Here is a 144,179-nt window from a genome sequence, read left to right as displayed (position 1 = left end):
TAGGAACGCTACCTCGGTTCTTAGGAATTCACACTTGTCTGGCTGGAGTTTCAGCGTGTTCTCTCTCAGCCTTTGAAATACGTCTCTTAGCTTCGCATTGTGCTCCTGGATTGAACTCCCGTATACAATGACGTCATCCAGGTAATACAGACATTTTATACCTGTTAATCCTGTGAGCACATTGTTCATCAGCCTCGTAAACGTGGCTGGCGCGTCTTTCAACCCCATGGGCATTTTCCTGAATTCGTACTTGCGCCCTAGTGCAGAGAATACCGTCTTGGGCCTATCTTCAGGCTTCAGTAACACCTGGTGATAGCCACTCGCGAGATCTAAGGTCGATACGTATTTCGCCTTGCCAAGGGTGTCTAACAGTTCTGAAATTAATGGCAGGGGATAACTGGTTCCTATCGTTATAGCGTTCAATTTTCTAAAATCGATCACGCCCCGCCATTTTTGTTTCCCTGAGGCGTCTAATTTCTTGGGAATTAAAAGTAATGGGGCGTTCCAGCTTGATGTGCTAGGTGTGATAATTTCATCAGTCAGCATCTTATCGATCTGAGCTTGTACTTCCCCCTTCTGTGCTTCGGGAAGTCTGTATGGTCGTACATTAATTGGAGGTTGATCTTGGGGTGTAGGGATCTCATGCTGTAGTACGTCAGTGTGAGTCAGCTTGTCTCCCTCAAGATGGAAGATATCATTGTACTCAGCGCAGATGGCGTATATCCCTTCTTTATCTACCTGCGTGAGGTGATCAACTCGCAGACAGTCTATCACCCGCTGTGATCGTGGCTTCTGAGTGGCCGGTTCTCCGTTTGCCACTCTACTGTTCTGCTCTACCTTTCGCACTTGTGATAGGCAGGTCTTATCTACCTCCAGTATGTGCACTCGGGGACTGTGTAAAGTTACTGCCTTTTCAGTGGTATTCATCATGCTAACCACTGCTTCGTGGTGCTCTGATTTCGTTAGGCACCCTGCGAGGTACACCCCTGGTATCACCTCTTCCTTCTGAATAATTCCTAAGGGTAGATTCCGATCTACCTCTATGACAACGACCTTCTGGGTCCTTGGTTCGAGACGGATCACCTTCATCTCTCGCACCCCCATAGGGTATTTTCGCCCTCTTATGGTGACATGACCTTCCTTATAGTCGATCACGCTATCTGTCAGGATGTCTCGCCCAACTATACCATCCTGTGTTAATTGGAAATCACTCCCTACCACATGAAATGTGTGATTTGTGTTTCCAATGGCAAAACGTACAGTACCTTGTGTGTAAATTATTCCCTTACTTACACCCGCTAATTCAATTGATTTGCTCCCGTCAATCAGGCATTCCTTGGGTACCGATTGCCTCTTTACTAGGCTGACATCGGACCCAGTATCTATCAAAAATCTCAGCGGTCTTCCTTGGTTCACGACCTGGATTAGCACTGTGCCTTCTACGTCAAAATTCTTGGGACCTTCTGGTCTGCGGGCCTCCGTAACTGTCCCCTTGCTACGGGCCCGTTCTAGTTTGCCGCCTGAGCCATGGAGGCTTTCGTGGCGTGCGTACTGCCGCCCTTCTTTTTGAACCAACAGTCTTGGGTTCGATGTGACCACCTATCACAATGTTCGCATTGGGCTCGGTATCTTACTGCCTTGCCCCCTATGCGATCACCCTGAGTTTGGCCTTTCATGGCCCAGTTGCCCGTGGACTTGCCTTGGGCTTTTCGACAATTTCTCTGAACGTGGCCCTGTTGGCCACACGAATAGCACCTACGGCTATCCATTCGCATCACCGGAGTGTGTGCACCTTGTGTGCGTGCACCTTGTCGACAATTCACCTCTATGTGCCCTTTTCGGCCGCAACGGTAACAAGTTCTGTTTTCCTTTGTCATTGGGTTTGGTTGTGTACGTACTATGCGCACTGTTTCTCGTACCTCTGTTTCCTTTTCCCTTTGTTTCTTTCTACAGTCACGTTCAATGTGCCCTGTCTTCCCACAATAGCGACATTTTAATTTACTGAATGTGCCTCCTATAGCTGTATTGGAACTAGCGGTCTGTGTGGTGTGAGCCCCCTGCGTTCCTGTGTTCTTACAGTTCCTTGCTATTTGGCCTTCCTTGTTACAATTGTAACAGACCACCCTAACACTAGCACGCGTTGGCTTAGTATGCCACTTTGGTGCTGCACTGCGATCCTGTTCTGGTTTGCGCTTGCTAAATCCTGAACTATGTTTGTGTTGTAGGCCCTCTCGTGCCTTCTTTGACATTATTACGGTTTCTTCCTGTTGGGCAAGTGCAACTGCCTTTTCGAAAGTAATGCCCTTTTCTGACTGTACCCTAGCTTGTATTCGAGAGTTGGCTAACCCTTGTATGAAACTAGCAACACATATTTTTCTCGTTACTTTCAACTGTGCATCGCGATCTTCCTCTAATTCGTCCTCTAGTATTGCCTCTCTAAAAGACTCTGACAATGTTTCTATCTTATGAGCCCAAATTGCGACTGTCTCTCGCGGGTCCTGCGCTGTTTGGAACATTTGACAAATGTACAAATCTAACGTGCCTTGCTGGCCATAATATTCTATCAATGCCCGCTTTGCTTTCTCCCAATTATGTATATCACGTCTGTACAACAACTTATCTCGGGCTCTGCCCGTAACCTTTGTTAAAATATACTTAAAAAACAACTCTTGATCTTTATCCTTAATCATACGATCAGCAGCATCTACGTTAGCTATGAACTCATGCAATCTATCTGGTTGACTGCCATCAAACTCTCGTCCAATGAGGCGATGTCCTTCTACTACTGTCACAAAAGGCACATTCATACTTACTGATTTCACCTCGTCAAGCATCTCAGTGCCTTGGTCTGCTGGTACTGAACTATTCTGTCGTGCCATTTGAAATAAATTTGTTAAAAATGAAGCCATGTTTTCCAGTGTTGACTTAGTTAAATGTAGCAAAGGCTTTTCAGTCTGTCAAACACATAGCAAATACAATGTAAATTAAAACACTAAAAGCATATCTGTAAAACACACACTAACATACAAAGAATGACATGTTTCGTTCTACAAGAACATCCTCAGATTCTATCAAATCACTTAAAATAAGCTTATATATGTACAGTATTGTTTACGTAGCGTAAACTTGTCAATGATAGAGAGATGAGTGATAACATGAAACAGTAATGACAAAAAATAAATTATATACAATTATAATATAGTGAAAAACTTACGTATTTATCTAGACTGCCGATGTTAAGTCTGTTGTCACCAAACACTATTTCAGGACTGTGGTCATGGAAAGTTTGTGGTGAGCCACGCTGTGCGTGGGGAGGGGAAGCAGGACAGGACAGGGAGGGGCCTAGTAGATCGATGTGGATCTCTCCTATTGGATGATAAAATCGGGTAGACTATAGAGTGGAGAGGGGGGGGGAGAGATGCAGGGCCAGATTCGGCCAGTCAGGCAAATTACGAAGCCAAAAAGCTCAAATCACTTAAAATTAAAATCATGAACATTGACAAGTCAATCACATTTAATAAGAAATGTCTAGAATTAGAGCTCGTTCCTAAGTACATACCCATAAAAGCTAAACCCACAACAACTTCTGCTAAAATATCAACATCTCAATCACAGTTACTATGGATCAGAAACGAAATCAAATTCGCGTACATAAAGAAACAGCAAATCAATAAACAAATTCTACGCATCCATTTAAACCTAAGCAACTTCTGGCACCGCACACAATGGACATCCTATTCCAACTTTTTACACGATTACATTAAAAAGGAAGCAATCCGGAAACAGAAGGTTATTGACAATAAAATACGTAACCTAATGATTAAACAGAAAAGTCCAGATAACGCTAAGCACAACAAACTCGCGAATTTTCACCCTAGATTAATTAACAGATCAGACACTACCTTTTCAAAGAATGAAATAGATCTGCTAGAGAAAGGTCTCAAATTCAACTGCCAGGAACGTCATAACGAAAACAACATAAAACAGCTCATCACTGACGTAGAAATTGCCTGCGACAAAATACCCTCTCCACAAAGAGAAATAATAAAAAACGTAGCCACCAACGAAGCCCTAAAAATAATCGCACATGAAAATTCCACTAAACAACCGAATTACGCCACTCAATACTCGGCAATGAAAACAGTTAAGAACAAAATTAAAAACGACAACCTTATCATCACGAAAGCGGATAAAGGTAACACAACAGTCATAATGAAGAAAGACGAATACATAGAAAAAACAATAGAATTTATCAACAACAACGGTATTCAAGAATTGCAACGCGACCCTACAAATAAATTTCAAAACCAAATAAAGCAAGCTATCAAGGAAACAGACTTAATTTTCACGAAACAAGAAAAAGAAAGCCTCATAATCAAAAATCCTAAACTCCCCACACTAAGAGCCCTGCCCAAAATACACAAAGAGCTTTGTCCCATTAGACCAATAGTAAATTTTAAAGGTGCGCCAAGTTACAATGTAAGCAAACAACTGAACATCATTCTAAAAGAGAAAATTTCACTTAAAGGAGACAGATCAATTAAAAACAGCCTAGAACTAATTAAAGAATTAAATAAACTTAAAATAACAGAGAGCACACGTATGATATCCTTTGACATCACTAACATGTACACCAACATACCAATAGATGAATCCATTAAAATTATCGAAAACCTTCTTAAGGAAAACACCTCTCTACAAGAAACCAAAGAAATTATTAACCTTCTTAGAACAACACTACACCAAAATTGCTTTGCATTTAACGACAAAATCTATTGCCAAACAGAAGGGTTAGCCATGGGCTCACCGTTATCAGGTATAATAGCAAACATTTTTCTCAATAACTTCGAAAACATGTTCTTAATGGGCCAGCTTTCAAAAGGAATCTTACATTGGAGCAGATTTGTGGATGACGTCATATGCATATATGATAATGACGTCACTAATGCAGACCAGTTATTAAACACTCTAAATTCTTTACACAAATCCATCAGCTTCACAATGGAACCAGAAAATAACAAGAAAATAAACTATTTGGACATCACAATCAACAGGAATAATGACAACCTATCTTACAAGGTATACAGAAAGCCCACTCAGACGTCACACACTATTGACAACAACTCGAACCACCCATACACACACAAAATAGCAGGACTGAATACAATGATACATAGAGCTATTTCCATACCAATGAGCACAACAGATTTTAATGAAGAAATGCAAATAATTAAACAAATCGCGAAAGAAAACAACCATCCTCCAGGCACAGTGGATAAACTTTTAAATAAACATAAGAAAAGTCGCCGGGAAAGCACCACACACGACAAAGAAAACTACGTGGTTCTCAACTATGTTAACAATAACACATACAAAGTAGCTAACATTTTCAAGAAACAAGGTTTAAAAGTAGCTTTTCGAACGAATAACACACTACAGAGACACTTCAGCAGGTGCAACTTAAACAAAAAGGACCCTTTCTCAAAGTCAGGAGTGTATGAACTCAAATGCCAAGAACCTAACTGCAACGCCACATACATAGGTCAAACAAAACGTAATTTCCATACAAGATACAAAGAACACAAAAACGCGATCAGATATAATCGGCATTCAGCCTTCGGGGAGCACATCTACGACTGTTCACACCATTTCACAGACATCAACACTGATCTAAAAATTTTACACTTCGAAAATAAAAGTAAATCTTTGAATATAAAAGAAGCAATAGAAATTTACGTCGCAAAAATTACTAATGCCAATAACCTGAATGAGCATACACATTTAAATAATTCCCCCCTATTCGCTCTACTCACATAATATCTAACAACACCTACTCCTTAATTTGCTTCTATCGTAAATAATAATAATAATAATAATAATAATAATAATAATAATAATAATAATAATAATAATAATAATAATAATAATAATAATACACATTTAAATAATTTCCCCCCTATTTGCTCTACTCGCATAATATCTGACAACACCTACTCCTTAAATTGCTTCCATCGTAAATAATAATAGTAATAATAATAATAATAATAATAATAATAATAATAATAATAATAACGTCCCTTACTTTATTCAACTAAAATTTTTAATTTGCATTCATCCATATTACATAAAGGTACATTCGCATGGAAAAGGTCAATAACCTCTCTCCCCTCTCCAATGTTGACGGAAGGTGAATTGCTTTTTTCATAATAATAATAATAATAATACCGTTCCGTACTTCATTCACCTATTATAAATAATAAAAATTATAATAATTACATTCATCCATATTACATACAGGTACAATTAACATGAAATAGGTCAATAACATCTCTCCCCCCCTCCAATGTTGATGGAAAGTTCCACAGCGCTCCAGCCGCTCCGCCCTGCATCTCTCCCCCCCCCCTCTCCACTCTATAGTATACCCGATTTTATCATCCAATAGGAGAGATCCACATCGATCTACTAGGCCCCTCCCTGTCCTGTCCTGCTTCCCCTCCCCACGCACAGCGTGGCTCACCACAAACTTTCCATGACCACAGTCCTGAAATAGTGTTTGGTGACAACAGACTTAACATCGGCAGTCTAGATAAATACGTAAGTTTTTCACTATATTATAATTGTATATAATTTATTTTTTGTCATTACTGTTTCATGTTATCACTCATCTCTCTATCATTGACAAGTTTACGCTACGTAAACAATACTGTACATATATAAGCTTATTTTAAGTGATTTGATAGAATCTGAGGATGTTCTTGTAGAACGAAACATGTCATTCTTTGTATGTTAGTGTGTGTTTTACAGATATGCTTTTAGTGTTTTAATTTACATTGTATTTGCTATGTGTTTGACAGACTGAAAAGCCTTTGCTACATTTGAAATAAATATTCAGCTTACCTTAATTCTTCAGTGCTGCTTCACTGCTGGGCTGGATGAGTAGTCGGCTGTAGTACTGCGTCTCCACCGGATGGCGTTGTCTGCTACTGGACTGCTACCCCTCTGCTGGGCTGGCTTAGTAGCCTGCGGTAGTGATGCTCCTCTTCTGCGATGCGCGGCACACGAACGAATATACGCGGTAGCGCGATTCGGACAATCTTCTGCGAGGCCGCTGCTTTTCCCACACGGAAATCTTCTACGAAGTCACGATTCTGTTACGGAGAATCTTCTACGAAGTCGCGGTTCTTCACGTTATTTCGGTGAGTTGACACTGTTCGAGGATCGAACTCGTGACCCTGTACAACTGACACCAAATTTTTATACGTGCCTGTCGTGACCTACCTGTCCAGTGAGACGATCTCGTAGTTTGGTCACCAGGCCGTTGGATGCTGAAATATTACCTGACCTGCCGAGCGGAATGTAGGGAGGTAATTTGTAGGCATGACTCGTCCCGCAACTCCCGAAATAAAAGAAGAAGTTATTTCCCTGTCCTTTATTACTGCGGACACTAAAACTACTGTGTACAATATATTTACAAGTCAGAATGTGATGATCTAAAGAGAGAGCGAGCTTGCTACATGCGCCTACTTTTCTACTACGCGTATCTCTGAATCTTGCCCTGCGGCACTTGGGCTATGCTCGAAAAGAATCTCGTTCTGACAAGTACGAACTACTCGCTGGGAGAAGGCCCCGCGCCATCTTGGCCAGGGGTTATATCTCCTCTCCTAAACTCAAAGTTCGCTCCCCACCCACTACCAAGTGGTTGGGTCTTACGGGCATTACCAAACTGTTCATCCAGTCCGTGGCGCCCTCAAATAACTATTCTCAATAGTTGTCACAGTAAGTGCTGCCACCTAGGCACTACTGTATTCTGTCTTACTTTGTCCTCATCTTTCCTTGTTTTCCTAAAGTGCATCTGTACTGGCCCTGACTGGCCTTGTACTCTGCTTTGTTCCTTTGTCGGGCACCAGGCGGGCCGCCTGGCCCGCATACTAACTTTGTTTGTTGATACATAGTAAATATCCTGTTGTGATCAACAAGTCTCCGCTCCTGGTCAACAGCTTTGGTAAGCGCACTTTGCAAGCTCTCTCCACTAAATGTAACTTCCTGAAATATTTCCCTTTTCTTACAGTAACTAAATCTGACTATAATTACTATTCAATTACCTTAATACTACAAGGTGTCTCCTGTCATTGATCATCATTCTAACACTAATTAATCTCCTCTGACACCTTGAGCTCGAGACTCGGCTGCGAACCCCGGCTGCCTTCCACCTGGCAGTCCGCCGGTTTGAGCCCCTGGGAGGTCGGTGCACGACATTGTATTTGGATATGTGCCTCTAGGAGGCCTGACAGTGCTAGGTGGGAGCAAGTACTCCAGGTTATTAGGGGTTTTCTGCCCTTTGATAAAGCTGAGAGCTCAGGAATTGTAAAAAGTGAGGCTTGAAGCCCAGATCGTTAAAGTGTCTCTAAATCTTGGCTTTCCTGGTCTTGTACCTGATTTGTTAACTTGTTGTTATTCGTTGAATGTTCAAATTCTATGTCAAAATTGTTTTGTTTTGCTATTTTTGAAAATATAACCTTTAATTCAATTTTAATCAACATCTCTGCTTGGTAGTTAGACCCATTCCAGCCCGCACCTTCTTTCACCTCTGCTGTTCCACGGGTATCCCCGTGATAATAATAATAATAATAATAATAATAATAATAATAATAATAGTACCGGTAGGTGCACTTCTACGCCGCACATTTAAATCTTGCGCCAATAAAACCTCCTCTACTGGAGGAACAGTGAACTTGGAACTAGACCTCCTTAAACTTTTACTCAGAAGATGTCACTACCTTAATTTTGTGATTGTGAAGTCTCCAGGACTGTTTGAATTTCAACGTGTTTTGGTTACCATTTATCAAGAAGTTTGGACTTTCTACAACAGATGTCACTACAAAACTATGATCATGAACCCTGGTGCGAAGTGAAAGAACCCTTTTTGAAGAAATTTTGTATTCATAGGTTTTTTCTTTACTAAATTTCGTTCATCATTTGTGGGTTGGCTATATTTATCTTTTCTTTCCGCCAATTTTGAATCCAACCAATTGCTAATTTTTGTAATAAATTTCCGACCAATCCTGTATTTCTTTGAGAGTAAATTTTGTATGGTCCAATAAAATTGAGAGGGTGTAGCTTGATTATTCACGAAAGGTCTCGAACCTTACCCAAGGGTTTATAAACTGCGGATTTTCACGTCTTTTGGCCATTTGATCAACATCTAATTATTCTGCCGGCTAATGTGAAAATTTCATAAAATATGTAACTGTAATTCGGGGATAGAGAGCGATTTACCTTCAATACTTCACCAGCTTTGATCATATATGCCTCATTGCCTCACTATCACTCAAAAGAAGTAAAAACTTGTCATCCTGTTTTTCTCTGGGCCAAAGAATGCATAGAGCATCTTGGACGGTGCAAGCTAGGGTGCTATGGTTCATTTTATCCAGCATCTTGCACAGTATAACATGAGGTTTACCAGGTTCTGTGGCATCTAATTTACCTACCTACCCTGTTCCTTTTTTGTAAGTTGTGCCTTGATGGCAAATAATTGTAAGTTTCTGGTATTGCCTTAAATAGGCTTGAAAAACTGAGAGCGTGTCAGCTCTTTTCTAGGGTGGTAACTGTGCCTATGGGAGGCTTGCTTTTCAAAGTCGGGAGCAAGTGCTCCAGGGGTTAGGGGCTTTCTGCCCTTTGAACAATTTGTGCTCGCCTGTAAAAGTTGAGCTAGCAGCTCAAAATTATAATACTAGGGCTCATAGCCCAAGAGTGTTAAAATTTTGAAATCTTGGATCCTTTTAAGTCTTGTTTCCAAATTGTTATTTCACCAAGTGAAAAGTTGTTATAATTTTGTTGTTTCTTCTGAAAATATAACCTTTGTTAAAATTTTAAATTAACTTTGACTTTGTAGTTAGACCCATTCATCCCGGCACCTTTTTTCACCTCTGCTGGTCTACCAAATAATAATAATAATAATAATAATAATAATAATAATAATAATAATAATAATAATAATAATAATAATAATAATAATAATAATAATAATAATAATAATAATAATAATAATAATAATAATAATAATAATAATAATAATAATAATAATAATAATAATAATAATAATAATAATAATAATAATAATAATAATAATAATAATAATAATAATAATAATAATAATAATAATAATAATAATAATAATAATAATAATAATAATAATAATAATAATAATAATAATAATAATAATAATAATAATAATAATAATAATAATAATAATAATAATAATAATAATAATAATAATAATAATAATAATAATAATAATAATAATAATAATAATAATAATAATAATAATAATAATAATAATAATAATAATAATAATAATAATAATGGGGCATGAATGATTAGCTTGGTAGCTTAGCTAGTAACTAAGGCTCGAAACCCCGTCGATCCTGGGTTGAGATTTTTATCTCAAAAATCAGGTGGCGTCATGAAGGCATCCGGCCTTAAACCAAAATGAGCCTGGATAGCTCCAGGGACACCAAAAATAGCCAATATAAGCTGAAAAAAGTTAATAATAATAATAATAATAATTATCATCATCATCAGCTCTATGTTAGGCTCATAGACCTAAACACTAAATCAAAATATCGAATCATTCACCACTGATCTACATTTAGGGTAGTCACCCAGGCGGCAGATCTCCTATCTCTTATTTAACTAGGCTTTTCTTAAATAATTGCAAACCGAGCTCGAAAGCTGCAGTCGCTTAATTGCGGCCAGTATCCAGTATTCGGGAGATAGTAGGTTCGAATCCCACTGTCGGCAGCCCTGAAGATGGTTTTCCGTGGTTTTCCATTTTCACACCAGGCAAATGCTGGGGCTGTACCTTAATTAAGGCCACGGCCGCTTCCTTCCAACTCCTAGCCCTTTCCTGTCCATCGTCGCCGTAAGACCTATCTGTGTCGGTGCGACTAAAGCAAATTGCAAAAAAAAAAAAAAAAAAAAAAAAAAAATTAATTGCAAAGAATTTGAAAATTTATCAAAGAGACCACAGATAGTTGTGGTCATTATATCACAAATGTTGTGGTAGGTAAATTAGATGCCACAGAACCTGGTAAACCTCATATTATACTGTGCAAGATGCTGGATAAAATGAACCATAGCACCCTAGCTTGCACCGTCCAAGATGCTCTATGCATTCTTTGGCCCAGAGAAAAACAGGATGACAAGTTTTTACTTCTTTTGAGTGACAGTGAGGCAATGAGACATATATGATCAAAGCTGGTGAAGTATTGAAGAGTTTCTACGCTAACATGCTGCTTACACAGATTGGCTGAAAAGGTTAGAAATAATTTTCCAGGAGTAAACAGTATTGTTTCTTCTGTGAAAAAAGCGACGATAGGACAGGAATGGGCTAGGACTGGGAAGGAAGCGGCCGTGGCCTTAATTAAGGTACAGCCCCAGCATTTAACCTACATGAACAATTTATTGTATTTGCACATAATTATTCTTTGTTATTTTTAATTTCAATTGATATGATGTGTTTCAAATGGTTTCATTAAGCCATTCTGTCTCATATTTTAGAGAATATTTTGAAATAAGTGGTATAGTTTTGTACTAGAGAGGCGTGAAGGTTACAATGAAGTACAAAAAAAGTTTGAATGAATAGTATAACTTTAGTAATGACCGAAATGATTATTTAAAAAAATTCAGGAGGATGAAAGACAAAAAAAAAGTTGAGCTATTAAAAATTAATAAGTGCTTTTTTAAGAACCTAAAATACCGGCCCTAGTTGTAAGACCAAAAAAGGGAGATATTTTGTCTTCAGTTGTTGGCACATTTTTCATCATTTCATGTGGGCCATCTATAATATTTCTAAAAATGAGATGATGTATATTTGTTTGTTCGGGATAAGCTCAAAAACTACTGGATGGATTGACCTGAAATTTGGTAAGGATATATTGTAGCTTGAAGTCCCAAGTCACAAAGGGATACTTTTGATTTTGATATAATTCATGCATTCAGATAGTTAACATTGCTGCATAATAATATTTATACATTTATTTGTGTACACGATTGATAAGATATTAATCCTTCCTTACTCAAGTTCTTCAATAAGAGCAAAATGTGTACTGTAATTCTTTCCCAAGGAGAGGATTCAAACCACCAATATTGGGGACAGAAGGAGCACCTCGCCTGCCACACTACACAGCTGTCTTAGCCACCCAAAATATGACAACGTAAGAATAATATTACCACATTCATAACGTCGCTTCAAATGAATACATAAGTACTGCCTTGAGAGGAAATTCTTTAATACACGGGGAATATTACGGATACATGCCTTGTCCTTTTCATTGCATACTATCATAATCTAACCCTTCTAATTTTATGGACAGCCTTTATTCCCCACAAGAAAAACGTCAATGACTGAATGTGGTAATATGTGACAGTACACACCTTCATTATCAATATCATACACACACACCTCCGTGAGGAGTGCTTCACTTCATGTGATGTTTGCTTATCTGCACATTCACGCTGCAGCCCGGGTCTGACTCTGCATACAGTCATGTGACTGCTCAAGATGCTTTGAACAGGCTTGAACTTCAGCGTGTACTGGGTCAGCTCGATCTCACTCGATCACTAGTTATACCGTGTGCAACTCAGCTGACAACATCTAGTATGTGTTCATATTGTCCGAGTTACGCTTATGGAATAGTTGATAGTTAAACCGATTTATCAGTTGAAAGTGATTAGCTTCTTTCTTTTCAGAAACACCCGTTAACATTGAACTCTCAACTAGCGATTGTTGCTGGCTATCTTGTTCGAGGGGTGGAAGAAAATACAGAATTCTCTTCTTGCCTTGAGCTTCTATCATCAGCTGTCAGTGACAGTCCACTAATGTGCCTCGTTAAGGTGCAAGATTAAGGAGCAAGCCTTGCACTATCCCTCAAGAAAATTTGTATTTTTCTTTTTAAATATTCTGATTTTCATTGTAGTGGTGTAGAGACATTTGTAACATGCCCAAGTGACAAAGACAGTAAAAGGATTATACCGTTTCCAAATGTAGAGAAGCTTTTAAGTGTTATTCTAAGGAATTTACGTTTGAAAATATAATCATCTGCAATCACATTTTTAGAAGTAGACCAATAAATCACAAAACTTGTGAACACATTGTTTAGTGTTGTTCCAATTTAATGAGAACTGTGGTGGAAGGCTTCCTTAAACAAATTCCAACAGATACCCAGGTACAAAATTATGTTTTAATGAAGGAAGCGGCAAATAACAGGATGATCTGGAAATGTTTTATGACAACTGATCAGTCTTAGAACTGTACAATAGAAAAAAAAATATATGCAACATATATTCACAATATATTCTTCGCGGATAACCTGCGAGACAGCTGATATGAGCAAAAATCAATCATTACTGATTTGCATTCAGGCCAATCGCTCAGGTGGCAGATTCCCTATCTGTTGTTTTGCTAACTTTTCTTAAATGATTGCAAAGAAATTGGAAATTAATTGAACATCTCTATTGGTAAGTTATTCCAATACCTAATTCCCCTTCTTATAAACAAATATTTGCCCCAATTTGTCCTCTTGAATTCCAGCCTTATCTTTATATATATCGATACTTCCTACTTTTAAAGACACCACTCAAACTTATTCGTCTGCTAATGTCATTCCACGCCATCTCTCCACTGAGAGCTCAGAACATAGCACTTAGTCGACCAGCTCGTCTCTTTTCTCCCTAGTCTTCCCAGCCCAAGCTTTGCAACATTTTTTGTAACGCTACTCTTTTGTCGGAAATCACCCAGAACAAATCGAGCTGCTTTTCTTTGGATTTTTTCCAGTTCTTGAATCAAGTAATCCTGATGAGGGTCCCATACACTGGAACCATACTCTAGTTGGATTCCTCTTTTACATCCTTACTACAAGCCTTAAATACCCTCATAACCATGTGCAGAGAGATCTGTACCCTTTATTCACAATCATATTTAACTGATTACCCCAATGAAGATCTTTCCTTATATTAACTCCTAAGTACAATGCTCCCCTAAAGGAACTTTCACCTCATCAACACAGTAATTAAAACTGACAGGACTTTTTACTCCTTGTGAAATTCACAACCTGACTTTTAACCCCGTTTATCATCATACCATTGCCTACTGTCCATCTCACAAGATTATCGAGGTCATCTGCAGTTGCTCACAATCTTGTAACATTTATTACTCTGTAAAGAATAACATCACCTGCAAAAAGCTTTATCTCTGATTTCACTTCTTTACACATATCATTGATATATATATATATATATAAGAAAATATAAAGGTCCAAAAATACTGCCTTGAGGAATTCCCCTCTTAATTATTACAGTGACAGATAAAGCCTTGCCTACTCTAATTCTCTGAATTCTATTTTATAGAAATATAGCTACCCATTCAGTCACTTTTTTTTTTTATAGTTGCACTCATTTTTGCCAGTAGCCCTGCATGATCTACCCTATCAAATGCCTTAGATAGGTCAATCGTGATACAGTCCATTTGACCTCCTGAATCCATGATATCTGCTATATCTTGCTGGAATCTTACAAGTTGAGCTTCAGTGGAATTACCTTTCCTAAACGCAAACTGCCTTATATCAAACCAGTTTTTAATTTCACAGACATGTCTAACATAATCAGAAAGAATGATTTCCCAAGGCTTACATGCAATGCATATCAAACTGACTGGCCAGTAATTTTCAGCTTATGTCTATCACCCTTCCCTTTATTCACAGGGGCTACTATAGCAACTCTCCATTCATTTGTTATAGCTCCTTCATGCAAACGATAATCAAATAAGTACTTCAGATATGGTACTATATCCCAACCCATTGTCCTTAATTTATCCCCAGAAATCTTATCAATTCCAGCTGCTTTTCTAATGTTCAACTTTTGTACCTTACTGTAAATGTCATTGTCATCATAGGTAAATTTTAATACTTCTTCAGTATAAGTCACCTCCTCTATCTGGACATTATCCTGTAACCAACAATCTTTACATACTGCTGACTGAATACTTCTGCCTTTTGAAGATCCTCACATACACACTCCCCTTGTTCATTAATGATTCCTGGAATGTCCTTCTTGGAACCTGTTTCTGCCTTAAAGTACCTATTAGCAGACTTCTTTGCTAGATTCAATTTCCTAGTAAGTTCCTTCAGTTTCTCCTTACTTACACAGCGATTTCTAACTCTATTTCTTTCCAACCTGCACCTCCTTCTTAGTCTCCTTTACTTCTCTGTATAATAATATAGTGGATCATTACCATTCCTTACCACCTTTAAAGGTACAAACCTATTTTCACATTCCTCAACAATTGCTTTAAACCCAACCCAGAGTCTTTTTATATTTTTATTTAGCGTTTTCTACCGATCACAGTCACTTTTATTAAACTCTCTCATTCCTGTTTTATTAGCTATATGGTACTGCCCAACAGTCCTAATTTTAATACATACTTTTCACATTTATTTTTAACAACAACAAAAACAGCTTCATGATCACTAATACCATCTATTACTTTGGTTTCTCTATAGAGCTCATCTGGTTTTACCAGCACCACATCCAGAATATTCTTCCCTCTAGTTGGTTCCATCACTTTCTGAATCAGCTGCTCTTCCCATATCAACTTATTTGCCACTTGTTGGTCATTCTTCCTGTTATTCGCATTACCTTCCCAATTGACATTTGTTAAATTGAGATCACCCGCTACTATCACGTTCCTTTCCATATCATTTCCCACATAGCTGATTATCTTATCAAATAATTCTGAATCAGTATCTGCGCTGCCCTTTCCCGGTCTGTACACTCCAAAGACATTAAGTTGCCTATTATCTTTAGAGATGAACCTTACACCTAGAATTTCGTGTTTGTCATCTTTAACTTTTTTGTAACTTACAAATTCTTCTTTCACCAGAATGAATTACTCCCCCTCCTACCATTCCTATCCTATCTCTACGATACACACTTCAGTTCTATGAGAATATTTCTGCATATATTATATCATTTCTCAGCCATGATTCAACTGCTATTACAATATCTGGTAGGTATATATCTATAAAATGACTTAATTCTATTTCTTTACAATACTTCTACAGTTGAGCACTAACATTTTTATGTCATCCCTACTTGACTTCCAGTTCCCTTATCACCGCTCCCTAGGCCACCCCATTTCCCTGAATATACCTCCCTATAACCCTTCTAAACAAATTTCCTAACTTATGTACCACTGCAGTTTAAGTGAAGGCCATCTGAGTGCAGATGCCTATCTCCTACCCACCAATTAGGATCTAGAAATCTCACTTCCAGTTCCCACAGTATTGCCTAGCAGATAATGGTATAATTGGTACGATCTGCATTTGGACTTGCTCTTGTCACGGCCGCTAAGGTAGATGTACCAGTAGCAGACACTTTAATAATTTTTTATATAACCCAGGAAAAAAAATTGCTGAACAAGTCATGCATTATCTGTATGTACCATCAGATTTATCTCTTTGTGCCCAACAAGTTGCATTTAAAAAACATTCATGTAATCAATAATTATCCCTTAAAATTAATTTTTAAAATGTGTGTTTTCGTATGTATAGCTGACACCTCATTTTTCCTCATCTCCTAAGACTCATTCTTTCTGCACATGTAGCTGACACAGATTATACTGTTAGATATAACAAAATAATTACCGGTACCCTTTAACCAACTAATAATTGTTTATAAGTTACAGCCTAAATATTACAGATAACCCGTACATTAAAGAAGGATACTTCCCCCTATCCTTGTACAGAAGAGCAGTTTTTGTTACCCCTTTTTTGAAGCTGCCATATTTACTGGCATTCCTCATTTCACCTCACCAATGCAGCAGCCATACATCACTGTGGGTACTTTAGAAATGTACTTTGTTGAGGCTCCATTTTATATCACCACCTGAAAGAGAGTTGTGAAAAATGTTTAAAATGCAGGGTCTCTCTTATAAACCAAGACTGAACACACAGTATTTGTACTATGTGCTACAGCAGCTGCCACGGCCCAAGTCACGTCGCGTGCAGCCGCCCTGCTTTAAGCATGTATACAATCTTATATGAAATCTTACCTTAAAAAAGATGCTGAAAGTGTCATCCTTCATAATGAGGTACTTCAAAAACACCATTACGATTTTCTGCACACCAATAGCAAGAATAATGACTGTTCACACGACCATTAAAACAAAACCAGGCCTCATCCTAAAAGAACGCAAGCTGTGGGTCAAATAAGCGATCATTCAATGATGCACGATATCACTTACAATATCTCACTCTTGTGGCTGGATCAGCAGGTTTTAAACAATGGGCCCATGTAAACCTGTACTGTCTGATGTGTAACAGCTTTGTAGCTCTGTGTACAGAAGAAACCAAAACCCCTACTTGTTGTGCTAAGTTTGTGAGTAATTTATCCGGTGACCGTTCAAGATTCACATCAATTTATCTAGCTTTTCCTTTGTTAAAACTGTTCAGGTGCGTGCATGTTTTTTATTGAGCACTGAGCCAGTAGTTTCAAATCTATTTACAATTACGTGAATCTGTGCTCATGAAGGTGGCACTTCACCAGAAAATTGCTGAACAAATTCATCGTATACCTGTCAAGCTGACTTGTACTGAAAATAACTTTTTCATATGAAAATATGATGTTGCAATGATAACTGTCTCACCATGTTAACAGCTGAGATTCAAACTGGCTACTGATGCTACGTCAAACACGTGCATGGTCCTTGCAAGGTCAAGAACTATGCGCGTGCCTCCCGTACAGCTGCTTATGTCTCAGAGAGTAGAAACGTTGCTGGACGGTCTGGGTTTATAAGAGAGAATTTGTATATACACACCATGTATCAGCTTTGGGTTATGGTTTATATCAGCTGCCTAAACCTGACACATGAGGTCAGCTTAAGGTTTCCTTATTGGAGAATCACATAAAAAGAAATATTATATCTAGCTAGTATGTATGTATGTATGTATGTATGTATGTATGTATGTATGTATGTATGTATGTATGTATGTATGTATGTATGTATGTATGTATTGTACCAGGAACCATGTACGGCTCCGTACATATTTGAATTCAGCGCAACGCGCCCATCAACATGGCGAGATACGAACTGGTTCAGGTTCAAAACGAGTGCAAAACCACATCACACAGGCATACATCAGCAGCAGGCTTCCCCTGTTGTCCTGGCTGCAGTGATGACATCGGCTCCGATCACATGCTTGATGCAATGCTACAATTTGAAAGGTTTTCTATGTCCACAACCCACTGAGATATCAACAAGCGGGCTTCACCACCTTGTAGCTTGTATTTTAAAACTCTCAAATACCAAGTGTCAGGAAAGTCACCATAGTAATAAGAAAGTGATTAAAGCAAGAAGAAACCACGTTTTTTTATGTCCCATGTGACTCATTCATGGCTGGATTTTTGTATATAAAGGAGCAAAGGGCCAGGAGGAATACAGTCAGTCAGTCAGTCAGTCAGTTCAGCCAGCATTCAATCACAGTGACCATGCTGGCGAGCACGTGATAGTTATACGCTGTGAAACTTATCATGTTACGATGACTGCGAGTTCAAATCTGGAAGTACAGGTCGAATCCAGCGTGCGACACACCTTTAAAGTTAGTAGAGTTCTAAATGAACTTTAAACAATATTCTACAATTCTCAAAGACTTTGCTCTAGAGCATATTATTGAAGTCTTCAGTAAAGTCTTAATTTATTTTATGTTCTACAAATGCTTAGACATTTTCTTACCATTGAAATTTCAAGTTAAAGGAGTTAGTTTATTTTTGTGTCTTACAAAAACTTAGACATTTCCTGATATACACAGTGCTATATTTTAAAAACGAGAGTGTGTTATGATATTTGAACATTAATGAGCTAAAGTGTTGAGGCCTTAGGTTCAGAAGGCTCTGGATTCAATTCCCTGCTGGTTCGAGGATTTTAAACGCTTCTGATTAATTCTTCTGGCTCGGAGGCTGGGTGTTTGTGTTTGTCCCAACACTTTCTTCTTCATATTCACACAATGCACTACACTACCAACCACCACATAAACATGCAATAGTGATTACATCCCTCCATAAGGATTGGTGTCAGGAAGGGCATCCATCTGTAAAACAGGGACAAATCCACATGTGCTTCACAGTTCACACCTGCGACCCCACAGGTGTGGGAAAAGCGATAGAAAAAGAAGAATGAGCTAAAATGTCAGGTTCAGAAAGAATTCGATTGACTCTCCCGATCACCTCTACTCTATTTGAACATGAAGAAGGTATATATACCTTGAGATGGTTTTCAGAAAGTAGAGGGTTTTGTAGAAAGTTGTTGGCAGCTTTATTAGATGTAAAATTTATCTGAACTCTATTTTTACCTTTTCGTAGAATTTGTTAAATGTTTGGAATTTTCCTGTCGTAAAATTAACAACCCATTGAATGTTAGCTACCAATATTAGGTTGATCAGAAATAGATTCCTACAAATACCATATAAGGACCAAAGTGAAGATCATTGTAGAGGTTAGATATACTGTAGTCAGCGAGTTTTGGTTGATTATAGAGGTTTCATTATTGGGGTTAGGAAGTTGTTCTATATCATCATCTGAAGTAATCATAGTAGAGAGAGTAACTTCTTTAGACACATTTAGGAAATTAGTTACAGGATCAAGAGGATTTCCAAGGATATTACCTCCACTCTCATGTGACATTTCCTCAAGGGATCATTAACAGAAATGTATAATAATCCCATGAAAACAGAAATGTGCCCCATGAGAAAGCCAGAATACAAAACAAATCAATTAGAAAACAACACTACACAAACATAGAGAACACATGAAGAAAGGACATTGGAGGTTGAGCAGGTAAATACTTCACTAACTCAAAAAAAAAAAAAAAATTATTATTATTATTTTATATAGAATATTTTCCACGACTAATTATCAAGATGGCTGCTAACAACCTTCAGCTTTGATTTCGCTGCGGAAAACAGAAACAATTCTTTGCACATCACATGTAGCTGATATAACGATAACTCTCATCTCATTCATAGTGGTGTCAAATTTCGCGCGCAACGCAATGATTCATGGGACAATTAAGGTGGAGAGGAGAATGTACGTCACTTCCGTTAAACAGGCTGCGTCTTCGTCTTCAATAAACTTCTGTTTTTACCACAGCAAATGTGCATATGCGATATATTAATATTAAATAATGGTTAGTTGCTGCGTCTGTGGTACAACTGCAAGAAGAAGTTTGAATAGAAACGTTACTTTCCATATGTAAGTGTTCATTTACCATTGATATTTCTTGACTCATTTCAACCTTGTATTATTGGTAGAAGTGTATGACTGCGTTTCCAACTCTGTTGTTGATAAATTCGATTCTTAATTGAAACTATGTATCGTAACGATGTTAAAACTGCTCATTTTCAGTTTCAACACAGAAAATTTCAGATACGTCAACTGAAAATCCATTGTAATTAGATCCCTTCCCCACTCGTGTTTCAACGCGCTGATCTGCAGTGTCGTGTTCATTGTCAGCAAACTGCTACTACCAACCTGAGCATTGAGTTACATGAAATCTTAGTAAGATTGTTTGCCGTGGACCTGTTGAATACTCACAGTTGCAGCTAGGTGTCATGACCCTTTGTTTTTAATAACGTAATAGACACTTAATCGTTGATCATAGCATTCTTACAGCAGTGATCAAGACAAGACCAGCTTGGTGTTTGGTCAAGGGTGCTTAAATGGCGATGGTCATGGTGGAGGGTTTTTTTAACAATAGATAAAGCAACGAACTGAAGAGGAAAAAATATGGAAAGAATTCTACTCTGCTGATGCGATAACAACGACAGAGTGGACAGATAGCGGTTACGAATTGAGATATTCAGTGACTCGCTTTGCTATTCACGGTTTCCAACGTAAGACGTATCATGTACCAGATCTGCAATATGTGTGCTCAGATCCATCTACAGTTAAAGCCGGAAGGTAAGGTTGGCAACGCTGTATCTATCTGTCAAGCGAAGGCCGAGAAAAAAGGGGGCGTGTCCGATTTTGAATGACTTCACCCATAATCACTACATTTAGACCAACACGATGATTATGGTAAATGCACACTCTTCGTAAAATGGTACTAAGAAACAAAACATCAGTAAATGCATTCACTGAAATTAGAAATACACATTTTATGTGAATAGAAACAAAACACTTTAAAAGCAGTACCGGTACTCACAAGCTCAATTATTGTGGAGCGTTGACAGCTTCCTCCGCTTAGTGTTTTTATCCTCACTGCTGATATAACTCGTGTTCTTCATCTGCTTTCAGCACTTATTTAACACGACATTGGAAAATGTAGACAATAAACAATCTATTGCACCATTATTGTCACGCCCACAATAACGGCATTCAAACCAGAACTGTTGATTTTTATCTCTTCCTAAAGCAGCTCAGGATAGGGAGAACAGAAATTCTTTATAATTTTCACAATCCAGGCAATCTTCGTATACCACTATTCTGCAGACACACACAGCACAATGTGATGGCACCACTAACCCACCCCTGAAGTTTTTCAAAATAGGGATCACCTGTTTCATTACTCTGCAGAAGACCTAAACAAGTGTCACAGCTTATCCGTCTGAATATTGTCCTTATTGTATACCCTGAAATGTGCAGCATATGCCCCTGACATCTCAAAAAACCCACCAAAATAATTCACATGATGAAAGTGAGCCTAACTTGTTTGTTACTTCCATATTGAACCCAATAACATCTGTCTTGGTGGAATCAGACATTTCCAATTGGCTACAGCCAAACCTCACTTTTCCACACCATCACCACCACCACCACCACAACCCCAAAATACCCTTAATCCTAATTGTCATCTCACTTTCTAGGACTTGAAGTGCAGTAACATTGTAGTTACAACCAATAAGCTATACGTACTGACTAAACCTTCTTTCAAAGTTATCACTTTGAAACTTTCTTGACAGTAAATAATTTGTTTTCACAGTTCCAAACAAAAATTTTGAGTAGGGCCTAACTCTTCTTCCATTTAGTGCAAATAATGATAATAATAATAACAACAACAACAATAACAATAACGTTACTTGCTTTACGTCCCACTAACTACTTTTACGGTTTTTGAGACGCTGAGGTGCCAGAATTTAGTCCCTCAGGAGTTATTGATTTAACTTCAGGATCTTTTCTTTTAACACTTTTCGATGACAACTCTTGTGCCAAATTTGGGAAAATAATTGGACATGCATCAGGGAGAAGCTCATTAGGTTTAGGTGGTAGTATAGTTACGTTGACTTTACTATCACAAATGTTATCCCCTGTTGAAAAAGTTTCGTGTGTGACATGTTTTATGGATGCGACTGAATCCTTCCCAGTGGCGAGGTGGGTGGAGACGTTCAGACGGGGTAGAGTATCAACTGCCAATTTGCCTTGCCCGGGCCGCCCAGTGTCCATGGACAAAGATGTACGGATGATGGGGATCGATCAGTGTTTCCATGAGGACAGGCCAACACCATAATCCTACACGATAACGCGACAGCTAACACATCAGCCATCATTCCGCGTCGCTTACAACGGTGAGGATGGGAGGTTCTTCCACACCTGCCTTATTCGCTTGATCTGAGCCCATGTGACTATGATCTAATCCCCAACATCAAGAAGCCACTACATGAACAACAGTTTGCTAACAAAGAGGACATCGCAACAGCATTTCGAAGAGAGGTGTCACACGTTAGCTATACACATGCAGCGAATGGTATTCAGCGCCTGCCCCACCACTGGCAACACACAGTGGAAACCTTGGGTGATTATTTCGAAGGTCTGTAACCAGTGGAGACCTGCCCTTTCTACGTAGTCTTGTGTATTTGCTGTCTGTACCACAATAAAACAGTGTTTACCAATGACCTGTGTTCTGTCACTTTCCTACGAGAATCTCCTGAAGTCAGAATTTGTCTTCAGGCAGTATGCACAAGTACATGCTCTAGATTTCCAAATACATATCTTAGGTTTTCCGTGTTGTCTCCTGTTCGCGAGAAAAAGATAGTTGCCATGACTTATGACTTGACCCTCGTATATATATAGATTAAAAAAAAAAAAAAAAAAAAATCTCTTTATTTGCAAATGAGGTGTCTACCTCGGTGGCAAATGGTACACTAAAATACATTATTGTCAAGCACTAAATATTAAATTAACAAGAGAAGAAAATTTTTCCTATAATACAATATTATACAATTTACGCTAACAATGTTTTCTATTAAACACACAGCTCATCCTTAATAAATTTATATTGTTTACAAAATTCTAATTATAATATCTCCTGTACTACTTACAAATATAGTCAACTGATATACAGTATGTGGAATTGCTTCAAATGATACTATAAAACTGGTATGACATTAATATTTACATTGCATTTATTTATTTACTATTTTTTTTTTTACCTGTTCTGGATCCTAAGTAGCATAACGACCTGCTGCGTCTTAACCAGAGCCCCTTTTGCCACCACTTTTCAGAGTTCCTGAAGGGCCTTCACAGCTACCGTAGCGGTCCCAGGGCCCTCGAAGTCCCCACTGTACTTCACCCCTACAGGCAGTCCCCTACTTTGGCTGTCCAAACTCCTTAGACCAGGGGATGGAATTAATTTATTCACACACATTTTTTTTTTTATTTACAATAACCTGCACCGGTCGAATGCCCTCTAACACTTCATTTATTATATTAAATGATCTTAGGTAGATGACGTCCATTCTCGAATAGCCCAGGCTAAAGAAGCTTTCAATAAAAAAGAAGCCTGTTGACCTCCAAGACAATATCCCTACCAGTAGGAAAACATTTCATTAAGAGCTTCATTTGGATCATTGCGACCTATGTCTCTGAAACCTGGACGCTATTAAAGGCTGATAAGAAAAGAATAGATGCATTCAAAATGTGGTGCTGGCGTTGAATGTTACAAATACCCTGGACTCAGGCTAACAAATGAAGAAGTTCTCAAGAGACCTAAAGAAACCATCAGTCTAGAGAAAATGAACACGAAAAGAAGATGTAGTTGCACAGGTCATTTACTCTGGCATTCATCATGATGCACTACACTGCTTGAAGGGAAACTGGAAGGAAAGACTAGAAGAGGACGACCAAGAGCAGGGTTCCTCGATGGCATTAAAGGGCGACGTCCATATCAACCAATCAAGCAGCTGGATCAGGATAGAAAGTCATTGGATGAGGACAGTCATGCTACCCACCAACCATTAGGTTGAGGAGAACGAGAGAGAGAGGTAGATGATCATCATATGAAAATAATAATAATAATAATAATAATAATGTTATTGGCTTTACGTCCCACTAGCTGTTTTTAACGGTTTTCGGAGACACCCCATCGTATGAAAATAAGTTTATAGTATTCAATTTCAAAGTTTCTCTATACAATTAATTCTAGAATTCCTGTAATTGTACAGCAAGCAGCACTCATTATTATAAATGTGTGTAGAAGGGAACCCTGATAGTTTCTCCGACATAATATCATAAGAAACAAGGAAAGAGAGAATGAAAAGAGAGGCAGAAAATCATTGTAATTTCTCTAAATTGTTTATATGGTGAAGACTTTTTTCTTTTATTTTTTTATTATAATAATAAAGTTTATCATTATGAGATGTTTCTTGAAATAAAAATGAGATTGTCTATTCTCCACAAGCTGATGATGCTGGGAAGCAGAAATAAGCTTGTTGAGGTTGGAATTCAAGAGAAATTCAAGAATTCAAGAGGATAAATTGGGGCACATATTCATTTATAGGAAGGGGAGTTAGGGATTGGAATAACTTACCAAGGGAGATGTTCAATAAATTTCCAATTTCTTTGAAATCATTTAAGAAAAGGTTAAGAAAACAACAGATAGGGAATCTGCCATCTGGGCAACTGCCCTAAATGCAAATCAGTAGTGATTGTTTGATTGTTGAAAATAAATTAATCTAGAACTGTGATTGATGGGGAGAAAGCCACTCTAACTTACTTGAAGACTGCATTGTATGAAGAAATGTCCTTTAGTATTTTCATGTTAACATGGATATGTTTTGGGGTTTTTTTTGGCCATGGGCTATCTGAAATTAGTGTAGATAGTTTTGCATGGACAGAAAACATGACACTACGGTCACCAGGAGACCAACATTCATCTATCTGTACTAAATCTTCGTCATCTTTTTTCTCACGTTATTACCACATGCCAGAACTCTTGTCTTCCATAAAAGGTAGATACAAATGGTGCCGTGTTTTAAATGAGTTTCCATTGTTTTTGACTGACTTGTTTAAATCGATAGCAAAGCCCCTTAAATGCGGTCACATCACTGAAGCAGCAGAATTGTTTTCATGATGCAATTCTTGTGAATATTTGTGGCCATAAAATGGTGGTGAATGAATGACCATTTTGTTGGACATAGATCTTGATAGGTGGGGCTATCTTGTGACATGGCATGAGAATGTACTTTGCTGTACCAGCTGCCGTATTGTTAGATCTAGATCATGATGCTACATATTTCTTTTTATATCAGAACTCTTTAAATTCTCTATGGGTGGGGTATTATTTATAGTCCGTGCACGTCACAAAAGGCTGTATGTTGGGTATTCAGCCCGGAGACTGGTTGGATCCTCAACAGGTCCACCACTGGCTGTCATAGATTGCCTAGGTGTCACTGAAGAGGCGTACTAGGGAAATAAGGAGTGATGTAGTTTCCCGTTGCTTTCCTCGCTGGACTAGAAGTTGCTATTGCATATCAGTCTGCCAAGCCCACTGAAATGCGTGCACCAACCAACCCTATGAACGACATTTTCACACCATTCATAGCAGGGACTGGCTGCATAAGGAATGGCATTACTAGCATCGCTCATACCTCAGCCACTTTCATATTGTCAAAGCCAAAGAGACAGGTCAATGAAAGTAGCAGATTTATTCTAGCCCATACCAGAAGACATAGTGCACTGCAAACACTACATCTTGCCAGCAAAGGCACTCAAGAGGCTACTAACAAGAAAAGAATCTGTACTCACTCTTTCATTTTCTAAGCCTGAAAACATATTTATGATTCTATGCTTTTGCCTGTAGCGAGAAATTTATACATGCGGTATCTTTTTTGTTCTTGCTTCTGTTGTCGGCTGTTCCTTCTTCCCAAATTGACTTGTTATTCTGTTCATCCTCTGCATATGTTCCTATCCTCATTTCTAGGTTTCTATTGTGGATTTATATCCATACTTGTGAGTGTTCGTCACTCATTATGTAGAAGAATTTGGGAAAAGATAGTAAAATTTACTTGAAATGCAGTGTGTCTTATCATCTTGCTTTTGATATTTTGTTCATACCCTTTGATTACATTTCTTCCTCAGTTTTCCAAAGGATCCAGTTCGAAGAAACAAATGGATTGCTTTCGCTAATAAAGGAGATTGGAAGCCAACATCAAGAAGTGTTTTGTGTTCAAAACATTTTAGTCAAGATTGCTTTGATAAGACATCATCTTCAGTAATTCGTCTGAAACCTCAAGCTATACCTACTTTGTTAGTGGAGCGACGTAAATATGTGAGTTTGCTTTGAAAATATGTCTTTAATTCACTAGTTTAGAAAGAGAAAATAACTTATGAATTCCCTTTTTATTATTTTTCAGGTTCGCAGTCACAACCCAGAATTTGTGATACCGGTGGGTTCTGATCCAGATGCCTCTGAATTGTCGAAGTCAGAAGATGGCACCCATTTTTCAGAACAGCCACCTGTGGAAGGTAATTCTCAGGTGTCAGAGTCATTGCCTGTAGTAAAACCGGCATCACCTATCCTTGATGTGTTACGTAAAGAAACCAGATGTTCATCAGATGGAACTGTGATCCCACCCGATGGAACTGTAACCACACCAAATGAAATAGGAGCCCAAAAAACTATCTGCTATGTGGTTGAAACCCAGGACTTAACATTGAAAAGACTTAGACAGTTAAAAAAAGATAAGCCAATGTTAAAAAAGGTTAGTTCTATACTACTTTCTCTTTTAAGAGAATTTTGCATGCATGCATGCATTGTTAATAATTTTTAAGGATAAAAGTCTGGTAATCATGTCTTGGGAACTTTTAAATTTTTTTTAAAATTTTTCATATGCATTTTATCAGCTTATTGTGTGCTGCAGTTTTTAACTGTATACTATTATTATCTATATATTTAAAACACTAGGCTGATTTTTGTGACAGCGAGTTTGGGAGATCAGCTGAACCGATTGACATTGTAAAGGGCCATACCATGTTGAACACACCGGTTCTTGTCCGATCACTGCAGTTATGCATTCTGGTGCAAGCTCATGGCCTGTAGATTTGCAAAGTGTCTTTAAAAGCATGAACACTTTTTGTGTTATATTTTAAATTATTACTTCAAGGCCGCCTGAACCGTGAGAGCGCTGAGCAAGTGGCACGATAGTCGAAGTGGAAAAGGATAGGCACGCATGCGCAGTCAGACATTGTCCTGGTCAGCTATACTTTGTGGACAGGAATACTTGCTGTTTTGCTGCCCAGTGGTTGAACAGTGGATATTACATTCAAAATTCCTCTGAATATAAATTAAATTCCAAAGCAGCTGACAATATTGATTAATACGGTTCAATATGATATAAAGCCCCAATGGAAAAGAGTCATTTATTAATGTGTGTGAATCACCTGTTTTAAAATATATCATAGATATACTCTATTCCTTCTTGTGGGAAAATTATTGTTCTTCATAAAGGTTTCATAAAGGTTTTGCCTTTTTGCCACATGCTTATTGCTAAACAATTACACTATTTATTTATAATTGTATTAAATATTTTCCTATTTGACCTTTCTTCATAACCCACCGCTTACATAAAAATATGCAGGCAAAATCACAAAAGATGGAATATGCTGTTTTGCAAGAAATCAGTAATGATGACCACCCCTCTGTATGTAAGTTGAAGACTAGTATATTGGTTCCACCTAGTTAAAACTATAAGTTTATTTACAATTCAAAGTTGTAAAAGCATCATATTAAAGCAACAGTACATGTTTCAGCTGCTTTAGGCCATCTTCAGCTGTCAAAAAATAGCTTGAAATAAATATATTAAAAGTTACAAAACATGAGTAAAATTTTCATTCATATGATATACTTATAAATTAAAATAGTGCATGTTGAAACATCATCAGATGAAAAAGCTGCTTGATGAAGTATGATGAAGTCAGAATGAGTCTGGCATGCACCAACCAAGAGTAAGTTTTTTTTTCTAGTGGCTTTATGTCGCACCGACACAGGTCTTATGGCGAGAATGGGATAGGAAAGGCCTAGGAGTTGGCAGGAAGCAGCTGTTGCCTTTATTAAGGTACAGCCCCAGCATATGCCTGGTGTGAAAATGGGAAACCATGGAAAACCATCTTCAATGCTGCCGACAGTGGGATTTGAACCCACTATCTCCCGGATGCAAGTTCACAGCAGCGCGTCCTCAACCGCACGGCCAACTCGCCCAGTAGAGAGTAAGTTCAACTTCCGTAGTAAAGTACTCTTGGGGTAGCATGCACCATCTTGGAATAAATTTCTCCGGAAGTAGTGTCTACTAAAGAAGTCCATACTACAGAAGTAAACTACTACGGGAGTTATTTATTTACTTCGGAAGTAACGTCGGAGAGCTGAAGGACAATTTACTCTTTTAGTTACTATTATAGAAGTAGCGTTCATTACTCCCAGACCGTTGTTGTGTTTACTTGTTTTCTTTAAAGTACAGTAATCTAAATGGATAAGGTTATGTGTGGTATGAAACGTGGGGGGGGGGGAACGTACGGTAAGCGAAAAAGAAAAATTCTTGTTAGTAGAAATAATGAAGACCTATGCAAAGGTTATGGAGTGTACGAGACATGACGTAAAGATGCTGGATAAGAAAAGAAATGCATGGAAAGCCGTGACAGAAGAATTCAATGCTTTGAGTGGTGGAATATGCAGTGAAGAGCAACTTAACATTCTGTGAAAGTACTTAAAAGCGAAGGCTAAAGAGCAGAAAGCCATGGACACATGGGAAAAAATTTAAACTGGTGGTGATTTCTTCATACAGATCGCCTACATCCAGAGCGAAGTTGTGGAGGACTGCCGTAGCTATTATTGCGTTGCTGCAGACTGTAGGCGTGAAGCGTATTTTCTTTTCGAGGGCTTGGAATTTTTTTTTCCATGCTCCAAAAGTGCATTCCACAGTTTTGCAGAATTTTGCACGAGCAGTGTTGTACTGGTTTTCAGCAGGTGTATTTGGTTCTAGGAGCGGTGTTATGAGGAATTTCGTACAGGCCCTTATCTCCCACTAACATTTCATTTTATCCATGCTCAAAGTTTGCTGTAACAGCACTATTGTCCCAAATTCAAGAATCATGAGTAGAACCAGGCCATCAGCAAACAATATTCATGATCTTCATAATTGCATCACAAATAACTTGTGTGTTAATAGAAAAATACCCCTTCCGATTTCTGAAAAGTTCACCGTTGTGACTGGGAGTGCACAAAATGGGAATTTGTGTGCAGTCACTTGTACCCATGGTGTGTGGGGAAACCTGCCAGCGTGAAGAATTTTATTTTATTTTTCAAACATTCATCATCATTTGCAGGTATATTTATGCGCGACCCTCTCAGCCTCAATAGTGCTTAAACCACGTGATGAAAGACACAGTCAGCAGTCGTGTAGTGAACGTTAATTAGATCACCGGCAACTAACTGAAATGTTCCAGTACAAAACACTCGCAGGGTACACAACAATTGTAATTTGGGAGATACAGCTGAATTCCTGTCTGAATTTTGTTGTAAGTGATCTCCAAGTAGATTCAGAAGGAAAGTAAAGAATTCTTTCCTAAGACCAAAACGTTCATTAAACTCTTTCCCCGTGTACATATCATACGGATCTCGCCTTTCACGCACTGTATGTACTACTACATTTCCGTTGTTTTCTTTGTTGAGAACGTCGATATAATGTAAATAATCCATAAACATGTCTGAAATGTCTTCCCCTCGTATGTGACATGGTATTGTAATTAGTCAACAAGTCTAATCCTAGCTTACTCCATGCACGACGTGAGAGTATATTCTACCTATATTCATGCTTTACTTACTTCTTTAGTAATATACTACAAGATGATGCTCTTCAACATTTTACTCTTGTAGTAATTTAGTTGTTTTGAAATCCAGTTAGTCTGGTTTAACTGCATTTTTGTTCAATCAAAGCATCATCACTCCCATCAAATTCAGTTAAATGGGACTCTAGTGAAATAGTTTTGGAATACTGGTATGCTATCAGTTAATAAGTGTTTGAAGCTGATGTAAATATTAGAATTCATAATTATATATTTAATTATTTACTATGTTTGTACGTTAGTTTGTTTTGTTTGTCTTTACATAAAATAGGTATGTTAGCAATTAATTCAATTTCCAATGTGATTATCAAATAGGGCAAGATTAGGGAAGTTAAAAAGACCATATCTTGGAATGCTAGAAACATGCTAACCAGTAATACTCTATTTTGGACCCTCTCTGAAAAGAAATCCTGGCTACAGACCTGGTTGGAGAGTTTATTTGTTGAAGAGAGAAAGAGTAGTCTGTGTTTGGAATGAATACATAGGATGAGGTGCAAATTGATCAGGAGAGATCATCTAACAAGCAAATGAACTCTAGGAATAAGAGAAACAGAGGTAGAATTCTGAGATATAATTTAGATTTTATTTCAGTGGTCTGATATGAATCTGCATCAGTAGCAGCAAGATGAATGTGAAGTATTTTAGTTGGCTCAATCTTAATTCTACCAAATTTGCTTTCATTTAATCATTCTGGGCTGTGTAATACATGTATGGGTAGATAATGGATTTATTTGTGGTTGAGTTAGGGCTCAAGGTTCTCCCTTATACATAACCCACTGTGTGTACAATGAGAGTGCAACAATCATGGTCATGTCTCAGCTGAGTTCAGCAGCAATGATGCAACCATACAACAGTGTGGTAAGTATTGGTAAGTTTGTTACTTACCAATGTAATAAAAGGAGATGCTAAATGCCATCCTCCATTGTTCACACTTTTTTGGCACCTCTTGTAGATATACATCACACCTTATAGCTCATATTGTGTAAAGTTATCAATTTCCTGGCAGATATTTTGTTTCAGTTGTTCTAGAATGTGTGGATTTGTCTTGTACTCAACATTTTTAAACTACCCCAGAGATAAAAGTCACAATGCCATCTAATTTTTCTTGGATGAAAACTCTACACTGTTGGTTTGGTTTCTTAGGCTGAACACTTCCCATAGCCTGAGATTTGTTATAAATTGTTGTATGATGTGGAACTTTTACATCCAGGAATCTTTCTTGAAATTCTGTTTGGACTTCACAAGTTGCCTGAGTTAACACATATGAAACATAGCAAACATAATCTGAGCCATAATTCACTTTGTGATTTAATACACAAAACAGAACAGCACACAACTCACAAATGTATCTTTCGATAGGCACTCACTCATTAACAAGCTAGCAGAATAGATGCACACGCACTTCCAATGCATTGAACTTGGCAGACAGCTGATGTGTCGCTGATAAGAAAAACAAGGCATGGCTGGTTCTTAGTTCAAATGCTCTACAGTCTATAGATGTATGTATGTTTGTACAGAGGGGTCCAGAAAAATGTAGACACCCTTTGATAGTCAATATTAATGGAACAAAATGACATACCATTACAGTTCTTGCACAGGGGAAGGTTATTTTATGTGTTCTCAAAGTGACCCCCATTATCAGCCAAATAACTTCGATGCCGCTAAACTGCTGACCAAACTATGGCTGTCGGTGTTCAGTGTAACTGGCTTCTGTCAATAAACTTCATTTTGCAAGGTCCCTCATAGGTAGAAGTCAAGAGATGTAAGGTCTGGAGACCGTGATGGGTACTCAACAGCTCCTCTTCAACCTATCTATCATCCAGGTGGATTTTCATCCAAGTGGGCTGAGGCAGAGCGCCATCTTGTTGTAGGTAAAATCTTTTATTTCCAAACACCTCTCGGATAGTAGGCAAAAGTGATGTCTGCAGCACATGAAGATGCACCTCTCCAGTTATGGTACCTTGAAAGAAGAATGGACCAATCAAAAAACACAATGACAGACCACACCACACATTAACACCAGACAGATCAACATGTTTGTCCACGTGAACATGAGGATTTTCAGGAGCCCAGTACGTGCAGTTGTGGCAGTTCACAGTACCATTCATTTTGAATTATGCGTTGTCAGACCAGATAACCATCCCTGCAAACCATTCATCCTCATGAAGCATGCCTTCAAACCACTCGCAATACTCCATCCTTTGATCCGGGTCATCCTCGTTCATAGCGTGCAGCGATCTTGTAATGTACACTTTCCACTTTGCAGCCTTCAGAATTCGTTGTACGTTTGATCGGCTAACCCCGTTTTCACGTGCACCCTGTTTCACAGATTTTTGAGGTGACCTAGTAAAATGTTGCAACACAGCAGCACTGGAAGCTGGACTCATTGATGTTTTGGGTCAGTCAGGCCTTTCCTTATGCACGTCCTGATCAGCTCCAATTTATCCCAAATTATTGTACGTGTTGGTGGCTGAGCTCCGTACACATTACGTCATTGCCGTTGTACCTCCATCATGTTTTCGTACTTCCAGTACCACTTCAATGCGGCCTTGCCTTGCTCAAATGATAATCTTCATTCATTCATTTCTGCACTGTCATTTGCTAGAAAACGCACGCCAAGATGATTGCGCCATTCACGTGACCATCATCTGTTGAGAAAACAATGGACTACACTACTGTGCAAGAATTGTAACGATATGTAATTTTGCTCCAAAGATATTAACTATCAAAGAGAGTCTACATTTTTCTGGACCCCTATGTATGTATGTATGTATGTATGTATGTATGTATGTATGTGTGTATGTGTGTGTGTATGTGTGTATGTATGTACTGTATGTATGTATGTATGTATGTACTGTATGTATGTATGTATGTATGTACTGTATGTATGTATGTATGTATGTATGTATGTATGTATGTATGTATGTATGTATGTATGTATGTATGTATGTATGTATTTATTTATTGTACCAGGAAGGCATAGGCCCTGGCACATACGAGTTATAAATCTTTATTCGTGAGCGTACGGCTAAGTTGCGATGCATGAACAGCTGTGAGAGAGAAGGTTCTTGTTCTCACTGCACTGCACTGCACTGCGTGAGGGAGACTGCATGAGTGGAGCAAGGTCAAGTGATGTCAGCACTGCCAGTAGCTTCCCTCCCCTTAGAATTCTCTCAAAACCATTTTTGAACTTCTCAATGCTTGGATCAATTAACATGAGTCTAACACTAAATTGTAGCCCATATTTCAAAAGTACATCCCTGCAAATTTGAGATCAATTCGTCCAGTGGTTTCCAAGATATAACAAGTTAAAGTTTGGGAAGTGTTATCACCCCTTCATCACCTGATTCCGAGCGCTGCTCGCAGACGGGTATAAATAGGTCAACGAACTGAGGTTATAGCCAGTGTCAGTGTGCAGTGTGTTCTGCGATTATGACAGAAGGGCAGTATGCTCCGTCGCGAACTGCGAGGACGTAGAAGTCATACTCAAACACTTTGAAATTGTGCGAAGACGTCGCAAGTAAAGTTTCTACCACGTCGAGACGAATGAAGTGTTATAAAATTTTCTCCGACTAAATCGTCATTATATAATATTTAGGAGCGTGTTAACTGAGTGAAGTTACCATAGAAATTGTGAATTGAAGTGTAATTAGAGACTCAAGTATTTCATTTACCAGTTAACGATTTTCTCGTAATTTGGGACTTTGTCATTGACTGTGACAGTATTCTAAGACATTGCGTGTGATAAACTAAACTTCTAACTTGTGACCATTTTAACGATTCTGAGACGCATTTCTCCTATACTACTACAATTGTGAACTGTGTGAGATACTATTCCACTAAACATTCAACCAATAACGGCTAAATGTGACTATTTTTGTGTGTATTCTCTCGAACTTTCGATCACCACTACGAGAAACTAACCGAATATTAAGAACTTTTTATGGCAATATTAAGTCGTATGGACTCGTGTTATGCAAATTCAGTCATAAAATCTTCTTAATCTATGAACAGTATTATTCCAGAGACTGTTGTAGAGACTGTTATTAATGACATTTTTTTTCAAGTGTTTTATGGACTGTGATGATTATTCTACAGTCAAACCTAAGACATAATCAGTGACTACTATGAACTGTGACAGTGTTCAATCCTTATTCTATAAACTGTGTGTGTGTGAAAAACTGTGTTTTCCGTTTTGAAAACTATTGTAAGTCATTACTTCATTAACTTGACTTACAAGTCATACTGTAGCATAGACTGTGATATTCTAAGTCACGTATTCGACACCGTAAAACCAACGTGAGAATACGAACTGTGCATTGAGACTTGTGTTGGTGTATAATACTAATCTTAATGATAATTGAGAGCTCTACAGTGCCAATTAAACTTTCCGTGTTCCGACATTATCTCTAAAAGAACATCGGAAATCTTGGCAAAGTGTTGTGAGATTCTGCTGCGTCGAACATCGTTTCCAGCGTGGGATTAACGTGGTTTCTTCTATCATGGTAACCATCGAGGGATGTCGAGGAGGGATATTAACGTGGTATCTTCACTGAACGGACTTGTCACGCTACTGGTGATGAGTTCGAGCCTTGGCTGCACGCTGCAGAAGGTTCCAGTCACCAAGCCACAGGACAGCACAACACCAACACTTATAAGCAAATTCCAGGTGATCTTCTCATATTTTGAGTGAGTAATTCTACTAACTGACTTTTAACAAAGCACTCAGTTAATCATAGTGCTCCAACAACAGAAAAGTGCTTCGTGTGAATTTCAGCTTGCTATTCATAATAATTCAAGAAGGCTTCATGTCTTGCTTTTTGAACTGTAAATTGGTCTTTAAAATCTTTCATAACTTGGAGTAATTTCAAGTAGATGAACTCTAGGGTTTGCAAGTGCATTATTTGTTTTGCTTTCTTAGATGAACTGTAGGAGTATACAGCAAGTGATCAAATATTTTTATTTTTGAACTATCAACTTATTCAAGGAAGTGTGTGTTAATATTATGTTCAAAAATATTAGAAAAACTGTAGGCTTGCATCATGAGTGATGGACTTATAGAAATTCTATGTGCAAAGTGCTATTTTGGTATTTAAATCCATCTTAGATGAACTGTAGGGTGTTTACGATATCTGAAAGAGTGATATTTATTTTGGACATTTTTAAGCAAGTGGATGTCTCAGAATACAACAGCATCAATATTTTATTTCTGCCTTTTTGAAATATTGGTTGAAAATTTAAATTTGAAGTTTCAGCTGCAGGGTGATTTTCATGAATATTTTTAATAAATATTGTCAAAAAGATTTTACCATCTATTATCTGCCCTGCGATACTATCCATCTCTGTACCTGTTCCAATAAGAAACCGAACACTACCTGAGATCCTTCCCATGCTCTGGCCCCATAATCATTTCCTGGTACAGTATGTATGTATGTATGTGTGTGTGTGTGTGTGTGTATGTATGTATGTATGTATGTATGTATGTAATACAGAACCTAAATTTGGATTCAGAAATTTGCATTAGATTTGTTTTATTCAGGATACACAATTTGTGGGATATGTATTGTGACTTGTGGCCCCAAATTCAGCCAAATTTGCTTCCATTCATTCATGCTAGCTGTATGCTTTTGTCTTTTGTTATTTGATATTCTTGATCTAATCTTATGCTCTTTGAATGTTGATGTAATATAAAGAATTCTATGTTTAGGATTTCTATTGTTTTCCTTCCCGATGATCTTCTTTTTGTTTTTTACCTAACTGGTTTCGTTTTCCTTCTTCCTGTGTATTGTGTTTTATATGTACCTACATTATCCGTCCTTTTCTGTGGGAGATGCAGCAAATATCACAGTAAGTAATCACAGCCCTCACATACTTCTAGTGACAAATGGTTGAATATTTCAAGCAGTGGCATATGCTGCGATGAAGACTTGGCCTACCACTAGACTTAAGTTACTCCTTTTCAAGCCTTAGGCATTTTGAGACACTGGAGTAGCCTGCTATGTTGTCTAGCCTGTTTCACGAACTCCTGCCCTGGCCTCTGCCACTGTCAATACTCAACACCTGATCTGTGGAAATGGTAGCGTAGGGTTTAGCAAATTAAAGTCCGACTTTGTGGCTAAATGAGTAGAACGCTTGCCTTTTGTGTGATGGCCCTGCTTCAATTCTCAGAATCACTCCTCATACTCCTAATTCCTCTGGCTTGGGAACTGGGTGTTTATGATGTCCTCGCCATTCATTCCATCCTCATCAGGTCACTATCAAGACTTTCCAGAGGCTATGCACTATTATTATTATTATTATTATTATTATTATTATTATTATTATTATTATTATTATTATTATTATTATTATTATTATTATTATTATAAAATTAACATGTAGAATTTTACAGCATTACAAGTGGTCATATCTGTCGTTCACTGGTTTATTAGCTTCCTCGGTAAATGAGTGTTGGTGTCTGAACCATGATCACGGGTTCGATTCCATACAACAAAAGAGAATACTAATCCTGAAAGACTGCATTTCATTTTAGCAGATCTACCTATAAAAAGAAAATTATATTACTCCTATAACAGCAAGCGTTGCAGTGTCTTCCTACAAGGTTGTAGAAATTTAGGGGAGTGAAATACCAGCACTCTGTTTTCTATATAATTAAGTCGGAAGTATGAGGTGAGGAAGTATATGTGGTAAGGAATGCATGATTGCTCTCTCTCACTGGTTAGCAGTGGCGAACTGACGGAGCAAAGTCTAGCACACCTATCCCCCCCTGGACCCCGCACCTATCAGACATACACCAGCAAGTCGGTTGAGGTGGGTCGAGGGGAGAGGGGCGCAGAGCCTGGGCTGCAAGATCAGTCTCCGATTCCGTGCACTCAGAAATACAAGCAACGTTTTTTCTCATTGTTTTCAAGTTCTTTAAATAGAACAATGTGTCAGATGCTTACACCATAATGTGCTTTATCTCTCAGTCGTTCACATTTGAGGTTTGGGCTTCACCGATGGCCTTGGTAGCCCTCAATATATGCCACTGATTTCAAGGATTGATTAATTGATTCCCTTATGGAATTTCTGTGCTGAATCTCTTTTCCAGCACTGGATGAATTCTCTGATTTCCTCTTTTCTGCCTACTCTTTCAAGTGTTATGCAAAATTAATTTATTTTCATTCTGTTTGTCTATTCTGCTAGTCATCCTCACAAAAATTCTCATCAGGGGATTTATGTTCTATTAATTAGTATTGTCTGCACTAACAGAACTGTGGAGACCACTTTTTAAACATTATCTACCCTCAAGGTTAAAGAATTGGACCATCTACTATTTACACCCATACAGTAATCTGAAGGTTTTTATCATTAATGTTTTTCCTTTTTTACAGACACTGAAGGATAAGCCTGTAACTGCTCTTCGCCCCATTCTGCCTAAAGGAATAATAGAAGTACCATCAGCCAATCTGCAGAATTGTTTAGGATTAACTGCATCTCAAAGTAATGAGCAGATCATAAAAGAACCAATTGAGCTACGTGAAGCAAAGAATTACTGTGAAAATCCTAAGTATCTTCACACTTATATTCAGTGGAATCAGTCTTTGGAAGTTCAGGAAATTAAACAAAAATGTAAGACTCTTGAAACAGAAAATAGGTTTCTTAGAGAAAATCTGAATGCACTTGAGACAGTGATCAAATGTAAAGATGCAGCTCTTCAAAATACTAGGACACTTGTTGAAGCTCTGAGAAGGGAAAGTGCACAAAAGGAAGAAATATTGCAGAAACTGACAAAAATGCTGAGTAGCATATTCTCTAAAACTGAGTTACAAATATTGAACTGTAGGGATATTGATCAACTGACAAAGTTACAAAAGATAAATTCAGTTTCATAAAGAAAGCATAGGTGATATTTTAATTATTTCTTTTAATATTATTTTGTGTTTTATATTAGTAATAAAAGTGGGCTATATTTTATGAGACTGATGTAAAGTTAGCTGTAAGTAAAATATTTTAAGCAGTAATGTCAGATCATTATTTTTTTAATAAATACAGTATATTCAAGTGAGGTTATTTAGCCATTATATATTTTGAAAGATGTATTCTTGTGGATACCGAACCACTGTCAGAGATTCCATCCCCATGTCCTTGTTTCCTTTCGACCTTGCATTCTATGATAAGTTGCATCAGGCTGTATTTGTAGTTTCAGAAGAAGTACAAAAATAGTTTGCTTTTTTGTGAGAGTTTGGACTTTTGATGATTTCCTGGCACAATAAAAGGGTACCTCTTTTTTATTGATGTCAACTACCTACTGGATCTTCAAAATTCTGCACATGTCCACATTTCAAAAGCTTGCATTTAGTTCACTGTCAAAACTTTTAATATCCAGACTTTGACACCATAAAACAGTACTGATAACTAGACATCAGATGAATGAATTAGCCATGCGGTTAGGGGCGCGCGGCTGTGAGCTTGCATCCGGGAGATGGTGGGTTCGAATCCCACTGTTGGCAGTCCTGAAGATGGTTTTATGTGGTTTCCCATTTTCACACCAGGCAAATGCTGGGGCTGTTCCTTAATTAAGGCCACAATTATAGACATGATATGGGCTTTTCAGCTTATGCTGTGTGAAGAAAACAAGGTGAAACTATACATTTTGCAGAGAACTTTGCTTTCTGTGAACTTTGATTGATTAGTTGTCCCTCTGGGATGTGGGGCTCTATGAATCTGTACATCGTTGTAATCATTACCCTTGAACATGAATTTGGGTGTGTCCATCTACTCCTGGATATTTGATGGCTCACAAATTCGTGTCGCTCTTGTGACGAGTGTCATGAGATTCATCTCATGTCAAGTCACGTTCAAGGGTAATGGTTACAACGATCTACAGATCCATACAGCCCTGCATCCCAAAGGGACAATTAATCAAAGCTAACAGAAAGAAGAAGTGAAGGGAACTGCCTACCTGCCTTACATTTACAACAGCACAGACAAAATTGCCAAGGTCCTTCACAAGTATAATATAAAAACCGTCTTTGGCACCATCACTAAAATTGCTCATGGTTTTAGGTTAAAACAATGACATATTGTTCCCACTATTAGACCCTGGGGTGTACAAAATTCCCTGTACTTGTGGTAAGGTATACAGTGATCAAACATGCCGGTCCATTGTGACTCACATCAGGGACCACCAAAGAAATATCCGTCTCAACCAGCCAGACAAGACAGCAATAGCTGAGCACATCCTATCGTTGGGTCATGATGTCGTGTTCCAAGATGTTTGAGCTCTTGCCCACACTAAACACTACAGGTCTAGAATTATACAGGAAACTGTGGAAATACGTAAAAATCCTAACAATTTCAACAGGGACACTGGCTATCACTTAAGTATTATGTGGTTGCCAGCTATTAAGGATTTACATAGGTACGAAGGTAATCCCAAAATTAAGGTCTCCTACTTTTTATAAATAAATAGACCTGTTTATTTCTACAATGGTTTACATCATTTTACAGCTTGAGCATTTAACTATTTTTCTACATAATCACTATTTCGGTCGATGCATTTTTGTAGATGCTGTGACAGTTCTTGTATGCCCATGTCATACCAGCTCGCCGCCATGCTGTTCAGGAAATTGTGAGCGGTGCTTCAGGAAACTTTGGGAACCAAAGTGCAGAGATCATCCAGGGTGATCCGCCGATCTTCACGCATGATTTGCTCAACCTTCACGACTGTCTCAACGGAAGTTGACAGTCTCCCGCTCCTTTGATCGTTCGTTGTGAATTTCAGTCCGACCGGCTGCAAACTCTCTACACCACTTACGAACATTTTTGACATCCATGCACGACTCACTATACACTTCCGTCAATTGGCGATGGATTTTGATCGGTTCAGTATCTCTGGCGTTCAAAAACCGAATAACTGTGCGCACTTCACACTTGGTGGTAACATCCAACAGGAACTCCATTCTCAATGGCTGCCAAGCCAGGACTGAATGCGTCAGCGTGACGTACGCATGTTTATATGCGAGCGTGGGAAACACTCTTCACAATATTGTGACCAACAACCACACAAACAGAGTTCTATATTTATAAAAAAAATAGGAAACTTTTTTTGGGATTACCCTCGTAGTTCTCTTTCCTGTCCTTTCTATATTGTTATTTCATTTTGATGTTTTCAAAATTCGTATGTTCGTCATCAGCAGTTGGTTCATTCCAAGCTATGGGTTGTGGGTTATGTGTTATGTCATATTGGAGCTCAGTGTTGTCATCAGTGCCGCTTGGTGCGCTGTGCCAGCATACAGCGATCCACCTGCTGACGAATGAGGGTACCATTACAATCTCCAATGGTAAAATATTCTTGTAGAAGACTTCCTCGTGAACAATCGAGATTTTTCTTCTGACGACACGGAGCAAAGTTCTCTGCGAAATGTAGAGAGTTTCACCTTGTTTTGTGGACACGGTATAAGCCCAAAAGACATATCCTATTCACAAGTACGGGCCGTGATAGCATCATTGTTAACAACATACAATTATGATTTATTATGTGTATTGATTAACACAATGTGTCTTATCTAGGAGACATGTGCATACGTTTTAACAGTGAGCACTGATAGATTGATATGTCTCACGAACTACTAGAGGAACAGCTGCAGCTGTAAGTAGAATATGAATTTTTGTTTTTCATTCATTTTTTTTTAATGCTATTTGTTTGGGGCGTTGATGTATAGAGATCTTTCACCCCTACTTGCACCATATGGTATGAACCTGCGTGTAATTGGAATTGCGGAAGTGTAAAATGTTGAATGTGAGGAAAGGAATGTTAAGGACGACACAAACACCCAGTCTCCAGGCCAGGGATATTAATCATTTACAATTAAAAACCCCTGACCTTGCCGGGAATCGAACCCGGGGTCGCCGGGTGACTGGTGGACGATTCAGTTGTTTATTCATGATCATTATTTTATGTATTGGTGTGGGTGAATCGTATGAGTCTATTAAAGGAATCTCATGTTTGCATTCCATGAAAATACAGTAAATGCATACTTAAGTGCATATTTCACCACTTTTTGCAGATGTACATTTTCATTGAACTGAACAAGCTAGAACCTTGAGCCTTCCCTAAGGCAATAGTTGTATTTCTGTTCTTTGAGAAAGTATTAAGGTTCAGTGTACATTCTGGGTGTTGAGTACAATCTTCATGATTATGTAGAGCTTGCACTATGTTCTTAAAATCAGAAAATCCTTCCTTATTTCAGACATTATAATTGCCTGAAGAAAAATATTTGAAAAGATCAGTAACTTACAGAAAAGAGCACTGAAAATATTCTTCAACTTACCCACCTTAACACCAACCATACAGGTCTACCAGTATTGTAATGTGCTGTCGCTAGATGGTCTTCATAAACAAGCTTCAGCTATTATGTTGTACAAATTGAAAAATGGACAAGCTCATTCAAACACACTTTGCAACTTGAATTCTGATATACATTCATATAGTACAAGAGGATCTACTAAAATTCACTGTAAATCATCAAAGTCTAATAAGTATGGCACTAATACTCTGTAAAGTTTTTCAATAGCCTTCCTGAGCATAATCGAGAAGCCCCTAATTTACCAATCTTTAAAACCAAGCTTGTTAATTTTCTAAAAGTAACAATGTTAACCCTATAGAGTACTGATTTAGTATATTATATCACTGCTGTTCATATTTGGTTTCTATCACTATGATACCTTAATATTACTATTATTTTAATTCATTGTACAGTAGGCCTATATTATATTTTTGTCCTAGAAGCTGATGTTCTCAGATCTCATTTTTGTTGCCAAATGTAATTAATTGTACTGCACCATTATGAGACTTGGCTCAGGTGCCTCTTTTGAAATAAATAAATTAAATAAATAAATAAATAAATATAAATAAATAAATAAAAACTTGTAAAGGAAGTCCAGATGTTGTACAAGGATTGTACCAGCTGTGTGCTGTTATGGTTTACAACCGAGAGTGGCAACCAGCTGGGCAGTGCACTGCCCCCCTTCCCCCCCCCCCCCCCTGCTGTTCTTTGAAATAATACGACTGATATTTCAGGATAGGAAACTCCCACATAAGAAATTAGTACCAATTTGAGTGTTGAAAGGTAAGAAAATGGCTCACAGATTACATGAAAAAATTATGCATATTGCAGAGGCAGCTCATCAGGTGAAGGGAGTAAAGGCAGAAACGCACTATTGTCACTTCACATGACTTCACGCGAATCGTGACGCAATTGAACCTGTCAAGAAAGATGTGATATGCCTTTTCCACACTGTATGAAATGTAGGGTGATCACACTGGACTCATGTCATGGCTGTTGACGTCGGCTGACGTCATTGTGACGTAGTATCTGACGACAGCGCTCTTCACGCAGAGCACATTTTTCTGCTCTTGCACATCTCTGGCGACGTGAAGTGTGAATAGAAGTAGTTTCTTTTAGAGATATGGAAGAAATGTTAATTGAATTGGTGCATGTGCATGAGAATCTGTATGACATAGATTCGATTAACTATAGAAATCAATAAATGTGGCTCGAGGCATGGTAATAACAGGAAAGGATTTAAAGATCACACATACTAATTTTAACAGGCATTCAGTTGTTGAAAACAGTCCACAGTTGTACTTATGATTAATATCCCAATAATAATAATATATAAAAAATGGCGTATGGCTTTTAGTGCCGGGAGTGTCCGAGGACAAGTTCGGCTTGCCAGGTGCAGGTTATTTTATTTGACCTCCGTAGGCGACCTGCATTTCGTAATATGTATGAAATTATGATGAAGACGAAACATACACCCAGCTCCCGTGCCAGCAAAATTAACCAATGATGGTTAAAATTCCCTACCCTGCCGGGAATTGAACCCAGGACCCCTGGAACCAAAGGACAGGACGCTAACCATTTAGCCACGGAGCTGGACATAATAATAATAAATTAAATACTACACCAATTACAAATACAAATTACCCTGTTGATGAATAGATTTGAATGGTGAATAGATATTTATTGTATGATCCATTCACTACCGCACAGTTCTTTTCTTTCCGATTTATTCTTCCATAACAAACTGTTGGTAATTGTCATGACATAGAGCCTTCAAGCGAGTTGAAGTAATTTTTTGAAATTGCCTGATATCTGAAAAGCCTGTGTAGGATTCCTCCGAATCAGTTGCAAATGCAGAATGTACTTTGGCCAACAATCTTTGATGAGATTTTTTTTTTGCTATTTGTTTTACGTCACACCGACACAGATAGGTCTTATGGCGACTGTGGGATAGGAAAGGCCTAGGAATGAGAAGGAAGCGGCAGTGGCCCTAATTAAGGTACAGCCCCAGCATTTGCCTGGTGTGAAAATGGGAAACCACGGAAAACCATCTTCAGGGCTGCCGACAGTGGGGTTCGAACCCACCATTTCCCGGCTGCAAGCTCACAGCTGCATGCCCATAATTGCATGGCCAACTCGCCCGGTTTTGATGAGATTATGAAAGTAGTTGAATTCATCTTTGTTCAGCCTCAAGTACATTTGAACTTTTCTGGATGCCCATTTAGCTCCCTTAGTAAGTTCACCGCTAAAATTACTTTCATGTACCCACAGTCATTTGCGACAGATAGTACTCATGGCAACAGAAATATCACAGGCAGTTAAAAGATCATCAGAATCCGAAGAACTGGATGTACTGTCGTGGCTTGCCATCAGACAAAGTATACTGTAATCTGTGAACGTGAGGACAGTGTGTTTCCTGTCTTCACGCCACGTGCAGTGACATCATCAACCTCCCCTCCAAGCAGACTCAGCTCGGTGCAATTTCACATGAAGTGACAGTAGTGTGTTTCCTCCTTAATTGCCATGGCACAGAGCCTTCAAGCGAGTTGAAGTAATTTTTGAAATTTTCTCATATCTGTAAAGCTTGTGTAGAATTCCTCTGAATCAGTTGCAAATGCAGAGCGTACGTCGGCCAACAATTTCGTCCTTGATGAGATTATGTAAGTAGTTGATTTTTTTTTTTCAGCCTGAAGTACATCTGTAATTTTTCTGGATGCCCATTTAGCTCCCTTACTAAATTGTGGCATTGTGGTATTCACCGCAAATTACCTTCATGTACCCATAGTCGTTTGCGACAGACAGTACTCATGGACACAGAAACATTACAGGCAATTAAAAAGATCATCAGAATCCGATGAACTGGATGTACTATCGTAGCTTACCGTCGGACAAAGTATACTGTGATCTGTGAACGGGAGGACAGTGTGTTTCCTGTCTTCACGCCGCATGCAATGACATCATCAACCTCTCCTCCACGCTGACTCAGCTCAGTGATAGTTCACATGAAGTGAGAGCAGTGTGTTCCCACCTTAAAGGGCCTCCTCCAAAATCTAAAAATGAAATTACTAATAATATATTCCAGCACGTATACGTATGAGGGTCATTCAAAAAAGAAATGAGCCAGAGGCTATACAATGAAAACTGCTGAAAAGATCATAATGCAATTGCCTGAGGAAGAAGGTGCAGTCCCTATAAGAGCACTGAGGTCCTAAACTCACCGCTGGAGGGACATGGCTGCACGCCATCTGACAACAGAGCGAGCACAGATTGGTCATCGGCTGCACCCAGTCATGCTGAAAACAGTGAAATGGAGGCTTCAAAGGAAGAGTAAAGGGGTGTAGAGCATTTCCTGACAGCAGAATATGTGAGGTGAATGAAAATTCATTGAAGAATAGCACAAATGTACGGAGAGCACTGCATGTCCATTGCAAGGATCAAGGCATGGCACAAGCAATTCAGGGAAAGACGCATGTCATTGGCCAATGATGCATGGTCTGGAATGCGACATGTTGTCATCACTTTGAACCTGAGTCAAAATGACAAAGTCTCCAGTGGAAGCATGCAGGGTCATTGCCACCCAAAACATCCAATGTGAGCTAAATAAGGCTCTGAGAGGCAAACGATTTACCTTGGACACCAGCATCAAGCAGTACGTTTGGAACTCGTTCACATTGCAGCCCCAGGAATTCTATGAGACGGCAGTTCACCACTTTTTGTCACAGTAGGACAAGTGCCTCAACAGTGCTGGGCAATACTTTTAAAATAATGGTATAGTTTTTAATTTTATAGCCTCTGTTCCTTTCATTTTGAAAGGCCCTTATATTTTAATGTTTGATTTGCAAGCTCATTTCTTTCTGTACTTAATTACAATGCCTCTCAAATCAGAAAGAAACAAAGCTATTTGTTCCTTTGCCCTCTTTCTCATTATATACTTGACCTCACCTGGATGGAAAAGGACACCTGCTCTTCAGGAGCCTCTCTCCCTTGTAACGACTTAAAACAGTTGGTTGCTATGGCAACAATGACATCATACTCCCTCAAGCATGATGTCTTTGGAAGTGAGGAGACAGTTTCTCAACAATCCATCATTCCCTTCTCAGAAGCATTAAGGAAACTTTGGGTGAACTCAGTGCAGTTGCTTTTGCTGATGATGTAATGATTTGAGGAGAAAGAGAAGGCAAGGTGCTGGGAGGACTTAACAAGTGGAAGGTCAAGTTTCAGGAGTTCAGAATCAAGATCAGTGAAACTAAGACAGTTTATTTATTTACTCGAGTCAGAAGCTGTACAGATTTTAACATGTAAAATAATGGAATACGTATTACAAAAGAACAATTGAATAATTCCATCACTAAGGGAAGAAAATTAAGTAATATTCAGCCTTCAGTAACTCTCCATCATTGCATGACCCAGAACAGAGTGGGCATTGGCATAGATGAATCATTGTCTGTTCTTCTCCACAGTCACATTGTGTTGCTTTTTTGGAGTAGTCCCATTTGACAAGGTTGTGCCTGGATTTGCCAACACATAATTGCAGTCTGTTCAATGTATTTATTTACTCGAGTCAGAAGCATACAATAGAACTTTTTTGATTTGGTTTTACATTACAATTTAGTAACAATATAACAGAAGGAATTTTACACATATATGCCAAAATGGTATTAAATAGTCTTTGCCCAGAAGCGAGCAACTGCAACTGCATTTCCTGTGCCTTGAGCAAATCCTCCTCACTGCAAGAATCAGGGCAACACGAGCAGTGACACAGATGTTTGGTAGTCTGCACCTCTCCGCATTCACATAGTGGTGACACATCCAGATATCCCCATTTCACTAACTTATCCTTAGACTTTCCAACACCTGTTCTTAAGCTGTTCAGTGATCTCCTTGTGATCCAATCCAAGTTGTGTCTGGTTGGTAAGCGTTCAGCTGGTTTTGTCCATGTTTGAAGATGACTTGTTCTGGCTGCCCACAATTTTTCTCTGGATTTCGGAGATGTATTTAGTGGAGATGTTGACTGTAGGAAGCTCCTCCTAGATTTCAATCTAGGCTTTGTAGTGGATGTAGCTAATTTTCTTCAACTTTTTTTCTTTTGGCATTTGCGGCAACTTCCCGGCGTATATCAGGAGGAGCAATTCCTGCCATACAATACAGTTTGTCAACTGGAGTTGGCTTCAAACATCAGGTAATTATTCTCCCAGTTTCATTAAATGCCACATGTACTTGCTTTGCATGGACAGATTTATACCACACTGGGCAGGCATATTCACCGGCGGACAAGCAAAGTGCCATGGCAGAAGTACGGACCACCAGAGGTTCAGCACCCCAATTACTACCAAAAAGTTTGTGAATGATGTTGTTACGGGCTGACACCTTGTGTTTGATGTTTAGGCAATGCCGTCAGTAGGTGAGGGACCTGTCTAAGGTAATTCCAAGGTATTTGGGTGTAAAACAGTGCTCCAATTCGGTGCCTTCCCAAGTCACTTTCAGTTTTCTTCCTGCCTGTCTGTTGTGAAGATGGAAAGCACTGACCTGAGTCTTTTGTGGGTTTGGCTTTAGGTGGTTCTTGTTGTAGTAGTTAGAAAAGATTTCTAGAGCTCCTGTAAGCATCTGTTCTGCTTCTTCAAAATCACTTGTCTGTACCATTAAAACGAGGTCGTCGGCATATATGAAACTTTTGGTTGCATGAGGTCTGGGCTGATCGTTTGTATAAATGTTGAAGAGTATTGGTGACAATACACTCCCTTGGGGTAAACCATTCCTTTGGGTCCTCCAACGGCTCAGACTTCCTTGGAATTCAACGTAGAATCTTCGGTTATGCAATAAGGTGGCAATTATTCTCGTGAAACCAAAGTCCAGGGTCAAGCTGTAGATCTTGTGAAGCATTATGCGGTGTTGGACTGTATCATAAGCTGATGGGAGATCAATAAATGCCACTCCAGTGATCTGGCCCTTCTCAAACCCACCCTCTATGTGTTGTGACGCAGATCCTACTGGATGTCAAAACTGACATTGCAGCTAGGGGAAAGACAATGGTTTTAGTCATGAAGAACAAGCCATTTATGAATAGAGAAAAGATGAGGCTTATCAAAAGTACCTGGGAAACTGGAACTGTAAACCGATGTTGATGTGGTTAAACACCCAAGAAGAAAATACACATCTCGTAATAACAAACTAGTCCTCTTAACAGTTACTTGCTGACTAATGCAAGATAAACACAGAACTCATACTTACCGATGTGACTTTCATTGCACCACCTATTGGAAACTGGATGTGTAGTACACGAAACTTTTCTTGAGCTCTGAGCTCCATAGTGCTGAATGGGAACTAGGGCTCAAGTAAAGGTTCGCGTACTATACTTGGGTCTTAGCACAAGCTTGATTTACAAGAAATCAGCTTCATTTTCCTTATCAAATCCTATTTACAAAGACTAATAACAATAAAAATATCTTCCACCTTTTTGATACTTATATTTGCATTTTAGCAAATCAATTAATCATACACAGTACACATTTCATTCCTTTTTAGAGCATCTTCAGCTGTTTTACATTGCTTAGGTGATTCACTAAGTATTTAGTATTTATATTTTTAAGAACATCTTGAACAGGTACCTTGCTTGTCTTGTTACTACATAAATTTAAAATGGTTATGTGAATGAGGTTGATCCACGAAATATCACTGTAATATTTGTCACAAACGAAAGGTAATCATTGATTTACTCAAATAAAGTCTCAAATCCCAGGTTGATTAAGAAATACCGTTGTTACTAGCAAGAAATATGTATACATATTTACTGGCTGTAAATAGGAGTCCATGGTGTTGCATTCCACTGCTTGCGCCATCTTTTGTTTCTTTCTTGAGGTCCAGGGCTGGCACCGATGAATGGGAGTGTTATGTCTGCGATTTTTGTTATCTTTGGCCATATGTCTTGCATTCCGCTGCTCACGCCGTCTTTTTTTTTTTTTTCTTTTCTTAAGGTCCAGGGCTGGCACCAACAAGCTCTCTTTCTGGCAAATGGGAGTGCGGGTATTCTGGACCAAAACATATATACATATTTTTTAAAAGGAAAACAGCATGATCCCTGGACCAATAAATTGTTTAATGAATCAGATAGTGCACATGAAGTAACAACCTATCAAATTACATCGAATGAGAAAAATCAATAAAACGACACCAAAGAACTTCAGTGAGCAAAGACATCACAGATGACAGTGTTGGACAAACAAAACACTTATGGAAGCGCTGCGACGTAGCAGAAATAGTTGTTGTAATCAAAAATATCTATAATCTTCCTTTTGACATACCCACTCGAGTTCTATACCATATGCTAATAGTAAAATTATGCCCTTATCTATGTGCACTGCTTTTAGATCATCAATATTAATTCACAAAATTAAACTAAACAGTGTCCTGCACGATAGTAACTACAGTCTGAATTCAGATATTCATAATTATAACACACGACAAAAAGGTGACATAGCTCTTTTTCAAATACACTCATATAAGTATGGTAACTGTAGCTTTAAGTTCTCAGCCATTCAATCATATAATCATCTTCCAAGAAATTTAAAATCAGTTTCCAATCTGTCATCTTTCAAAATTAAATTAAGGAAAGTGCTATGGAATCAGTACCTAAGTAAGTAGATGACTTTCTTGATAAGACTTTGTGTAATGATAACGTAAAGGAAATATTTAGAGTAACGTTCATTATAACAAATTTATATATTTATTTGCCGCCAATGTATATGTATCATATTAATTTTAGATGCTAAACAAATTGTATTGTACAATTCCTGTATATGAGCCTTTGGTCCGTTGGAATTCATAAAGTAATAATAATAATAATAAGGCAGTAAAGTATGTATTCTCTAAAATAAAATATTTCGTATTATTTCTTAATCAACCTGGGATTTGAGACTTTATTTGAGTAAAAGCAATTACTATCTTCCATTTGTGACAAATATTACAGTGATATTTCATGGATCAACATCATTCACGTAACCATTTAAAATAAATGTAAATAAATTTTTAAAATGTGGATGGTTGAATGGGGTAGTGAAATGGGAGGGAAATGGATCTGCTTATAGTTAGTCTATTTAAAAAAACTATTTCTATTCATTTGAAGAGATGTTGTAAAAAATGTTTCCAGCACTTTTATCACTAAAATATTCTGCTTGTCTTCTAATAAAGAATTTTAAAAAAATTTAACTTTCCTTTGTCACTGTTCTGAATATTGCAAAGTATTCACTTCATTTACTCCCTTCAAGGTGGCTGCTATTTGTTTTAAATTTACAAAATGTCTCTTGAATTCGGTTAGTTCAGCAACCTTGAAGCTGATCGCTGTTTTGCTATTAATAAAGGAGCCTCCCCATGTTCTGAAATGAAATAAAATGGGGGATTTGCTTTTTTTTTTTCCTTAACATGTCTGTACAAGGAAATCTTTATATATAAAATAACTTGTCCTGACTGACTGACTGACTGACCAATTCATCATCGCCGAGCCAAAACTACTGGACATAATGAAATGAAATTTTGGAGATGCATTCATATTAAGATGTAGGTGCTCGCTAAGAGAGGATTTTTGGATATTCCGTCGCTAAGGGGGTGAAATTTTAAAATGAGTGTATCTACATCACAAAACTTTAAAAGTTTACGGATGTAAAATTTGGTATTTAGGATCTCCTTTAAAACTAAGGATACAAGTATTTTTTTTTGTTTTCGGAAAATCCCAACAGGAGGGGTGAAAAAGGGGTTGAAAGCCTTTAATCAGGATACCAATACTTACATCTCAGAAACTGAAGACATTACAGACCTGAAAAATTGGTACTTTTGATCTCTTTTAAAAATAAAGAAACACGTATTTTTTGGTTTTGGAAAATCCAATTAATGGGAGGGTGAAAAGGGGGATGAATGTTTAAAATGAGTGTATCTATATCTCAACATTTTGAAAGTTTACAGATGTAACATTTGGTATTTAGAATCTCCTTTAAAAATAAGGAAACAAGTATTTTTTTGTTTTCGAAAAATTCCAACAGGAGGGGTGAAAAAGTGGTTGAAAGCCTTTAATCAGGATACCGATGCTTACATCTCAGAAACTGAAGATATTACAGACGTGAAAATTGGTACTTTTGATCTCTTTTAAAAATAAAGAAACAAGTATTTTTTGTTTTTGGAAAACACAATTAATGGGAGGGTGAAAAGGGGGATGAATTTTCAAAATGAGAGTATCTATATCTCAAAATTTTGAAAGTTTACACATGTAAAATTTGGTATTTAGAATATTCATTAAAAATAAAGTAACACGTATTTTTTTTGTTTTCGGAAAATCCCAATAGGGGGGTGAAAAAGGGGTTGAATGACTTTAATGAGGATACTTATATCTCAGAAACAGAAGATATTACTGTACCATTACGTTATATTAGCGGCCGTAAATGTCATGGAAACAGTGGACAAATATGGCGTACAATAGCTTCAGGCAAGGTGCAAATGCACAGAATAGAGATATACTGAATCGATATCGACCGGTCGCAAAGAAAAGAGTTTCAAGGTTAAATAATGATGGACCATAAAAATTTTTGAATGGAACCGATTCTTGACTACCTTGAGTAAAGTTACGAGTTGAAGAGGATCAGCACAACATCCTGAAGGAGAAGAAAGAGATTAGCGCAACATTAAATATTAAAGTAATAGTATACGACATCGTTGAAGACTTTAACTGCAGATATCGGCAGGAAAAACGAAGATTTGAAGAAGAATATTTATTATTGCAACAGCTAAATACAGAAGCAGAAAGAGACTACAGCCGAGTCGAACATTGCCGAAATCAATATTATAGCGGCCAATTTATGCGAAGGAAGACATAATTTATTGTTTCCAAGTGGGAAACAATATCTGTTTAGGCTAAAGAATTAACAAAAAGTAGGCCGAGTTAAAGAAATTATCAAATTAAGAAAGATATTTACGACCAATACGAGAATCACAAGGCAATTAATACGTATTGAATAACCTACTGGTCACCAGTGAAATATGCATTCTACCATGTATTTGTTGTTTTATCATTTCATGAGAACTGGTGACAAGATGGAGTCAGCCTAAACAGATGGATTGATCGCTCAAGATGAAAATAGCTCAAGCCAAGATTCCCAGCCGGAGCCGCAGATGACGTAATCTTTGGACTGCAAGGGCTGCCTGTTCCAAGATATCCTACACCAGGAGAAATCCAGCAGCAAAATCCCGTTACGAGATAAGTATTATGAGTTGCATCGTATTGAATTTGAATTACGGTAGTTGATGAAAAATATTTCGTATGAGTGCAGGAGTGCTAGAAGTAAGAGATTTGGTGCCAATGAACGGATACTAGAGTATAAATGCCAATTATTAACCGATGAAATGTGCCATTTTCTGCAGAATAACTATGGTGCTTATGAGATAATTTTAGGTTAATGGAAACAAGATCAGATTGAGCACATATGCATGTGTAGTGCTAATCTATACGAGCAGACCATAAAACGTTAAACCAGTTGTGATTATAGAAAATGTATGCGAGATACGAGACGTAACCTAATATTTGAGGTCAATATGAGTTGCAGACATGGCCAGTACGATAATTGTATTGTAAGGAAATGTTGAAATATTACGGAGTTGCAGTGTGTGAAAGAATATTCAGGCTATTATTTCTACCGTAACACAGAGGTTATTTAAATGGAGTTAAATGAATATGTTTTTTAAATATGGAGGGATATAAAGGAATTGGAATAATAGTATGGCAAGATGTTGTTAGTATGAGGAGATACGTTTATTGTTCGTCGCATGAGTAAGGGATAGCTGATTGAATTTCGAATTCCTGTGTTACATGTAATATTTATATTAGGATTAGCACTGCAAATGAAGGATTCAGGCCATGTTAAGTTGAGTGTATGATTTGAGCCAAACATAATATGTTTCGTAGTGACTTTCAAGCTGAAGGTATTGATAGGTTACTTGTTTATTATATGTTACGTAATATAAATATACAAGAATAAAATGGAGTCTCGCACATATATTATCCGCGCACTTTTTAGTGATAGATTTTTGTACTCGTTGGAGAAGTAAGAAGGGTTCTGTTAATACTGCCAACTGAATGGAAATGAAATCTGAATTGAATCGATAATATGATCGATCGTTATGAATTTTATAAACCTTTATTATTTTACGCAAACAACTGTGTCACACACACAATATTTAATACTATATAACATTTCCCGTTGCGAAAAGTGTTCCTAGCATGAATTCTATAGTTTAGCTTTGCTGTGTAAACAACAACAGTACGAGTACTTAAAGTGTATGCCAGATGGCGCACAGCGATGATAAGCGATTCTTAGTTTGTGTTTCAAAGGTTGCCAATACGAATCTCGAAGATAACCAAAGTCGACCGCTTCAGCACTAGGGTGTAAATCTATCACTAAAAAGTGCGCAGATAATATATATTTGAAGTTCAGCGCGTCAACGCTAGTATGAAGAACGGTTTTCTTTGACAAAATCTTGGCACAGCGAAGAGATATTAGAGAATATAAGTAAATACATTGGCATATGATTAGGAATTCGTGGCACGATTTTCGCAGGTTAGACTGATTTACTATTATATCTATGGCACTCTGTAGTAAGGATATTTGGTTTATTATGTACATATGATGGTGTACAGTTTTAATTTACTCAATTTTAGCTATGATTGGAATGTTAATAATTGTATTGGTGTTTTTGAACCCAGATTTAAACAACGTAATACTTATCTCGTGACGTGATGAGTCAGAAGTGAGAATCCAAACAAGTATCCAAGTAAATTCAGACAAATAGACCAAAAGGAAAGATGAAAACCAAATGATGCCCCAAAGACAGTCCCAAACAGTAATAACAGGAAGATATTCCACTCCTCCTTGATGAATAAAGTTTTGGTCCCTACCTTTCCCCATAAATCAACTTAAATACTGAAAATATGAAATATTATTGAAGGTTAACGTAAATGTAAATAAATATAATGGTAATTTAAAAATTTTCAACTATGTTTATCTCAGAAGTCAAGAATTTAAGAATGATTTTTGTGATTTCGTACGACTTACTTTTCTTTATTGCCGATAGATGCATTGATATTCCACTTTATAATATATTAGCATGCTAATAAACTAGATATAGTATTACTATTGCGTTTCTATTCTTAAAGTAACTTATAGTACGTAGTAACAAGATAATATATGGATCAATTGAATTTGTTTATGCCGTATACTAAGCGTTGAGCAGGCAATTACCTAAATGTATGGAAACTGAATTACTGATTGAGCATATAGCTACTCTTCAACGGAACCTGCGACTTATCTAGAGTATATGGGAATACAATGGAAGTAATTTACCCTGAGAAACGAATATGCACCTTATTGTTAATGCTCGTCTTCATACATGATATCCCCGTTTTCATGTAAATTATCCATAAATGATATAATACAGAGTCTAGGTATGATTCTTGACCCTATGTTGTGAATATCGTAGCCGGAGCAATGTTTAAACAGGTGTATATTTAACCTTTACACTGCTACGCCCGAGATATCTCGGGCGCGGTAATGCGTCACGTCCTTGCTGCGCCCGAGATATCTCGTCGGTAACTTTAGCTAAAGTTCTGAACAGGAAATATATACCTTTGGAGTTTACGTTGTTTTTCAAACTTGAGAGGCAGCAAGCTACATCTTTTAGCAGTATAATGGGCCATCAGTCAAAACGGAGACTGCATTTTAACGCTATCTACGGTCAAATATCTGAAATAATGCACTCAGCTCAGCGCGCAACCTAGGTTGGCAGTCCCGCAAAGCACCTGTATCCAGGGTTTGCAAAAATGGCTTCAAGTAGCGGACGGCGCGTTCTTTCCGAGTTCGAACTTATAGAAGCTGTGAATACCCTTGAATCGGAAGATGAGTACTCAGATATCAGTGATTTTGGTAGTGATTACAGTTCTAGTGACAGTGATGACAGTGATAGTGCTGAGCCTAAAGTACCAGCTCCACAAACCAGGAAAAGAATTCGTTCCGAACCTGATTTATTTCAATGGCGCATGGGTAATATGTTTAGTCCTGTAATACACACTTTTGATGACAGATCATCGGGTATACCATTCGGTGTGATTCATGATGAACCAGCGGTTTTAGATGTATTTCAGTGCTTCTTTTCACGAGAAATCATGGAGCATATAGCAGTTGAAACAAACAAGTACTTTGTATTTGTTACGCAAACAATGCCACCGTCTCCAAGTTCAAGGCTACAGAAATGGAGGGAAACCACACCTGAAGAACTGTACGTCTTTTTCGCCGTGACAATGCTTATGGCAAGAATGAAGAAACTTACAATTCTTGAATACTGGTCAACTGATCCTCTAATAATGACACCGCAGTTCTCGGATTTTATGTCTAGAGACAGGTATCTCTTATTATTGAGGTTGTTACATTTCAATGACAACAACAGTCAGCCTGAAGGTGACCGGCTGTATAAAATAAAGCCTGTAATTGACCATCTCCGAAACAAATTCAGAGAAACGTTCACCCCGTTTGAAAACATTTGCATTGATGAAAGTTTGACGCTTTTCAAAGGCAGGCTTTCATTCATTCAGTTTATCCCATCTAAGAGACACAGATTTGGAATAAAGACATTTGTTATCTGCGATTGTGAGACCGGTTACGTGCTGGATTTTATTGTTTACACAGGGTCAACTACAGAAATAATTCCTGAACGTGAATTTGGGGTATCAGGTGCAGTTGTCTTGACGCTAATTGAAAGGTACTTGCAGAAAGGACATACACTGTGGATAGATAACTTGTATTCAAGTCCACAACTGTACGATCACCTACACAAAAACAAAACCAACACATGTGGTACAGTCAGGAGAAACAGGAGGGGTATGCCGAAGTTTACTACAAAATTGAAGAAAGGACAAACTGAATCAAAAGCGACAGATAACATGATTGCCATCAGGTGGTTCGATCGTAGGGAAGTTTGTATGCTGACCACGCGACATACAGACAAAATGATACCTACAGGGAAGACGGACAGACAGACAAGACTGCCTGTAGAGAAACCCCATTGCGTTGTTGAGTATAATAAGTATATGGGTCCTGTTGACCGGTCAGACATGATGATCAGTTCTATAGAATGTGTGCGGAAGTCAATGAAATGGTACCGAAAGTTCTTTTTCCACCAGCTGGACATCACTGTTCTAAATTCTCATGCCCTCTTCAATGTCAAAACAGGACAGAACATATCACTAGCAGATTTCCAGCTACAGCTTATAAGGGAACTCATCCAGAAGTACCATGTGTCTAGACAAACCAGTAAAAGAGGACGTCCTACATCTGGTGACCAACCACTCAGACTAACGGAGAGACATTTCCCATCCCCTGTACAGCCTACTCCAAAGAAGAAATTTCCTACAAGATGCTGCCATGTCTGCTCCAACACAACAACTGGCGAAAAGAAGAGGCGAGAAACCCGGTACATGTGCATCAAATGTGACGTGGCCCTCTGTGTTCACCCCTGCTTCGAAATATACCACACATTAGTGAAGTTTTGAAGACGGTACATTGGAGTGTCTGTTGTAAATTATGAAACAATTTGGTGTAAATTAGGTGAGTTGATATTTTAGAACTTGGTGTTTTCACTACATTTCTTATTTTGGCCAACCCTGGCTTAAATTGAATTTTTGTTACATTACTGTAATAGTGAAGTATTTCTTGATTGCTTTTTATTATGAAATAATTAGTCATAACCGATCTATTCAAGGCGATGACCAGTGAGTACTTTGACTATTATGGACAACCCTGATTTAAAAAATAGCTAAAATGTCTCACATTCGTAACTGTTGAAAGAGTGTTGTCTAATTTGGTGAGAATTTAGCGCTTGTGCAAATGGAATATAGAATTTTTTATAGGAAAGTGTATTTTTGGCTCACATGGACAACCCTGATTTTTTGTGTTGTTAATTTTTGTGAAAAAAAATTAAAATGAAATCTGTTCTGGAATTATTTGCCAGTTCATGTGAAATATCTTGCACAATTTTCATATTTTTCATGTATTGTGAGGCATTTTATTTTTAAAAAATAATTCAGCACCGAGGGTTCGGATAGTCGCTCACAATATTAGCAGCGAAAAGGTTAATTAATGCTCCAACGCGGCGCAATAGAGGAAGTCACCGCAGGAACATTAATAAACCAAACGGTGCATTACAGACCTGAAAATTGGTGTTTGGGATCTCCTTTAAAAATAAAGAAACATTTATTTTTTTGTTTTAGGAAAGTCCAAAAAATGGGGGGTGTTGAAAAGGGGGATGAATGTTTAAAATGAGTGTATCTATATCTCAACATTTTGAAAGTTTACAGATGTAACATTTGGTATTTAGAATCTCCTTTAAAAATAAGGAAACAAGAATTTTTTTGTTTTCGAAAAATCCCAACAGGAGGGGTGAAAAAGGGGTTGAAAGCCTTTAATCAGGATACCAATGCTTACATCTCAGAAACTGAAGATATTACAGACGTAAAAATTGGTACTTTTGAACTCTTTTAAAAATAAAGAAACAAGTATTTTTTTGTTTTTGGAAAATACAATTAATGGGAGGGTGAAAAGGGGGATGAATTTTCAAAATGAGTGTATCTATATCTCAACATTTTGAAAGTTTACAGGTGTAAAATTTGGTATTTAGAATCCCCTTTAAAAATAAAGAAATACATATTTTTTGTTTTCGGAAAATCCCAATAGGAGGGTGAAAAAGGATTGAATGCCGTAAATGAGGATAGTTATATCTTAGAAACAGAAGATATTACAGACCTGAAAGTTGGTGTTTGTGATCTCCTTTGAATGTAAAGAAACATGTATTTTTCTGTTTTTGGAAAATCTAATCAATGGGGATTAAACAGGAGTGACAAATTGAGGTGAATTTTTAGAAAGACTATATCTAGAGTATATCTCAGAAACGTAAAATGTTACAGGCGTAAAAATTGGTATTTGGAATCTCCTGTAAAAGTAAAGAAACATAGGTGATTTGTTTTTAGAAACTCCACTTTAGGGGAACTAAAAAGGGGGTGAAATTTTAAAATGAGCATTTCTACAGTATATCTCAAAATTTTAACATGTTACCCAAGTGAAAAAAAGTATTTTTTATCTCTATTGAAAATAAAGAATCGTGTATTTTTTGTTCCACTTGGGTGGAGGGGTAAAAGTGATTGAAAATGGGGTTGAATTGTTTTAATCAGGATACTCATATCTCAAAAGCTGAAGATGTTACAGACGTGAAATTTGGTATTTGGAATTTCCTTTAAAAATAAAGGAATACGTATTTTTTCTCCACCTGAAGGGAGGAGAGAAATAGAAAATTAGTTGAATTATTTGTATGAGGATGATAATATCTCAAAACCGAAGATTTTGCAGACGTGAAAATTGGTATTTGGAATCTGCTTTAAAAGTAAAGAAACACGTATTCTCGAAAAATCAAATGAAGTTGGGGGGGGGGTGAAAAATTGAAAAGTTAATTGAATTAATTGTATGAAGATACTTACATGTAATAAAAAGTAAAGTTGTTACAGACATAAAAATTGATATTTGGATCTCCTTTAAAAAAAGCGTTTTTGGGCGGGGGTGAAAAGAGTTGAATTCCTTTTATGTGGACACATATCTCAAAAACTGAAGATATTAGAGTCGTGATCATTGGTATTTAGAAGATCCTTTGCTATTAAAAAGACAAGTATTTTTAACGGGAAATTCAATTAAGGGGGAGTGTGAAAGGAAGTGAAAAAAATTAATTCTTATATCTCAGAACTGAAGGTAAACAGACTTGAACATTGGTATTTGGGGTAACTCAACTTAACGACATTGGGGTGAAAAAGGAGTTGAGACCAATTGATTTTACTCTTCATAATGTACTTATTCTGATCATAAACTGATCATCTTTAATCTTTTCTGGGTTCGTTTTCAAGAACCATCTTTTCCTTCGGAGTACATAAAGTTAGACTACAGTAGATTCTCCCGGCATATAAATAAAAATTTAAACATATTTGAGATAAACGATATGAATGATATTGACCGTGCAATTGTTCACCTCTATAATAAGGTCAATAATTCACGGAAGTATATCATTCGTGCCGGCAGAAATCTCCCGCACGTGCCTATGCGCGATGATGGTCCGGGCCACATTGTCAGCAATGACAATGGCAGAGGATGTAATTTACCGCCAACTTTCTGTGAGTTCAGGCCATCAATAATAATAATAATAATAATAATAATAATAATAATAATAATAATAATAATAATAATAATAATAATAATAATAATAATAATAATCTAAATTCAACTAATATCACTCACCTTAATTGTATCGGGAGGTACACCTCAACGCCTTGCATTCTAAATTTGCACCTAAATGAACTCCTCTATCAATCAAAAGTGGAACTAATAACACAACAAATTGGAACTTTAATCAGAAGATGTCACCACCGAAATATTATGTAATTTTGTTATTGTGCAGTTTCCTAAAGCGAGTGAATTTCTCCTTGTTTTGTTTGCCATTCATCAAGAAGTTTGGACATCTTTCTACAGATGACACTACTAAAAACTATGATCATGTACCCTGGTGCAAGGTGAAAGAACTTATAATTTAAAGAAGTTTTGGATTTCTAGGTTTTCCATAACTGATCTATGTTCATTTATTTTTGGGGTGGCAATTCTTTCTTTTCTTTCCGCCAGTTTTGAATCTAGCCAATCACGAATTTTCGTAATTAATTTTCAACCAATCCCGCTTTTCTTGTTCACTTTGAATCTGCCAATAAAAATGAAGAGGGTGTGTCCTGATTAGTCTTGAATGATCTCGAACCTTCCCTGAGGATTTATAAACTGCGGCTTTTCACGTTTCCTGGCCAATTGATCGACGTCTATCTGAGTGTATGTGTGTTTAGCAGGAGGCGGGTGGCCTCTTTCGTTGGCAGCTAGAACATCTCCAAGGTAATGGCCACATAATTTTATTCCTTCTTGCTACCTCCGCAGTTTAATCCGAGGGAAAGGTCCGATTCATTAACTATGCAACCTACTTTTCTAAAATGTAAATAATCCTTCGCATATTGTAAAAACTTCGTAAACCGTTTAATGGTAAATCGGGGATAGAGAGTGAATTACCCTCTTGAGCTCCCCTTCATCTTGGTTTGAGGTGCCTACATTTTTGTAACCTTTCGTTTCTGCAATGTATTAAAGTTATTTCCATGCGTGCTACCTCAGTAGTTTGGGAATAGCCCCTGTTTCATCGGCCGAGAGCCCTATAGGTTTTAATTTTTTGGAGCACAGTCTTCGCCTCCATTCAAATTGTACTCGGACCGTTTATTTAACCTGTTCTTTTTCAATAAGGCCCTGTAGGTTGGGTACTAGATATCTCTGTGTAATGATATTTCTATTTGATTGTCAGATTTTCATGCAATATTGCCTTGAGTAGGGTTGAGAAACTGGAGAGCCTGTTAGGTCTTTTTCAAGTTTTGTAATTGTAAAGAGTGCCTCTGGAAGGCTAGATATTGTGATTTTAGGAGCAAGGGCACTTTGAATTATGGGATTTTTGCCCTTAACTTTGTTGTAATTTTTTTATTGTAAATTTGAACTGGGAGCTCTGGAAATTGTAAAATTACGGGCTTGAAGCCCAGGATCTGTAAAAGTCACTAATCTCGGACTTTCCTAATCTTGTTTCAAGAGTACTTGTACCTGATATGTTTTATGTTCACCAAGTGAAAATTATTAAGTTGTTGTTTTCAAAAAAATATAACCTTCAGTTCAAGTTAAATTGATTTTGATATTGTAGATAGACCCATTCACCCCGGCACCGTCTTTAACCTCTTTCTGCTTCACGGGTAACCCCGTAACATTAATAATAATAATAATAATAATAATAATAATAATAATAATAATAATAATAATAATAATAATAATAATAATAATCTGGACCGTCATCCAAATGTGCGAACCGCACTGGGAACTGGTCCTGGCCGGGTAATGACTACGAATGCAGTTCGGCCGCGGGTTCAGTACCGCCAAGGTACCCAAAACGACACCACGCCGGATCTCCTCAAGGATTTGATCCATATTAAAAATGCTCATAGGAAAAGATGGCAAATATTTAGGGACCCAAATAACCGAGTGGAATACTTGGACGTAGCCAGGCAAGTACGAAATCGATTGCTGGCAAGAAAGATTGAAAAATGGGAGGAACTTTGCCGTAATCTCTCCGAAAACGAGTCAGATCACGAATTTTGGTGGATTCTCTCAGAAAACGTATCAGATTGCGAATTTCGGCGGATTATATATAAAACGTTAAGCATTCAATTATAAATTTCAGTATAATAACCTAGCGAAGCACAGTTATCTTGCTAGTTTAGTATATAAAAGAATCGTTTCATACCTTCTTGTTGTCAAAATCCACTCCTACTGTCACCGTGGAGGAGCTACGGCTAAAGCAGCCTTCCGTCTTGTGTAGTAATGATGTGTGTGTTCCAATACTTGCTCCACCTTCGAGTGAGGCAAGACTGTGGAGTGGGGAGGAGGCGTGTCGCGGCTTACAGTCATGGTTTCGGCTTTAGAACGGGTAGGGGGAGTAGATATACGAGACGGCGGAAGTTCGTTCATTTTCTTTCTTTTACTGTCCGTGTTGTTTCTAATGCCTAATGTTTCAAGATTTGATAATATCCTTCGTATAAAGGGTCGCTGTTATCAGTTATATAATTCAGGTTATTATCCTGATTTGTTGATCTAAATAAAGTATTTCTAAAGTATTTAGAAGACCTCCTTTGTTTATTTTTGTAATATTGTCAAATCCTGCTCTATAGTGGTGAACTGATTGTACTCATATGTTGGCACATCGCGGAAATTTTTTTATGCCGCTCAGCATTGACATGTTCTAAGTATCTTACTGTAAAACTACGTCCAGTTTGTCCAACATAAGATTTTTCACATTGATGACATTTAAATCTGTAAACCCCTGATTCTGAATGTTTGTTTTTCCCTAGGGAATTAACGCTGTTGTAATGTAAAATGTTTTTGCTTTGTATTATTGCTGGTTGAAGACGCAATCTTATAGTTATGTTTTCTGAACAAATTCGTTACTGCATATAAATAAGGATTGTTGAAAGTAAACCTGGCGTATTTATCTTCTTTATTTCGGGTGTTAAATTAGCGTGAAACTTCTGTTTGAATTTTCTGATTATTTTATTTACCATTTTAAGTCCAAAGCCGATATATTGGGCTTGTTTACGGATAAAGAGCAGTTTTCTCGTTCTGCGTCGGAGAGGGGTACCGGTATATTAAATGCTCTATGTATGTAACTGTAGTAAGCCGATCTTTTTTGCGATTCCGGATGCAATGAGTAGCTCTTTATCGTAATAGGAGTAAAAGTGGGTTTTCTATGTATCTTAAAAATAAACTCTTCCTTATCCCATCTTATATTTATGTCTAAAAAATGTATGGAACCTTCTTTTCCTTTCTCTACTGTACACTTTACTCTAGAATCTAATGAATTTAAAATATTGAGGATATTATCACTGTTGTTCACTCTATGATCTATTACTACAAATGTGTCGTCTACAAAGCGTATCCATAAATTAAGACCCTCTATTTGTCCTATTATTTTGGTATGTTCAAAATGATCTAGATAAATGTTGGCTAAAATGCCAGAAGCGGGAGCTCCCATAGGGAGGCCTTCCAGTCTGTATATCTTCTTATTAAAAGTGAAATAATTGTGTTTCGTAATGAATTTAAGTATGTTAATGAAGTCTTCTATTTCTGGTAGGCTGAGTTGCTTATGTCCTATTTGATTCTTCCTAATAATTTTTATTGTTTCTTCCACTGGAATATTTGTATACATGTCTTTGATATCAAAGGAGCATGTTATATAATGTGGTGTTAATTTAAAATTCTTAAGTACTTTGCAGAAATCTACGGATTTTTTATTGGTGTCTTGTTGTGAAAAACATAATGATTGGTTAAAAAAGTATGTATGTATTGCGATGTTTTATAAGTAGGACTGCTACGGAAGTTTATAACTGGTCTTATGGGTATTCCTTCTTTGTGCAACTTGGGTAAGGCCCTTGCAGTTGGAAGACCGGGATTCATATTAATCAGTTTCTGGACATCTTGTTCACTTAAAATGAAGGTTGCGCTTTTTAGTATTGCTTTAAACTTTTTCTGAGTACTTATTGTAGGGTCTCAACCTATTTCTGAAAAAGTGCTATTGCTGAAAAAAGTTTCAGTTTTTCTAATGTATTCCTCCTTATCTAGAACTACTATGCCCCCCCCCTTATCAGCTTTGGCAATTACTGTTTCTTCTTGTTTTATTTTGCGTGATAAACTTATAGTGGATTTTATTCCACTTTGGGAAACTTTTAAACCTTTTAAAGGTACGGAATTTTCTTTTTTACCTCATGTCTGATGTCATTTTGCACCTCGTTGGGGAGTTTCTGTATAGCCGTTTTGACTTCTGCAGTGGTGGTTATTAACTCTTTTTCTTTGTTCGTTCGTATCCAATTGGAATTTGGGCTTTGAATTAACGTTTTCTTTTCCTCCTCAGTAAGACTGACTTTAGAAATATTCTTGATGGGAGAGGGGTATTCATTAAAACCTGTTTCTAAACTTAAAGATTGAGTTTTTCCTTTGCTTCATTTGACCCGGCGTTTTTTAACGATAATAACTTGTTATTAAGGGTTTCTTGTTTCTTACTTAAAATGATATCCATTCTTTCATGGGTATATCTTTATTTATATTAGTCTTTGTAAACAAGCTTGATTACCATTTAGTGCGGCCAGTATCCAGTATTCGGAAGATAGTGGGTTCGAACCCCACTGACGGCAGCCCTGAAAATGGTTTTCCGTGGTTTCCCATTTTCACACCAGGCAAATGCTGGGGTTGTACCTTAATTAAGGTCACGGCCGCTTCCTTCCCAGTCCTAGCCCTTTCCTGTCCCATCGTCGCCATAAGAAGTGTCTGTGTCAGTGCAATGTAAAGCCAATAGCAAAAAAAGATTACCATTCAGAGGGTCTCTCTGTACAGAGTGTAATTGAAATAATTTAAGTCAGTTAAACTGGTATTGGCATGTGCCACTCTAAGCAAATATTTTAAACAAATAGCCTCGAATCTTTACTATTGTAGGAGACAAAGTGTCACCAAATTTTGCCCAATGTTTTTGAAAGATCTGCAGTGAAATACAAAAAAATGTAAACACCACAAGTTAGTTCTTTGTAACACATTATACATCATTCTTTATAAACAGATATTTACATTTTCCAATATGTGGAAGCCATGTTCAGCAGATTTACAGGTACTTTCTTTAAGCGGTGGTGGTGATGGTGATTACTGCCTTAAGAGGGGCTACAACTAGGCAGCCATCCTCTATTAACACTAATCAGAGGGAAAAGAATGGAAGGGATTCAACACTTCCAAAAAATGAAGGTATCATTGGGACTGGAAAACAACAAGAGTTGACCAAGTTACATCAGATAGGATAGATGAAAGTGAGGAGCCTGCAACAAGTGAGTGGAAACAATGCCAGGACTCTGCTAAGGGCCCCGTGGTCACCAACCCATGCTCACTAGTTAATAGTTCCTGCATCTACTTTCTGTAAGTGAATGAAAGAGGTTTAATTGAAAGGGCCAAACAACCTTCAGATTGATGGATGTGATTTTTATCCAATAGAAATTACAAACACTGAACAGGAGGAAAAGAGAGACCATGCATTGAGAATTTCCTGCTATATCATCACAATAATATAACAACAGCCTTGAATAAACCATCTCTCTTCTATTGTTCTGTTAAAACAGCCTCACTCCATTTACAAAATTCAGATTTTTTGTTTTGCTGTCAAAAATATACCACTGTAATGGATAGTTGTTTACATGCAAGGAAATAGAAGCAATACATTGATTACTGCCATTTATATGCTACAATTTATTTCCATGAAGCCATAGACCTGATGCATGCTCCAATAAGTCTCTGTCTACACTAGAGTTACAAGAAACCATACAGATACCTCCTACCTTTAACACACCAAAAACCATTCCATTGTCAACACTGAGATATGCTGCATGTATGGTATGTTATTCTTTACATCCTTACACATGAGGTAAAAGCAGGCAGACCTTGATGTGAAAAACTAATGAATGTGTACAATTCACCTGCAAACATTGACATTCTCTAGTTATATTTTAAACTTGATGATGATGATGAATGAATGAAAACCTACAACCTGTTTCCCAGTCAATGACCGGGTCAGGGATGGGATGAATGAAGCCCCCAACTTGCGACGAGGATATGAATTGTGCTGGCTGCCGAGGCCTGTCGCACTCCTCTGGGGCAATGATTAATGACTGACAATTGAAATGATAGTGGAGAGTGTTTCTGGAATGAAAGATGACAGGGAAAACCAGAGTACCCGGAGAAAAACCTGTCCCACCTCCGCTTTGTTCATTACAAATCTCACATGGAGTGACCGGAATTTGAACCACGGTATCCAGTGGTGAGAGGCCGGTGCGCTGCCGCCTGAGCCATGGAGGCTCTTTTAAACTTGACTGTAGATGAAATGTTAACCTGCTCTGCTCTCTGTCACCTATTGGTGAATAAAACGTATTTCAATAACACCCTGTTTATATCTTTGAAGTCTTATTATAAAGCTATAGCTGCTTGTTTTGGTTCACAGAAATTCAGTTAATGTAGGTTTAATAATGTAGATTTAACTACCGATATAGTTAATTTGAAGTCTGTAAAGGTACACCAGAGTATTTTGAATAATCAACAAATTTATGAACATGCATGTTATTTTCAAACAAATTATAACCAAGAAGATTGAGATATTAATGGTAATGGTTAAAAATTATGGTGCTCAGGCATATCTTTACACACATCTCTTAGTTTGACATCTTAAAATGGTTCTTGCTTCGATCCTAACCTTCTAAAGGAGGTATTGGTAACCAGCATTGCACTGCATTTTATCTCAACGACACACCTATGTGGTTAGCATGTTCTAAATAATTTTAAATCACTGATAATTGACTGTAGTGTCTGAATATCAGTTCTAACTAAAAACTGATGTGTTGATGCGACTGTCTAATGATAATAACAATACAACCATCAGCACTGTTTTAATCATTTTATATTTTATGTTTATTAGATCACACATTGTTCTTCCACAGGTACTGGTAATCTGGCTAATCCATTTTGTAGGGACTCTTCCTTGTGGCCTTTGTCCCTGAATGATCAACATCTCCATATTTTCTAGTCCTCTCCTCATTACATGATCTAAGTATACAAGTTGACAGAGCCAAATCTGGCTTGAGATGTGATATTACTGCAATTCTGCTGGGTTGATGATCTGTTCTGTTAACAATGGCATTTCAAGGTTCATGGTTTTCTTTTTGAGCACTAGTTGGAATTTTCTACCATAGCACAGTGTTTTAAGTACCGGTATAGAGTAATAAGACAACAGATAATGGTTAGCTTGCATAAGAATGTGCCTTTATTTCAATGTTGCCTTGCAGACAATTAATATTTTTCTAGTATCAATGTAAAAATATTTGTTTAAATTAACAAAACCCTGGTGGATATCTTGTTTTCATTACTGCTTCCTAAGTTTTGATGAAGAACTTTTGCAGAGGTATTCTTGTCCTACTGAGCTCTGTCTGGAACAGGAAAAAGAGAAATGGTCATATTTAAAATCAGTGTGTGATAATTAGGTAGCAATGAAGACATTGGCTCAGGATAGGTTGGTGTGGAGAACTGCATCAAACATGGCTAACTGGGCAATACCTTAGCATTCACAATAAATCCTCAGAAGACTGGCAGCAATATGTATGGGTGTTTACCTAAGTCATGGGGAAGTGAAAAGCATCATGACCTAGGTGAGCTGATATTTGTGAAACAGAAGATACTTATAACACACTGGTTTGTGGAGAAAATCTTGCTTACCATTTTCCTGCATAAGTCCGTTCTTTACTACTACTGTCATCATCTTCGTCATCATCATCTCCTGCATCCCCACTGTCATCAGCTTCCTCATGCCTGGAAGATTCAATTAAGCTGCTCAGAGCAAATTAAAGAATATTACAATTTGCAAAGGTTGTACTGAAACAAATTAGCAAAAATGTTTCATGAACCAGAATATTTTATAACTGAAATATCACAAACACCATCTTATACCACAGACTTTTTTTTTCATTTTTCAATATAATCTAAAAATCCACACAATATTCCAATGATTCTTTCAAATTCATTTCCCAACCATCCTTAACTACATCAACAAGTAAAGAGAGCTTGGCATATCATAAGGTAAACGTAAATTCCAGAACAGGGTAAATAATCTCTCTAAAATAAGTTGCCGTAATGTGACGTGGTTTTCTACCATCTTGACCTACAACAATTTAGCTATGAACATGGACATTCTCATGATTTTCAATTTGGGTAATTTTTTTTATAAGTACCTAATCTTGTTACTCATTTGTTATATTTTATTATCAAAGTTTCTGTTTGTTAATTCATCTGTTGACAGTATAAATGAGAAGTACTATATCTTTTGCTTTGTGATGAAGTAAATCATTAAATGAATAAATATGGTGCAGAAACTGATTAAGGAGTTCCCTTCAATTTGACGTCGCAAAGTTTTAAAGGTTTTGTGCATCTGTCAGTAATTTTTCAATATTAACCCTGTACTTGGCTTCCTTTTATACGGGAAGGGAAAGATCAAATCAAGATCAGCAATAAGAATTTTTTAAAAATGAAATTGCGAAGGGCCACAGATAGCAGAGAAGTGAGTACGTCACAGCAGGTAGAGATATGCCTACTAATGTGTCTCAAAATCTAGGAAACAATATGAGAGGTGGACAAACATGTAATGTTGCACATCCTAAATGATTGTCCCATCAACGACGGCTACTACAGCTAGTCATGAAGTATAATTATAATCTAACCCTCATTGCTTGGATATTTCTTAGAGTGTGGTGGAGATTGCACAAGGATGATCTGAAGTTCCACAGCCTATACAGTATATTGTTGTTGTTGTTGTTGTTGTTGTTATATCAATGGCTGATAAGAATTGGAAACTTGCATAGTTAATCCATCCTTGCAAACATCTGATAGAAGTTATCACTTAACTTTCCATTTAAGTATTTATTATGTTCTGTCCATTAAAATGAATAATCAAGCTTGTAGTACTGCATCAACACTAAACTTACCTGATATTCAATTTTGTTTGCTCCTTATCTCCCGTGCTAAAAAAGATAAATAATAGTATCAGATTATCATCTTAAGAAAATTAAGTGATTCAATGAATAGCAACTTTATTTTTACACTGCGGGCCATTAAAACTGCTATACCATGAAGGTGCCATACAACAAATTTCAGATTTGCATGAAAGGTACTAATGCTAGAATATGCAAATGATTACCATTTCAGTGCATGTGCACAAAGCAGGTAGGAGTAATGCCACCTACAGTCTGTATAAAGGGAAGATTGCTCAGTAGGTTTCTCAGTCAGAATTTGTATGGTCAGGATCCCATGACTGTCATGCGAATATGGAATTGATGGGTCCAGGAATGCCATACAGAACACCATGCAGGATCTTAGTGACCCCTGGCTACTAACAACCGAGAGGACAGTCATGTTGTCTGCATTGCCTTGCTGGATCGTACAGCCACATCACGTAGCCTGAGTCAGGAACTTCGCTCCTTTGCAAGACAAGTGCCCACACGGATGACGTCTGCAGCACCATGGAATGTCAACATAGCGACTATTGTTGCAGGTTTCCTTGATGCTGCAGAGACAGGGACTCCTACATTGGTGCAACGATGATGAACACAGGAGTAGCATCATGTCTTCTTTAAAAAATTAATCCCGGTTCTGCATACAGCATCATGATGGATGTATCCATGTGTGGAGCTACCAAGGAGAATGATCATTTCCAGTTTGCATTTGTCATCAGCATGTGAGGTCAGTACATCAAGTGGTGGTATGCGGTGTCATTGGATACACATCTCAGCCACGTCTTGTTAGCATAGCCAGTAATTTAGACAGCTGTAGTTTCATATCTGACATGTTAAAGCCCATGGCTCTGTCCTATTTTCAAGGCCTCTGTGACATTATATTTCAACAGGACAATACACGACAGCATGTTCTCCTGATCTTCCTCGTTATAGAGGGTGTTCGACTGTTGCCTGACCAACAGGTTCTCCAGATCTGTCACCCATTGAAAACATCTGGCCACAGGCTGCCGAGAGACTGGCACACCATCACTCACTGGCCAGTATGATTGATGAAGTTGTAGCTGCATGGAATGGCTTACAGCTATTATTGTTGCCAGAGGTGGCAGTTTGGGTACCAATTGTACATGCTCTGTACCTCAAAATTACCTGCATATTGAATCATGTCTTCTGCCCATCATACTGTATGTGTACAATAAATATAATTCTGCTCTCTGCTTACCTTCCTGATTTAACAATTTTAATAGTCAGCAGTGTAATAGGAATATGGTTAAACAGAAGGATAAAATGCAGGAAAAGATTAGAAATTTGAAGTGGAATGTGTTAATACAATAGAGGGTATATGCCAAACAGTCCACTGTGCACACATATTGACTTGAAAAACACCTAACAGATGTTAGAAGTTAAGATTAAATCATTCATTTCCTTCTTTAGAAGAGGAACGTAAGTATGTCAGGAAAAATGCAGAACTCAACACTATCCTTTGTCTCATTTATGAAATGGAAATGGTGAGAGGAAGGGAAAATATTGGCATTATTACAATTACAATGAATATCAGGTAAAAGCATTAGATCCTTGGTCTCTAAAGACAAATGCCACCCAGGCAGATGGCTTGTAGATACCAGAGTGTCAGCATCCTTAGCCGTATTACTTAGCTTTCTTGACCTGGTCTGGTGCTTCTCATATCTAACAGCTCCCCATTTGGTTTCATGAGGCTGAGTGAACCCTGTTCCAGCCCTCAGTCCATAATTAAAATCCTTGGACTGGCTGGAAAGCAAACCTGGCGCCTCCAGGAAAGAGGCAGGCATACTACTCCTATACCACTGGGCTGACTTACCTTTATCTCCGTTGTATATATTTTCATCTCTGTATCCTATTGCAACCTATATCTGCTCTAACCTAATCTGCTTGTTGTATTCATCTCTTGTCCTTCTCCTATCATTCTTACTACATAGTCCAGATGACTTAGTTTTTACAAAAACTTTAGTTTATTATCCACCTAATCAATACAGTTCATTCTCAAACAGTACTTGTTTTGACCGTCGTAGTGGTCATCCTCAGCTATTAATCATACTACTGATAGACAATGAGTTCTTACATCATCTTTTCATCAACAGAAGTGCAGTTTTGATATCATTTTAAGTGTCATTAATCTTGTGACCAATTAGTTTTTATTTAAATCCAGTTGACCATTTATTAAATGTCTAATGTTTGAATTTTAATGCATATACTACTGTAGTATATTTCATGTGTGTACACTGCTGGGAAAAAAAGTAGTACACCTGGAAAGACGACATCTATTTTTATCCAACGATGACAGATGCCACCTGGGGGATAGTAGATGTAAGGCATACTGATAATGGTTTCAACGTGGTGCGCCAACAGATAGCATAGTGACATAGCTGCCAGAGCGCCATCTGCATGTACCCTTTAATAGGGAATGTTTACAGCCATAAGGCTAGAGCTGGGAACGGTAGGAGCAGAGCAGTTGTTTTCGTAGACCTCTGGTAGTCCTATGATTGAATTCACTGGCAGAAAATTCAAATGCTTTAATGTGGGCAATGTTATAACGGTGATCTTGGGTGGAATTACTTTTTAGGTTTCAGTAAGCCTACTAATTCCACAGATGCATGTGTTTTTTTCTACGTTTGTCATTCAAATGCTGCAGTCGTTTCAAGATTGCCACATTATTTGTTACGCTATATATCAGACTTTGATCTGTTGAAATTCAGTTTGCAGTAGGTGCAGGTGGATAGGATAATGTACTGTAGATTGAATATTGCCATATATTATGCCCTTGCAAATGCATTTACAGTATTATTAATAGTAAAAATATTTAAGTAATAATTATATTCCAATTGCATGTGAGCAAGTATTATATATGATGCTCTTATATGAATTATACTCGTAGCTCATTTATTACTGAAGAGAAAGAACTGATTAGAATTTTTTATATGCTGTACCGGGCTGAGTAGTTCAGACAGTAGAGCGCTGGCCTTCTGAGCTCCAGCTTGTGGTTTCAATTCCGACTTTGATCGGTGGTACTTGAGGGTGCTCGAATACGACAGCCTCATATCGGTAGATGTCCGGCACATTAAAGAACTCCTGTGGGACAAAATGCTGGCACCTCGACGTCGCAGGAAACCACAGAAGTGGTTAGTGGTACGTACAATATTATTATTATTGTTGTTGTTGTTGTTGTTATTTCTTTCCGTTTACCCTCCAGGGTTGGTTTTACTTTCGCCCTCAGCGAGGGATCCAACCTCTACCGCCTCAAGGGCAGTGTCCTGGTGCGCGAGACTTTGGGTCGGGGATACTTCTTTTTTTCAATTTGTTTTACGTTGCACCGACACAGATAGGTCTTATGGTGACGATGGGATAGGAAAAGCCTGGGAGTGGGAAGGAAGCGGCCATGGCCTTAATTAAGGTACAGCCCCAGCATTTGCCTGGTGCGAAAATGGGAAAATCACCTTCAAAGCTGCCAACAGTGGGGATCGAATCCACTATCTCCCGGATGCAAACTCACAGCTGTGCACCCCTAACCGCACGGCCAACTCGCCCTTTGGTCGGGGATACAGATGGGGAGGAGGACCAGTACTTTGCACTTGCTATGCTGAATTCCGACTTTGATCGGTGGTACTTGAGGGGTGGGGGACGATGAGAAGGGATAGACAAGCAAGAGAGAAGGAAGCAGCTGTGGCTTTACGTTAGGTACCATCCCGGCATTTGCCGGGAGAAGTGGGAAACCACGGCTGAGAAGGGAATCGCACCCCATATACTCAGTTGACCTTCCGAAGCTGAGTGGACCCCGTTCAAGCCCCCTTTTCAAATTTCGTGGCAGAGCTGGGAATCGAACCCGGGCCTCCGGAGGTGGCAGCTAATCACACTAACCACTGCATCACAGAGGTGGACAATAATAATATATTATAATAATAGAATATAATTATTACAGTATTATTATTATTATTATTATTATTATTATTATTATTATTATTATTATTATTATTATTATTATTATTATTATTATTATTATTATTATTATTAAACACTGACGATACATGAAGGTGTATGTATTTCATATATTCGCCTTCTTCATACTTATAAAGCAGTATTTAAAAGGTCGCTACCACATCCGTTGCGCTCCACTACTGGAACTGCAAGCGAGCACACATTCAGTACTGTTCCTCCGTCCTCCGCTCGCCCATCGAAAACACCGATTGGTTTCTAAGCAACAGTTTACTACCGGAGAACACCGGATGGAGCACTGCTCTCGCACTACCGATTGCAATCATAGGAGCAACTGCTCCGTTCCCAGCTCTGTATAAGGCTCAGTGTAGAGGCGGCAAACTATCGATAGTAATCGCCATCGATATTTTCCGATAGTGTGAGCTCTACTATCGATAGTAATCGATAGTTTTCAAAAAGTAGAACGAATCATATCATTATGCATGAAAATAGGACATTCACTGAACACAATCCACACAAAAATTCAGTATAAATTACAACTATTTCATGCTATGTAATTTCAGAAATTCAAATCGGAATCAGTCATAAATCTGTTCAGTGGCACGTCCGAGACATTCTCGAGCTGCACGCGCTTGCCCATAACTTGACCGCCCGAGAAATTCTCGTTCAGCTGCAGTGTTCATTTGCGATCGCCTGACATTTTCTCGGGTATAGTAATATCTTTGGAAAATGTTTTACAGCATTCTGAACGGATGGCAGGAGAGTTTTCAGTTGCTTTCGTGAAGCCTTTGGCCTAAAATTTGCCTTATCTTCTCTCGCCTAGGTAAACAGAAATGGTGAGCGCGAAAAGGAAGAAATGTTTGTCTGATGACAAAATAAGTGACTCGCCTACATCAAAGATGAATCTCTAAATGATATTGGTAATTCTGATAGGAGTAATAATGATTTTTCGCATGATGACCTGGTATTTCTAATGAATGTGAGGAAGATATTTTGTCGGAAACAATGGTGATGTAGCACATACATTCGTGTGGAAAAAAATGTAATCCTATAAATACTGAACGATCTAATATCATTCCATTTACGGATATTCTGGTGTAGGGGTTCTATTACAGTATTCCACACCCATTGCACTTAGCTAACTTTTCATCCTCACTACGCCTAAATCACTTCCAAACATCAGGTATCTTCCCTTTGGGCATCTATATATGAAGTTCACAATTTTAAATCGGTATATTAAAGTTACTACCAAACAGTGAAACATCTGTACAATTTCTGTTAGTGCGAAAAATAAGCCAAAAACGAAAACAAACTATCGTTGATTATCGATAGTAGGCAACCGACTATCGATGTCAGACTATAGTGGTCGCTATCGATAACTATCGATATCACTATCGATAGTTTTCCGCCTCTAGCTCAGTGTGATATAAATATGTGAAGCAAACAGGTGCCATGCCACGGAGATGCACTCGTGCTTCCTACAGCCAACTGAGCGAGTTTGACAGGGGTCCAATTGTGCTTTCCGAGTGGCGGGATGGTCCTTTCGGAGAATTACTATATAGACAAGTTGGACGTGCTGCGTCAGTTGTGCAACGATGCTGGTTGCAATGGTCACGTGAACGTTTCCACACCCGTGGACGAGGTTCTGGACGTCCACGCAGCACAAACGGGCAGCAGTGGCAGATCGTACAGCTACCACAGCATAGATAAGAGGGTTTGTGAGCCCAGAAGTGTCAACACGAACTGTTGCCAACCGGTTACTAGCAGTGGGACTACGGGCACGCACACCTCTAGCTCGTCTTCCAGTCACGCCACAGTATCGACGTGCACGGCTCGACTGATGCCGTCAGAGGATCACTTGGAAGATGGAATGGCGGGCCGTAGTCTTCAGCGATGAAAGCAGATTCTGCCTGCACGCAAGTGGTGGTCGTTTGCGTGTACGACGTAGACCTGGCGAGCACTGTCTCGTAGAGTGCATTCATCCAAGACACACTGGCGATAAGCTACAACTCTCGTTCACCTTTGGTGTTTGTAGAGGGAACGCTGACCAGCGCTCGGTATGTGCAGACTGTTGTAAGACCCGTTCTTTTGCCATTCTTGCAATAGGAAGGTGATGCTTCGTTTCAACAGGATAATGCTCGCCCACACACTGCACGTGAAACTCAACGTGCTCTGCAAGACGTGCAACAACTTTCCTGGCCAGCACAATATCCGGACTTGTCTCTCATCGAACATGTGTGGGATATAATAAGACAACTGACACGTGCGACTCGTCAGCCCACAACTCTTGCAGAACTACGTGAACAGGCGTGGAATAATGTATCCCAAGACAATATTCGCCTCTGTATGATCGAATGGATGCCAGAATCAGCGCCTGCACTGCCGCCGTGGAGGATACTCCACGTACTAATATGAGTGTTTCAGCATGGATCGACACCTGGTACCTCAGTACCTCTTGAGCTATTGATCTATAAATGTAATCATTTCATGTACTCCATATGCACTGTTTCAACAATAAATCTTGAATGAATTGGAAAACTCTAAGAGGGTGTACGTTTTTTTCGGCAGTGTATTTGTTTATGACATCACTATGCCCTAATTCTAATTTTATGATTAGTAGATGAGGATGACCGCTATGGCGGTCGAAATTAGTAGTGTTTGAGAGTAAACTGTATTGATTAGGTGGACAATAAACTATAGGTTTTTAAAAAGTAAGTCATATACATCAATACGGGCCCAACTATGAAATTTATTGCTTATAGTCCAGATGGGTCGCACAGTTGGTTAATCCCTTGCCTGCTGTGCTCAGGGTTGAAAGTTCCGAATCAAAGACAATTGACGGGCACTGAAGAGTGATTAAATGCAAGAGATCTGTAGTTTATCAGTAGAAAATTAGCTTTTAAAGAATCTCTAATCAGGGCGAAATTCTCACACTCGAATCTCTTAAGATAATTTCATTTTACCCCAGAATACTTTTCACTGAAATCAAGATATGTCATACCAATCTGTCTCTTCCTCTGGCCAAATGTTTGCACATTTGTTCTCTTCTCACCACTTCAGTTTACTGCCGCTCTTAATTTTGATCCAGTTTATTAATCCTGGATAGCCTATGATGCGCCACTGAAATATGATTTCCCTTATTCGAGCAAACAAGCACAACAAGTTCAGGAGTTCGCAGACTGTCATATAGGGTCGAATGGAATCATTTTTATAACTATTTGAAGTTATTGTTACGAAAATTATAATATCACACTGACATCTTTCAATGCAACTTCTTTACATGGTGTCAAAGTACTGTTGACAATGATTTTCACCTTATGCAAAACTACATACCTCATGCCTGCCACGTACGAAGATCACTCATTTAGTATCACTTGCAGGTGTGTTAACAAAGCTAACTTTACTGAGACTGAAGAACGACAGCAAGTGAGCAAAGCAGTTGAGGTTTGTTTAGGCTATCTTGTTATAACCAATAGTTGACGAAGACTTAAAAGGCATGCACCCCAACATTCTTTGTACAGTCAAGTACCCATTTCGGCCCAAGTCAAGAAATCGAAAAATGATTTTTGTCCAGCTAGGTCGGCAAAACTGCACATTGTGGGCTAGTGAGCGTTACGAAAACATGAACGTTTTAAACCCGAAATAATTTCTAGACAACGCGTGCGACGACAGCGTTCAGTCTCACCTCGGTACGACGTAACTGGGTGATGCAAGAGCGTCACAATCTTGAGTGTTAAAATCGCCGTGCCGCGTGGCTAACAGTTGGTGTAGCTTTGGACTCTGTCGTTACAAGGCGTCTTGCGTGGTGTCATTTGATCCTTCTCAGTGAGTTCTACAAGTATACGATGATAAAATATCAAATAGTGACCATCTGAGAAAATTGTGGTGCGAAGAAGTGCGAACAGTTATTTCTTTTACAAAATGTCGCGACATAAGGACAATTAAATGGCTTGAAAATGATCGAAAACGCAGTCGAGAGTGGCTTTTCGGAATTCAAAAAAATCGAAAATAATTTCCGAGCATCAAAAGGCGTATCGGATGCGTCTCGAAGTCAAGGTCGCCAAGCGTCGATCTCATACCATCTGTAATGTTTCTTCTCATATCACAGACCCATTGTACATCGACTACTTTGTCTTGAAAATGTGTAAGCTTGTTTAGAAATAAGACATGTTAGCAATAAAATTCCAGACTCACACTACCTAGATAGGGCCTACTTTATTTCAGCAGTACCTATCACGTGGTAGGTATTCTAAGCCAAAACCTGCAGCCTCATTCGATTTTTTATTTATGTATAACTTACCTATTCTAAAATAATATGTTGGGTATCTAAACTACCCTCAGTTCCAGAACTCTTTAACACCCAAAATATGCTTCACAATCATACAAGAGTCGAATTCAATCTCGATCTACATTTGGACTAATTGGATATAAATATAATAAATGGCGTTTGTAATGCATTTTTCTTTCGCTATAATCCTCAAAGTTGGGTAGATGAGAAATAGTATGTTACCTGGTGGTAGCTGTTACTTCTGCAGACTTTTTGTCCTTTTCTTCACTCTCTGAAGTGTCGTTCTCTTCACTAGATGTTGTTCGTCTGAAATAAAAATGAGGTATCAGAACATATGGATTAAAAAAATAATAATAATCGTATGGCCTCAGCTACCGCGTGCAGACATTTCAATTTGACGCCATCTGGCTGTCTGCTCGTCAATTTCGACGTTCCGTTTTACTCTAGGCCCACTAGATGGCAAACAGAGTAAACCGGAGCTCTCATGGGCGTCTTTGGCTAAGATTTTAATGAATTTTGTCGGGTAAACACCAAATGTGTCACCAGAGATCTTTTACATGCCGACATCGTACGACATGGAGTGTCGAATGGACTTTTTTCCGCCCTTCAAAAATCCGACTACCTCTGCCGGGTTTGAACACTCTACCACTGATCCACAGAGGCAGTTAACATATGGATAATACATTTTGTAAAATCAATATCGACACTTAAGTAAATTGTGTTATGAGAACAAGTTTTTAATCTAGGGTGTCCTATTACTAAGAATAGCGTTATTGGTTTTACAATCTACTAATTACTTTTGAAGCTTTCGGAGATGCTGGCGTGTCGGAAATGTTATCTTTCAACAGTTTATTTTGCGCGCCGATAAATCTGCCTACACGAACGTTTAAGTCCCTTCAAATATCATCATACAGAGACGGGATCGAACCCAGCAACTTAGGCTCAGAAACCCAGCGCTCTACCGTCTGAGCCACTCAACCTAACGTCTTATTACTGATGTACAACGAAAATTATCTGCAGTTTAAATACCATATTTATAAAGACTTTTGCATGGTGAGGGAAGCATTCAACAGAAACAAAACATATGAATTACTGCCATCGAAATGAATAAGTCTGTATTTTTCTGATCTTTTTTATGATAGTCGCTTATGATGCCTAACTTTCACCGTCGAGGGCAAACGCCTCCGTGGAAGGCTAAGACGCATTAATCACCGACATGAAGAACGTTCAGCTCGTACAGAACGTTGCTTATTCGCGTAAAATGTTGCTCGTTGAACCGAGGAGAGGACGCCACACCTCCAGGAAATCGCTAAGACAAAGAAGAAAACTGATATCAATTCTAAGAGAGAATCTTTATTAGTGTGAGGCGCAGTTGTATCTTCCCCGTCTGAGTGTAAAGCTTTTGCTCCTCGAAGTATTAGCAAGACAAAAACTATGTACTTGTATACCTGAGAGGTAGACAACCCATTGTACATAACTCCTAATGTATTAGGTTACTGAGCTACACGAGATCCCTATATCTAGCAGCACATTTCAAAAACACACTTGTATTTGAACTACTGACCGACGGCTTCTTCACTTGAGAAGGAACTGGAGACCCTTTAGTTAGCATGATAGATGCCACTATTAATGCCAATTTGTTGACCGTTGTCAGATCAGATAGCATGATGCTTTTATTCGCCATATGGGTGACGGATCGCTTGAGTTTCTCTCTGTCATGCCCGGATGTAGAATAAACTGGAAGAGACTGTGTTCCCATCTGTGAAGAGCACTTCGATGTTCCGAAACTTTTCATTCACAACATCATAACATTGTTATATCGGAATTGGAAGACTTGTTCTTGTTATTGCATTTTTATATCACTGTTTTGTTTTCATCTCTTTCAGTGATTTAGTAGTTTTAGAGCTTATCTTTAGCTACTGAACTTTCCGTTAGTGAGAAGATTTTATCGTTAAAGAATGTCATTGATAACGTGATGTATCGATTTGATAGATGATATTGATGTGTCCTTGATTTGACTTTTGACTCATTCTTTCAGGAAGGAACTTTATTTTCTTATGCTACGTTGGACTCTTAACTCTTGCGTTGTTCTCTCTATTGTGTCGTTTTCAAAATATGTGTCATTGTACTCCAGGTAAGAGTAGGGATTAGATTAGTGTTGCATGACTTTCGTCCATGCCGTTTATTGAGTCAGGGAATCCCTTAACTTGCCATTATCATATAACACTCCATTAGATAAATCTTCCTCCATTGGTTGTGCCTCATGGCGACTATGATACAATATCTTCATGGATTATTTTCACCATGCTTCTCTAAAGTCTTTAATACGGATTGTCGAAGGGATTTTTTTCTTATGTAACACCTGGTTGGTACTCGTTTCCATGGTCGTGTTCCCTGGAGTTATTCTCCTCGATCACCTCTTGTAGGTAATTTTCTCGACGGATATTGGGTTCAAAGTAGCAAAGGATGTGGTCGAAGACCTCTCTTTTGTTGATCAGTCCCTTTGTGGATGATTGTAGGGTATTTGCTGAAATAGCATGAAAATTTAGATGAGATCTTTATATAAGGCTTGTATGAAAAAATGGTCAGCACTGCCTCCCCCCCCCCCCTCCCGTCCCATGGAGTGCAGTGACAGTGTGAATTGCATGATAGAACCGAGTTTCAAACACAAGTCCTCCCTGATATCAATTAGTTACGATATCTGCTATGGAATTCACATCCTTTCGGGTGAACCAACCATGCCACAGTCCCGCATAAGAAGAAACCGATGTACACCTGGGAGGTAGGCAACCCATTGTGCATGCCATTGCTGAGCTGCGAGAGACTTATCTAGGCGTAGAGTTCTGTTTTATTTATTTCGCTGTTATTTCATCTGTTAATTGACAATATTAATGTCTGCCTTGGTGAATAGTAGTAGAGTGTCCGACTCATAATCTCAGGTTTACAAGTTCGATCCTGAGTGAGGTAGTCGATTTTTGAAGGACAGTCGAAAATCTTGGTACAGCGTGCCATTGTTTGACATGTAAAAGATATGTGACAGTGCATTTAGCGCCTCACCTGACAAAATTAAATCAACTCAACCATAGTATCTGTCCAGTAGAATTCTGCTTCGTTGCTAGACAGAATCATAGTCGGAATGTTGAAATTAGCTAATGGACCGTCTATAGAGCATCCAGCGTTAAGAAAAGACTACAGGCCTTATGGGCTTTTACTTCTGTTGGTGTTACCCACTTTAGTTCTACATGTATATAAACATTATAATGAATTCCTATCAAAATGTAAACTTTTTCTTATGAAACAAGGATTGGTTGTCCCATACAATACTAAATAAGACGTAAAATCATTTTGATATCTTTGAGTTTATCTTTTTCAATATCGTATATGCGGTTCAGTACACGGAACAGCCGGCCATGCTTGTCGCATTGCGCGCCACATTTCAGCGTGTAGTGCGGAAGTGTGTACAGTAGACAACACGTGTAATAACTCAGCTTAACCACTGCGAAGCATCATTGGTGAGGTCAGTGCGGCATGTTTCCCTTTTTGTGTGTGTCACTCATTACAATGATTGGGAGATATTCGGCAGAGAAGTGATCGTCTTCCTGGGGCGCATAGTGTTTTGTTATAAATACAGTATAATTTATTGTGTTTCATTTTTCGTGTATTGCATTGCTTTTGGTTGTGTGTATCGTGTATAGTTTTTGTATGTTTAGTATTTTTTATATAATCAGTCAGCGAGTAATACATTTAAATTATAGCTGAACATGTGAAAATGATAAGTAGTGAAGTTGTCAGGAGAAAGGAACGGCAAATGGTGCTTAATTCATTTTCATATTTGAAAACAAAGCATCCAGGACGAAGTGTAAACTGGGTAGTAGATAAAGCCGCAAAGTTTTTAGGAATTTCGAAGACTTCCGTCTTCAAAATAAGGAAGGAAGCCAGCGAAGGGCACTCCAGAGTCCCAGCAAGAAGCGGGAAAGGAAACAGTTAATTCGCAGTAATTCCAGACTCATTAAATACCATGATTTTGTCAGAAGTGGAATACGGCGCACTGTTCATGAATTCTATTTTAGAGATGAACCGCCAACTCTGAACACAATCCTCACTTCCGAAAAACAGCAACTCCGAACTACCTGATTTTAAGAAATCATACGAATAGGTCATTCAGCATTCCGTATTTTATGTTGCGAAAGAATATTTAAGTTATCGTATTTTGTGATAAACATGAAGCCCTTGCATCTGTTGTCACTTACGAGTAAATTTATCTGAAATGAGCTGAAGGATACATCACCGAGACAGAGATATCTCGCCGTCAGCTTCCTGTGTTGTAACCACACAGTATATGCCTTAATAATGAAATGTTTCTGGGGGCCAATAGACTCAGCACTGCGCTCCCTTAAAGCAACAACGATCAGGAAACTTTCTCAGATATAAGAAACAAGGCAATCATTTCGGTTTCTGGATATGCATATTATTATTATTATTATTATTATTATTATTATTATTATTATTATTATTATTATTATTTAGTTCGCATCCCTGCATGTTCAAACTCTTCCTCTATTTCGAATGATACAGTCAGTGGGCTATTATCCTTAGAAACGTTATGGCAAAACGAAATTTCATTAATGACTGGAGATAATCTGGCACTTATATTATTATTAGTCTTGCAACAGCTGTACCAAGCGTTGTATAATTTTATGTCATGACTGTATTTCGCAAGCAGTGTCCGAGCCGCGCTGAGTGAGCGAGTATGGCAACAGTGGAAGGCAGCAGGCCCATAAGGCCTGTAGTCTTTTCTTAACTCTGGATGCTCTATAGAAGGCCTAAAACTTGATAGTTGTCAAATGAGTAGTAGGCTAGGCAGTTTAGCTAATCCACAAATTCTTGCTGAAATAGATACTTGGATTTACTGTCGTCCGGGCTCGGTCAAAGAGTGTACTGCAGTGCACATCTGAGAGGGACAAACAATTTGGCCACCTTCTTTCTATATCCAAAGACAGAGCTGTAGTCCCCTCATTACTGAGCAATCTGCCTTTCTCAAAGGCATCTAGTGGACATCAATCCTTCGTCACAGCCATTTTAAATATCACAGTTATTAAAAAAGTATCAAATTTTTGTTCACCTTTCACAATCCAAGTCCTTATTAATTGCCGATATGAGTAACAATGCAACACAGATTATCAGAAATTAATGAATGCTATTTGTTCAAGATCTATTCTGTTGTTATAGATTTTGGACACTGCAATGTCATAATGTTGGCTTGCAGGAGCTCCTTTACCTGCTGGAAGCTAGCAACACGCAGCCATAGCATTTCAATACCCTCAAATGCTACCGACCTCACCCGGAATCGAACCCACAGTCCTGAAAGTAGAATAGCACCGACTAACCGACTAAACCAATATGATCAGTACAGACTATCACCAAACTACACCATACTATGGTAGTGCCAATGACCATCATATTCCCACCCCCTAAATCAAGCGTTGGAAACAAATGTTGTTACTGTATACACTTTATTGCTATCGATAGCAATATAGATACCTTGCTTTGGGAGCAGCAGTAGAGGTGTGCTCCTTAGGCTTCTCCTCACTCTCTGCTGAGTCATTTTCTTCACTCGCTGTGTCATGTCTGTGGGAGAAAATAAAACTTTAAGGACCAACTACATAATCAATTATGGTTAAATACTTTTAAATTGTGAAACAATAATGAAGGGTAGAGTAAAGCTAGGAATTAGTATTTCTACATAAACCTGTTCAAATACAAAGCCCTGATTCACATAAAAAGGAGAGACTTGCAGAAATACAGCAAGGCAGTTGAAAATTATTGCAAGACATGATTTACTGCAAAGGTCATTTTTTACACATATTTTGTGTTAAAAATTCTTGTTAGAATGACGTGTTCGTGCTCCAGTATAAAACCGTTCAAAAATTTAATTCACGACCAATCTACATTTACAAACGCGCGAGCACATCATTCTAACAAGAATTTTTAACACAAAAACAAAAAAGTGTTAAAAATGACTTAAGTGGCATTTCCAAGAAAGTGTCTTATATGTTAGAGCACGTTTTGCTAATTTTGTGGGATAATAATTTTTAAGGCTTTTTTTGAATTTGTATTTTTGAATACTTCTGGAGATTTTATTTCATATATATAGATTCATTTTTTAATTCATCGTAGATACATTTTACATTTTTATGTTTTCAAGAGCAACATTTCCGATCTTTATATTTCATGTCTCAGTAAGTTATTTTGCTTGGTTCTTAACTGTACTAGAATTAAACGTACACTTTGGCTCCAGGAAACTAGACAATGACTACCTTCCTCCCCTTCTATGGATCGACAATGAACTTGCCCAAAACAGTTATCAGTTCTAATAAACTCTTACACTTACTTCACAAGTAGCAGGTACCTGCTCTTTAGTAGCCACATTTGTTACCAGCTCATTGTGTTGGTGAATGTCTTCTGAATAGCAGGTGCAAAGTAGGTGTCTTTATCACAGGATAGTAGAACCCCGTTTATCCGAAATAAAGGGGGCGGAGCCACTTCGATTGACGCGGTTTTTCGGATGACACATAGTAAATATTTTGGGAAGTTAAATATCGAAATAGAAGTGCATAAACTCTGATAAGCAAAGGTGCATACTGTATATTAACATTAAAATGTTTACGTAATGTCACTCATTTTATAAAATCAGTGATTTTCTTCTGAATTTCCTTGGTGCAGCGCTGTCGTGCAGCTATGTCGCGCCACCGTTTATTCAACTACACATCAGCTGGTGTAGATTCATTGCTTTGTCAAACAAAGCGCAAAGCAATCTGAAATAGTGAAACAATTTCTTTTGCAATGGGGTAAGAAAAGCAATGGAACTATAGTATAAAACCGCAAGGCCAGTGAAACGACCTCGGGTGAAAGAAAATATATGAATGGAGAAGGGTCACTGGACTTCCCCGGTTTCCTAACAGAAGCTGCAGTATAGTCCGAGCAGTAAACAAGATGAAACTCCCGCAACTGAAGCAACGTTAGCCACCGTCTACATACCCGTAATATTCATGACGAATAATAATAATAATAATAATAATAATAATAATAATAATAATAATAATAATAATAATGCAGTAATAGTACCATAATAATTCCGCTTGTTCAAGAAAAAATGTATCATGGAACGAACTAGATGGTAAGAAACTGTTTTGCTTTATGCTACACGTGCATTCTACTATAAGCCATGATATAAAAATAGGGTTTGCCTAGTAGCTCTCAAGATAGTAAGAGAATTACTAATATCGACGGCTAAGAACGAGAGGGTAAAAGCAAAATAAAATACAATTTTGCCAGAGCATTTCGGTTAAGCCGGGTTTCGGTTAAGCGGAGTTCTACTGTATAATGAATTATGGCGTGTAGTTCATCATGCCTCCAGTGGCGTATCCTGGAATCTCCACTGAGGCATGCAACTAGTAACCATGCAGTTAACACAATGTATTAAGTAAATTTCAATTCTACTCACCCTAATTACATGTAGGTGAACTCGAGCCAAAGAGTTTTACTGTAAGTTTCTGGATTGCACGTGCGTACACAATTCTTGTTTTCTGTTTTTAAATTTACGAGGGTCCGCCTCTGTGGTGTAGTAGTTGGTGTAATTAGCTGCCACCCCCGGAGGCCCGGGTTCGCTTCCCGGCTCTGCCACGAAATTTGAAAAGTGGTACGAGGGCTGGAACGGGGTCCAGTCAGCCTCGGGAGGTCAACTGAGTAGAGGTGGGTTCGATTCCCACTTCAGCCATCCTCGAAGTGGTTTTCCGTGGTTTCCCACTTCTCCTCTAGGCAAATGCCGCGATGGTACCTAACTTCAGGCCACGGCCGCTTCCTTCCCTCTTCCTTGTCTATCCCTTCCAATATTCCCATCCCCCGCAAGGCCCCTGTTCAGCATAGCAGGTGAGGCAGCCTGGGCGAGGTACTGGTCATCCTCCCCAGTTGTATCCCCGACCCAGAGTCTGAAGCTCCAGGACACTGCCCTTGAGGCGGTAGAGGAGGGATCCCTCGCTGAGTCCGAGGGAAAAGCCAACCCTGGAGGGTAAGCAGATTAAGGAGAAGAAGAAGAAGAAATTTACGAGGGAAGGTAGAGGTCTCGCGGCTTTAACTATTTGCATCTTTTCATCAAACGAACGGCCAGTAAATGGCTTTTCAAACTGATTTACAATTATATCCGTTTTAGACTCATCCATCGTTAATACCACATGTGCGCAAAATATAATAACACACCGAAAACGACGAATAGCACAGGAACAGCACACACAGAATGAACTCACTAATCAGCAAAACACACAATGAATTAACTCACTAGTTAGCCACAACTCAAGCACTGGAGTCACCCCAGTGGCATTGGTCAGTTTCGTCACATTGGGTTCTCGCTGGGGGGGTAATCTGTGTGTCGCGTTCGCTGTAAACATGTCGACTTCTCCAAGTTGCTAACAGATGGCACGGGTATGGGGTGACAAATTCTGACCAAGTTTCAATTGCAGCGAAATCGTTCGGAGGGTTTCAGAACTACGTCTGCCACTGAATGCAATTTTAAGATTGAATGCCTTACGTCCGTAACTCCTACATTTGCTGTCTCTTTCTTCCGAGAGTGGAGTAGACGGCGAGACTACACCAGCACCACACGTAATCAAGCAACGGAACTAGTACAGCTGCGCGGACCTTTTAAACTTCTGAGAGATGAAATCGTTAATATTTGACCTGAAACAACCTAAAATCGTAAATCAGACAGTTCTTTGTGTTATCATAACGCGTGCAATGAATGCCTTGCATTCAAGGAGAATACGCCCCTGTGCCTAACGTAAAGCAAAGCACACAAAGCACGGCGCTTAAATGAAATATTTATGTTTCACGTTATGGTTGAAACGTTTTCTCCACGGATGGGCATATATGAAGGGTGCAGGGAAAGAAGGACTCATTACATTTTTTTTAAATTTGGGAACATGGTGGTTTTTACTCCGTCTGCTGATGTTCACTTGAACTCCCTAGTGGACAACTCCATCTGCGAAAGCAGGACTTCCCTCCAGAGAAATGAGCTGAAGAACAAAGAGCATACAGGGAAATAAGAGGCTCATCGACATACGTGCATGGGAAGAAGGAGCTCATCATCATCTTCTCGCGCTCGGAGTACCAGCAGCAGGAGGTTAGCTAAGCTAAGTGGAACAGGGTCTTGGGAAGGAGAAAAGGGAGGAGGAAGTAGCTTCTGCAGCTATCAGGAAAAATAGGCCTGACCAGGAGGGGAGGGGATCAAATGAGGTGGGTAGAGTTGAGGCCCTGGTCATGGGGGATTCCATCGTTAGACACGTGGGGAAAGTGTGTGGAGGAAAGGGAACCAGGGTAGAATGTTATCCAGGAGTTAGGTTGAGGCAGATGTTGAAGAAAGTAGAAGAGAGGGAGGAGGAGAAGGAGAAGGTGGTAGTGTTTCACGTTGGTACCAACAACGTAAGACAAGCTGATATAAGTACCAACATAGTTGGAGATGTGTGGGATCTGGTAAATGCAGCATGGGTGAAGTTTAAGAAAGCGGGGCTTTACGTCGCACCGACACAGATAGGTCTTATGGCGACGATGGGATAGGAAAGGCCTAGGAGTTGGAAGGAAGCGGCCGTGGCCTTAATTAAGGTACAGCCCCAGCATTTGCCTGGTGTGAAAATGGGAAACCACGGAAAACCATCTTCAGGGCTGCCGATAGTGGGATTCGAACCTACTATGCAAGCTCACAGCCGCGCGCCTCTACGCGCACGGCCAACTCGCCCGGTGATTGGGGATTTAAATGAGACTATGGAGTGGGTATGTGGGAAACTGTGAGTGAAATTTCTAGATCCTAATGGGTAGGTATGAGAAAGGGATCTGCGCTCTGATGGCCTTCACTTAAACCGCAGTGGTACGTATAAGTTAGGAAATTTGTTTGGAAGGGTAATAGGGAGGTACATTCAGGAACACGGGGTGGCCTAGGGAGCGGTGATAAGGGAACAGGGAACTGGAAATCAAATAGGGATGACATAAAATTGTTAGTGTTGAGCTGTAGAAGTATTGTTAAGAAAGGAATAGAATTAAGTAATTTAATAGACATATATATATTTACCAGATATTGTAATAGGAGTAATAATGGCTGAGAAATGATATAATGGATTCAGAAATTTTCTCACGGCACTGGAGTGTGTATCGTAGAGATAGGATAGGAATGGTGGGAGGGGGAGTATCCATTCTGGTGAAAGAAGAATTTGTAAGCTACGAAAAAGTTAAATATGAGACACATGAAATTCTAGGTGTAAGGCTCATTTCTAAAGATAATAGGCAACTTGATATATTTGGAGTGTACAGACCGGGAAAGGGTAGCACTGACGCGGATTCGGAATTATTTGATAGGATAGTCGGCTATGTGGGAAATGACATGGAAAGAAATGTGATTGTAGCGGGAGATCTGAATTTGCCAGATGTCAATTGGGAAGGAAATGCGAACGACAGGAAGCATGACCAACAAATGGCAAATAAGTTAATATGGGGAGGACAGCTGATTCAGAAAGTGATGGAACCAACCAGAGGGAAAAATATCCTGGATGTGGTGCTGATAAAACCAGATGAGCTCTATAGGGAAACTGAAATAATAGATGGTATTAGTGATCATGAAGCTGTTTTTGCCGTAGTTAAAAATAAATGTGATAGAAAGGAAGGTCTTAAAAGTAGGACTATTAGGCAGTACCATATGGCTGATAAAGCAGGCATGAGGCAGTTTCTAAAAAGTAACTATGATCGGTGGAAAATGGTAAATAAAAATGTAAACAGACTCTGGGATGGGTTTAAAGAAATTGTTGAGGAATGCGAAAACAGGTTTGTACCTTTAAGGGTGGTAAAGAATGGTAAAGACCCACCTTATTATAATAGAGAAATAAAGAGACTAAGAAGGAGGTGCAGACTGGAAAGAAATTGAGTTAGAAATGGCTGTGGAAGTAAGGAGAAATTGAAGGAACTTACTAGAAAATTGAATCTAGCAAAGAAGGCAGCTAAGGATAACATGATGGCAAGCATAATTGGCAGTCATACAAAATTTAGTGAAAAATGGAAGGGTATGTATAGGTATTTTAAGGCAGAAACAGGTTCCAAGAAGGACATTCCAGGAATCATTAATGAACAAGGGGAGTGTGTATGTGAGGGTCTTCAAAAGGCAGAAGTATTCAGTCAGCAGTATGTAAAGATTGTTGGTTACAAGGATAAAGTCGAGATAGAGGAGGAGACTAAGGCCAAAGAAGTATTAAAATTTACATATGATAACAACGACATTTACAATAAGATACAAAAGTTGAAAACTAGGAAAGCGGCTGGAATTGATCAGTTTTCTGGGGATATACTAAAGACAATGGGTTGGGATGTAGTACCATATCTGAAGTACTTATTTGATTGTTGTTTGGTCGGAGGAGCTATACCAGATGAATGGAGAGTTGCTATAGTAAGCCCTGTGTATAAAGGAAAGGGTGATAGACATAAAGCTGAAAATTACAGGCCAGTAAGTTTGACGTGCATTGTATTTAAGCTTTGGGAAGGCATTCTTTCTGATTATATTAGACATTTTTGTGAAATTAATAACTGGCTTGATAGACGACAATTTGGTTTTAGGAAAGGTTATTCCACTGAAGCTCAACTTGTAGGATTTCAGCAAGATATAGCAGATATCTTGGATTCTGGAGGTCAAATGGACTGTATCGCGATTGGCCTGTCTAAAGCATTTGATGGGGTGGATCATGGGAGACTACTGGCAAAAATGAGTGCAATTGGACTAGACAAAAGAGTGACTGAATGGTTTGCTATATTTCTAGAAAATAGATCTCAGAGAATTAGAGTAGGTGAAGCTTTATCTGACCCTGTAATAATTAAGAGGGGAATTCCTCAAGGCAGTATTATCGGACGTTTATGTTTTCTTATATATATAAATGATATGAGGAAAGGAGTGGAATCGGAGGTAAGGCTTTTTGCGGATGATGTTATTCTCTATAGAGTGATAAATAAGTTACAAGATTGCGAGCAACTGCAGCGTGACCTCGATAATGTTGTGAGATGGACAGCAGGCAATGGTATGTTGATAAACGGGGTTAAAAGTCAGGTTGTGAGTTTCACAAATAGGAAAAGTCCTCTCAGTTTTAATTACTGCGTTGATGGGGTGAAAGTTCCTTTTGGGGATCATTGTAAGTATCTAGGTGTTAATATAAGGAAAGATCTGCATTGGGGTAATCACATAAATGGGACTGTAAATAAAGGGTACAGATCTCTGCACATGGTTATGAGGGTGTTTAGGGGTTGTAGTAAGGATGTAAAGGAGAGGGCATATAAGTCTCTGGTAAGACCCCAACTAGAGTATGGTTCCAGTGTATAGGACCCTAACCAGGATTACGTGATTCAAGAACTGGAAAAAATACAAAGAAAAGCAGCTCGATTTGTTCTGGGTGATTTCCGACAAAGGAGTAGAGTTACAAAAATGTTGCAAAGTTTGGGTTGGGAAGAATTGAGAGAAAGAAGAAGAGCTGCTCGACTAAGTGGTATGTTCCGTGCTGTCAGCGGAGAGATGGCGTTAGTAGACGAATAAGTTTGAGTGGCGTTTATAAAAGTAGGAAAGATCACAATATGAAGATGTATGTATGTTGGGTAGTCAGCCCGAAGGCTGGTTTGATCCTCTGTAGCTCCGCCAACAGCTGTCATGAACAGCCTAGGCGTCACTGAAGGGGCGTACTAGGGAAATGAGGAGCGAGGTAGTTTCCCGTTGCTTTCCTCACCGAGCCAGCCGTTGCTATTACATATCAGTCTGCCAAGCCCACTGAAATGCATGCACCAACCGACCCTATGAGCGATATTTTCACACCATACATAACAGGGACTGGCTGCATAAGGAATGGTATTACTAGCATCACTCGTACCTCAGTCACTTTCATATTGTCAAAGCCAAGGATGAGACTGAGACAGGTCAATGAAAGTAACAAATTTGATATAGCCCATACCAGAAGACATAGTGCACTGTAAACACTACATCTCGCCAGCAAAGGCATGAATATGAAGATAAAGTTGGAATTCAAGAGGACAAACTGGGGCAAATATTCATTTATAGGAAGGGGAGTTAGAGATTGGAATAACTTACCAAGGGAGATGTTCAATAAATTTCCAATTTCTTTGAAATAATTTAGGACAAGGCTAGGAAAACAACAGTTGGGGAATCTGCCACCTGGGCGACTGCCCTGAATGCAGATCAGTATTGATTGATTGAATAGAAACATTTTATTTGAGAAAAAGCATACATAGGGAAAAAAATCAAAATCTCAATGTAAATTAAGGCGATTTTCTTCGATTATGGAAGAAATTTGGCTGTTCATAACATCTCTACGAATGATGGCTGTGTTTACATTTAATGTCCACGTACTGTCCACTTCCCAAAATGTTTTTCATAAGAAGCTGGAGCATGAAGGCATAAAGAGAACCAATCTAATGTAATGCACCTCGGTGTATTATGTTTCTCGCGTAGTAAACAACAGAAGAAATTCACTTTCTTTCGGTTCCTTTTCAACATGGTGAATGTTGAGAAAGAAAAAAAAATAAACGTAACATTCCCAGTAAGGGGCCATTCCTATCTTGAGCACAAAATGAGAACAGGAGTTCGGTGAATTCGAAAGCCCAGGTAATTGTTCCTAGTGACTGAATTGCTATCATCGAAACCGTTAGTCACAATCCCTCACAGCGTTGACCACACAATATTTAGGTGTTGGAAGAACTTCTTGGATTTTTAATTTCGTGTGGCTATTTCTAGCTGAGTGCAGCCCTTGTAAGGAAGGCCCTCCGATGAGGGTGAGCGGCATCTGCCATTGGTAGGTAACTGCGTTTTATTGTGGTGGAGGATAGTGTCATGTGTGGTGTGTGAGTTGCAGGAATGTTGGGGACAGCACAAACACCCAGACCCCGGGCCACTGGAAATAACCAATTAAGGTTAAAATCCCCGACCCGGCCGGGAATCGAACCCGGGACCCTCTGAACCGAAGGCCAGTACGCTGACCATTCAGCCAACGAGTCAGACACTTCTTGGATGAGAGATATGAAAATAAATCACCATTACCATCCCTGCTAGTAACAGAGATCAAGATCCAGAGAGGACCATTGTTGAGCTTCCGGACCTCTTACAACGGAGCTTGGGAATCCGCCTCCATAGCAGCGAAACGGAAGATACATGATGCTTCAAATCATCCTGATGACCGATTAATTTAACCTGTCAGACGAAGCTTATAAAGTTAAGTGCATCATTTCCTTTATGATGTAATTCTCACCTTCACTTTTCTTTCCAAGGAACTTCGCCCATATCTGCCGAGAAGTTAATAGACTTACAAGAGTTAACGAGGTTCTGTAGTAATGAGGTAAGTAATAATTTCTTTTAAAAAACTCCCTGTAGCCTGTGTTAAGAGATGTGATGGACACAATATTTATGAAAGTAATTGGTAACGTTTTATAAATATTATAAATGTGATATTGTGTATGTCAGGGGCTTAAAAATGTTCATAGTTTATACCAGGTGGCTCTCGAACGCCGTACTTTCTACTTATAAATGCCCCGCATGCACAAATGACGAATGGGATGTCTAGCAACTGATTTTTCACAGGGGAACTACTGCCAGAATATTAAGAGATAAGAAACGGAGAGTCGCTCGCAGCATGTTACTCAGCGCCACCGGTCTAATGCACCCCTTGCATGAGTAAACATCGTTTTCGACCGCATAGTTCTAGACTGGTGTATGGTACAGCCGCACTGTATTTGCTGTCTGCGTATCGGCAATGGCTAGTGTGATCAGCAGCGGTGAATACACAGACATTATTTTAAGCTGGACAACCTGGTCGGAGTGCAGCAGAAGCTCCAAACAGACGTACGCTTTCTACACACATATTTCGCCGAACAGTATTAGTTTTTGTTCCATACAATCAACTCTTTTATCGTGTTGAATGTCTACACGTGTATAAATTAATAAGTTATTAGATTTCATTTACTGCATCTTTGGCGTGTCTACAAACAGTAGCGGCGGTTAGGGGGTGGGGTGAGGAGGGACAGTCGCTACTACCCCCATTTTGTAGAGTAAATATTACATTTTATTCTACTTTAACCAGCTGGAACTAGGAATTATTTTAAAAAAGCTGTTTTTACAAACCTTGTTATCTTATCTGCTAATTCCTTCGTTTATTTTCCTTAATTATTAACATAATTATTGACGGAAATACGCACAAAATGCTGTTAGTCGCGGCTAACCAATTTGTATAGCACTACGGCAAGTAGTGGAGACTTTGCATGTGCTGTGAGGAAGGGTAGGAGGGGTACTTTTTTTTTTTGCCGAGGTCGTGGCCACTGAGTTATATTTCACCCGCTTGCCGCGCGCATTCGTCAGTCTGGCAGTCTCTTTATTGTCTGTTAGTTTCTTAGTGTGCATTCAAATACTACATGATTTTTAATTGCATAATCATGCCATACATCTATGTAATTCTACCTGGCAAGCTGGCCGTGGGGTTACGGGCGCGTAGCTATTAGCTTGCACTCGGGAGATAGTGATTTCGAATCCCACTGTCGACAGCTCTGAAGATAGTTTCCCGTGGTTTCCCATTTTCATACCAGGCAAATGCTGAGGCTGTACCTCAACTAAGGCCACGGCCGCTTCCTTCCCATAAGTTCTATCTGTGTCGGTCCGACGTAAAGTCAATTGTAAAAAAAAAAGATATATTTAATTGTAATTGTAATTTCAACGCGAGAGAATACCAACTTTACTTTCACCGGACTAAATTATTTCGTTTGTATTATGTTATTTTACATGTAAATGTAATTAATCTGCCCCGTGGATTATTCGTAATAATAGGTTTTGTTTGAGATTTGGATTCAATGCTGTATAATAAAATTTTCACCAGGTCTCACAAACATACTACGGGGCATTTACTTAATAAATAACATAACACAAAGAAATAATTTGGAACGTTGGTATTAGCTCCCGTTGAAATGCGATTACAACTGAATATTTTTTTTTTTTACAATTGGCCTTACGTCGCACCGATATAGACAGGATTTATGGCGACGATGAGACAGGAAAGGGCTACGCTTGGAAAGGAAGCGACCGTAGTCAAATAAGGTACAGCTCCAGCACTTGCCTGGTGTGAAAATGGGAAACCACGGAAAACCATCTTCAGGACTGCTGACAGTGGGATCCGAAACTACTATCTCCCGAGTGCAAGCTCAGAGCTGCGCGCCCGTAAACCCACGGCCACCTCGCCCGGTATAACTAAATAGAAGTACGGCATGATTATGGAATTTAAACTCATTTAGAATTTTAATACTCACTTAGAAACTAACAGTCACTAAAGAGACTGCCAGACTGATGAATGCGCGCGGCAAGTGGGTGAATTATAACTCAGTGGCCACGACCTCGGCAAATATATATATGTACCCCTACTACCCTTCCTCACAGCACATGCAAAGTCTCCACTACTTGCCGTAGTGCTATACAAATTGGTTAGCCGCGACGAACAGCATTTTGTGCGTATTTCCGTCAATAATTATGTTAATAATTAAAGAAAATAAACGAAGGAATTAGCAGATAAGATAACAAGGTCTGTACAACAGCTTTTCTAAAATAATTCCTAGTTCCAGCTGGCCAAAGTGGAATAAAAATGTAATGTTTACTCCACAAAGTGGGCGGGGGGTGGGGGAGGGTCGACTGTCCCTCCTCGCCCCACCCCCAATCACCGCTACTGTTTGTAGACACTCCAGGTATGCAGAAAAGTAAATCTAATACATTATTAATTTATACACGTGTAGATATTCCACTCGATGGAAGAGTTGCTTGTATGAAACAAAAACTAATACTGTCCGGTGAAGTACGTGTGTAGAAGGCATACGTCTGTTTGGAGCTTCTGTTGCATTCCGACCGGATTGTCCAGATTATAACATCTGTGTATTCGTCGCTGCTGATCACGCTAGCCATTGCTGATATGCAGACAGCAAATATAGTGCGGCTGTACCATACACCAGCCTAGAACTATGCGGTCGAAAACGATGTTTACTCATGCAAGGGGTGCATTAGACCGGTGGCGCTGAGTAACATGCTGCGAGCGACACTCCGTTTCTTATCTCTTAATATTCTGACGTAACCTGCCCGCTGGCAGTAGTTCCCCTGTGAAAATCAGTTTGTAGACGTCCCGTTCATCACTTGTGCATGCGGGGCATTTATAAGTAGAAAGTACGGCGTTCGAGAGTCACCTGGTATATTTCTCTTTTTATTTTACTAATGATAATGAAACTAAACAGTAATACAGAGACTTAAGATAATATCTCAGAGCAATGAGCCCCCTTTTTCGTACATCTGTGCGAAGTCAGAAAATATTTATTTGTTTGGCCTTATTGTATATTAAAATTCCATAATGAAAATAAGTTACACATTCATAATGAATGTTCCAAGATTTGAGAAGTTATGGACTTTAAAATCGGTAAAAGAACAGGTTATACGAATTTTTGAAGTTTAAAATGCTTCTACTGAACAGTTAGCAAAATGTTGATGAGCCCTTTCTTTTCCTGTACCCTTCATATTTTTCTGCAAGTTATGTGAAGTAAGAATTTACTAGAGATCAACACGTGAAGCAAGAAAAAGACATTCCAGGTTTACAGTTGTTTGAAGGTAAAAAGTTAGCATTGTGATAGTACATATATCACACCCCCGAATTATATGTAGAAGTTTGAGATATTATTGTCAGTATTCGATTTATTATTATTATTATTATTATTTTATTATTATTATTATTATTATTATTATTTCATTTGTATATTTTGCTATTTATATTTATAAGCTGGAAGATATCCACATATGTAGGTATGAGTAATTTGTTTTGCACGGGTGGGAAAACATTGCTTTAATAACCCTGGTAATCTGGAAGAGTCATGTGGCTACCCCAGTGTTTGTTGTGATGTACTTGTGTCAGGAAATTCCATTAGTCATGTATATATCCCAGCCTGATGAGATGAGCTTGTTGTTGTACCAGGGAAATTTGATGATTCATGTAAAACTCCCGAGTGTTTGTTTATAACTTGGGAGAAAGAAGAGGTTCACTCATGATTGGCTGGCAAGCACCAATCCAGACGTATCATCTGAGAGGAGGGGGATGTTGATGTCTATAAAGGTTGATCATACGGCGGCAACCTGAAACATTGTAAGGGTGATTGTAGAGGTGATGGTAAAGGAACGAGAAGGAAGATAACTACAACTACAACTGACGCACTGTTCGGGAAGGAAGTGGTGCTGATACACGGTACTGGAGTGACACGGCTGCAATGGACTGGACTTGAAACGTTCGTGGAGCGTAGTCTTGTTATGTTCGTGGAAAGTGGCTGATTGTGGAGAGTGCTTGCGCATTAAGTATTGTAGCACTTGTGGCTGCCTAGCATTATATGTTGGTGAAAGCTATCTCAGACTTTCCATAAATTTATGTTGAGGATCGACAGACGTGTGTATATATCTTTACAACAAGTGTTAAAACATGTGAACACAGTAGTAAAAGGTACAGTATCTGTGTGATGTGATAACTGCCGATTTTATGAGAATCGGTAAGTCGAACTGATATAGAGACAGTGAAGGGTATTTATCTTCATACATGTACGTTGTTCATCGGACTATCTACAAATGGTAGCTTAGTTCTCGCTTTCGTTTTCCCACGATTTTCATTATTGTTGTTGTTGTTGTAAATATGGAATCTTCCAGCAATATTTTATGTGTGTATTATATGTATAATGTTGTATGTTGATGAGGTGCTCAGGCACGGAATTTGTTAAGAATATAGTTAGCTATTTTAGAATCAGTGTTATTGATGAACCTAGGTGCAGTTCCTACCTAATTAGTCGTTTTCAGGAGGTTAGGTAAGGCCTGCAGCAGATGTACCAGTACGCAGCATTATATACACGCCCTGGGATATAAAGTTTATCATGCTCTTATCTAAATTCGAGGGATCCATTCTGGTGAACTCTGGCGCCCATACTACGGACATTTCGGTTAATTATGCTTATTAATTTTATTAAGTTTTGAGTAATTTTATTTATATATTTTATTATTGATTTTATTTATTATTATTCATCAAAAGAAGGTTACAGCATACCAAACTTTACTTAGCAAAGCTTCCTCTTCTTAATATTCGCGTTTCTTTGAAGAACTCTGCGAAGCTTTCATTTGTGCAGATATTTCGTTTAACGAAGTGAATAATCCGTCTTCCCAGAAAAACGTACTGGAAGTCCTATACCAGACTCTTCAACATTAAGGAAGAATTATTTGAGTAGACACTGCCAAGGAACAATGTAAGAAATTAGGCAAAAAGTGTAAGGGAAAAAAATGGAAGTTTATAGACGAAAGTACGGACTCATAGGACAGCGCACTCTTATTGCTGACCGATGCTACACCATATATGGTAAAAGCTGCAAATTTTCTTCAAGGCTTTTACTCGAAGATTATGCATGTAACGTGCCTAGCACACACTTTTCATTAAGTTGCGGATTCATTTTCCTGAAGTTGACCGGCTAACAGGATGCATCAAGAAAGTCTTCTTTGAAGGCAACTTCTCGAGTTGCAACGTTCAAGTCCAAAGCCCCTGAAGTTTCTTTGCCACCTTCCCCAGTTGTGACCAGATAGGGGACCTGGGTAGAAGAATGTAACTGCGAGAACATGAAGGTAGTGAAAAAATCATTGACACGTTTGATAGTACACTAATTTTGCGGCCTCAATCAAACTTGGACAGGAACTTCTTTCTGACAATGAACTTACAGGTAAACGTTTGTACATGAAGTCAAATTTTGTATTCTTATAAGGTGTTAAAACTTGCTTAGAAAAATCTGGAGTAAAATTAGTGGAGCAGGTAGACTTGATAAAAAAAAGTGGCAAGTGACTTAGAAAATGGGAAAATGTGGGAAAGTATGTAACGAAGAAATTGATGCTCGTCTTGAACAAAAATAATGTCCTTTTCTTACATTGTTTCTATTGACACATTTTATGCCGGATGAGAAATGTTCTCTTCGAGAACTACCAGGAGACATATAGAAGCAAATGACATAGTTTACTTCAAGTACGCTCCTCTGGTATCAGTACAAATAGAGAGGAGCTTCTCTGTGTACAAGGCTGTGTTAGCAGCAAATCGGAAGTCATTTTCTTTTGAAAATCTATAAATGGTGTTTATTGCGCATGCAAATCCCACTGATGAATACTCAACATTTGCCAGTAAAATACAGAGAGTTCTTTCTCTAATATTTTTTCATACAATAACGTTTTTAATTCTGTAATATCATTAAATAAACTTGTTCTTTGCTAAATTGCATTATTTTACATTATGTAATTTTGAATTTAGCTTAAGAAGCTCATATTAAAATAAAGCAACTGCAGTTTTAAGGGCATGTTATGCATTTTATGTGGCATTTCTGGAGATGTTTAGGTCATAATTGTATTTTAAGGCATTAAAATCCTAATCCTATTTATGGCATTTCTCTACTGTGGATAAATCATTTAAGATAAGGAAAAAACAACTGCCTATCAATGTCCTCTAAAGTAAGTGAAATAATGTAATGAAACTTGAATACAATCTATATACGAGTATATAAAGCAGAATGTCTGTCTGTATGTCCATTCATTATACAAATCCATACCGTTTCGCCAATCTGAACCAAATTTTGTATATTTACATTTTAGGACCCTACGGGTAACCCAATCTACAAGAAATGTTATCATCCTCTTCAATCCCTAGATTTAGGCCCTATGGCTCATTAACATAGGCTAAGTATAGAATTTATCGTACAAGGACGAGACAAAGCTCATTTTAAGCCTCACGACGCGAAGAACAAAACTCAGTCAGGCCCTATGGGGCCCCGAAGACCATGTTTTCAGAGCCTAAAACCAACCGTTATAGAGATATTGGCATCACACTGTCCCGCCCTAGGAATCGGATGAGGAAATGACCAGCTGTAACCATGGCAACGTCAGCTCAAGAATTCTGCAATAGAATACAGGCCTGGTATTCGAAGTAAGCACGTGCGTAAATGTAGGTTAGGCCAAGGTGAGATCATGCTGCACATATGGCTGTCTGTAAAAAAGCACTATGGGGGTAAGCTACCCGTAGGGGTGGAGCTCGGGAGAGAGTGGCATAACAAATAATAGAAAATAGTGTCAAATCCACACTCTGCATGTCGTTTAAGACAAAATTCAATCCCCATCAGCATGGGGGTGAGAAGGGGTGAAAGAAAACCAAACTGGCCGAGATTGGGGGTGAAGTATAAAAGCAATAGAGAACGACCAATATTAAAGTAGAATCCATAGTTATCGGGGTCGCTGAGATGAATAGTGACACTCCAGATATCATTTAAGTCCAAGTTCGGCCGCTTCGGCATGGGGTGAGAAAGGGTGGAAAAAGAAAATATCTAAAATAACCGAGCTTACAGATGAATGTGTGTATGTTCCAGCATAGCTCACAACTAACACAGTACACATACGGATTACTATCTGAAAAATTGGCTGTGGGGGCAGGACTCCTCTAACACCGTAACACTCTGGATGCCGTTTAAGTCAGAGTTCAGCTCCAGTCGGAATGGAGGTTGAGAAGGGGAGATAAATAATGTCCAAAATGGCGAGATTTTGGATGTATGTGTTATATTCCAGCGTAGCTGTCAACTAAAATTGGTGAACACATCACTTATATACTATATGGAAAAACATTATGTGGGGTAAGACACCCCTAGAAGAACGCATGACATTAAATATAATCGAAAACGACGAGTATTATTGTCGAATCCATAGTTTACAGGGTAAGTGCCCGGGCAGCGCCGGGTAACATAGTTGGTTGTTAATAAATCTCCAAATGTACTCTACCGTTTTCAAAATACAATCACTGTCAAATTTTGGAGAAATCTGATAAACTCTAAACTTAAGTCATGTTCATTCTTAACGAAATTATTCTTGCCGAAACATTTTCCAGATCAGATCTTTTGTGTCCAAATGCGCACAGTAGAAACGGTGCTATAAATAATACTTATTAAAAATTAAAAAGTTTAAAGATGATTTTTACTTCGATTGAGGTCCTATTTAATACAAATAATATCAGGAAATAGCCTATATATCACTTGACATCTGTGATTCGAGCAAAAGTTGTAAAATTTTGTAATAATTGTTTATTTATTTATTTATTTATTTATTTATTTATTTATTTATTTATTTATTTACGTCGATGCAGCCACCCGTGAGCTGCTAATACACAAACTACCTGCTAGTTTTCCTCCGCAGGCTTTATGCCAATCGCTCCTAGTTCATTCTCTTAAGGGGGCCGTAAAGGGCCAGACTCCTCCTAACACACACGAATTCAGCAGATATTTAATGACCGCCACTTAATTTGCGAGACAATAGATCTCCGATTCGATTATAAAAGTGAAATAGACGTGTCTGAATGCGCTTAAGCTGGTTAGTAGAAGGTTTACCACCTTCTAGAAAACTAATCACTGAAATGAGATCGGAAATATTAGATTCGATCACAAACAGTGACCCTACAACTTCCTTTCCCCAAAAGTCGGAATTGAAACGGGCTGATTCAGGACTCTTAAAGAGTGACAGTGATTTTATTTTGAAAACGGTAGAGTACATTTGGAGATTTATCAATAACCAACTATGTTACCCGGCGCTGCCCGGGCACTTACCCTGTAAACTATGGATTCGACAATAATACTCGTCGTTTTCGATTATATTTAATGTCATCCGCTCTTCTAGGGGTGTCTTACCCCATGTGCATAAACAGTGCTATCAAACTGCACTTCCCTACTGCGGAGTTCGTAAAGAAACTGTTCTTAAGGATACAGTATATCCAGGACAAATGACGTCCCGAGGAAAAGACATATTGAAAATTGTGAAAAATCGAAATTTTTAGAGTTCAGATAGCAAAATATATTTAAAACGGTCAAAAGGGGCTTTCTCCAAACTTATTTAACCACGCTCTGGTACCACTCCTTATTGAGTTTGGTGGAAGTAGAGGGGAAAAAATGGCAAGGTCGAGACATCTGAACAAATGACCACACAAAACATTTAAATTTATAATGTTATCTCAAAATTATTTTTCCTTTCCTTTTTCTTTCTCTTTTCAAAGCATCAACAACATTTACAATGAATAAGATATTACAAAGGTAAAGACTTGGTGCTTGATAGTTAATAAGGGAGAAGGAGCTCTCATTCTACAACACTTCTCGGTATTAGACACATCATTGGCAGATCATCTTTGATACACACGTAGCAAGACTAGCTCGTCTTTAACATAATGTTTGGTACAGATAATCTTTGGTGCGGATAATGTTTGGTATAGATAAACTCCGGTGTAAGAAAGTATTTTTCTTTTAACCCACGAAGCTGAAGCTTCCTTCCTAGTTCAATTAAAAAAGTAGAGGGGATTGAACTCCTAAATTTTACTACCAAAGGCCAGATTTCACATTATCATAAACTTCATTCCGAAGGGAACACTAAAACTATTTATCATGACATCCGCTGCCCTTGCTTTAAGGGGAAGCAATAACAATAGAGATCATAATGTGTGTTTTTTTTACAAGTTGCTTTATGTCGCACCGACACGGGTAGATCTTATGGCGACGATGGGAGGAAAGGGCTAGGAGTGGGAATTCGACGGCCATGGTGTGAAAATAGGAAACCGCGGAAAACCATATTCAGCAGCTGCCGAAAGTGGGGTTCGAGCACACTATCTTCCGAATTCAAGCTCACAGCTGCTCCCCCCTAACCACACGGCCAACTCTCTCGGTAAGATCAGAATTATCTAGAACGCAGGAGCAGAAACTCACACTACACAGCTGTAGAAAATAATTAAATAGAAATGGCCGGAAACAAAACACGCTGGAATGCTGAACCACTCAAGGAATCGCGTGAAAAGACTTGCCATAAAACCTAATGGGGCAGAAGGCCCGATTGTACAGAGGATAAGCCATACTGCATTGGCGGAAATAAATTACTAGCCAAAAATTTGGAGAAAAATTTAGAAAAATTAAGGCAGCTTAGTAACCAAAAAGTAAGGTGAATAAGGGAAACGAGAGTGCACACTAATGCATTGAAATTACATGATACTCACTAGGGTAATTACACTCCGTCCACAGGCAGCCTAGAAACCTTCACCGAGCTCGATAGCTGCAGTCGCTTAAGTGCGGCCAGTATCCAGTATTCGGGAGATAGTAGGTTCGAACCCCACTGTCGGCAGCCCTGAAAATGGTTTTCCGTGGTTTCCCATTTTCACACCAGGCAAATGCTGGAGCTGTACCTTAATTAAGGCCACGGCCGCTTCCTTCCCACTCCTAGCCCTTCCCTGTCCCATCGTCGCCATAAGACCTATCTGTGTCGGTGCGACGTAAAGCAAATAGCAAAAAAAAAAACCTTCATATTACAACTTAATTGTAATAAGAAACTCTACATTTAAAGCTAAGGTAATCGCGGCACACTCTAACTGTTACGTGCTAGAGAAGAATGCTGGTATCTTCTCTTCACCACACACAACAGAGTTCACCGGTTAGATAAGTCAATCCTCCTACCTTACATACTGCCCCAGCACGTCCGTAGCCTCCTATGAGTAGAACCTCTTTTGCCGTTCCCTCTATGAAGATCCAGAAAGATAGTAGGGCCCAAGAGCAGTATTTATAGAGACGAGTTGGGCGCTGATTGGTTGGTTTGAATAGAACCGATAGTAGTGGCAACTTAGAAACAAAATTCTTGAGCCCAGGAGTACCAGCCCACAAATAGGTACAATACTCAACTAATATTCATACATTCCAAGTTCCTAGGTAACACTCAAAATCTTTTAATAAACATGAACATCAAGGACTCTTCAATCGGTTCAGCCTATCTCCATGAGACCAGTATTTTTGGGCGTTAGAAGTGTTGCCTGCCACTAGGGAGAGGCCGTACTACTGTTACAATAATGGTAAGGAGGTAGGGATAGGGTGAAATCCGGTGTCGGCACATGCGTACTCTTGTCGAATGACATTAACGTTTCTACTTAAGGCTCAATGTTCCCATCCGACAGACGAATCACCATTCCCTCACTCCGTATGGACACTGCGTGGAATGTATTTTAGTGCGCAATCTAGTGATTAGAAATTGTATATCACCACCTCTCCACCCTGCCGGCAAACCAAGGTATCAGACCACATAGACGTGACATCTTAACGACCATGGTGACCGGGCGGGCTTTTCACATAGATTTTTGGTTATGATAGGTTAGTAAAGGCTAGGACTGGGAAGGCAGCACATGTAGCCTTAATTAAGGTACAGTTCCAGCATTACCTACTGTGAAAATGGGAAATCACGGAAAAACTTCATATCTTTCGATGGAGATACTGGATTTGGAATCCACCATCTCCCACGTCGTGATCTGCGTAGCAATCCCTCTCGGTACTTAATAAGATATGTTGAAGGTATCCAATGCAAAGGCGAAGATGTGAAGACTGACCAATGAACTAACCTGTTGATAGGAGAAGTCACTGCACCGGCGCTGCTTCCTTTCTTCTCCTCGCTGTCAGTCTCATCCTCTTCGCTGACGCTCCCTCGACTACGAAGAAGAGCTCCAGAGAGTCATTTATGGTACAGAACAGAAATTATTATTATACATTTCATAAACAAATCATCAAAAGTGGATTTTCCTTTTCACAGCAATGGCGTGTTGTAAAACAGGATAAAAAATCAGGTTGTAAGTTTTACCAAGAGGAAAAGTCCTCTCAGTTTTAACTACTGTGTTGATGGGATGGAAGTATCTCATGGGAATCATTTGAGAACTTAAATGGTGGTATAAGGAAAGACCTTAATTGAGGTAATCAGATTAACGAGATCGAAAATAAAGGTTACAGATCTTTTTCACGTTATGAGGATATTTAGGCGTTATAGTAGGGATGTAAATAGGGCATATAAGTCTCTGGCAAGACCCCCAGTTAGAGTATGGTTCCAGTGTATAGGACACACACCAGATAGGAGAACTGGAAAAGATTCCAAAGAAGGCAACACAATTTGTTCTTGGTGATTTCCAACAAAAAGAGTAGTGTTAAAGAAAATGTTGCAAACTTTAGTCTGCGAAGACTTGGGAGTAAGAAGCAGTGTTGCCAACTTATATTTTCAATATCCGCTAAATACTACTAAAATCCGCTAAATTCCGCCAAGAAATCCGATCTCAAATAATGAGCAATAACAATGAGCAATTATAATAATAATAATAATAATAATATTAATAATAATAATAATAATAAAAATAAAAGTAAATGTCTGCACTCACCTGATCTGTGAGTTTCACTGTGATTAACCCCTGCCTGCTAGCCGGCGAGCTAAAACTTGTAGGCGTTTTACTGCCGGGTGCAAACTAGCTCAATCCCCTACCTCAAGGGCCACACACAGGACAGGCCAGTTCATGAAACGGTCTTCCATCATAGCATAAATATAAATGCTACTCTCTCACAGTTTAATTACCTGTCGTCATTCGTCAACTAAGAGATGAGTAACCTTTCGCCACGCATTACAAATTTATGATACCGTGATCTCATAACATACAATCCTAATAACATGTTTTCCTCATGTGACTGCTAGCTCCTGACATGAAATACGGAATAGCTCGGAGACAGATTGGAGTACAAATTTTTTTAAAAACGTAAAATGGAAAAAACACTAAATTCCGCTATAATAAATCTAGAATTCCGCCAAAAAAATCCGCTGTCCGCTAAATGATATATTTCTCCGCCGACAGTCTTCTAATTCCGCCAAATTTAGTGGGAAATCCGCTAAGTTGGCAACACTGGTAAGAAGACAAGCTGCACGGTTAAGCGATATGTTCCGAGCTGTCAGTGGTGAGATGGCGTGGACTGACGTTAGGAGACGAATAACATTGAGTAGAACTGTTAGCGGTAGGAAAGATCATAATATGAAAATAAAGTTGAAATTAAATAGGACAAATTGGGGCAAATATCCATTAATAGGAAGAGGATTTAGAGATTAGAATAATTTATCGAGGGAAACGTTCGATAAATTTCCAGGTTCTTTTTATCTCAACAAATACATAATTCTCATTGGTTTGAACCCATTCTCAGTGTCGACTTGGTGACAGTGAGAATATGAAAATATTTTCATTGGTCGAACACATGCCATGATGCCAACAGCACTGAGTAAAACATATTGGTCAAAGTTTCAAAAGAAAGGAAACATCCTACTAGTATTTCCTCATACGAGTAATTCGGGTGAGGAACGGGCAACGTCTTGTTGGCAGTTGACGCGGGATGATATCGAGGGAAAGCCAGCTTTCAATTCCATCCTTGTAAATGAAGGATTTTGAAGGCATTTGTGTAAAACGACGCATTGCACAGAAGGGAAACAAAGGCAATAACCGACGATGAAAGAAAGAGAATAGAAGTTTTTGAAATGTGGTGTTCCATAAGAATTCTGAATATGAGACTGCTAGATTGGACCACAAAAGAAAAGACGCTGGTCAAGTTGATGAGAGAAGAACGATTTGATGAAATTTGACCAGAAGAAGAGATAGATTCATAAGATACATGTTGACACATCCAGGACTTGTTCAGTTGGTGGTGTAGGAATGGGTGAAGCAGGCCAAGACAATAATATTACATACAAATTACAATAGATTAGGATACAGTTCGAGAACTGAATTGAGGCTATCAACTAGCGATCTAAACTTGTCCGAGGCACCAAGCGTACGTTCGATTTAACCGGAAGAAACGTTTGTTGGGAAGTCGAGAAATTTAGTCCAGGAATCGGCCTTAACACTCTATCCCACTTAGTATCACGGCTATCTCTTCCTTGAGGGGCCTCCATGACCTGTACAAAGATTGATTTCGTAATGTGGAGTGTACAGTTGTCTGCCAAATTATTACACTCACAAGGATAATGGTGTATTTTATGATTTTTGGAGTACTGTATATAGTATGTACGGAATGGTTAAAAATTATGCTTCATTTATTCGATGCACATTTTACGTGGTTTATAATACATTTTCTAGAAAAGCAATTTGATAATCATCAATTTTTTTCACACAGTTTCTCTTGAAATGCATTTTCCTCTCAGTTTCTTGGATTTTCCAGTCCTCATTTGCTCTTTATATGAGCATATTCTAGTTGCTAATAACTCCTTCTCTCTTAGTTTTTTTCTTCTCTGCCATCGAAATGTTTTCTATGGGGTTCAAGTCAAGAGAACTTGCTGGCCAGTCTTTAGTATTAATTTCTAGATTCTATGCGATAGCTGCATCAGATTTACCTAGCGCCATGGTGCAGCATCAAGTATGATAATATAAATATTTGTTTGAGATAGAAGTTAGTTACTTAAAACTAACTCGTGTTGGTCTTTCTTCACTGTTCCTTGAACAATATACAGACGTCCTTAAAAATGGAATACCTACCTGAGAGTATATTAATTTGGCAGACCACTGTAAGTTAAACTTGTTTTGTAGTTCCTGTGTGACATGTCCTCCCGCTGTTTCGTCCTGTGGTGATGTGCAGGGGATTGTTGTATACAGGGGCAAATCAAAGCGATTATCAGCCCCGCTGTGTGCCCCGGCTAGCGCTACAAGTTTTATTTTCTAGCCGTGGGACAACGTGTGGCTTTCAACTAATTAACATCATTTTATTTTCCAGCACAGTAACAACGTTACAATTCTTAAACCCATCTGTAGGCATTTAGAATTTATTTTAGAAGTTCGAAGGTATGCGCTGGTTTGGTCGAAGCATGTCATTCTGTGTTTAATAAAATATTCTGTTTCAGCATCCATGACACGTTTTGGTTGTATTATAAACTGTACGGTATTCCACTGACTGAAAAATCTTCACATTCTAACTTATACCATATTTCAGACCTTGAACCATATAATTTAGTTACTAAAGACTATCTGGACACAACAGAGTGTTAGTTACTTTCTTTGAGAAGGGCAGGATGCGGCTGAATGTAAAACTAGTGACTTATTTCATAAGAAAATGATGATATAATTATGGAAAGTTGTTGGCAACATGGCGAGAAAAAATTCAAATATGGACAAAATTAGTCTAGAAATATACTGTATGAACAGAATTGTAAAAGACCTGAAGAACGTCGTAGGGGTTGAATATATTTGCAGAAGTGAAATGCGTTTCATATCATAAGATTGTGTTATGTGGAATAACCTGGCGAACTTTTATAGGTCTACCAGTTCTTCGTAGAGATCTAATGAAAATGATGGAGGGAATATATTAAGAAAAAGCATGGTGAATTGCTTCATAATAATAATAATAATAATAATAATAATAATAATAATAATAATAATAATAATAATAATAATTCAGACTCACTCACTTGGGCATTGCCTCTTCATCTCCAGCCGCTGTGCGTGGTAGCAGTGCCAGACAAATAGCAATGAGACATCCCAGTACCTGCAATACACGAACTGTTGTAGCTTACTTAGTCTCCATACCATCAACAAGTTGCAAGAATCTTACTATAAAGTTTCTAGTAACAGTAATTACTACATAATATGTTCGTTTATATCGTAGAATACATGTGATTATGTACAAAGAAATGATTGTCCAACTCCTTGGCTAAATGGAAGTCCGGCTCCATGGCTGAATGGTTAGGGTGCTGGCCTTTGGTTCAAGGAGCGCCGGGTTCGATTCCCGGCCGGGCCGGGGATTTTAACCTTAATTGGTAATTTCCGCTGACTCGGGGACTGGGTGTATGTGTCGATCGTAAGCAGAAAATGAAACGAAAAAACAAGGAAAGAATGAGAAAAATAAGATAATATCAGTAAAAATATTTTTTTTAATGGTCAACGTTGAGGCCTTCGGTTCAGAAGGTCGCGGGTTCGAATCCAGGCCGGGTCGGGGATTTTAATCGCGTCTGATTTATTCTTCTGGCTCAGGGACATGCTGTTTGTGTTTGTCCCAACACTTTCCTCTTCATATTCATACAACATACTACACTACCAACCACCACAGAAACATACAATAATGATTACATCCCTCCATATTGGGTTGGCGTCAGAAAGAGCGTCCGGCCGTAAAACAGAGCCAAATCCACATGTGCGACACAGTTCGCATCCGCGACCCTGTGTGGGAAAAGCGCTAGGAAAAGAAGAATGTACAAAGAAATGACTAATGAGCATAAAATATGAGGGGCGATCAAAACGTTTCGTTCGACGGCCGTACAGTCCTGAATCGGGATGCCAGTCTGGCAAAATCACCCTAAGCATTGAGGCACTCATCCCACCGACGCACCAGGTTGAATCCTCGTGTGGTAAAACAACGCGCCCTGCTGTGTGAAGAATACAGTAACCGCCTGCTGCACATCCTCGTCCGACAGGAAGCATCGACTCGTCAAGACCTTTCTGAGGGGACCGAAGGTGTGATAATCATGCGGGGAGAGATCAGAACTATAGAGCAGGTGCTAGAGTGTCTTCCACTTGAGTTTTTGTTGCCCGTAATGGATGAGGCTGGCCTCCCAGATCGACCAGCGTCTTGTGTCGAAACGCGACCCGTATGGAACTTGGTGCACCATTCCACAACGAGGTTTCCGACAGACATGCTGCCCCATACACACTCTTCAATCTCCGATGGATATGCACTGATGTTTGTTCTTCGGTAGTCAAAAACAGAATTACAGCACGTTGGTCCTGTTCGGACGCATTTGGTAATAATGTCATCATAGTACACGTGGCCACGTTTAACGCACACACCTCGGCACGACACGACTGCCACACTAATCCCTTTACATACATGTCCGTTTTTATATACCCGCATCAGAGTCGCGCTACGTTGCTTGTCCGCAGCAGCGATATCCTCAAACCGAAACTTTGTGATCACGCCTTACAAATAGCAATACATATTTAGTCATGATTATTCACATATCCGCTTTCAAATTTGTTTTTTCGTAAGATGGAGTTAGACATACACTTCTCGTTAACATTGTGAGATCGCATCCTGACACAGTCTGTCATGTGATGGCATATTTACTGGAAAAATATTAGGGCTCTCCAAAATCTTATCTTAAGACCATTTCAGTTCTAGAGATGTGTGAGGTGTTATTATTATTAAAATATTAGACTATAGGTTTTAACCCCATTACCTACTTTTACGATTTTCAGAGACGCCCAAGTTGCCGAAATGTCCCGCAGCAGTTCTTTTACGTGTCAGTGAATCTACCGACAGATAGTTGGTGTTTTGGAGCACTCAACCGCGATCGAACCCGCCAATTTGGGCTCAGAAAGCCACCGTTCTCCAACTGAGCCACTTAGCCCGTCAGAGTTATTATTATTATTATTATTATTATTATTATTATTATTATTATTATTATTATTATTGGACAGCTCCTTGGCTAAATTAATCAGCGTACTGGTCTTCAGTTTAAAAGGCCGCCGGGTTCGATTCCCGGCTGGGACGAAGATTTTAACTGCGTATGACAAATTCCTCTAGTTTAGGGTCTGGCTGTTTGTGTTAATCTTAATACATTTTTCTTCATACATACATAGGCCTACATAACACATCAACAGACTATATTACAAAGTACCACAGAAACACGCAATAGCGACTACATAGCGTTGGCGTCAGAAAGGAAATTCTACCGTAAAACTGGGAAATTCATATCAAGTGCCAACCCTAATAAATAGCGATAAATGCCCGAATTATTATTATTATTATTATTATTATTATTATTATTATTATTATTATTATTATTTAGGAGGATTAAATGTCAGGTTGGGATTACAGAACTAGAACGATCATTTGGGGTATCTGGGATGTACTGTATATTCACCCAGGATGGTGGTGTAGGTACTGTAATTTTATTGCAAGGGAGATCGATTCAAGTGCAACAGGACTAATGAAGTGAATTCGAAGTTGGAAGCAACGGTATTTTACACAAGAGAAATTGTTCTCGGACGAAACTGTCTTTTAAATTAGTCTGTTATTCAGACCGACTTTGCTGTACGGGAGTGAAAGCTGGGTGAATTCAGGGTATCTTATGCCTAAGTACATGATTTCAAAGAAGTTGGAGATTTGTTAAATTACGGGGAGATTACGGGAATGATTTGATTACCGTGCGCATTTTTCTTCTTATGTTAGTCAAAGTACGCATTATGCTGGATACCTTGATGAGAAGGGAATCATACAACGTAGGTAGATGTCATGTTTGTTCTTAAATAAGAAGTTACATGTTAATCAAGTGAACATGGGCAGTTTGTAGTATCAGAGTTTTGTGAAGGTTGATAGAATAGTTACCCAGTCCGATTAAATAACAAATTATTGAGTCTGAATCAATTTGGCATGTATAATACGTTTTGTCTTCAGAATTTTTGAAGATTATAATATAATATCTTTCTGCAAAAATGTAAGTAGGCACAGGTGACAGATTCTCCACCAATAATTGTTTACCTCGTCTTTTCATAAATGATTTCAAAACACTTGGAAATTTATCGAACATTGCCCTTGATAAATTATTCCAATCCCGAATTCCTCTTCCTATAAATTAATATTTGTCACTGCCTTCGTGATGTACAGGCCGTACTGTACGTTCGATGACGTCACACAAAGAGGCGAACTGTTTCCTCCGTCTGACCCGTGTAATGCAAGGACGTGATGCGTCTGTACCTTTTGTAATTATGAAATATTTACAAATGTTGTATTAATATTACAGGTGAAATCACTAAAACCTGTAATCGCATCATAACTCGTAAGTCAGGTCGGTCTATGTAATTTTAGGAGAAGTAGGATTGAAGTGCGATCTACGCGGTCAAAGCTTCAGTGTTTTACTCGTCAATGTACCCAACAAATAATTATTATGCACTAATACAAATATGGAGACAAAAAATGTGCAATAATAAATTTTACTTCTATACCTCTAGATGGCCATAAATACAGTAGCTTTCTTAGTTTTAGTTTTTTTTTTGACACTTCTGGCACTATCCTACGAAGACTTTCCTGAAATTCTTTCTTCTATATAAACATTTGTATTATTTTTTGTTTAGGAATAGCCGATGTTTTCCCAAATATCAATGCACTGATCATCCAGATGTATTAGTTACTTCCCACATTCACGGAAACCGCCGAGGAATGGTTCTTACTCGCATTAATTTTGGGGAGAAGAGGCAGCGCGTACTCAACATTACGAACCCAAGAAATAACTATATGTAGGTTCAATTGGTTACTGTCCAACTTTTATACTTGTTCTGTATCAACAATTAAACGCTCTGCTGTAAATCTGTGAAACAAGAAAATCAAAAGCAGTTCTCATCAGCTCTGGAAAATGAGTGAAACATACACCTTTATTCTTCGTAATAGGTACTTTTTCCATTGGAATTTTCGTTTCTCATAAACGTTACCTGCCCCTATACGAAGAAAATGAAAATATTAATGTCTATTTACCTGTATAGTTGTATTTTCGCCGTGGTACGCACAAGTTCTCAGCGTTGTGGCAAATGCGAACTTTCGCACACTGTATTTAAATTTGTACCACATTATATTTCCACAAAAACGTGTTATACGATAAAAATTAAATGAATAAATTACACGAGAAGTATTACGTCCCTTGAATTTACATTACTCACCACGTGAAGATACCATGCCTAACCTAAACTATGAGGACTCATTATCTTAACCCATATATGCCCACCGCCCCATTTTTGGGGCAGCTGGAATTTTATTTTTATATTTCAAGGAATTTCTTCCTGAGGTAAGTTTGATGTTATATTTCAAGAAGGTTGGCATTGGTGGATAAGACCTGGGTCCCTGCCAACACACAGCTGCTTCAACAAAACAGTTATTCATTGTTGACTACAGCTCATTGTGAACATGCAACATGACCTCTCAGAACAAGTAAGTATTTTAATTATTATTGATAATTATTAGTATGTTTGTGTGATTCCTTATGGTATATAACTTGCATAATGTTGCTGTAATAGAATATAGCTGGTTATTTGTAATTTGAGTACTGTTTCCAGTCATTTCTTTCAATGCCCCAAAAATGGGGCAATGGGCATGGGCGGGTACACCTTATTTTATAGTACAATCATTACGGCAGCATATGTTCTACTGACTAAAATAATTTGTGTTATGATATGTAGATATACACGAGTTACAGATTCCCTATCCTACGCCGTAACTGATTATAAAACACAATATGCATCGAGTAATCCAGCAAAAATGTTGTAAAAATAACGGAACAAATGATTATAGACTATCATCTGCATTATATCAGTATTGTTAGCTACTGTAGATATATCGTTAAAATATTTTCACGTGTTTCTTATAATATTTTAGGTTGACCATCGATGAAATCTTGGCGATTCTTGAGAGTGACGACCAACAATTTGCAAGTGCTACAATATACACTTGTCCTCCGGAAAATCATCTTCATAGTGATGAGGAAAGTGGTGACGAAGACGGAAACATCAATCATCTATCTGGGAACCAACTTCTGGCTGAGGGAGAGCTGCGGGCTACTGTCATTTCTGAAAATCGATTTGAAGAAATGGTATTGGGAGTACCTGAGATACGGAATGATACTAGCTGTGCTGACCAAGTAGCATCATCAGGTAGTCACAATGAACAGACTGCATCCTCAGCTACTTCTAGTGATAACTACATTGCCACCAACACGCAAGTGGGAACATGTTGATATACCCTCCAAACCTGAACACGAATGGACAAGACCAGAATTTTTAAACACAAACAAATCTCCTGTAGAACTTTTCGAACTATTTTGGGATGACCAAATAATAAACCCCATTGTTAATGAGACAAAACGATATGCCATGTTCCAAGTTAACCATAATTTTGATGTTGACGTTAATGAAATCAGGTTACTTATTGCCATATTACTTTTGAGTGGATATTGTACTGTTGCTAGGCATCGTCTCTACTGGGATTCAGGTGCTGATACTTACCATCCCGGGGTCGCAGGTGCTATTTCAAGGAATAGATTTGAAGAATTACTTCGCTACTTACACATTTCTGATAATAACACTCTAAATCCAAATGATAAATTCGCAAAAGTGCGCCCACTTTGGGATCATGTAAATGGGAAATGGTTAAAATTCTTTCCTAAAGACGCGTACTTGAGCATTGATGAAACCATGGTCCCATACTTTGGAAGACATGGAACCAAACAGCACATCCAAAATAAACCAGTAAGGTTCGGCTTCAAAGTGTGGTCTATGTGTTCGCGATTAGGGTATCTTGTTCAAGCTGAGCCTTATGAAGGTGCCTCTACAGGTAACACAAACCCTGACCTTGGTGTTGGAGGATCAGTAGTTGTAGACATGGTGAATAAACTGCCTCAAGGTTCGGCATATAGTATATTTACTGATAACTACTTTACATCCCTGCCTCTCTTATCAAAACTAGGAAGAAGTGGTCATGACTGCACTGGCACGATTCGTAATAATCGTATTGAAAATGCCCCTCTCCAGGACCCTGCTGTAATGAAAAAGCTTCCACGAGGTGCTTATGACCAAGTCACAGATGTAAACTCAGGAATAACTCTCGTAAGGTTTAACGACAATAATATTGTAACTCTGGCATCCAACAGAACAGGTGTTTCGCCAATGGGCATGTGCAGTCGTTGGAGTTCCAAGGAAAGAAAGAGGATATCCGTAAAACAGGTAGCGCTTGCTGCTCAGTATAATCTATATATGGGAGGAGTGGCCCGGCTGGACCAAAATGTGTCAGCTTATCGGCCTGGTATAAGGATGAAAAAATGGTACTGGCAGCTTATACTGTTACCGTTGAGCTGCAGTATCAATAATGCATACCAGCTGTATAGGATGACTCCTGCAGGAATGGATAAAGGCACTTGTGATTTTTTGGGCTTTATACGTTATATTGTCCAATGTTACCTAGGAAAATACACCAATCGTCCTGCAATTGGTAGACCTCTGAAATCTGTGAAACGGCGCGTGCAAGATGAAGTGCGGTTGGATGGGGTTGGGCATGTAATAATATCAAACCCAACCCAGATTCGATGCGCAGAATGCCATAAGAACACTACCAAGAAATGTAGAAAATGTGATGTGGGCTGCCATGCTAATTGCTTTGAGAAGTTCCATTGTTAAGTGACATAAAGCAAGTGATTTCCATCAAACGTTCTTATGTTTTTACGTGTATAATGGTAACAAATGGAAATAATTTAACAATCTCTCTAACTTGGAACACTATTCTTTGTTTATTTGACAAGTTTTATATTTTGTATTTGTATTTCTTGTGATGTAATTGAATGTGTGAACGTAGTAAACTTCTAGTCAAAAGGGAAAGTAATTTGCTTTACATGTACCCTCCCATGCCCACCGCCCCATTTATGGGGCGGCACTTTCCTCACGACTGGAATAGGAAACAATTTATTTTTCATTTTTTTACAACATCAGTGCATCCATTTGACCATTTTATGTGAAGATGGAAGATGTTCAAAACGAAAAAAAAAGTTGGGCATATATGGGTTAATAACAGCTGTTTACGTAAATGCTGATGTGATAAATTTAAAGAAAAAACATGCAATATACTTAAATATAAATTTTTGTCTCTCAATGGTCACAATTATCCTAAGAATGCCCCCAATCTTTATGGATTACATTCACAAGTAGAACTTGTAACATTCACTTAGCTCGCCTCAATCGATCAGCTGATTGACTTCGCGCGCTTTCTACAGTACGGCCTGTATATTACGAATGCAGTGTATTTGTGTATGTGAAGATTCATCACAACTACTACCAAGGGATACGATGGTAGTTTTCCCAGTCACATCTACCGTATTTACCTCCCCGTACCTTATGTGATGGAACTGCTATTGGGGACATAAAGTACGCTTGCAGAAGGTACAAAATACAACAGAAACTTTCATGAAATCAACAGGCAATAATTAACTGCACTTTTCCATTTCCAGATCTACACTCCTTGCTTCACAAGATAGAAATATATTTTACAGTCATTCAATATCTAAGACACACTTATCTTGAAATCTAACTTACAACTTTTTATCCTCAATGTTGTTATTAAATATCGTCGTGATGTTTCTTTTACAGGCATAATATGAAATAAAAATCTACAGCCTGATTCCAGCCATTCGACCGGGTCAGGAATAGAATGAATGAAGCCTAATCTAGCGGCGAAGATAGGAATTGTGCCGGCTGCCTAAGCCTGTCGCACTCCCGTGGGGCAATGATTAATGACTGACAGATGAAATGAAATGAAATGAAATGAAATGAAATGAAATGAAATGAAATGAAATGAAATGATTTTGGAGAGTGTTGCTGGAATGAAAGATGACAGGAAAAAAACACGAGTATCCGGAGAAAAACCTGTCCTGCCTCCGCTCTGTCCAGGCCGGTGCACTACCACCTAAACCACGGAAGCTCTACAGGCACAAGGTAATTTATTGTTTTGTTTTTTTTTAATTTACAGATTCTACATGTAAACTCAACAGTTTGTGTCAGTAGAAATTTCAAAATATAAATGCAAAATAAATATAGCTGGATACATGATTTAAACCTCAAGTTGCCAATAAATAAAAGAAAGAACGACAGAAGTTATACAGACATTCTAAACTCGCTGGAGCTTGGTGTAATATTACTCTGAAATATAAGCACCACTGAGCGAGTTGGTCGTGCGGATAAGATCGCGTAACTGAGAGCTTGCATTCGGGATATTGTGAGTTCGAATCCCACCGTCGGCAGCCCTGAAGATGGTTTTCCGTGGTTTCCAATTTTCACACGAGGCAAATGCTCGGGCTGTACCTTAATTAAGGTCACGGACACTTTCCTCTCTTTGCGTCGCCTAAAACCTTCGCTGTGTTAGTGCAGTATATAAGCACCGTACTCTGAAATATGAAATACCTCTGTCTGGATTAGTATCTTTCTCACAAGGAAAGGAAGATAATGGTATTGATGGTGAATATGTCTTTAACAACGGGATTATCAGCAAGGATTAGGACTAGGACTGGGCCGTGGTGAACGTATTAGGTACCATCCTGACATTCGCCACGTTGGCGTTAAAATGTGTGACTGAGCTGGGATTAGATCCTAGATCGATCGGGCGGAAGTAACTGGTTTAACAACTAGACCTCATTGACGGATATACGTGTTATAAATTAGAACCCAAACCAAATGGACTGTCACAAAAGATAGTCTATGAGAACAAACAAGAGGTGTATTTGTTACTACCCAATACAATTACACTGACATGCCTATAGTACTTCCTGTACAATCGGTTTCAGTACCTGTGCAACAAAAGTTCTAGTGGGCGCCAGATTATTCACGCCCGTTTTCCCTCCTTTCAGTGATAATCACTATAATTTCCTTTCTGTCACACACGAGTGAACAATCCTCTGTGTGAACCACTGTTCCGAAAGGTTGGATGGTGTTTGTTGTTCTATGAATTACATAAAGGGTAAATGTTCTGTCCCAACTGGTGTAGCTATATAGGTAATGTAAGTGGTAAGGATTCCAGTAATTCTTGATTTTCGCTGCAGAGAATGAAGACACTATGTTCAGCTCCGCACCTCAACCAGCCATTCCCTCTGTACTCCCTTAAGGCCTCTACACACGACCCAATTTGCTGGGCCCGATCTGCAGGCTAGTTGGCGCGGTAAATCGGGTGCTGCTCTACACACGACCCAATTTGCTGGGCCCGATCTGCAGGCAGTTGGCGTGGTAAAAATCGGGTCCTGCTCTCCACACGGCACAATCTGCAGGGTCCGACCTGCAGTAGGCTGGCTCGCTCTGGCCTGTAAACGCGTGATCATGGCTCCTTCATTTTCTAAATTTCAAAAAATTGGAATTGCATTGACTTTGTTATCATTGAAGTCGATACGAAAGAGAAAATATTGGGCTAAAAGGTGGTTATTACAGAGAAAGAAATTGTCATACAAATATTATGAAAGAACTAGAATCATTCGATTTTCGAAATTTTCTGCGAATGGATATCGACACTTTCAATGATCTGCTCTACCTGGTGGCGCCTTTAATAAAGAAACAAGACACTATAATGGGGGAAAGTGTGAGTGTTCAAAAGCGATTAATCGTGACTCTAAGATTTTTAGCTACTTGAGCGAGTTACAGAGATTTGCAATTTAGTGCAGCCGTGTCACCACAGCTTTTGCCCGGCTCCATGGCTAAATGGTTAGCGTGCTGGCCTTTCGTCACAGGGGTTCGATTCGCGGCAGGGACTGGAATTTTAACCATCATTGGTTAATTTCCCTGGCACGGGGGCTGGGTGTATGTGTTGTGTTCATCATCATTTCATCCTCATCACGACGCGCAGGTCGTCCACGGGAGTCAAAGCAAAAGACCTGCACCTGGCGAGCCAAACCCTTCCTGGGATCTCCCGGCACTAAAAGCCATACGCCATTTCATTTGATTTTACCACAGCTTTTGTCTAAAATCATTCCATAAACATGTTGCGCTATTTTCAATAGTCTGAAGGGGTACATAAAAGTAAGTGATTAAAATATATATTTCTTTAATGTAAGAGTATTTATTTCTGAAATAACGTATGAGTAGAAAATACGAGAAGAAACTAACCTGAAACTAAATTAATCTAAACTATGTTATTGTATATAGTGAACTAATCTGAATCTGCTCACTGCCATCTGACACACGTCACACGTGCTAGGTGGCGACGAGGCAACTGATAGCTTATCGGCCGACTTCCGGAGTGTAAGTTGGGAGATTGTGTGGTCGGCCCGACCAACCACCCGACATGAGTTTTGTCGGCCAATCTGGTCCCAACAAACCTACACGCCACCCAATCTGCAGGGACTAGAGATGGGCACTATCGACTGAAAACCGCTATCGACTAGTCGGGCGATAGTCCCTTCGAACTATCGACTAAATAGTCGAATGTTTTCAGTCGAACAAAAGTATTCATTACTTCCTGTCGAGAAGACTGAACAGTCGAAGGATTTCAGTCGAATGAAAGTATTCATATAACGCAACTAGTAAGTCCATAAAAAACATTCGAATGTTTCCAGTCGAAACTCTCCGTATAAAAAGTGGAGAGTCGTGCTTTTACGAATTCGGCTCATTTTAACGCAATTTACCAATAATTAGAAATCACTTGTATAGACACGCATTAAAATCCGATTTACGCACTCGTTCGTACACGGGGCTAATAGATAGGAAGATGCCCTTAATACGAACCAACATCATACGAATGGCCTTTCTTGGTGCTAAATGGACAGTGAAACGTAGAAAGGCGACAATGAGGCTCTATTCCCGAACAATGTTAACAATAATAATATGTAAAACGCGTTGCTGTAGTACACAATCAAGATATACTGTAGATGAGAACAGCCAAACACAATACTACCGTATTTTCTAGATTATTATTATAGTTATTCAGATTGTTATTATTATTATTATAGTTATACCTTGTATACGAATAGGGCTTAACGTAATTAACGTAAACAAATATGCAACAAAATAAAGAGCATATAAACGACAAGAGAAAATCGCCATATATCATAGGTACATATGAAGTTAACATAATTATATATTACATGTCCGAAGTGACCATAAACCGATAGTTCCATTCGCTTCCATGTCGCTGTGACTTGAGTGCGACTGAATTCAGTCGACTTGTTTTGTGCTGACTGGACAGTGAAACGTGGAGAGATGCGTGGCGGGAATGCGACTGAATTCAGTCGACTTGTTTTGTGCTGACTGGACAGTGAAACGTGGAGAGATGCGTGGCGGGAATGCGACTGAATTCAGTCGACTTGTTTTTTAAAGTAGTCGTGGCGGGAATGCGACTGAATTCAGTCGACTTGTTTTGTGCTGACTGGACAGTGAAACGTGGAGAGATGCGTGGCGGGAATGCGACTGAATTCAGTCGACTTGTTTTTTAAAGTAGTCGACTGTTACGATAGTTTAAACTATCGACTAGTTCGATAGTTATCAGTCGATAGTGCCCATCTCTAGCAGGGACCCTGCAGATCGGGCCTAGTAGATTCGGTCGTGTGTAGCGGCCTTTAAGCAACAGGCTGAGTCAACCAGCAACCTCCAGAACATTGCTAGTGGGTAAAGTCAAAAGTAACCTCCTTCTGCCTGAATACATGCCTCCACTCCGCTTCGCATTGAGTGCCGAACACGATCTAAAGCGCCTGGTGTAGTGCGTACCACGGTAGCTAAAAAGAGATGGTAGGTGTCACGCGCAGCCGGCCAGAAGCGTGTGACGTCAGCGGACCGTGGACCGTCTGCCAGGCGCTGTAACTTACTGCAAATCAGCGCGCCGAGCACCCCACTTATCTTCCTTATTATCATTACGTTTATGTTGTAACAAAAAAATTCACATGAAAACCATTAAGATATTGCATAGAACTATTATTTTTATTATTTTGTTTGTGTGCTTTCGTAAATATTGCAGATATACTTTGAAATCCAGAATAGTGAGACCTTTTGCTAATATGTTTAAAAATCATTTTTAAATGTTCCAATATATCGGAAATGTTAGTATTTACAGTTCGCAATCCTATACACGTGCAGATCAAATAAATCGGAGCTTAACAATCAATAAATAATATTAACCGAAACAGGTTGTGGATTTTCAAAGTCCAAATAAAATACACAGGATTAAATACTGCATGTTGTTACTTTTCCTGAAAATAGTGAGTACTCTACTAACATTATTGCTTTTTATTGCTAATAAAATATAATAATAATAATAATAATAATAATAATAATAATAATAATAATAATATTGAATATCCAGTAGAGCATGAAGCCCTATTTGACAAAAGGGCTGGGATGGTTTGTACAGCCTGCAACCGCACAGCACGGCATTTTAACTGCACAAACACGGCATACACACTGGAATTCACTTCATTCACGAACGATATGCACAAGTTCACGACTTTCAAAGAGTATATAGACTGATGAAATGAAATGGCGTATGGCTTTTAGTGCCGGGAGTGCCCGAGGACAAGTTTGGCTCGCCAGATGCAGGTCTCTTGATTTGACTCCCGTAGGCGACCTGCGCGTCATGATGAGGAGGAAATGATGATGAAGACAGACGACACATACACCCAGCCCCCGTGCCAGCGAGATTAACCAAGTAAGGTTAAAATTCCCGACCCTGCCGGGAATCGAACCCAGGACCCCTGTGACCAAAGGCCAGCGCGCTAACCATTTAGCGATGGAGCCGGACTATAGACCGATATTAACGCGCCAAACAATGCGTAGTCTAATGGGAACGACGGTCCAGTGACGTCACGACCACGGCAGTCTACTGCGCATCCGTCTCGTGACACCTACCGTCTCTCTTCTAGCGTACCATCTGACACGCTACCACAATGCAGGCACGGAGAGTTGGTTCATCATCAACAGCAATCGAATACACGACAGACTTTATGTGTCCCTAGAGGGTTTAATTCAGGAGAATGAAGTGGCCAAGGAAAGGTCGGATAACGTTTCAGTTATGCATTTCCGGATCCATATTGCTGTAACTTTTTCTTCTTCTCTATATACAGACATGGACAAAAATATTCATACCCCTAGCCATCCAATACAAAATGCTTTATTGCTGGACCAATACGGAGTACAGGTCAAAATTACAAACCCAAACGTATACCTTGTACAGCAGTGGTCATTACAAAGCACAAAATAAACTGGAAGTAAATAACAGTACATAACAAGCAACAAATGCGTATTCCATGACACTACTTGTCTGGACATAAGCATTCATACCTTACGTGTAAAAATGGCGTTTGAACGAGTAAAGAGGAACCTGTGTTGTTTCGTGGCATTAGTTGTATAGTAGATGCAGACAGAGATGGACTGATCAGCTGGTCATAGACGGTACTAGTCCAATGGCGAGGAAAACCAAGGAAACGTCTGTTGAAGAGAGACGACTTATTCTAGGCCTTCACCACCAAGGAAAATCGTATTTCGAGATCGGAAACATCATTGGAAGAAGTAAACCAACTGTGCAAAGTATAATACAAAGGTTAAAAGGACAGGATGTTCCTATAAGCAAAGAAAGAAGTGGACGTCCGAAGAAACTGATCGCACGAGAAGAAAGGTTCATAGTAACCACAATTAAAAAACAACCACACACTACATCTTCGGCAATAGCATCGCAGCTGGCGGGTAATTTCCATCATGCAGTGTCAAACAAAACAGTAAGGAGGGTCCTTCATCGTGCTGGGTATCGATCTAGGGTCCCAAGAAAGAAACCACACATAACGAAAGTGAATCGACGGAAGAGACTACAATTTTCAAAAGAATGTGTGATGAAGGATAATACGTTTTGGTCAACAGTGATGTTTACAGATAAGAGGAAATTTAGTATTTTCCGAAGTGATGGACGCATTTTAGTGTGGAGACGCCCTAACACAGAGCTCGATGAGCAGAACCTCGTTACCACTGTGAAGCACGGCGGGGGGTTGGTATTTATGGACATATTTCAATATTTGAACATCCTGAAAGAAAACGTTCGCAAAAGCGCCGAAGAGCTTGGGATTGCTAATGAATTTTACTTCCAACACGACAATGACCCCAAATATACGGCGGAAATTGTTCGCTTGTGGGTACACAACACGCCGCACACATTAAAAACACCTCCCCAATCGCCGAATACCAACCCCATCGAACATCTATGGCGTGAATTGGAGTCCAGACTAAGAAAACACCACATAACAAGTAAAACACACTTGAAACAGTTACTACAACAAGAATGGCGGAACATTTCAGCTGAACTAACACGGAAACGGGAGTTCTCAATGCCCAGCAGGTTAAAATAAATAATACACAGGAAAGGCAAACAAACGCGCTACTGATTGAGTTTGTAATACCCGTTTCTTCATTGATTTCTGAACTCTTCTGGAATACGGTATGAATACTTATGTCCAGATAAGTAGTGTCATGTAGTACGAATTTGTTGCTTCGTTATGTACTGTTACTTACTTCCAGTTTATTTTGTGCTTTTTACTGTACACTGCTCTATAAGGTATGCGTTTGGGTTTGTAATTTTGACCTGTACTCCGTATTGGTCCAGCAATAATGCATTTTGTTTGGGATGGATTGGGGTATGAATACTTTTGTCCATGTCTGTATATGAGGAACTCATTCCTGAAGTTGAGTTTTGAAACACTCTGGATAACACACTGAATCATTGAACTTGCTGAGGCCTTATATGATCGTGATCAACGACTTGGCTTCCCAGCTCTGCGTGGAGTGTGACCGCTGGACAAAGTAGGGGAGGATGAGTACTTGTGAGATGAAGAGACTGCTGTTATTCCATTGCCATAGATACAGTGAAACGCCTGTCTCGCATTTCTCGTACAGTCTCAGAGCTCGGAACTGTGTTGTAGTACAGTAGCTCTACTTGTAAAGTCTACACCGAGCAGGTGGCCGTGAGGTTAGCGTCGCCAAACTGTGAGTTTGCATTCGGGAGATAGTGGGTTCGAATCCTACTGTCGGCAGCCCTGAAGATGGTTTTCAGTGGTTTCCCATTTTCATACCAGGCAAGTGCTGGGGCTGTACCTTAATTTAAGGCCACGGCCACTTCCTTCCCACTCCTAGCCCTTTCCTAACCCATCGTAGCCGTAAGACCTAACTGTATCGGTGGAACGTAAAGCCAATTGTGAAGTCTAGCTTGGATGTTGTTTTAAGGGGAAGTACAACTAAGCAACCATCCCATCTTTACACTATAATAATGGCGTATGGCCACCGGAGAGGCCTGGTGCAGGTCTTTTTCTAGCAGACGGCATATAGGCGACCTGCGTGTCTGTAAGGATGAGGCCCTATCTAAGATTATGTCTAATAATACACCCAGCCCCCGAGCCAGACGTATAAACTAATTAAGGTTAAAATCCTTGACCCGGCCGGGAATCGAACCCGCAACTCCTTGGACCAAACGCTAACTATTTAGGCATGGAGCCAGATAAAGTAAACTCTTCTGATAATGTTATTGATTTAAGTCCCACTAACTACTTTTACGGTTTTCGGGGGCGCCGAGGTGCCGAAAATTTCTTCCGCAGGACTTCTTTGACGTGCCGGTAAATCTACAGATACGGGGCTGACGTATTTGAGCACCTCCAAATACCACAGGACTGAGCCAAGATCGAACCTGCCAAATTGGGTTTAGAAAGTCAACGCTTTAACCGTCTCGGCCACTCAGCCCGGCTGTAAACTCGTGTCCTCGCCCCAAAGTGGTGCAGCTCTGTTCAGGCATACCCCTAACGGAGGTGAGATACATGTACTGTACGTTCTATCTAACCACATACTAACACTTCTGCCAATCTTTGATTTCTGACAGTGCCCGGAATCGAACCCTTGCCTCTGAGAACGACAGCTAATAGTGCTAACCGTTACGCTACGGATATGGACGACAGGAGAAATGAAAGTGAAAAACTTGACACAAGAGGAAATAATATCAGAATCAGCTCGTGCTTTTGGTCGCCAATTCACACCCTAAGTTTTATTAAATATTATTATGTCCAGGTGTATTATTATTATTATTATTATTATTATTATTATTATTATTATTATTATTATTATTATTATTGTCCCAATATTTCGTGTCGGAATATTTTTGTGGATTAAGCCCAGTTTTACGGCCGGATGCCTTTTCTGACGCCAAAGTATGTAGAAGGCTGTATTCACCACTGCGTTTATCTGTTTTTTTACGTCGCACCGACACAGATAGGTCTTACGGTGACGATGGGATAGGAAAGGCCTAGGAGTTGGAAGGAAACGGCCATGGCCTTAATTAAGTTACAGCCCCAGCATTTGCCTGGTGTGAAAATGGGAAACCACAGAATACCATCTTCAGAGCTGCCGACAATGGGATTCGAACCCACTATCTCCCGGATGAAAGCTCACAGCCGCGCTACACTAACCGCACGGCCAACTCGCCCGGTGCGTTTATCTGTAACGATTTGTAGTATAATATGTTGTGTGTAAATGAAGATGTGTATTAAGACGAACGAAAACAACCATTCCCCGAGTTAGAGGAATTAACCAGGTGTGACTAAAAATCCTCTGCCCGCCAGGAATCGAACCCGGGGCCCTCTGAACCGAAGTCGAGTTCGCTGATCATTCAGCCAAGGATCTGAATTATTATTATTATTATTATTATTATTATTATTATTATTATTATTATTATTATTATTATTATTATTATTATTATTATTAATGAAGTAGTTTCCGGTATTAGAGTTTGTTTCTATTTTTCCTCGTTTTTTTCATGAGTAAGAGATGTGACAGTGAGACACACAGTTAAATGCACGGAATTTTGTCGGTATGGAAACTGTGATTTACAGTATGTTGGTAATGGAATGTTATAACACCTCTTCCCCACCCAGGACCAGCCTGTTATCTGGTTCTATAGTAATTTCGTGTTGTTGATGTCAGCCTACGTTTACTCTTGCCTCGCAGTGTCTAATATGGTCAAGATCGAGGAACAGTCAAATTACAAGGCAGTCCTTATCAACAGCTCAGATTCATTTTTTTATTTGCTCGTTCCCTTCCCTTTTACGTAGAGCATACTTTTGCTCATATGTTAGCATTTGTGTGCCGGAATTTACTTCAAACCCATAAAAGACTGGCTTGTCAAGAGGCTAGTGTGGCCAATAAATTAAGTCCTCACTTCTGTCCACTCTACCATAGATTAAGACAAGTTCCAAATTTGAAGATTTTAAGGATTTAAACAAAAATTAAAAAATACATTTTTATACATTTCTAAATATTTTTTGGTGTCATTCGATAGACTTTGATGATGTTCTTCCAACAACAAAACGTTATTTTATTCGTTTTGTTTCTTTTTCAGGTAGTTTATAAATTTATTGATTCAAAAGATATATCGGCAGGCTGAAGAACAGTTCTTTAAAAACATCCAATATCTGACATGAGAAGTGATTCGGATTGCACTTAAAACTATAGATCCCGTCGGATGTAGTACCCTTCTTCTTCTTCTTCTTCTTCTTCTTCTTCTTCTGTTTACCATCCAGGGTCGGTTTTTCCCTCGGACTCAGCGAGAGATCCCACCTCTACCACCTCAAGGCCAGTGTCCTTGAGCTTCAGACTCTGGGTCTGGGGATGAGGACCAGTACCTCACCCGGCGGCCTCACCTGCTATGCTGAATAGGGGCCTTGCGAGGAGATGGGAAGATTTGAAGGGATAGACAAGGAAGAGGGAAGGAAGCGGCCGTGGCCTTAGATACCATCCCGGCATTTGGCTGGAGGAGAAGTGGGAAACCACGGATAACCACTTCCAGGATGGCTGAGATGGGAATCGAACCCACCTCTACTCAGTTGACCTCCCGAGGCTGAGTAGACCCCGTTCCAGCCCTCGTACCACTTTTCAAATTTCGTGGCAGAGCTGAGAATCGAACCCGGGCCTGTGGGGGTGGCAGCTAATATGTAGTAGCCTATTTATTGAATATCTTAACATTTGGAACCTTATTTTACAGTAGTATTATAATTCTTTGAGCCTCCGTGGTTCAGACGGCAGCGCGTCGGCCTCTCACCGCTTGATACCGCGGTTCAAATCCCGGTCACTCCATGTGAGATTTGTGCTGGACAAAGCGGAGGCGGGACAGGTTTTTCTCCGGGTACTCCGGTTTCCCCTGTCATCTTTCATTCCAGCAACACTCACCATTATCATTTCATAGCATTTATCAGTCATTAATAAAAATCACCTTGCGAGTGGCGACCCCATTGTAATAACAGCCTATATATGTTCCATTCATTTACATCCCTGACCCGGTCTAAGACTGGAAAACTGGTTGTAGGTTTTCATTTTCATTTTCATTATAATTATTTATTGGTCTTTGTCACAAAATTTAGGAAAATGAATTACTAAAGTTATGTTGAATGAATTTTAGGGACTGTTTGTAGCAGCAGGATCTTCTGAATAGATGGTACAGCGGCTTTGACAGTTCCGGGTTACAACTGTTCAGGTAACACTCGTGATCAAATATTGTCCTTCCAAACATGGCAAACAGTCCACTGTTGAGAAGATCCACAAAAGTACATTCAAAGGAGCACTTAAAACTTTCCATTGCCGGAGAGAAACTGAGTGAGAACTCGAGTACTAATGTTTTCCATTGGGAAAGAATAATTATCTTGCGATGGACCCCTTTGTACTTCAGGTACAGAGGTTGTTCCACTGACTTACCGTAATAGATATGTTTCGATGTTTCCAGGAGAGCTAGTGTGTCCTCAGATCTAGCAAAGACAGACATGGGGCACTGCTGTGCTGTAGATATTATAGTGATATACTCTTTCACATGCAGTGAGAAGAACATCAGTCACGAAAATCCCCACGTTTCTTTTTCATTTGTTCACGATTCGGAACTCCCTTCGGCTTCCTTCCTCCTTTTAGTCATGAAAGTGACAACGTCCGTAATGCCACAGATGACTGACAATTATTATTGCTTTAAAGGGTATAACATCTTGAGCTGCAGCCGTAGTCCCACAGAAACAGAATAATCACTCAGAGTTATCAAAGAATGAAGCAGAATTTGGAAGATGAATGCCGATGAAAAAATAGGATAAATACCTATGTGATTTATTTCAGAAAATCATTTTGTGCGTGTTTTTAATAATGTACCCATATCCATTCTCTTCCATTAATCATAGATATTCGTTGTTGTGTTGATTTTTATGTTGCTGCCACTACCTTTCTTATTTTTTATAATTTGCTTTACGTCGCACCGACATAGATAGGTTTTACGGCGACGATGGGAGAAGAAAGGCCCAGGAGTGGGAAGGAAGCGGCCGTGTTCTTAATTAAGGTTCAGCTTCAGTCTTTGCCTGGTGTGGAAATGGGAAACCACGGAAAATCATCTTCAGGGCTGCCGGCATTAGGGTTCGAACCCACTGTCTCCCGGATGCAAGCTCACAGCTGCGCGCCCCTAACCGCACGGCCAAGTCGCCCGATCCTTTGTTATTAAATATCATGATCATTCCCTCGCCACTGTTCGTGCAAGAATTAACGAACGTACGACACAATCTCATATCAAGTAGAGGTGTTAATAATAAAGTTACCAAGCTCGACAGCTGCAGTCGCTTAAGTGCGGCCAGTATCCAGTATTTGGGAGATAGTAGGTTCGAACCCCACTGTCGGCAGCCCTGAAGATGGTTTTCCGTGGTTTCCCATTTTCACACCAGGCAAATGCTGGGGCTGTACCTTAATTAAGGACACGGCCGCTTCCTTCCTACTCCTAGGCCTTTCCTATCCCATCGTCGCCGGGTGCGACGTAAAGCAACTAGCAAATAATAATAATAATAATAATAATAATAATAATAATAATGTTATTGTTTTTACGTCGCACTAACTGCTTTTGCCGTTTTTGAAGAAGACATGTTAATTCCACCAGGCAGTTTATATACATTTTAAGGGAATGGTCTGGAGATAAACAGATATTTTTACATAATTTATGGATTTTGATGAATTTCTTAGAAAATGTCTTCAGGAAACCTACTGGAGATCTCATTTTAAATAGTCAATGAAAGAAAGGTTTTCTTTTGTAAATTTCAAAATCAGCTTCTTCCGTTAAGTTCCATTGCATTGGTACTGAAAATATGAAATTTAGTAGATTTTCCTATATATAAATATATTTAAAAGAATGACATCTTTTTGCACAAAATTTTAGAATTTTAGGATCCCTTCTACTTGTAAGTATACTGCGGCCAAAACTTCCATACACAGGTTAGCTGATATAACTATGATACATTTAGCATACAAGTTTTGTAAAGTTAAATGGAATATTATTGGAGAAAAAATGAAATGTAATAAATAAAAGACATTTGGGGAGAACAAACACAAAATTAGATATAGTTTTCTCCGCTGAATCATCGAGTAAAAGTTTCCAGAACCATAAATATTCAGCGAATAGACCGAAATATCCATTTTTATCTCCAGACACTCTCCTTAAAATTACCGATAGATGGTTCTAAAAAATGGCTCACAAATTTTGAGGATATTTCACACCAGTGATATGTAAGTCATTTTACAGTACCTGGAAACATTATTAGACCCAAGGATGATTCATTAAACAATTCCATGATGACTGTAACAGTTCATATTCTCGAATATCAGTAAAATTCATTGTTGAGGCATTCATGTGACTGACGAGGAACTCATCACACTTCAAGGCTTTGAAGGCACAATATTGTAGATATCGTTGAAAGCGCCATACATCATGCTCAATATTATCTGCAAATGGAAAAACCTTTAGGTTTTGCGAAAAGTATTTCTGAATGAGAAAAAGATCTATTTGAGATTAGAGTTAAATTTCACGAAGTGGTCATCGTCACAGATCACAAAATGATCAAATCAGACTTTTAACTTTCACCATGAGCAGCGAATGAGGAATAAGGTATTACACAGATCTTGAAAGTTCACTCCATCTAAATCAAAACGCAGACTCCTACAGGGTTGGTACAAAAACCGAGCATTTTGTCGGTTATCACCGGATGTGGCACCAGAGATCATTTATGTGCTGATATTTTATGAGGTAGTACCAAGTAGACTTCTTCCTAATCTGATTTCCTATTATTCATTATTCATCCACAGACGAAGAGACACACTGAATGTTCCGTGAATAAATTTCTACAGTCTGGTTATTATTATTATTATTATTATTATTATTATTATTATTATTATTATTATTATTATTATTATTATTAGCGGGGCAGGTAGCTCATACGGTAGAGTGCTGGCCTTCTGAGTTCAGCTTGGTAGGTTAGATCCCGGCTCCGCCCGGTGGTATATGAAGGTGCTCAAATACGTCAGCCTCGTGTCGGTAGATTTACTGGCTCATGAAATAACTCCTGCGGGGAAAATTCCGGTATCCCAGCGTCTCCGAAAACTATACAAATGTACTTAATGGACGTAAAACCAATAACATCATTGTTAAAAAGTACAAGCTTGATTCCTTGTGGATTCGATCGCTTCCTCTCGTTGTTCCCTTTAAAATTACAATCACCATCACTACACCAAATAAACTTTATCAGGACAAAATCCTGAGACCTCACTGTCCATTAAGATAGATGCTTTGAAATCATTTTAAAAACATATCATTATTATCTATTTTTTCTCATTAGAAGTGGCCACATTAGCCTTGTTATTAATTCATTCCATATTGAAAAAAAAAAAAAAATTGAACTCACCAAGAGCTGCTTGGTTTCCATGATGCTTTTGACGGCAGTCCAACTGATTGCTTGACTGGCGTGTCCTGTTCTGGGAGCGGCTTTAATACGACACGTCCTCCAATTGGCAAGCACGTGATCATCACCCCATCACGCTCCATCAACGATGCTCGCATTAAATCGAACCCGGTATCCATACTATGAGTCTCCACTTACAATCTAGTATAATAACTACTTTTGTCGGAAAAGTGTTTCTGCTTTAGGCAGTCGTATCCTCTGGGGTCTCTGACATGAACATATGTGTGCTTAGGGGGACGATAATCTATTCTGGATTCTTGCCATATTCCATATACTGTGTACGTTGTATTCATTAAGTCACTCCCACTTAAAACTTTGCCCTAAGTAGTACTGTACATTCTTTTTCTCCAATGCCTTGAACTCTTCCATAAGAATCTGTGTAAAGAAATTCCCACGTAATACGTAATCCTGGACAGTACACGTTTAATTTTCCTAAATAAATGGCAGTTTAATGTCTCTATCTGTAGTTCCAAGAATCAACCGGAAATGAAACAGGTACTTCCGCGCCACAGTACCGAAGTCTTATCTGAAACTGGTTCATTTTAATCTGCTTCGAATTTCGAGCAAAAAAACAACAAGAATTATTTTTCGGAAACAATATGCTGTGTCTGTCTTAAATTATCCTTTTATCTTTATTTTGAATAGACCTTATCCTCAAAATTGGAAGTTGCATACTTTGACAAAGCTTATATTAAAGTTAGTTTTATTTTATGAAATTTTAAAAGCACAAAGAATGATGGAATTCTTACAAGTAAAATCGCAACAACAGCCAGGTTCAAATTTACAGTATGCCCCAGGTACCTAATTGAAAAATGCTACGAAAGGATTACACAATTCTGTTTATGTTTCGTGGATCTAGAGAAAGCATATACCAGAGTAATATCATCATTTAATATCTCCGTCTGTAGTTGCAAGAATCAGCCGGAGATGAAACACGTACTTCCGCGCCACAACACTGAAGTCTTATCTGAAGCTGGTCCATATTAATCTGTTTCGAATTCCGAACAAAAAACAGGTATCTTCGGTTTAAGGGTAGAAAAAAATGGCGGATGGCTTTTAGTGCCGGGAGTGTCCAAGGACAAGTTCGGCTCGCCAGATGCAGGTCTTTTTTGATTTGACTCCCGTAGGTGACCTGCGCGTCGGGATGAGGATGAAATGATGATGAAGACGTCACATACACCCAGTCCCGTGTCAGCGAAATTAACCAATTATGGTTAAAATTCCCTACCCCGCCGGGAATCGAACCCGGGACTCCTGTGACCAAAGGCCAGCACGCTAACCATTTAGCCATGGAGCTGGACTTAAGGGTAGAATATTATTATCATTAAACGCAATCAGAGGCATTTTATTTTGACAATTTGACTACAGTGATAATTGATGGAAGGATGAGTTCTTGGTTCAATGTATTTTCAAGGCTGTAATCTTTCACCTTTGTTGTCCATAATTTGCATGGATCATCTACTGAGAAGTACAAAGTGGCAGGGAGGGATTCAGTTAGGTGGAAATGTAATAAGCAGTTTGGCTTATACCGACTACTTGGTCTTAATGGCAGACTGTACTGAAAATATGCAATCTCATATCCTGGAACTTGAAAATATTTTTCTGTTAGCAAGATATGAAAATTAGCATTTCCAAGATTAAAGTGATATCAGTAGAAAAAACCTAAGAGAACTGAATGTCAGATGTCAAGCATTTAGGCTTTATTTATTTATGTGATTAAATTTATTTATTTATTTATTTATTTATTTATTTATTTATTTATTTATTTATTTATTTATTTATTTATTTATTTATTTATTTATTTATTTATTTATTTATTTTATTTATTGAATACAGTCTACAACAAAGTAGTGCTCCAACTACAGTGTACTACAGTAAAAATTACATAGTGACAAAATAAGAACAAAAACAAAGAAAAACTAATAGTAAAACTAAACTAATAGTAAAAAATACAGTCTTATATAATATTACAGTAACCTGCAAAATCAATTATAGAAGATTATTAAATTAATATTCAGTAAGCTACAATGTTATCTTTACAGCAATGGCCATATTGGTAACAAAGAACAAAAGTAGAAACATCTCTCGTAAGAGAACTGTTATACAAATGAGATAAAATAAATCTAAAAATTGTGACATTCGGATTTTATACTCTGAACAGTTCTTTCATCAAAACAAGAAATTTTGAAAATGTAAAATTAAAGTCAATGTCTCTGCCCTTTAATATAAAATGATGAAATGCTACCCACATTCTCTTCAGAGGGGAATTTTCATGGTAGAGGGCTTTCCTTCGATTACAAAAGAAAAATTGCCTTAGATGTAAGCTGGTGTTTTCACATTAAAATAAAACTGCTCAAGAAAAACGCTATTGCCGTTCACACATTTGTATAGAAAAACCAACTGCGATATTTCTCTGTCCGCTTCTGTGGTGTAGTAGTTAGTGTGATTAGCTGCCACCCCCCCCCCCCGGAGGCCCGGGTTCGATTCCCGGTTATGCCACGAAATTTGAAAAGTGGTACGAGGGCTGGAACGGGGTCCACTCAGCCTCGGGATGTCAATTGAGTAGAGGTTGGTTCGATTCCTACCTCAGCCATCCTGGAAGTGGTTTTCCGTGGTTTCCCACTTCTCCTCCAGCCAAATGCCGGGATGGTACCTAACTTAAGGCCACGGCCGCTTCCTTCCCTCTTCCTTGTCTAACCCTTCCAATCTTCACATCGCCTCGCAAGGCCCCTGTTTAGCATAGCAGGTGAGGCCGCCTGGGCAAGGTACTGGTCATCCTCCCAGTTGTATCCTTCGACCCAGAGTCTGAAGCTCCAGGACACTGCCCTTGAGGCGGTAGAGGTGGAATCCCTCGCTGAGTTCGAGGGAAAAACCAACTCTGGAGGGTAAAAAGATTAAGAAGAAGATATTTCTATTCGATTCTTTAATGAGACAAAATTAAGTTAACGTAGGAGGTTACTATGTGATATTCTATCCAAATGAGAAGAACGATTATATCGTTTAAAGTATAGGAATCTTAAAAATGTGTTTTGTATTCTGTCCAGTTTTCCAATATGTGATTTATAATACGGCATCCAAATTACAGAAGCATATTCCAGACGACTTCTTAATAAAGAATTATAGAGAGTTGAAACTGAGTTCGGGTTTCTTAGAATCTCTGCTATTTCTTATAATAAATCCTAGTAGTTTATACGTATAGTTGAAGTATTTGCCAATATGCCAATTAAACGAAATATTTCGTATTAATGTAACACCTAGATCTCTCACGGCGTTTACCCTTTCTAATGTTTCATAATTTAACTTATATTCGAAGTGGGTCTCATCGCTGATTCTCGGAAAGGAAATTACAGAAAGGAAGTTTGTTTTGTGTGCCCCAATTATTGAGGTGACTCAAATCTACTTTTGACTGAAGTGCATCATTATAGTTACTGATTTCTTTGAACTACTTAACATCGTCTGCAAACAAACAATACTATAGAACTGTACAACATCTGGCAAATTATGTATAAATATCAGGAAAAACAATGGACCCAAATTGGAACACTGAAGCACACCGGTATTAACACTGAAAACATAGACTTAGCCTGATTGAAAGAAACAAATTGTTTTCTACAAGAATGATATGAGGCAGTCAGTTTTAACATTTCTTGAGAGAAGCCCAATGCTGACAATTTACAAAGAAGTATATCATGATCTAATTTATCAAACGCCTTGGAAAAGTCCAAATATATCGTAAATAATAATAATGCTATTTGCTTTACGTCCCACTAACTACTTTTGCGGTCTTCGGAGACGCCGAGGTGCCGGAATTTAGTCCCGCAGGAGTTCTTTTACGTGCAAGTAAATCTACCGACACGAGGCTGTCGTATTTGAGCACCTTCAAATACCACCGGAATGAGCCAAGATCGAACCTGCCAAGTTGGGGTTAGAAGGCCAGCGCCGTAACCGTCTGAGCCACTCAGCCCGGCCAAATATATCTTGTCAACTTGCAAACGTCTGTCCATTGTATTAAGAACACCCTGAACAATGTTAATCAGGTTGGTAGAAGTTGATCGGTGAAGGAAAATCCACGCTGGTATTGTGATATGTATGGAGATTGGAGAGTTTCCGTAGTATCCCCAGTGTACAACGGAAAGGGTGATAAACATAAAGCGGAAAATTTACAGGACAGTCAATTTGACTAGTGTTCTTTATCAGCTCTGGGAAAGCATTTTGTTCTGATTATATTAAACACTTTTGCGAAATTACTAACTGGTGACAGTAGACATTTCAAGTTTAGGATAGGTTATTCCAGTGTGGCTCAACTTGTAGGGTTCCAGCAAGATATAGATTCAGGACATCAAATGGACTGCATCGCTATTGACTTACCCAAGGCTTTCGGTAGGGTATATCATGGCAGATTACTGGCGAAAATGAGATCTATAGGACTAGACACAACAGTGGTTGAATGGGTAACTAAATGTATAGAAAATAGAACCCAGAGTAGGTGATGCGTTATCTGATTAAGAGGGGAGGCCCACAGGGCAGTAATACTTGCAGATGATATACAAGTAAATACCACGCAGGATAGTGAGCGACTCAACAGTGTTGTGAGATGGACAGTAGACAATGATGTGATGGTAAATGGGATGAAAAGTCAGGTTGTAAGTTTCACCAAGGGGAAAAGTCCTCGTAGTTTTAATTATTGTGTTGATGGCGTGATATTACCTCATGGAGATAACCGAATGATCTTCGTTGGGTTAATCACATTAACGAGGTTTTACTGAAAGGATACAGATCTCTTCACATGGTTATGAGATGAGGGTATTACGGGTTGTAGTAAGAATGTAAAAGGTACTACCTTTGAATTCGGAGGGTCCCGGACTCGATTTTAATCGCCCATGATTAATTCTTCTGGCTCGGGGACTGGGTGTTTGTGCCCCAACTCTCTCATTTTCATATTCAGACACCTCACGACACTACCAACCACCATATGATCACGCAATAGTGATTACTTTTCTCCATTATAGGGTTGGCTTCAGGGAGGGCATCCAGCCGTAAAACATGGCCAAACCCACATATGCGACGCATTTCACACCAAAAAGGTGTCGGGAAAGCGGTAGAAGAAGAAGAAGAGGAATAAGAAGAATGTAAAAGAGAGGGCGTATAAGTCTCCGGTATGACACCAATTAGAGTAAAATATGGTTTCAGTGTTTGGGACCCACGCCAGGATTACTTGATACAAGAACTGGCAGATACAAAGGCATGATTTGTTTCTGGTGGTTTCTTTTTCTGGTGGTTTCTGACAAAAGAGTAGTGTTACGAAAATGTTGAATACCTCGGGCTGAGAAGACTTGAGAGTAAGGCGACGAGCTACTCGACAAAGCAGTATGTTCCAGGCTGTCAGACGGCATGTAATGACATTAGTATACGAATAAGCTTGAGTGGAGTTTTTGAAGATAGAAAAGATCATAATATTAAGATAAAGTTGTAATTCAGGAGGAGAAATTGGGGCAAATATTCATTTATAGGACGCGGAATAAGAGATTGGAAAAATTTATCAATGAAAATTTTCTATACATTTCCAAGTTATTGAAAAACATTATCATTTAGACTTTCACGGCCCGTGTAACTATTCATGAGGTATATTTTTTTGGCTTATGCCGTGTAATTAATTATAAAAAACACACTCAACGCGTTTCGAAAGGAACCTTGCCTTTCTTCATCAGGAGACACAGAGAAATGAAACGACGCGTAACAGGTTGCTAGGAGAAAGCAACAAGGAACTTGAAATGGTGCCCTAAGATGTAAACGGGATGCCCCCCAGATAGAGACAACGAATGGCAACAGTAAAGCATTACTCTCTAATGGTTCTGATAATAGGTAGCCATGATTCACTGAGGTTGTAGCCTGTATCGCGTTTGAAATTATCTGGGTGTTTACGTATTTCAACCGCCTCCCTGATAATTCTTGGGCGATATTGCTTTATACGGGCAAGAACATCCACTTCTTGGAACAAAACATCATGGCCAGGTGTTAAGGCATGATCAGCAACAGCTGATTTATCAGGTTGGTTGAGTCTGATACATCTGGTATGTTCTTTGATGCGAGTACATACCAGTCTTGAAGTCTGCCCAATATAAACCTTGCCACAAATACAGGGAACTCTGTAGATACCAGGTTGTTGCAATTTAGGCAAACTATCCTCAGTTGGTCGCAGGAGTTGCCTAATCTTAATTGATGTTCCAAAAACAGTTCGTACATGGTGCCTACGTAAGATTTTAGCAATACGATCCGTCGTGTTATGTATGTAAGGTAGGTAAGCAGTTCCTTTTACATCTTTTTCCTTAACAGACGTCCGATTATGTGTCGATTTAAGAACCGTTGAGATCAAAGCTCTGCTGTAACCGTTGCTCTCAAAGGTGGTTCTCAAGGTGTTAATTTCCTCTTGTAGAGCTGACACTTCACAAATCCTCCTGGCCCTGGTAGTTAGAGTTTTAAGGATACCATGTTTCTGGGCATGGTAATGGTGAGAATCTGCGTGGAGATATTTATTAGTGTGTGTAGGCTTACGATAAACGTTGTGTCCTAAGGATCCATCCTATTTCTTGGTGACGAGAACATCTAAAAATGGTATTTTGCCGTCAGATTCCATTTCCATGGTGAAACAAATGGAAGGGTGCTGGCAATTAAGGTGATCCAGAAAGTGACTAAGATTGCCTTCACCTTCAGTCCTTACGACGAACGTATCATCCACATAACGCCACCAGATCTTCGGTTTGCAAGGTGCCGACGACAAAGCTTTCTCTTCGAAGTTTTCCATGAAGAAATTAGCCACAACAGAAGAGAGAGGACTTCGCATGGCCACGCCATCTGTCTGTTCATAATATTTTACATTTCATTGAGAAGTTAAAAACTATATCACTTTAGCCAGGCTATATCTTGGTGAGTCTCGACGTGGTGTCTCTGTTCACGCAAGTACCTATTGATGGTGTTATGTCTCTCATTAATGATATTTTCACTGAAGAGATCGCAAGGCTTTTCTACCACTGCATGACCTCCTCCTACTTTTTATGGAATGGGAAATATTATGAACAGACAGATGGCGTGGCCATGGGAAGCTACTACGCGAGTGACTTAAATAGAAGAAGAGGATGAGGAAGAGAATAATATGTCCACTGGTCAAATATGTTAATGAAAATCAAAATCCTCAGTCTGTTTCCAGTCATTCGACCGGGTCAGGAATGGAATGAATGAAGCCCCCATTTAGCGGTGAGGATAGGAATTGTACCGGCTGCCAAAGCCTGTCGCACTCCTCTGGGGCAAAGATTATTGACTGACAGGTGAAATGAAATGATATTGGAGAGTGTTGCTGGAATGAAATATGACAGGGAAAACTGGAGTAGCCGGAGAAAAACCTGTCCCGCCTCCGCTTTCTCGTGCGCAAATCTCACATGGAGTGACCGGGATTTGAACCACGGAACCCAGCAGCGAGAGGCCGGCGCGCTGCTACCTGAGCCACGGAGGCTACTTAAACATGTTAATGAATAAAGTAATTTCGTTATGATTAAAATGCATTCTGTTGAAGTGAACATTCAGAGGCCCAGATCAGATGGTCGTTGACAGCCACAGAATTCACAGTTTGAATCATTTAATGTCAGCACAATTCCTCCGCAATCATTCTGCGTGTCTTTGCTTTCAAAACTAACTGGCGAAAACTCGTTTCTCTTTATCAAGTGAAGCGTTGGACGGATTTAATTGAGATAATTGTGCATAACAGACTGGCAGACTGCTTGTAATAAGTGCCAACATTTTAGGCAAAGATCAACTTGAGAGAAGCATGTTCCTTTTACATACACTGTAGGCCTATGTAACGTCAACGTGCGCTCGATTCACCATCAGAAAGTCGAGAAATTTAGAAAGTATATTTCCACTTCTAGAAAGTCACATCGCCCTGAGGTTAACTCAGCCTACACCAGAAATGAGTGCCAGGTTTATTACTATTATTATTATTATTATTATTATTATTATTATTATTATTATTATTATTATTATTATTATCTTCGTTTCAGCCATCTATGGGCTACGATTACGCAACTTCATTGCTTTCTCCAGTTCTTTCTCCTTCCTCTTTCGCCAGTATTCCTTCATCCGTTGGCTTGCTCGTGCTCGTTCTTCTGCCGAGAATACTCTATTCTTCCTCGTTTTCTCATCAGCTAGGTCCTTCACCTCACGCAACTCTCCACCTTATGATTTTTCTATTTGTTATATCTTCTGCCATGATCCCACATTTTTCTAAATCTCGGTGGACTTCTTTCACCCATGGGACTTGTATCTTCCTGTTCTCCTGGAAGGTGAGGATCCTGTTGGCGAGTCTCTCCGATCCCATCCTTTTAATATGTCCGTAGAACGTCAATCTCCTCTTTTTCATTGTGGTGGTGATGTTTTCAAATTGTTGGTATAGTTCTCGGTTTGGTCTCATGCGAAACGTAAACTTGTCCGATGATTTTATGGGTCCAAGAATCTTTCTAAGGAACCTCCTTTCTTTCTTTTCCAAACCTGAGAGTCCCTTCATGGCTATGTTATTATTATTATTATTATTATTATTATTATTATTATTATTTCCAATTTTCTTCTTCTTTTTTTTTTGCTAGTTGCTTTACTTCGCACCGACACAGACAGGTCTTATGGCGACGATGGGACAAGGAAGGGCTAGGAGTGGGAAGGAAGCGGCCGTGGCCTTAATTAAGGTACAGTCCCAGCATTTGCCTGGTGTGAAAATGGGAAACCACGGAAAACCATTTTCAGGGCTGCCGACAGTGGGGCTCGAATCTACTATCTCCCGAATACTGGATACTGGCAGCACTTAAGCGACTGCAGCTATCGAGCTCGGTCCAATTTTCTTTACGTCGCACTGACACAGATAGGTCTTTTGCCGACGATGGGATAAGAAAGGGCTAGGAGTGAGAAGGAAGTGACCGTCGTCTTAATTCATGTACAGTCCCAGTATTTGCCTGATGTCAAAATGGGAAACCACGGAAAACCATCTTCAGGGTTGCTGAGAGTGGGGTTCGAGCTCACTACCTCTCGAATGCAAGCTGTTAGCTACGTGACCCAAAACCACGCAGCCGCTTGTGATTTGTGTGGGTAAGGGTGATCTGACACGAAACTAACCACTCTCTCCCACTTTGTGCCGAGGTTGTGGAATAATGCTCGTCACTTTTTGTTTTCTTCCCTTTCCGACCTTGTTTGGTCAAATGTTATTTCTCTTCCGATCCCAAGGGTGTTAGATTTTCGAGGCTTGGTATGTGTCCGTGACGCTTCCCTTTTCTTCACCGATACCAACATATATTGGAACCTCTTCCATTTCTCCTCCTATTATAGCGTTAATAGAGTTTGGTTGCTCAGTGGCAGTCTACTTCCTCTGAAAACAATAGTCGCCACCATCACCACCCCTTACAGCACTTGAATGGGCGGTTACGTGCCGGATGCAACCACGCCAAAAATCATGCCGGTAGCGACCGAGTGGATTAAGCATCGTGCTGCATGTGACCAATCAATCAGTCACCACTGATCTGTACTTATAACAGTCCCCGAAGAGGAAGATTGCCTATTGGCTGCTTACATAGTCTTAAATAACTTCAGATAATTTGGAAATGTATCGAACATTTCCCTTGCTGAATTATTCCATTCCGTAACTCCTCTTCCTATAAATGAATATTTGCCCAAGGTTTCCCTCTTGAATTCAACGTCTGCAACAGTGGCGGTGGGCTCTCAGGAGCACATGAGCACGTGAACACCCAGTTCTAACGCATATTCACGAATTCATGGATACCGGTAATTCTAAATTGTTTCCTTTTTTCGACCTGATTTAGTCTATCGATCGAAATCATTCGACTTATATCGAAGCTCCGTTCCACTGACAGCTGTTCGTTTCGAATGACAGTGCCAGGGAGCACACTGGAGATTTTGCTACGTGCCTTAAGACTATACGCATGCGCATGGAGATGACGTCATGGTTTATGTACAGATATCTCTATAAGCGAGGAGCACGGTAAGGAATGTGGCTTTCCGTCTACAACCACACTCAAACAAGAGACAGTATTACAGTTGACCACAAGGGTCCACCACCTCCCCGGTTACTGTTGGCCACAGCTTGCAGAAGTTACTATTGCATTACATCGCCGGAAGATTTCGCTAGTAGCTAATTCTGAACAGGTGTTCGTAATCATGGAACAGGAAGCTAGAGCCTCAGCCACAGCCAAGGCCTGAGCGACTCAGCCCAGCAGTCGTAATTTTAGTTTTCTTGTACACTCGCAGATTAGCCTCGGAAAAATGCATCCTCGGTTATAAGGGTTGTACCATATTATGAGAAGAGAAGCAATCATACAAGGAACGTTTAGTGAAATGATTTATGTAAGTGATGTACTTATTTGCATTCTACTTTGGTATATTTGAGACGTGAACACAAATTTTGTTGTGAACCCTCTGAAAATTTGGTCACGAGCCGCCACTGGTCTGCAGTGGGACTTGTTCTCCTGTAGTCAAGCCACTAATGGTCTTATCTTTTCGGTCATGCTGGATGGATTGTTTACTGAACCCTGGACACGTAACAGTAAAATGCTCTGATGCACAGCATAAGCAATTGTACCACTCGACAGCTCCTTGCTACTGAATATGGTTAACTTGAGCTCGCAGGACGAAGTAGGCGCCACAGTCTCTCAACTTATTTTTCCTTTCTTGCAGCGTCCACTCTCTGGCTAAATAGCATTGTTGTGTAAGATGTTCCGCGTTACAGAATACGCACTGCTTCATCTTTGATATCTGAAAACGTTGCTACCTCTGGCAAAATATTCGCTTGTTTGTTGGGATTCTTTCGAATAATCGAAAGTAGTGCGTGCTAATACTAAACGCTGTGGACTTGCTACTTCTGTTCCCAAAAATGCTAATCACTTGCTTAGACCCATAGTGTGGCTGCTGGTCACTGATGCTTCTCTTACAGATGTCCTTCTCATGCCAAGAGTATTTCCTCTCGTACCGCAGATTCCACTAGTGGAAATATCATTGGGGTATATTTATCAGAAGTGACTCCTAGCGTCCCATGTGTCCTCAGCTGGGTTTCTAACAGTCATATGATGTACGTAGTGGGGGAGGGGGTCTTATCACTTTCTGAGGAATTTCTTTGCCGTGCTAAATTAAGCAGTTTTATTTCGTAAACTTCTATTAGAAAATCGCCCCTTCCAAATTTTGCTTTAAGCTGCGGTACTGCACTAGAATAATCACTTCCCATGCACGGGTAACTCTGTATAAGATCATGAACGGGTGGTCCTGGCACGATCGAATGAGCTAAATTGTAGAATTTCTCGATCTGTCTCAAAATTTACCCATTCCTTGACACTGCTTTCAAATTTAGAGTGTTATCATTATTATTAACAATACATCGCAACTGGGTAATATCCCGGTGTCAATGATCACTTACAGTAGTGTGATAATAAAGTCAAAACGTAATTACCCAAAACTACTACTACAACAAGAGTTGAGCTTAATATTAACACACCGCCATATACAAATTCTCACGTGCCTTACGTATTTCAGAATTTTACACTGACTTATAACAACAACAAGAAGAGTACAACAAGCAAATCCATGGAAAGAGAATATTACAAGAAATACTACTAGTTTAACATCCTAAATTCAACATCATCACATACAAATTCACATACAACTTAAGTATTTCCAGTGCTTAACACTACGGCTTACAACATTACAGGTTGAGCTTACTACTAACTTAATATTAACACACCGTCATATACAAATTCACACGTGCCTTAAATATTTCAAGATTTCGAACCCCACTGTCGGCAGCCCTGAAGATGGTTTTCCGTTGTTTCCCATTTTCACACCGGGAAAATGCTGGGACTGTACCTTAATTAACGTCATGGCCACTTCCTTCCCACTCCTAGGCTTTTCCTATCCCATCGTCGTCATAAGACCTGTCTGTGTCTGTGCGACGTTAAGCAAATTGTAAATATTTCAAAAGTTTTTACTATGACTTACAAAAACAGCAACAACAACATCTTAGGAAGTCTCACGTGACGTTTGCCTAGCACATTTGACGCACTGTGTACGGACATTGTATCGGCAACCTCTTCTTTGTTCTATACTCAAAAGTGTTGTTCACACTACTATCCACCGTTCGTAATACTTTTGTGAATCTTCTAAATCAGGCATCGTCAATCGAGAACGAAATGTCTTCGGAGCCAGTTTGCTCCCTGCTCTTGAGGAACAAGAGCAGCTTAGCGAGCGAGTAGGGGAAGAAGTAGGGGATGTGCATGACGTACTACGCACTGAATGTCAGTGGCGCAAAGGTATAGCACATATTTCTGGACAGGTTAAATTGCGACATGATACGCGTGAAGTCACGTGAGGTGACAGTAGTGTGTTCCGGCCTTTATCCTCACACCACACGGCGTTCAAGCCTAGTCGGTAAATGTTGCATTTACTATGGAAGAGAGTTCAGCACACGGAAGGCCATCGACGCCAACAAGTTTCAAACCTTCTTGGGAAGAAGAGTATTTGATACTTCAGGAAAATAACACACAAAATGTTTAATATGTAATAGTAGTATAATTGGACAGTTCTGGCGCCACCGCCACCTCCGGCTCCCAGTGGCCGCCTCCACCTCAGCCAGTGGCCTCTCACCTCCACCTCAGCCAGTGGCCTCCCAGTGGCCACCTCCACCTCCACCTCAGCCAGTGGCCTCCCAGTGGCCTCCTCCACCTCAGCCAGAGGCCTCTTCCAGTGCTGCCAACTTAACCTAACTAGCGCGAGATAAACAAAGCCACGTGCTTTTTGACAGACAACAACGCACCGCTAACCTCAGTACTGCCATCTTGACGGGCCTAAACCTCAGTAGTGCCAACTTAACCTCACAAGCGCGAGGTAAACAAAGCCACGTGCTTTTTGACAGCCACGTGCTTTTTGACAGATTTGTAAACAAAGCCACGTGCTTTTTGACAGCTGTCATCGACAACAACGCATCGCAAACCTCAGTACTACCATCTTGACGGGCCTAAACCCCAGTAGTGCCAACTTAACCTAACTAGCATGAGGTAAACAAAGCCACGTGTTTTTTGACAGCCACGTGCTTTTTGACAGATTTGTAAACAAAGCCACGTGCTTTTTGACAGACAACAACGCATCGCAAACCTCAGTACTGCTATCTTGATGGACCTAAACCTTAGTGGTACCAACTTAACCTCACTAGCGCGAGGTAAACAAAGCCACGTGCTTTTTGACAGCTACGTGCTGTTTTGACAGCTGTCATCCGCCATCTTTAAACCACAAAGCACTGTGCTGCCCTCTATATCGCAGTAGCTGCAAAATTCGTCACCTGTCATCGACAGTGCTGCCATCTTGACGGGTCTAAACCTTAGTGCTACCAACTTAACCTAACTAGCGCGAGGTAAACAAAGCCACGTGCAGCTGTCATCCGCCATCTTTGAGCACAGTGCTGCCCTCTTTAGCTACTTACCTTTGAAATGTGGTGGCGGATAATTTGAAAAATGCTTTTTGACAGCAGCCATCTTGCATCGCAAACCTCAGTGCTGCCCTCTTTAGCTAGATACCTGTGGTAGCAGACAATTCCACGTGACAGCAGCCATCTTTAATCAAGAGAGCACCGTGCTGCCCTCTATGTGGTGACGGCAAATTCCACGTGCTCTTGTTTGGAAACAAACTCACGTGCTTTTTTTGACAGCTACCATCCACCATCTTTAATCAACAGAGCACAGTGCTGTACTTTTTAGCTAGATACCTTTGAAATGTGGTGGCGGCAATTTGAAAAATTCTATGTGCTCTTGTTGGGAAACAAAGCCACGTGCTTTTTTGACAGCTGTCATCCGCCATCTTTAATCAATAGAGCACTGTGCTGCTATCATGCGGGCAATTTCGTTAGCTGTCATCCGCCATCTTTAATCCAGAGAGAACAGTGCTGCACTCTATGTGGTGGCGGTAAATTCTATGTGCTCTTGTTTGGAAACAAATTCACGTGCTATTTTCTGACAGCTGTCATCCGCCATCTTTAATCCAGAGAGAACAGTGCTGCCCTCTATGTGGTGGCGGTAAATTCCACGTGCTCTTGTTTGAAAACATACTCACGTGCTTTTTTGACAGCTGTCATCCGCCATCTTTAATCCAGAGAGAACAGTGCTGCACTCTATGTGGTGGCGGTAAATTCCATGTGCTTTACAAACCTATGTGCTTTTCTGACAGCTGTCATCCGCCATCTTTAATCTAGAGAGAACAGTGCTGCACTCTATGTGGTGGCGGCAAATTCCACGTGCTTTACAAACCTATGCGCTTTTCTGTCATCCACCATCTTTAATCTAGAGAGAACAGTGCTGCACTCTATGCGGTGGCGGCAAATTCTACGTGCTTTACAAACCTATGCGCTTTTCTGTCATCCACCATCTTTAATCTAGAGAGAACAGTGCTGCACTCTATGTGGTGGTGGCAAATTCTACGTGCTCTTATTTGGAAACAAATTCTACTCGCTCTTCAGCTGTCATCTACCATCTTTAATCAAGAGAGCACCGTGCTGCCCTCTTTGTGGTGGCGGATAATTTGAAAAAATTCTTTTCGACAAGCAGCCATCTTTAATCCAGAGAGAACAGTGCTGCCCTCTTTAGCTACTTACCTTTGAGGCGGTTAATTTGAAAAATTCTTTTCGACAAGCTGCCATCTTTAATCCAGAGAGAACAGTGCTGCCCTCTTTAGCTACTTACCTTTGAGGCGGTTAATTTGAAAAATTCTAGCTGCCATCTTTAATGAAAAGGGCATCGTGGTGCTATCTTGCGGGTAATATTTTACGTCACAGCTGTCATCCACCATCTTGCATTGCTAACCTTAGTGCTGCCCTCTTTAGCTACTTACCTTTGACAAGCTGTCACCCGCCATATTGCATCGCAAACCTCAGTGCTGCACTCTATGTGGTGGCGGATAACTTGAAAAAATCTTTTTGACAAGCAGCCATCTTTAATCAACAGAGCACCGTGCTGACATCTTTAGCTACCACCATCTTACATCGCTTACCTCGCTGCTGCACTCTATGTGGTGGCGGTTAATTCGAACAAGTTTAATCACGCATCGGGTAAGCTAGAGTAAGCACGTGCTGTTGTGATGACATCATCATACATGTTTAGACTTGTCCGTTTTCTTAAGAGTAAGTCGATGTAAAGGAATGTGGTAGCGGTAAATTCGAACGAGTTTAAACATGCATCGGGAAAGCTAGAGTAAGCAAGTGCTGTTGTGATGACGTCATTGTGCATGTTTAGACCTGATCGTTTTCTTAAGAGTAAGTCGGTGTAAAGCAATGCAATAAGTACAACATTTTTTGAATGCGATCAAATATTTATTTACAAATGTACTACAACAGTGTTCGTTTTTGCTGCTGACAAGGTTGGTGTGCTTCTTAACAACGTATGCTTCCGAAATGCCTCCTGCAACATTCAAATTAAACAAAGCATTTAGAAATATATTATACTAAGTATGTTATGCTTTACAGAGAAGATCATGTACTTCTTACCTTGCTGTTATTCCTTTTCGGAATCATCATCATCATCATGAAGTACTAGAGAAAGTTCATTCATACACTGTGTACAGTGTTCAATCCTCGGATTTGGTCCATCCCAATCATCATCACCATTTTCTCCTCGATGCTTGTAATGTCGCTCACAAGTTCTGCATAAAGCTACTTCGATTGACATCTTACTGTGTAGAGGAAGGATGTCCCAAAAATTATGTACGTAAGAGGCAGCGTACGTATATAAAAATCCTGGTGGTAAGTATTGAATAAGATGTTTCGGCATCGATGATCTACGTTTATAGAACATCTTAATAGCCTCACTCACTCGTGAAACGTAAATAAGATGTTGCGTATGAGCATGCAAACAGCATGCACATTTACAGTTTTGTTCCATAGCGTACGATGTCGAAGCACACACTAATGAAAATGATAAAGATCTATTCTTATTTATAGTCTCGTAACAATATTCGTTAGCGGATGGTAAGTAACATCACTCATATGAATAATAAGACAATAGGCTGCTGTGTTAGCAGGAATGTTTTCAGATGTTTCAAATTCTAAACGAATATCAACTGGAGATTCTTTTATAGATTCTTCATGATAAGAGCAGTCTATAACTACAATCGGTGCTTTATTTTTAAATTCTTGAGGTGTAAATAGCGGACGATCTTCTTTCTGATAATACGATGATTGAAATTTACAAAACATGTCATAGAGCATCCCAAACTTATTTTTCTCAAAGTTAATGTCGATGTTTTCGTAGGGATACGTAATTCCATTGAGATATAGTCTAACGTGTCTTAATTTGCAGTGATCAAACAGTGAGCTATCTTTTTCGTGATTGAATTTACGATTAGTTTGAAATCCAAAAATAATGTACAAGGGCTTCTCAGTAAAACGTGATGTTTTAACTGCCCAGCTATGCTTGTTTGTAGGTGGTAACACAGGATATTCATGCAGCTCCCAACTTCTAAAACGTATAGGTAATGGTGTATCATTTTCTACAATCTTGAGCAATCGAAGTTTTTCACGATCAGATAAGGTTACATGTGGGATCCGCCACAGTATACGATGCAGTGTTATTTTCGATTCTACAGGTGTTTCTACTGCTTTAAGAGAATTGTAATCACTTCGATCACGGATTAGAATAAGCTCTTGTTTTACGTTGATTATAATACGTGTAAAGTCTTCTGCGAATCCAAAAATATGTTTCAGTGATAACATACCCGTAAAAGTTCCATCCTCATTAATCATCCAGTTGTTAGTAGATTTTGGACACCATCCAGCCATCCGCAAAAGATTACTTTCTTCATCACAGAAAGAAGGGTAGAGTTTCATTGCGCTTGTAATAC

General features: G+C 39.1%; 2 protein-coding genes across 4 annotated transcripts in view; one reads left to right on the top strand and one right to left on the bottom strand.

Moving 5' to 3' along the window:
* The window catches only part of LOC136858598 (uncharacterized), a 58,871-nt gene extending 20,252 nt beyond the window's left edge, over positions 1 to 38,619 (top strand). Inside the window, exons 2-5 of the mRNA XM_068225385.1 lie at positions 20,877 to 21,009; positions 26,404 to 26,593; positions 26,679 to 27,026; positions 37,536 to 38,619. Coding sequence (XP_068081486.1) covers positions 20,877 to 21,009; positions 26,404 to 26,593; positions 26,679 to 27,026; positions 37,536 to 38,036 — 1,172 coding nt within the window. The 3' untranslated portion in view covers positions 38,037 to 38,619. The remainder of the gene's footprint in view (positions 1 to 20,876; positions 21,010 to 26,403; positions 26,594 to 26,678; positions 27,027 to 37,535) is intronic.
* Positions 38,620 to 65,988: 27,369 nt separating this feature from the next.
* Positions 65,989 to 127,313, bottom strand: LOC136885327 (uncharacterized). 3 transcript variants are annotated; one of them, XM_067157842.2, is made up of 8 exons: positions 127,206 to 127,313; positions 105,408 to 105,484; positions 101,554 to 101,664; positions 81,548 to 81,634; positions 76,229 to 76,312; positions 67,729 to 67,764; positions 66,467 to 66,577; positions 65,989 to 66,180 (listed from the first exon to the last, which is right to left on the bottom strand). In XM_067157842.2, coding segments are annotated over exons 1-8 (528 nt in total). In that variant the 5' UTR covers positions 127,227 to 127,313; the 3' UTR covers positions 65,989 to 66,179. The 3 variants fall into 3 exon arrangements, with proteins under 3 accessions (XP_067013943.2, XP_067013951.2, XP_067013959.2); XM_067157850.2 differs by having other exon boundaries at positions 66,467 to 66,559; positions 127,206 to 127,299; XM_067157858.2 differs by having other exon boundaries at positions 101,554 to 101,640; positions 127,206 to 127,298.
* Between the last annotated feature and the right edge of the window lie 16,866 nt (positions 127,314 to 144,179).

Source organism: Anabrus simplex, chromosome 1 (assembly GCF_040414725.1).
Source record: "Anabrus simplex isolate iqAnaSimp1 chromosome 1, ASM4041472v1, whole genome shotgun sequence".
Taxonomy (NCBI): Eukaryota; Metazoa; Arthropoda; class Insecta; order Orthoptera; family Tettigoniidae; genus Anabrus; species Anabrus simplex.
Note: the sequence above shows the minus strand (reverse complement) of the source record. Positions and strands in the feature narration are given on the sequence as shown.

Excerpts from the sequence above, each read along its gene's own strand:
- LOC136885327 (XM_067157842.2), bottom strand. The coding sequence starts at position 127,226 with ATGGAAACCAAGCAGCTCTTG. Across the intron at positions 67,765-76,228 it reads GAAGTAACAGCTACCACCAG|CACGGGAGATAAGGAGCAAA; the intron begins GTAACATACTAT and ends TATCTTTTTTAG. Across the intron at positions 66,578-67,728 it reads CAAACAAAATTGAATATCAG|CTTAATTGAATCTTCCAGGC; the intron begins GTAAGTTTAGTG and ends TGCTCTGAGCAG.